Here is a 144,179-nt window from a genome sequence, read left to right on the forward strand (position 1 = left end):
CCTACGACTCCTTGAACGCTTTCATCAGTGCTGTTTACGCACAATTCTAAATATACACTGGACTGACTGTGTGACAAATGTTGCTGTCCTCGAGCAAGCAGGGATCACCAGCATTGAGGCCATGCTACTGAGGACGCAGCTGTGCTGGGCAGGGCACGTTTTTAGGATGAAGGACCATCAACTCCCAAAAATAGTATTCTACGGTGAACTCGCCATGGGTCAGCATAAGAGGGAGGCTCCAAAGAAGACATATAAGGACTCCCTGAAACAACACCTCAGGCTCGGCCAAATTGATCACCAACAATGGTCCGCCTTGGCCTCGCATTGGGAGGCATGGAGACGCACTATCCACGATGCTGCAGCCTTTTTTGAAAGCTCACGCTGAACGAGTCTTGAAGAGAAACAACAACGCAGAAAGAACCACAACCCGGAAACATCACCCAAGGAGACTCTCTGCTGTGCTTTCTGCAACCAGACTTGTTTATCTCGGATTGGCCTTTTTAGTCATCAACGTGCTTGTAGAAAGTGCGGGATGAGTCCTTCCTGAATCTTGGTTCACGAAGTAAAGCCAGAGAGAAAAAATATATATCACCCCAATCTGTTTTTGTCTCCAGAGGCTTTTTTAAAAGTAAGAAGTGAACTTGAAGTTCGGTTGCCACATCTCAGGGCCTGACCCTGAGTCTCTTATTCATGTGGCTCACCTCAAGGTGATAAATAAAAGCAGAGTCTTTCTTATTCAGAATTCTAAAATCCAAAATATGTCAAAACCCAAAACTTTTTCATGAGTGACTAAGATCATGGCACCTTTGATTTCTGATGGTTCAGTGTACATAAACTTTGTTTCATGGACAAAGAACGTATAAAATTATTTCTGGGCTATGTGGATAAGATGTATATGAAACAGAAATGAATTCTGTGTTCAGACTTGGGTCTCATCTTCAGACTTTTTTCATGTATGGCTGAGATAGTGACACCTTTGCTTTCTGTTTGTTCTGTTGGTTGTTTCATGCACAAAGTTATTAAAAATTTTACGTATAAAATTACCCTCCAGCTATGTGGATAAGATGTATATCAAACATAAATGAATGTTGTGTTTAGACCTGGGTCTCATGCCCACAATATTTTATTATGTATGTATATGGGAATATAGGCATTCTGAAAAACAAAACACTTCTGACCCCAAGCATTTCAGATATGAGAGACTCAGCCTGGTGCAGTTTCTCCTGTTTTGGACAAGAGGAAAGGACTGTGTGCAAATTTCCAGCCCAGTTAGCAGAGTATTCTGCCTTGGAGTGTGGTGGAGTCCTCTTCTTTGGAGGATTTTAAATTGAGGCTGGATGGCCATCTGTAGGGGCTCCTTTGATGGTGTAAGTGTAGTCCTTTGTGGCAGGGGTTTGGACTGGATGGCCTTTGGGGTCTCTTCCATCTCTCTGATACTACGTCCAAAGAAAGAGACCCCATCACCCTCCTGTAACTTAACCATTAGACCTGGTCCTAGCCTCTGAGACAGCAGAGAACAAGGCTGCATCCTCCTCTCTTTGGCAGTTGCTGAGGTATAATTATAACCATTATAATTGTAATTTTATTTATTTATAGCTTACTTTTGTCTTGATATAGGGACTTGACTAGGCTACCAACCAACTTAAAACAGTACAAATTCAAAACAATACAAAAGCATTACAAAGTATAAATATAAAGTTTGAGGGGCGAAAATTAAACTATTTATTTACTTCATTCCTATGCTGCCTTTCTTCCAGAGAAGGATCCATGGCTGCCCAGAAATGAAACCATTTAAAACTTTATAATAAACTTTTAAAAGACAATTAATACCACCTAGCTAAAAACAATATAAAATTACATAAGCATACACCAAAGGTGAAAAATGTAGATTATCCCACACGCCTATCTTTGATGGGATAGACACTTGTTTAACCTGTCAATGACGGATCTTGCTACAATCCCCAATCTACTTTTATTATTTCTATTTTAAGGGTGGAAGCCCATAAAGGTCTATTTTTATTTTTATTGAAGCTATCTTAAATGTACCAGAAATGAATTATTTTCATTTCTAGTTGGCAGATTTTTATCCCAAGTAATCTTATCTTATTTTTCTATGTTATATTTTATATTGATGCTGGTCTTTGACCTTAATAAAGAATTTCATTTCATTTCATTCCCATTGGCAACTCTTCGGCAGCCCATGCTCATCCTGTGGCTTTTCAAGAATGGGAAAATCCTGTCTTGAGTTTCTTGAAGCCAACTCCATTCTTGATCCCTTTCAGTCTGGTTTCCGCCCAAGGCATTCCACAGAGACAGCTCTCACTAAGATCTCCAATGACCTTTTACAGGCCAAGGCTAATGGCCTTTACTCTGTTCTCATCCTTCTTGATCTGTCTGCAGCCTTTGACACCGTTGATCACTGTCTCCTAGTTGACATACTCTCTGACCTTGGGTTCTCAGACTCTATTCTCGACTGGTTTAGATCTTATTTGTCTGGCAGATCTTTTGCAGTGGTCACATACACATACCCCATAGAAAAGTCTCCCTGACAAAATTTAAGATGTGAAATAAAACATTTCACATTAAAATATTAAAATGGATGAAAAACTATATACCAAATATAATAGAGACAGAATTCAAAGATATAGCCACGTTAGTCTGTAAAATCAGTATGTAAAGAGATCTTGTAGCACCTTTGAGAATAACTGAAAGGAAGAAGTTGGCAGCATGAGCTTTCGTAGACTTAAGTCTACTTAATGCATATGAGGAAGTAGACTTAAATCTATGAAGAGATCTACAAGATCTCTTTACATACAAAATATAATAGTTATGTTTTCTTCTTCTCTGTCGTCCTTCAAGGCTGGGCTCTGAAAGAATTGGAGCTTTGAGATCTCCTCTCTTCAGCATTTTTAAAAAAGAGGCGGCTGCTCTCTCTCTTGATGTCCCCACGTATCAGACAGACATGTCTCCCCACACACTCTGACCAGCCTTCTGTGTACATGAAAGTCCAGGACCAATGGCGGTGGAGATGGTGGGGATGTGAGACGAGGAAAACAGGAGGCCTCTAGATGGCATCCAAGCTGTTTCAATCAGTCTTATCATCCCGGCAGTAGTGGAAATCTGTTTTCAAATGGAAGTGGAATCAAACAGGAGACCAATTCCACCTCCATCACCAAAAAGGACATCTAGTCTGGCTCTGACAGGCCGATGGAGGAAGAGAGAGATTCGTAGAGAGAGAGAAGGAGACACATACACAAAGACACACACATACACAGAAACACATAGACAGACACAGAAGGAGAGAAAGGGAGAGAGAATATGAGAGATGCTGGAGGAAGGACAGAGGAAGAGACACGCACACAGAGAAAAAGACACACAGACACAGGGATGAACACACACACAAAGAAATGAGAGAGAGTGAAAGAGTGAGACATGTGCACGCACATACAGACACACACATAACACACACACACAGAGAAAGACGTGCAGATGCACAGACACAAAGAGAAAGCGAGAGAGTCAGACACACCCATAGAGGAAGATACCCAGACAGAGAGACACAAAGAGAAAGAAATAGGCATAGAGAAAGACACACAGATGGATGGATGCAGAGGGAAAATGAGAGACAAACAGATACTCAAACAGAAAGACAAACAGACAGGCACTCAGACAGAGTGAGAAAGAGAATGAGAGAGAGAGAATGAGACATGCGCACATACACACACACAGAGGCACATGCACATAGAGGCAGACACACACACACAGGCACATGCACACAGAGAGACACACATATGGAGAAAGACACACAAGCACAGAGATGGCTAGAAAGCATGACAGAGAAAGGTGCAAACACAGAGATTCACACACAGGTGTTTATCACATGGAGCTTTTTGGAGATTTTACAGCTCAGATCCAGGGTGACTGCAGGTCCAACAATGCATATTCACGTCATAACGTGAATGTGTTGTCAGACGAGATTCCTTTCTATGGGTGCTCCTTCTGTGGGGCTTCCACAGTGATTCCAAAGTGACTCCTCATTTAATGAATTCAGAAAAAAAGTGAATTCACAGAATTCGCATTCAAGCTCACTTCGATTTCATTTCAAATTGGTCTGGTGTGGAAGATCATTCCGATGTCGCCCCCCTTGGCCCTCTGCGTCCTGCTCCTTCATCCCCCCTCCTCCTTCATGCCATCTCGTCCTCTCTGCCACCCTGTGACCTATCCCATCATCCCCTGCCTGCTCCTTCAGCCCGATGAAGGATGACAGCTAAGGATGGGGCAGGGAAGGAGGACAGCGTCCAGAGCCCCACTGAGCATGCGCAAGGGTCCCAATTCGAATTGTTGAATCTGCATGGTATGCACCAGTGTAATACAATGTGCACTCACTCCCTTTTGTGTGAATCCGCATCACGTGACTTGCCTTGGATTCAATTCCCTCTCGATTCGGAAGAGCAACCAGGTGTGATAAAACATTCATGTTACAATGTGAATTCACATAGCTGAACCAGGAGTCACCCCGGATCTGAGCTCCAAAAAGCCCTGTGTGATAAACCTCACATACACAGAGCCACAGGTAGATGAAGATAACGAGAATGGGAGAGAGAGAGAGGCAAGATGATGGCATTCCAGGATGAAACAGATTGAATATACATCTGCCACCCTCCTTATTTATGCTGTTATTCTACCATCATGTCTCAACTGCCTCTTATCTCTGATTTGTAACTTGATACCAGAGGTGGGGAAAGCACAGTCTGTGGGCCACATGGGAGGGCTCAACACTCACCTCTGCTTTTGTTGTGCTGAGAGCGGAAAGCTCTCAATAAATTCAACTGAGGGTTGGTAGTCTCACATTAAGGCCATTTCACATATCAATATGAAGAAAATTTGGCTTGCCATGAAGTGTACACTCAATAGGAAACAACAGCCAACCACACTTTTCTGTCAAGCGTACCTCCTGAGTAGTACACTTACTTGTAAATAATATTATTAATAAAAAATATTTGCTTAAAACAAATGTAAATAGAGATCAGCTGCCTTGAACAACAAGAAGATTATGGGAATTGTTGTCCAGACACATACTTTTTTACAAGAGCAGGTTTTGAACATAAAGAGCATCCTCCAGTTTCTTCCCAGGGTTCGGCTGAGTGTAATCTTTATGTGCTTGTAATATGTAAATATTATAAATGAGTTGATAAATTAGCTAAATCTCAAAATGTTTAATTGGCTGGCAAGCCCACTTAGCCACCCTTGAGCCTGAAATGAATCAATCTTTGAATTAATTGACGGCTCGTTCCTGGCAATGTTTGTTTTGATCTTGGTTTTGCGTTTTTTTTGTTGTTTTTTTTGTGATCCAAAATTGTGACGAGGGTGATGGGGCTCAAATATTCTCCAACCTAGCTTTCCGGATCAAACAAACCCTTGTTGACTGAATTTAAAAAGCAAATAAACACTATAAATCTATCACCACAACCATCAACTGCCCTGAACAATTTGAACTAAACATTCATATTCATGCTGCAAGATTCCTTAAGCAATACTGTGAAGTTACTGCCTGGGATTTACAGGTTCTGGCCATGGAAACATCTTGGGTAAGTCACACTCTCTCAGCTTCAGAGGAAAGCATGAGCAAAGCTCCTCTGAACAAACCTTGACAAGAAAATCTCACAACAGGATCACCTCAGAGTCACCACAAGTTGGAAAAGACTTTAACATACCCTCCAACTGTCCTGCTTTGGCAAAGACCTTCCCAATTATACCTCTGTTACACTACTCATTTTCTCTCTCTTCTTCCCACATTCCCCCTTTGTTTGTAGCGTACTTCAATTGCTGGCAAACTGAATTTAAAGTGTAAAAGTAGTCTGCACTCAGTGGAGAGAGATGAGAGGAGGGCTGGAATCTTGACTTCCCAACAGGCTCAGGCAAAAACAAACTGCTGTAATCTCTCCTGGCTTGTGCATTTTCCCTCATTCCTTTACCATCTGACCACATTCTGATGTTGCTTCGATGGTATGTCTCCCCTGAAAAACCTGCGGAGATTTATAAGGGCACTAACAATATCTGCTGGAAGTGTGGCAGGGAATTGGGGTCATTCTACCATGTGTGGTGGAGGTGTAAAAAAAAGTAGAGAAATCCTGGCATATGGTGAAATCAAAAATGCAAATTATCTTACAAAGACAAATTAATTTTCATCCAGATTTTTCCCCTATTAGGGCTATTCTACTATGATAAAAAAATGTGAGAAAGAGGTTGGCAGGCTCAGCTGGCACATGGTCACAGCAGCGGATCCTCTGGGCTAAATATTGGAGACTGTCCATTACTCCAACAGAAGAAGAATGGATAGGGAAGTGAGTAGACATAGAGCAAATGGGCAAACTTGAAGGGCAAGCTAATAGGAAATTTACCAGAGATTGGGAAAAGTTATATGTGTATTTAAAATGTAATTACTAGATCTGATTATGGTTGAGTTATTTAACTTTTGTTCACAGGTGATAGATCTATGCAGTAGATAATGTGAGTTAAAAAAGAGGATTGGACAATTACGAAACATTAAAGGAAAATGATATGAGCATCTTATCAAATGACATATTTGATAAATCTCTTTTGCCATATTGTCAATGTGTGATTGATCTTTGTGTATGTATGTGTATGTTTTTCTTGTGATATACGTAGTATGTTTTATGTGGATAATTATTTTATGTTGAATTATGTTTTATGTGTGCAATAAATCAATAAAGATTTTATTTTTTTAAAAAACTTGGCATTTCTTCAAGCCAACTTTCCCTTACCCTCAGTTTTAGGTGTTTTTTCCACAGCTTGATCTTGGTTATTCTTAAAGTAAACTGAGGGCAGTCATGTCACTCCTCAGTCTTCTCTTCACCAAGCTCAACAAGCCCAACTCCTTCAACCTTCCCTCCTATGTTTTGTTCTCCAAACCACTTATCATGCTTTTGCCTTCTCTGAACCCATTCCAGCTTTTCTACATCCTTCTTAAAATGAGATGCTCAGAAATGAACATAGTACTCCAGCCTGACTAGTGCAGAATATAGTCAGACTATTATTTCCCTTGACTTGGAAACTATGCTTCTACTTTTGCCTTCTTTGCTGCAGCATCAAACTGCTGGATCATATTCAGCTTATGAGGAACAATTATTTCAAGGTCCTTTTTGCATTTAGTATTGGTGAGCCATGCCTTTCCCATCATATACCTGTGCATTTGTTTTTGTGGCCTAAATGTAGAATTTTGCATTTGTCTCTGCTGAATTTCATTTTTAAAATTTCTGTCCAGTTTTCTAGTTTATCAAGGTCCTTTTGAATTTTGTTCCTATGGAATGGCCACAAAACAGACCCTTGAATAGCCTAGAATGGCTACTGGAATGTTATCTAGAATGCCACTGCTTTTAAATATCCCGGTGGATCATTATGGTCCGCAACTATTCAACAGGAGCTCTTCCCAAGAATGCTCAAGTGACTTGCATGTCATCTCTTTGCAATTCTTGTCTAGCAAAAGAAACAGAAGGGACCTTATTTTACCCCAGAGGCACATTTGTATGTGAAAGCACACATAACATCCAGATGCAACGTGGAACTGTGCAGGATTATTAACCACCTGGAAGAAGTAAATTGGGGACATTTTATCCTAGGTCATTATATGCAGCTTCTAGTTTTCATGGAACGCATCTTACACCAGTGTGTGGTGTGTTGCATTTTTAGTTACACAGTGAACTGGACAGCTACCATTTGGGGATGCTTTAGCTGGAGGTCCTGAACTGAGCAGGGGGTTGGAATAGAAGGCTCACCAGACCCCTTTCAACTCTATGATTCTATAACTCTAATTAAGTGTGTGTTTGTGTTGTTTCATTAAGTAAAGTCCAGCCTGCAGATTCACCTTTTCCTTGCTGACCTGAAGACTCATAGCATTCCTGCTACAGAGACAAGACATATTAAGAACCCTCTCAGTCCAGATAGCTATTTACAACCTTTTTATGTGCTCATGTTGGATGGGATTTAAATCTTGTAAACAAGAGGCATCAAACTCACTTCACATTTCACTTCTGAAGCATGAAGAGAGGCTTTAAGAGTCATTCCACACTTCCCACTCCTGTCTGTTTGAACACACAGCCCTGTCCTCATTTTGCATTTCCATTGTATGAGAATACACACAAGTATTTGCAGTGCTCAGAAAATGCATATTTACACTGACCTTGGTAGTCATTCTCTGAAATTCACATGGCAGCTCAGCAACTCTACCTTCTGTCACTATCTGCTCCCTAGGCTCTCTCTTGATGCCTACCACCTGGGAATCCATTATACGATCAGAAACAAACTGTTTTGCTTGTGTTGCCAAGACTGTTTTCTGAACTGGAGTGATGGGCTCAGTGTGGACCCAACTGACATGTCATTTCTCTAACCACCCCCTAAACCCCGTCCCTCCAAACTTCACAATGTCCTTTAGGGAGACATTTTCCAAGTGGTTAATTGCTGCATAGACCTTCTCCATATGCTGAAGATTCCATTTGATGGTTCTCATCTATCACTATGTGGAGCAAGTGTTTGTGTACAGTTAGAAACTAACTGCAGCTCAGGTGGTGAATCCAGATTTTATTCTTTACAGTGGGAGAAACTTGTCCATTGCAAAATCACAGCATGTCTCTTTCTGTTAAAAAACAGCAGTCTTGTGATACTTTGAATGATAAAATGTTGAGATCTTGTATTGGTGTGTAGGATTCATCTCTGCACATGGAGCTATAGTGCTATGTAGCCCTGGTGTTGAATGGCAATGTGCGCATCTATATGCATGTCTGAAAGGCTAATCAAACATACAACCAAATGTGCAGCTCATCTACATGCACAAAGGCACTGTATGTACCACTCTAACTTGAGTACAATTGTACTGTATCAAACAAAAATACCCCATTGTATTTATTTATTTATTTATTTATTTATTTATTTATTTAAATATTCGTATCCTGCCCAATATACAAAGATCTCAGGACAGCATTCAATAACATCAATTAAAAACAAAAACAAATACAGTAATAATAAAAGTTATAAAAGATTAAAATATATCAAATAAAGTGTCAATTAAAACCCCCCAAAATTAAAACTTGTCAAAACAATTTTAAATAGTACACCCACCAGACATGTGTAGCCTGGATAAAATCAGTTAGGCCCACAAGCTTTAATAAAAAGCCAAGTTTTGACTTGGTGTCAAAATGGTCCCAACTTCAGCAACAATCAGGCCTTCAGGGGGAAGGAATTCCACAACTGGGTGCCAGCGCAGAAAAGGCCCTCTCTCAGGACCTCCCACACTGTCCAGTGGCCCTTGGTATCCATTGGGGTTTGGTTCCAGGGCCCCCCGTGGATAGCAAGTCCCATTATAGACAATGACATTGTAAAATGGTGTCAGTTACAGAAAATGGCAAAATCAAGGTTTGTTTTCTGTAACTGATTTTTAAAAAAATATTTTCAAGCCATGGATAGTTGAATCTGTGGATAAAAAATCCGTGGAGAAGGAGGGCTGACTATTTCCTTCACTCGTGAGACACAGAGGAGGGCCCCTTCATTTACTTTTTTTAAATAAAATTTTATTTCCCATAATTTGAGGTATAATAATGTATGTTCAACTTCTCATTCACATTCTCTTATATACCGTATAAACACAATTGGATATATTTACATTTACTAATACAGTTATATATATATCTCCCCCCTCCCCCCCATCTCCCCTCATAGTCAATGTTGTCAGGTTCATCATATCGTTCAGCTACCTTTTTATTTATTCTTCCTTTTACTATGAAATTTTCTCTGCTCTTCCCCACCTCTTCATTAATAAGTTTTTTCTTTATATACGTACCAGCTTGCTGTGTGCACATCCGTAGTCTTATTCAATGAATTTACTTCTAATTACCAGTTCATATTAATTAATAAATCCTTAGTTAGTGGTCTGTTAACAATATTGTTAACAGTCCTCTGCTATGCATTTCCTGTAAGTAGAAGTCGTTCTAAAATTTTAGAATTCTGGTATTGTAATTAAGTAAGATTGAAATATAAGTGTTACATTTTTATATTATTGTAATGTTTCTCATTAATTACTAACTTTGGACCATCTTATCACCAGTTCCCATTCCTTATCCCAGTTATTGATTGTCTTTTCTTTAATAAGTATTTTTTTAATCTATTGATTTCCATTGTACACAAGGATGGTCTCTTCATCAGACTTCAATTCTCACGCAAACCTATAGAGAGAGAGGCTCTCATTAAAATATCCCAAGCTGTGAAAAGTTTCAAATGTTATTGCCAGCACCTCGAATTCAGATCAGAGTTATATTGACAGCCAGTGCAATTCTTTCAGAACTGATGTTATAAGGTATAAAGTGTATTAATGGAATTCCAGTGAGTTTAGCTGCTGCAACTTCCACTAGTTGCAGTTTCCAAGTCATCTTCAAGGATAGCCCCATGTACAATGCATTGTAGTAGTCTAATCGGGAAGTGACCACCAGTGTATGGACTACTGTGGCTAAGTTATCCCTGTCCAAGAAATGTGTACATAAGACACCAAACAGAATGTGATGTATTATTGGGCTCAACCTTTCATTTGGTGGAAAGCCCTTAGTATCTTACACTTGTGTAACCAGGGACTATGCTAACATCATTTTTTTGGGCATTGTACAAGGAGGTATTCTGTTCCTGCTTGTGCAATACTGTCCCCCTACTTGTGCAACACAATGCACTGGATGATGATGATGATGATAAAGTCTTCTGAATAAAGTCTGAATAAAAAAAGGCCTTCACCTGCCAGTAAGGAGGAAGCCATAGTAGCCTCCCTAGAGGGCATTCCAGAGTCCAGAGGCAGCCACTGAAAAGGTCTTCTCTCCTGTTCTCACCAATTGTATCTGTGAAAATGGTGGAACTGAAAGAAGGGCCTCCTCGCCTGTGGATTTCAGGGTCTGGGCAGGCTCATATGGATGGCTATGTCCATTGACTGAAAATAAAGTTTCAAAATGTGGGAAAGGGGTCTGTTTAGGCTAAAATCATTAAAAAGCAGACACCGCCCCCCCTTTCCATGTTTTCAACATGAACTGCAGACATGAGAATATATCAGAGTGAATGTCCGCCTCATGTCTTTGCTTGCAATTTTGCACTGTGCCCTCTTGTCTGCATCCAAATTCTTTGAGCTATCATTGCTAGCTGTTGTGGACTAAAAGCTCAAGAAAAGAGCTGCAAAGACAATGGAGAGCAAAAGTCGCCCGGGCTCCCCTTCCGTCTCAGGCTGTGTCTGTACAATGGCCTGTTACTAAACAGACTAGCCACAACCATCATTATTTCTTGTACAAATGGATTCCTGCTGAGATCTTTGCCACTCCGCAGTAAAAAGCTGATTTTTTGTTGTTGTTGCTGAAAATCTACAAAGCTGAACAAATCAAACAATCCCAGGCTGCATTGTTGCCATGCGAGGCCCTTGAGACAGCCGCAAGTGCATTTTTGAAAAAGGTCAAAAAGCAGCGGAGAATGAAATTCATATTTCAACAATCCTTGGTGAGCTGTTTCAGTGATGTGTTTCCCCCCACCTCTCTTTTTCCTCTTTCTTTCTTGTTGTTTTTGACAGGTGGTTTCTTTTCAATCTAGTCAAAATATAAAATATGGGTCTCTAAAGCTGGAACAAACCCAAATGTGGTGATGGGTCTTTCAAAAAGGGTCTGTAGTCTGTGGTAAAGAATTGCTGTGAGATTCAAGGCTGTCTGAAACTCAGCCTCTCCTCACCTTTTACTTAAGAAATTCATAGTAAGAATGACCTTGTTGCAACTTCAGCTGCAGTAGTAGAAGAAATCAGAATCTGCAAAATTTTCTTTTTTCCATTCTTTAAAGGCATAAACTCCTCTGGCAAAGTTTGACAGAGATGGCCCCAGTTATTCCTATGTTCATTCCCTTTTAAATGTTGCTTGTAAAATGCCCTGGTCTCTCTTTCCTCCCTCCACTTTCTCACTTTGTCCTGAGCTTATTTCAATTGTGGCAAACCAAAGACTTTATCACATGCTGCTTTGAAACCGCCATAAAAATTGGATAATAGCACCTTTGGTGATACCTGTTGCACAACACTGTCTCCCTTTCATCGCTGCCCTGTCCTCAGAGTACTGTTAGACCCACCTTTCCATTGATAGGGAAAACCAATCAATAAATTTCCAATTGCACTATAGCACTAATCTTCAGGTGCAGTAAATTACTTTTGTCGCAGTTCCCGGATGGCATAGTCACGTCGTCTCAATGTCTTCTCCTCTCCTTCATGCCTTTTCTCTTTTACTAATCTAGAACAGCCTTTTTAAAATTTTCTTTTTAAAAATTTGATTGTTAAACTTCATTATCATAACTCCAGAACTGCCTTAACACAGACACACAAACACACACGCACGACAAACTGGGTAGAGCGGAGGGAGGGAGGGAGGGAGGGAGGGAGGGAGGGAGGGAGGGAGGGAGAGTTAAGGACATGGCTGGAAGTGAACATGCAGGACAGCCCAGTCACAGCATCATCATCATCATCATTAATCATCATCATTTCCATACATATACATATACATATACATATACATATACATATACATATACATATACATCTCACCGAGAATATCCTAATATAGGGTTTCAAGGGATCAGTAGGCATGGGCATCCTTGTTGCGACCAGAATGAGGTTCATGTAATAAAGTCCTAAGTTTAATGATCAAAAGTAGTTAGCATTCAATTAACTGAATAAGGAGGAGAAAGGAGCAAGGGTCAGAATCTGACTCTTCCCAGGAGGCTCAGGCAAAAGCAACTTGCTGCAACTTCTCTGAGCTTTGGAACAGAACGTCCTGTGCTTTTGGACTCAAAATTCCAAAGGAAAGGGAGAGCCAGAAGTGTTGGACTACAACTCCCATCATTTCCAGCCTGGTGGGGATTGTAGTTCAACACATCTAGAAGGCACAGGTTGGGGAAGACTGCTCCACTCTTGACTTTTGTCATCTGCCTTTATCTATCCCTGATACAGTTGTTCACCTTACAACAGTTTAAGGATTAGGAAAGGTTTTGCCTGATTAAAGACAAGCCTGAAAATATTTCCTATTGCATGTTATCAATGGATCAAAATATACTTCAGCGTCATGTGATTTGAAAATGTAGGCACAGTGCAGTGCTGTGGCATTCATGAGCATACATTGGCTCTAGAGTCTAGATGATGTATAGCTTTAGCTATAGGATGGGGGACAACTGGCTGAACAAGACTGCATGTGAAAGGGATCTAGGAGTCCTAGTAGACCACAAGTTGAACATGAGTTAATAGTTTGATGCAGCAGCTAAAAAAGCCAATGTGATTCCAAGCTGCATCAATAGAAATATAGTGGACTCTTGCTATCCACTGAGGTTTGGTTCCAGGACACCCCCCCCCCCCAATGGATAACAAAATCCATGGATGCTCAAGTCCCATTAAATACAGTGGCATAGTAAAATGGTGCCCCTTATATAAAATGGCAAAATTAAGGTTTGCTTTTTGGGTTTTATATATTTTTAAAATATTGGCAAGCCATAGATGCTTGAATCCATGAATAAAAAATCTGGGGACACGGACGGCTGACTGCATAGTGTCTAGATTTGGGGAAGTAATAGCATCACTCTTTTATACAAAGGCTGGATGGCCACCTGTCAGGGTGCTTTGATTATGTATTCCTGCATGGCCAGATGGGGTTGAACTGGATGGCCTTTGGAGTCTCTTCCAACTCTACAAGTCTATGGTGCAGTACGGACTGCCTCATAGGGGTGAGTCTGTGGTGCCCCTTTAATTTCTGGGTTGGGGGCAGGGCAGCCTCCTCAACAGCCCTGCGGCCCCAATCTGGAGTTTTTCCGGGCCACAGAGAAGCAGCAAAAATGCCGCTTCTCCGTAGATCGGAATGGGGTGTTCTTGGGGCTTCATGCCCCTGGACACCCTGGGAGCCGCAACCATGGGAGAAAGGGGCCGCCTGGCCCTTTTCTTCCTGGCATCATTCCCGCAGCCGTTTGATTGCTGTGGGAACAATGCGTCACCCAAAAGGAAGTCCGTTTCAGAGCTCCTTCCTGTGCTGTGCCCTGGCTGCCGTAAGCGGCCTGGGGCAGCACGGAGACATCACACACGCGCCACGCTGTTTGGACATGGTGTGTGTGTGATGTCATCATGGTTGCCCCCGTGTGGATGGGAGGCCGCCATGATGATGCCACCACCATGTATTAGGGTTGGAAGGCGTGCAGACACTCCGCCCCCGCGCAACCCTAGTACGTGGCCAGGCCTATGATTCCCTAGTCTTCACTTGTCAGCCTTTCTACATCTCCCTCCACCACTTGCATTCTCATTTCACATTCTGTTGTCTACCCTGCATTTTATTTCCATCAATTCGCTAGCTTGAACCTCTTGTTATTTTACCTTCGAGTACAATTTCCAAGTCTTTGGTGTCCCATACAAAGACCTCTTAGGACTTGTATGGTTATTATCCCAGCCAAATTGACAGCTACCTCTTCTTATCCAGAAATTGGTCTGTGAACATTTTACTGCTAATAGCTTTCTTCCCTGAGCAGTGGAATGTTTGTGGGCATTCTGTGCCATCCTCTCATTTAGCCCAGCTGGGGTTAAGAGGTTCACTGCCACAAACACAAGAAACCAGACTGCACCTTCATAGTTATGCATCTCCCTTAGCAAATGAATCACTTCGGATATGAAATTAAAGGTGCAGGATGGAAGATTCCCGCCCCCAGGCCTTTTTTAAATGGCTACCCTCACCACAACAAAATTGTAGCCATTTACAATTTTGTTTTGGCGAAGATAGCCATTTACAAAAGGTATGGAATGGCTACCCGCAGTGGCTACCCTCAGCAGAAAGGGCCCAAATGCCCTAAAGGCACCAGATCCCTTCTGATCTTGGATGCTAAGCAGGATGGGAGTTAGTACTTGGTTGGGAGACCAGCAACAACTACCAGGTGATGTAGGCTATATTTCAGAGAGAGGAAGGAACCAGTGAAAACATCTCTGGGGCTGGCTGTGTTCTCAATGATGCTAAAATCCGGCTTACTGTCAGGGCTTCCAGATCCAGGACATATTGTCTGCACAATCATCAGCCAAGACAGGTTGATACTGGAGGAACTGGTCAGTGGCTCCCCCAGCCAAGGGCACCTCCTGATCTCTTCCACCTGCCTGCCAACACTTCTCCTCCTGACTCTGCACCTAATGGTGTGCCTATGCCTGGTGTCACCCAGTGCAGGTGCTATTGACTGCTGCTCTTGGGGTGCTGGTGGTATTGGGCACAGTGGTTAAATGCAGATACTGCATCCACAACATTGCGAGTTCAATCCCAGGGCTCCAAGGATGACTCAGGTTTCCATCCTTTCGTGGGTTGGTAAAATGAGTACCCAGTTTGTTGGGAGCAATTGGCTTACAGATTTTTAAACCCCTCAGAGCAGGGGTAGGCAGCCTTTTTGAGCCGGGGGCCGAGTTGCTGTCCCTCAGACAACTGGGGGGCCGAAGCCCAAAAATAAATAATTAAATAATTTTTTAAAAATTAAATAAATAAATAACCCGGGACAAATGTAGGACAAAATTTTCAAATGGAGGATAGTTTTTCAAAAAATGGAGGACAAGCAAAAAAAAATTGCTGATTTTTTAAACAATGTTAATATAAATGCATGTTTCTGAGGCTTCTATAGACAATTGCCCCCCTTGCCCGCCGCTTGCCCTCCCTTGCTCGCCTCCTCCTGATAGGCCAAAGACCCCATGCCCTCACGCGAGAGGCCAAAGGCTCCGGCAGCAGGACCAGGCTGGGACCGGTCCCAAGGCCTTGCCGGGCCGCATTCGGCCCACAGGCCGTAGGTTGCCTACCCCTGCCTCAGAGAATGCTGAGTTCACTATTAAGCAGTATAGAAATGTAAATGCTATTGCTATTGCTACTTGGGATCCATCGTGGCTGTGCCAGGGAACCGCAGTTTGTTGTTAGCTGCCTTCAAGTCAATCTTACAACAGGTCATGGGATGCGCTGTGAGCAGATGAGAACAATTTAAAACTAGATTGTTCGGACTTTTGTTGTTGTTGTTGTTATTTGTTGCGTTTTTCTCCACTCTCCTTTCTTTAACATGTATCTACCAGAGAGTTTTAGTTTTTGTATTTGAGCTGCTGATACTTTGATGCTAAATTCTGATCTTTTGAATTTTTAAAATTTTGATTGATTTTTTTTTTAATTGCTAACCAAGCAACAATGTCGCTGCAAACCTCCAAATTGAACTTAACTCCCCTTAATTATTCAGAATGGAGGTGGAGGCTGGATGTTTTTCTGCTAGCACATGGAGTTTTTCATTGTCTAGAGAGACAGAAATGCCAACTGATGCAAAGGCAAAATTAATTTGGATTAAAGAGGCTCATGGCAGTCCTGTGAATCTTCTACCTCTTTGCTCAGGTCCTGCAGGCTCAGGCCCAGGGTCTTCCTGACTGAGTTTATCTATATGGCATGCAGTCTTCCTCTCTTTCCACTGCCTTTCCTAGGATTGCCTTTTGTAATAAGTCATGCCTTCTCACGATGTGGTCAGAGTATGACAGCCTCAGTTTAGTCATCTTAGGCCCCATTCATACTGAGCTATTTGCGCTGGATGGAACTGGGTAGATCCGGATCCCCTCCCTCCCAATCCCTCCAGAAGCAAGTGCCCACTGTTTACCTCTGGGTAATTTAACCCTGAATGCCATGCAGCTCTGGGGAGAGTTCTCATTTGCTGAACCAGTTTTTAAAAAGGCTCCTTTGCTGTCAATCCAATTCGTTTCCGCTTTCGTCGAGGTGACGTTTCCTACAGCGACTGGGCCACGGATGTGTGCTTCCCCCCTCCTTTAAAAAACAACAACACACCAGTATGCACAGATGCTGTCAAATTTAAAAACCTCCAGGTGTGTGTGTGTGTGTGTTGTGTGTATTTGGGTCACTACAGATTATGGATCTCCCCTGCCTCTGTTTTCAACCCCAAAATGCAATCGAATGCATCTGCATCCTTCCTCCTTGCCACCCCAATGCCTCATACACATATAATAATCATAATAGTAATCATCATCATAATTCCTCACCTCGGAATACCATCTCTGCATCCTTTGCTTTCCCTCAGCCAGCCCATTTCCTTACAGACAGTTGCAAAAGCATTCTGTATCAATTTGCTAAATTGAGAGAGAAACATTTGTAGCATTCGCATATAAAAATAACCTAGAAAAATAGCCTTTTGCAAAGTGTGTGCTGCTGGGAGCCAGCAAATGAAAGGGAAAGTAGCGCAAGCAGACACATATTCTATCTATATATGTATCTACCTGTAGAACTGTGCACATAGACTGTCAAATATATAAAAAATAAAAAATAAAAAGAGAGCTGCCTGGTGAGAGAGGGAGGCTTGTTCCGTTCTGTGCCCTCCCTCTGACCTACCCTGAACTTGACCCTTTCTCAGGCACCCAGATTGCCCTTTGGCACCCTTCCTCTGGTTCCTGCCTCCTCCTCCTCTTGCTCCATTACCCCCAATCAACCTTTGCATCCTTCCTCCAGCTCCTTCCTACTCCTCCTCCTCCGATGAAGGGGAGGGAATGTTCTGCCCACTGCCCTCCCTCTGACCTAAATCCCTCCCCTGAACTTGCCCCGATCATGATGGGGGGCAAGCTCATATTCGCCAAACCCGTTTTTTAAAAAAAAGATGCAGCTTTTACTCCGCTTCCAAATGACCCGCGCCAAGGGGCATTTGCCCCAGAATGGGTGTGCAAAACTCAAGTTCACTTGTGGGAGATTCGGGGTGAATATGAACTTCATGTGCATAATTCGGTTCCTGATCCGGGGTCAAAGGTAGTCTGAATGGCCCCTTGGCTTCCAGGGAGCGTTCAGGCATGATTTGTTCTGGAACCCATTCATTTCTTTTTTTTAAACTGTGCATAGTATCCTCAGTACTCTTCTCCAGCACCACATCTCAAATGAATCAATCTTTTTTCTACTGCTTTCTTTACTGTCCAGTTCTCACATCCGTACATGGTAACAGGGAATACAATGGTTTGAATGACTTTAGTGTCCAGCTGAATATTTTTCCACTTTAGGATTATGTCTAGTTCTTTCATAGCTGTCCTTCCCATTCCTAGTCTTCTTCTGATTTCTGCAGTCTCCTTTCTGATCAAAGTTTGATCCAATGTATGGGCAGTCTTTAACTATTTTGATTTCCTCATTATCTAGGTGCCAGACCCCAAATGAAAGGCACATCCCCCCTCCCAATTGGATGGTTGTTTGGGGTCTTCCACGGCTCCTGGGTAAGTGAGAAAGGGACACAATGCCCTTTCTCACTTGCCCAACTGCAGTGCCAGTCCCACATGGTGTACTGCCCCACTGGCTTTACAGCCCCCTCTGAGTTATCACCCGGTGAGGTTTCCACCCCCTGCACCTCTCTGTTAAGGTGTCATTGCTTGTACCAGTGCATAGTCTGCATGCTCAGAGGATTCTCTGGAGTTTCTGCCCTGATTCGGAGCAAATTGGGACCCTTTTTATGCCAGAGAATCTCCCTGGAGGATGGATTGGACCTATGTTTTGCCCATTTTGGCCCATGCATAATCTAAACAGGTCAGTACAGGAATGGGGCAGGAGTGTTTCCTTTCCTCTGGGGGAAGTGGCCTGAGTATTCCTTGCCTAAGAAAACTCTATGAAATGTATGGGGTCGCCATAAGTCAACAGGCGACTTGAAGGCATGCATACACACCAGAACAAAATGACCCAAGCAGCTGTCTTATCTTTTGCTGTCACTTATGGGTCGCTCATTCCTCTCTTCTCACAGACAGCAGAAAAGGAAGATATGATGCACCAGAAGGCTCAGCTTCCATGGAACATCCCTCTTCCTTCTGCTTTCTACAGCATCTGTTTTTGTGTTTGTAGAATCCTTCAAAAGAACATTACTCAGAATGTGGACTGCGCTTTAGTTGTTCCCTGGGGAAGCACAAACATTTATTTCCTTTCTGAGCCATGCTTTTCTGTTGTGGGAAATGAGAAATGGGTCTTTCTCTCACACACAGCTTCTGGCTCATGGCCATGAATAAGGAACAATGTCCACTTGGCTGTTCTGTGAACTGAAAAGAAAAGTGACACAGATGGCATTGGTGACTGCCGGTCGATTCTGTGACAGTGCAACAGTGCATCTACTCTGAGTTTTATTGTTATGGTGTGCCTGAAGGTTGTTTCTGACTTATGGTGACCCTGAGATAAACTTTTGTTCTAGTTGTTGTATGTCTTGAAGTCATTTCCAACTTCTGGTGACCCTAAGGCAAATCTATCATGGGGTTTTCTTGGCAAGAGTTGTTCAGAGGAGGTTTGCCATTGTCATCCTGAGGCTGAGAAACTGTGACATGTCCAAGGTCAGCCAGTGGGTTTCCATAACCAAGAAGGGATTTGAACTTGGTCTCCAGAGTTATAGCCCAATACTCAAACCACTATACCACATTGGCACTTACTAAAAAATTTTTGGGACAGCTTGGATTTGCTGTCATTTGCTATCAACTATTAACTCTATGATTCTATGATTCTATGATCAGGTCCATTTCAATTTACAGTGACTCCATGACTGAAGCTTCCTCTGTGTTGCAGAAATAATCCAATTTGACACCACTTTAACTGCTGCGGCTCAATGCTATGGAATTCTGGGAATTATATTTTTGTGAGAAATTTAGCCTTCTCTCTCAGAGAGCTCTGGGTTCCACAACAATAATTCCCAGAATTCCATAGCATTGAGCCATGGCCATTAAAATGGTGTCAATGTGGATGGAGCCTGAGAGACCTCCAGAACCAGGAGTGCTGTGACTCTGTAGTTCATTCATGTAGTGAAGCCCAGACTTTTATTTAGCATGGATGATAATATCATATGTCGTTGCCACCACCAGCTGTCCAGGATCTGCTATTCCATTTGAACTTATCAACAATCTCTTTTGTAGCTAGAAGAAGAAAGGGATTTTTCCAGCAACAATGTACTGATGTGAGCTATCCTTGCTGCAATACAATGTATTTGGGAGTGGCTTGATCTGGAACAGGCAGTTAAGAGCCATTAGTTTCACAAAAGACTCGCTTCTGACGTATAACTGCCAGCGTTGGCTTCTTAGAATGGATTAACACAATTGGCTTCATTGTTGAATGACCTTTGGTGATATAGCTGGTTATTATGTGTACTACTGGCACTTCAACATTTTGCACTGCACTACTGCTCAGGATGCTCCAGGTATAGCAACTGTTCTGTGGCATTATGGGAAATTTCATGAGCTACTTGGTTTGAGGTGCGGAAGCAAAGACAGATGTCAGTGCAGCAATGGGCTTCACCAAGATGTAGGAGTCTTGCAGTCGTATACGTTGTTCAACCCATAAAAATTCCAAGGCAGCCATCAAGGGCAGTCCTGAGCACATACAACTGCTGTAGTCAAGACCAGAGGTTACAAATGGATGAATGGTTCCAAAAACAAACTAGAAAGAAACAACCAATCCATCATATTTTTTTTTAATTTTAAAGAACTGTTCCTTTTAATTCTGCTATTTGTGTCAAGTACAAAAATCAACCAATTAAAGAAAAAAGCACTTTGTTCTGTTTACCTAAGTTCCCCATTCCCCACACCCCCAGGAATGAACACTAGACAGAGAGTTCCCCCCTTTCTTTCCCCCAACAATTCCCACCTCCCCCTGCACATGAAATTGGAAATTTACACACGTCCGATCACATACAGTACAGAAAGGACAACTGAAAGGCCTGAGCTACACTACAAACTTATTCTGAATCGATGACACTGCAGTTGTCACTGTTCTTCTCAAAGAATCCTGGGAACTGTCATCTGGTGAGGATGATAAGGAATTTCTCAGACCAGTTCCCAGAACGTCTAGGAATAATAAATATTTGAATCAGTTTAAGTCTGTAGTGTGGATGTGCCTATTAGAGGTACTGCATTATAAATCAAATTTGCTGAGACACAATAAATACATTCAAGGGGGGAAAAGACCTAACCCCACCACCTTTTTTGCATGGTATTCTCTGTATAATCAGCCTTGCAGTCAATGAAAATCATGATCATATAAGCCATAGATGCTAGGTGCTCATTTTTGCCCATCTGCTCTGAGACCTGCTCTGCTAAAGTTGCTCAAGTAATTTCTGAACGTGTCTTGGACTGCATCTGCACTGCAGAAGTAATACAATTTGATACCACTTCTAGTAATGCAACTAGAAACCAGTGTGGCATAGGGGGTTGGGCATTGGACTCTGGAGACCAGGGTTTGGAGCTTGACTTGGGCATGAAACCCACTGGGTGACCTTGGGTGAGTCACACATTCTCAGCCTCGGGGAAAAGCAATGGTAACCCCCCTCTGAACAGACCGTGAGAAGAAAACTCCATGATAGGTTTGCCTTAGAGTCACCATAATTCAGAAATAAACTTGAAGGCATATGCCAAACAACAAACTACTTTAACTGTCATGGGTCCACCCAATAGAATCCTGGGATCTGTAGTTTGTTGTGGCACCAGAGTGCTCTGACAGGCGAAATTTCTCACAAAACTACAAAGCCCAGAATCCCACAACACTGAGCCATGGCATTTAAAGCAGTGCCAAACTGCATCAATTCGGCAGTGTAGATGTGGCCCAAATCAGAAAATGATCTCCTCTTGTGTAAGACAAGCCCACTGAAGTGTCAGAATAACGGAAACAGAGCTTGGAAATGTTAGTTTTTGAACTACAGCTTCCAGAATCTCCCAGACAGCATGGCCATCGACTAAGATGTTCTAGGAGCTGCAGGCCCAAAAGTAACTTTCCCAGGACTTGGGCTGAACCCTCTTGGATGGACCCATGGGATCATTTGTTGAATCTTGAGTCAACACATAGGTAAGTATCATTTATTCAATAAGTCTACCCTATATAGGACTAACAATAGTCCTCTAAAGCAAAGCCAACTTATATCTAGTTTGCTACTCAACCTCCTTCCTTGCAAGATGTAAACACTCAAATAATTCCTTCCCTTGCTAAGCAAGATGATGAGAGGTTTATCCCATTTTTGGATGATTTTGTGCACTTCAGGGCTTTGGAAAACATTGCTTGTGCAAAAGCAACAATACACAGACGTTGGGGTTTCTAGAATCTCTCAGACAGCATGGCCATCGTTTTTCCTTTTTGTACAAAACCCTTCCCACCCCCCACAGAAAACCGGGCCAAGATCCTACATCAAAGAGAGGAAACATCACTTTACACTCTTAAGAGTCACATGACTGTGTGAAACCAATGCATCAGTGAATTGCAATATTGCACAATGGAATGTGCAACCAAATGTGCATGTGGAATGCAATTTACATGCATGTGAAATACATATGGCACCATGTGAAACCCCACACTCACAACCTCGAACGGAACACACACATCCACATCAGACAAAAATCTCCAAATGCTTCTCTAGAGTAACTTGTCCATTACCAGCAGGATTCCAGCCAGGGAATTCTGTGCAGAATGCCCCATTTTCTACACACAGATGTTGCTTTATGCATCAAAAACAATGGGCACCATAAAAGTGTGTGTTGGGTGGGGTTGCACAAATGGATTTTTCACCAATAAGTCTTAACATGGCAAAAAATCCTCACTTTTTTTTACCATTTTTTGATGGGATTCTCAAGGGTGTGAAGACACCTTTTCTTACTGAGGATGAGCAAAATTGCAAGAATACTGTATATACTCATGTATAAGTCTAGAAGTTTTAGTCACAAAACGGACTCAAAAAACCTGAGTTGACCTATCCACAAGTCAATGTACGTACTGTACTTTAACTCTTATTTTAAAAAGAAATCATTCCCTTGTGATAGGCAAGAATGTAATCTGTCCTGGAAGCACTGACCCCACTCCATTCACTGATCCATCCAGCCTTTAGTATGAGCACAAACATGCCTGATGGAATTTTGTAAGTTTTTTGGCATTCTTTTCCTTCGTTTCATCCTTTAGATCCTTTGTTAGATACCTCTAAGTTTTACCCTTGACTTATCCATGGGTCATGTCAAAATCCATCATTTTGCCCCCCAAACCTGCCCTCGACTTATACATGAGGTTGACTTATAGTATATACGTTAATTCTGTCAATTGTCCAGTTTGCCAATGAAGGATAACCACTCCAAGGTATAGTAGAATTCCAGAGCTGCAAGGATGACCCAGCATTCTAAAAAATGAGTTCTTGCAGGTGCAGGTCTGAGTTGCAAGGCTGTGAGAACCTCCTTGTCGGCTTCCCCCAGGTCTCTTGGTTTCAGCCAGTGTAACTGTCTCGTTCCCAGCTCTGAAGCTCATTTCAAGTGATAGGAGAGATGAGTTAGGAAAATTCCTTTGGACACTTGCTAAGGATCCTTAGCACCCACCAGTCACATGGGGAGGGGTTTGGGATGAACTCCTTGGGGAAGGATTGCAGGAAAATTAATTGAAAGTTGTGTTTCTTCACAGATGAATGGTTGGGATAGGGGACCCCAGAGGCATGTGGCAGCTTAGCAGTGTGTCGGATGAACAGCCAGCTAGAGGGAACACCTTTCACAGACCGTTGCTTATGTAGGCCATTTAGGTCTCCGGACTAGTGATACAGAACTTGGGAAAGTTCTTGTGGGGCCAGCGGCTGTGCTGGCTGAGGGATACTGGGAGATGTAGTCCTCAAAAGGAACTTTCCCAAGTTCTGCTGCTGATGCACTGAAGAATGGAGCTAGGGAGCTGCATCCGTGTAAGATAAAGGCTTACACCAGGACTGATTTGTAATATTTTTATATAGACATAATCTGCAGCGCAGAAATAATACAGTTTGACACTGCTTTAACTGCCGTGGCTCAATGCTATGGAATTCTGGGATTTGTAAGTTTGTGTGATATTTAGCCTTCTCTGTCATAGAGCTCTGGTGCCTGACCAAACTACAATCCCTAGGATTCCATAGGATGGAGTAATGGCAATTAAAGCAGTGCGATATAACAATGATAACTATGTAATACTTTATGAGAGTAGCACTAGCTATACTACCAGCAAACACAACCAAGCAGAGTAGAAAGGGATTATGTAAATAATTAATTAGCTACCTTTGTAATGTACCGCGAGCTCTTGGTATTGTTAGAATCCTGAAGTATTCTACCAGATGTATTCTAACTGTGGATGATGGGGGAATGGGTTGCGCTTTGCATAGCTTGTAGAGATGGTGATATGTAGTGCTAGGCTGGACCAGGTGTGAGTCATCTAGTGTCCTTGAGAGGCTGGCCTGCAGAGACTTGGAATGCAGTTTCGTTTCTCAGGGAATAGGGATGGAGGATGGGAACTATTGCTGGGAAGGAGGGGTCCTACTGCGTGGGCTTTTGCTGGGGGTGGAGTGCTTTGGCTTAGGGGGACTTATGCATTGCTTTTGCTGGGAGGGGTCAGTCTCAGCTTAGAAGCTGGGTGATGAGACATGGCTGATCTTGGAACCTTCAATAAAGTTCTGTTGTTTCATTAAACAAGCTGACTGGTTGATTGTCCAGGATTCTGGTCCCACACTCTGACAGGTATCCACTGGGGTTTGGTTCCACAACCCCACCATGGATACCAAAATCTGTGGATGCTCAAGTTCCATTAAACACAATGGCATAGTAAAATGGTATCCCTTATATAAAATGGAAAATCAAGGTTTGCTTTTTGGAAGTTATATATTTTTTTAACATTTTCAAGTCGTGAATGCTTGAATCTGTGTATAAAGAATCCATGGAAATGGAGGGCCAACTATAATGGAAGAGCAGGATTTTATCTCTTTCTGCATATAGTTTTGTACAAAGTTGACATGTACTGAGAAGATATTCAGGATTAGTGTAACTGAGGTAAGGTTAATCAAAGACAATCACCCCATTTAGTGTGGTGAACTATATGGACATTTTTATGAAAGATGACATATTTGTATTTGACATACGTGACATACTGTATTTAAGATTATTGAAATAATAATAATAATAATAATAATAATAACAAAGCAGTGTCAAACTGCATTATTGCTGCAGTGCAAATGCAGCCATAGACTTTTGAAGAACCTGAAGAATCTCTACCATCCAAAATGCATCAGACTTTTTAACAAATTAAAAAAAATCACTGGATTCCTATATCACCATCACTTCTACATAACTTTACGTATACTTAGCTAAGATGTATAATGGCACACTGGCAAGTGTGCCCAATGAGTACTGGTGCCGCATGTGCACTGGAACTGATGCAATCACACTGGGAGTGATGTGATGCATCCCTAGCTAAGATGGAGGGATGGCCTCATTTGTGGACAAGCTTTAAATACTTTAGATAAATTCATGTAGGATAAGGCTATCTGTGCTTGTTGGCTGTGATGGCTACCTACTGTATTTATTACCTCCCAGACCAGAAACAGCATTTTGCTACATTGCTACAGGATGGTGCAGGAAAGTGCAACTCTGCTCATATCTGGCATGTTGGTTTCTCACTGGAGCATGCGATGGCCCAATGGGGAGAAATGGCATGATGGGCTAGCTAGATCTTTAGTCTGATCCACCTCCAGGGCTCTTCTTTATCCTAAGATTCAGGCAGTGCTAAGATGGAAGGTTGAGGCAAATGGTGGCATGCTAAACCATATAAGTCTACATCCTCTTCTCACTCCTAAAGAACAGGACTCAGGGCATTTTAATGACATTGTTAGAGTAGTATTGTATATAAAGGAATGGCTCTCAGTGAAAACTTGGAAGTTGTCTGTTTGAATCTTGGTCCTATGGTGAACCGAATAGGTGATCGTAGATGAGTCAGTCATTTACAGTATAGAAATCATGTACTTTGGCACTACTTTAAGTGCTGCAGCTCTATCTTATGGAATCCGGGGATGTATAATTTTACAAGGTCTTTAGCCCTTTCCTGTCAAACAGTGCAAGCTGCAAATCCAAGGATTCTGCAAGATGGAGCCATGGCAGTTAAAGTAGTGTCAAACTGCATTATTTCTACAGTGTGGATGCACTGTGGGAGTATCTATAACAAATACTTTGCATACAAAAATGTTTTTATTGTATCTTGTTTTTTAAGATGCTGTAGGCCCTCTTGGGTTCTGCATAAGGAGAAAGATTGGACGTAAATCAAATAGATGGGATAGGATGGATAGATAGATGGCTTGCTTACTGGCTTGAGTAAGTTGTCAAACTCTCTTATTTCTACAGTGTAGATGAATCCTTAGTCTTGGTGCCTACATTTGTAATACTGCCCTACCTTGAGAACCAGTATGGGTAACCTCTAGTCCTCTAGATGTAGCTGAACTCCATTTCCCAGCAGCTCTACCCCATCAGGCCAATGAGGAATCATGATGATGGTTCGAGTTCATCAGCATCCAGAAGGGTGAAGGTTCTCCATTCCTGCTTAAAGGGATGTGTGAAAACTTTGGCTGGTATCCTCTACCATCCATTTTGTTAAGTGTAAGTTGCAGTTAACAGTTATAAATAAATGGCTCTAGGTAATTATTTTGTATCCACAATTGCTACATAGCCATAAATGCAAACCTATTGTAACTCCATCTCCAACCTGATTTATCAGGCATCAGCTGCATGGGGAGAAGGAGGTGCATTCTGCTGGCAATCAGAGCACAGGTAAATGAATGTTTCCATCAGGTTTGGAGGGGTGTAGGGCCTGGAGTGGTTAGTTTGCTGAATTCAGTGGCTTATCTAGAATATTAGCCTTTATTTTCAATGGGGTTTTCCACCCGGGTGCTTTTGTTACCTATGGAAACTCCAAGGAATATCTCAGATCTATTTGCTTTGAGAAACTGTAGATATATATTATACAAACTCATTCAGATACAGATGCTGTCTGGCAGATTTTTTTTAAAAAAATAGATGTATGTATGGTGTGTGTGTGTGTGTACGCACATGTATATTCTTCTGGCAAATATACTACAGAGAGCTGGACAGAATATGAGTTTGGGATTACAATCAGCATTAACAGAACTACAGTTATCTGCTACAGAGACTGATTACCTCAATTTATTTGCAAGGATTACTGCAATGAAGCATGGAAACCATTATTATATAAATAGCAGAGGCAGGAAAAGTTAACACTTCCAGAATGGAAATGCTGGGGGGGGGGATGCCAGTGGGGGTGATGCATCTATTCCAGGTTGTAGTATGAATTTTAAAGGATCAATGCAAGGTGTTGAACCGTATCCTCAAAACTGGCTCGGTACTTTGGACAGCTCCTTAAAGTTTAGAATAAAAATAAAAACCATAGCCTGGATTCACAGCCCGCCTTTTGCCAGAGTCACTGGTTGGTTACAGAACTGTATCCCCAAAGAAGTAAAATGTTCAAGTTCTACTGTGTGTGCATATGTTCCTTCGAGTCACCTGTTGACTAATGGTGACTGCAAGAATTTCACAGGGCTTTCTTTCCAATTCCTTTCTCTGAAATATAGCCAACAGCACCTGGTATTTGTTCACAATCTCCCATCCAAGTAGTAATCAGGGCTGACCCTACTTAGCGTCCAAAATCAGACAGAATCATAGAATCATAGGATAATAGAGTTGGAAGAGACTGCAAGGGCCATCCAGTCCAACCCCTTGCGATGCAGGAAATCTCAATAAAAGCACCCCAAACAGATGGCCATCCAGCCTCTGTTTAAAGACCTCTAAGGAAGGAGACTCTACTACACTCCGAGGGAGTTTGTTTCACTGTCAAACAGCCCTTACTGTCAGGACGTTCTTCCTAATGTTGAGCTGGAATCTCTTTTCGTGGAGCTTGCATCCATTGTTCCGGGTCCTGTTCTCTGGAGCAGCAGAAAACAAGCTTGCTTCCTCCTCAATATGACATCCTTTCAAATAAACAGGGCTATCATATCACCTCTTAACCTTCTTTTCTCCAGGCTAAACATCCCCAGCTCCCTAAGTTGTTCCTCATAAGACATGGTTTCCAGACCTTTCACCATTTTAGTCGCCCTCCTTTGGACACGCTCCAGTTTCTCAATGTCCTTTTTGAATTGTGGTGCCCAGAACTGGACACAATATTCCAGGTGGGGCCTGACCAAAGCAGAATATAGTGGTACTATTACTTCCCTTGATCTAGACACTACTATTGGCCTTTTTAGCTGCCACATCGCACTGTTGACTCATGTTCAACTTGTGGTCTACTTGGACTCCCAGATCCCTTTCACATTAAGTCTTGTTCAGCCAGGTGTCACCCATCCTATATCAATGCATTTCATTTTTCCACCCTAAGTGCTTGCATTTCTCCGTGTTGAAATTCAGAATATGGTGCCTTTAGGGTATTTGGCCTAGATATCTATATATTGAAGGGGGAGGTGGAGAGAAAAACACAGTAATAAAGCCCTCTCCTACAAGATGCATTGTGACTACCTTCCTCAGAGCTACTGCTTTTCGTAAAACTTTTAACATCAAAATACATGAAACACCATCAAATGCAAGAAGCTACAATTCACATTATAGATCCCAATATAATAGATTTCACCTGTAGAAATTAGATTAGATGACAATTATATATTAAAATGATAAAAACTAGTGAATCTGCAAAATAATTATATAAATTATAGATCTGGTATTTGTTAAAAAAGAAAATCAAGTTACAGATCCTGAAATGTGGCTTGACGTTATACCAGCTCAGAGTAATTGTCCATCTAGACAGTGGCTTTCTAGGTTCACAAACACAGACAGCAAGAATCTACACAAGGACACCGAGCATAAAATTGCATCCAGAGAGCTTCCTCTCCCATCTTTCATCCTGACAGACCCATCCTCCTCTTGCACCCTCTCAAAATGGCCGTGTAGCAACTGGGAAGGCCAGGCGATCCCAACAAGTGGCTGGCTATTGTCCTACATCCCTTGGCTGGGCCACTGTATGGCTGCTAAGGGCCAATTCCCCCCAAACCCCTCCCAGACGGTGCCTCCATTTCCCCCTGCAGTCCTTCTCAAAATGGCAACCAGAAGTGATGTTGTGTCATGTCTAGTCACCATTTTAGGAGGGACTGCAGAGAAAAATTGAAGGATTTGGGAATAGTACAGATTGGTGGTGGTATGATTATGTTTTACATGTGTTTAGGAGGGGCTTTCTGTGTGGTTTGAAGGCAAAAATTGCCCCAAAATTGTGCCAATTTTTAAAAATAGGGGTGTTAGTGGACAGATGGGGGTCTTCAGGGCTCACAAAACAGGGTCCACTGGCTGTATGAGACCTATGGGTAACTGTGCCCATCTCTGATATAGCCAGACACAGAACAATGAAGGCATCATGCCAAGATCTCCCTGGGGGTCTACTGTATATCCCAGAGATCTGGCTATAGGGACATAGCTAGTTGCTTCTCACTGCCCCTGTCCTTTTGATGGCCATGTCAGAGTGGCTTCTGCAGGAGAAAGGTGAATCTCAAGGGGTGGGAGCCCTTGCCTGAGGAAGGTGGTGGATTTCTCTGTCTGCAATGACCGTAAAAGACATACATATACTGGCATCATCAACAGGAGGCTAGCCAGAGGTTTCTCTATTACTTGCTACTGGATCCTTCTATCTGAAGATGCTGTGGACTGAGCCTGTGACTTTCTGCAATGCAAAGCAGATACCTGGCCCCTCTCCCCATTCCCAGCACATTCCCATAGGCACAGCCCCAAGTTCTCAACCTGGAAGCATGGCCTCTTTTCAGAACTCCTTTTCTTTCTTTTCTTCCTAAAAAGGAAGGGGCAGTTTGAATGCTGGAACTGATCTACGTTCAGTCTTAAATAAGGTCCCCTCCCCACACTAAATGTATGTATACATGTATTTATACATATGTACATGTAAAAATTAAGTTTGGCCATTTGGCATTCAAGTTTCAAAAGAGAAAAATAAATCAAGACTCCATTTTGCACTAGCACACAAAAAGTGGGTTTTGGCTCTCATGTATTAGCATTAGTATTCCATACTTTTCCCCTCTTGCAGTCCTGACAACAACCCTGTCAGGTTGGTCAGTGCTATTTTATCCAAAGCTTGTTGGGGAAGTTGTTCTTTGAATAACAAGTCCCAGAATCCCAATGTCAACCTTCAACTTCTCACTTAGACTGCATCTACACTTTAGAAATAATGCACACCAGTTTAACTGCCATGGCTCCATCCTACAGAATTCTGGGATTTGTAGTTTTGTGAGACACCAACACTCTTTGTCGGAGTGTTCTAAAATGACAAATCCCAGGCTTCTGTAGGATGGAGTTACAGCACTTAAAGTGGTGTCAAAACAACATTATTTCTACAGTGTAGATGCACCCAAGATAAACTGATGTCATGCAGCCTGGTCAAAGGCCCAAGGGGTTGTGGTCCAAAAAGTAACTTCCCCAGGCTCTGTAATTATCATCCTTCTACTGCACAAAGAGCCTGAAACTGAGAATTTCTCACCTTATAGGTCACTTTGATAGTTCACAGCAAAGATAACATTTGAACCATTGGTGGCTGACTTCACAGTGAGATGGTGAGTCCATTAGGTCCAACCCTAAAAGGAGCTATCCAAGCTGATTTTTGCAGATAGGGTTCAGGACCTTGGATAGTTCCAAACTGAAACCTGGGGCAGATTTGCTGCCTCATTGTCATGGTATTCAAAGCACCAAACCTATTTTGCAGAGAGTTTGGCATGTGATCGTTCCTTTGACAGTTCCATTCCAACCAAAACCTGGGGCAGGTTCAGCATTGCTCCACTAACTTTGAAGCCACTGGCTGTCACTGATTTGAAGATACTGACTCTTTGATTCCTAACTCAGAGGCTTCAGCCACTAGGTGACTCTGCCTCTTGCTGACTGGCACTGTGAAAATAAATTAGAGCACCCATAGGAGCTCAGAGATACTTTTACAATGTAAGTAGAGGCACTGGCAAACTTCATCCTGCTGTCTTCTGTGTCCCCTGTAGGAGAACGTCACTGCAAATATCTCCGCTCACTGTCCGTGGTTTTTAATGGTGTCTTTGTGTGTGCATCAAGGAAACAGTTTTGCTCTGTGATCTGGTCCCACAAGGCTGAGTTTTACCAGTCCTGGTGGTGGTTGCTTGGCGTGGCATGAACTCTCTGCCAGAGAACAGCTGGTCTCTACATGGGACAACGAGGAATCAGAGAAACAAGGGGAAGGAGAAGAAAGTGAGCATCACCACACATCCTGCTCACAACGACCTCCCTTCAAGGCAGGCCCAGAATCTCTCCCTTCCTGAATTTTTGTGTTTTTCTTTTCCCTCTCCAAAGCATGCGGCGGAAGTGTCTAGACCTGTGTTCCTTTCCATGCGTTCCATCCGTAATCCCGGAAGAGAGTCAGTTCACAGTGTTGCACCAGTCTGATGCCAGACGGATGGACGGGTTAGGAGTCATTTCCAAAGGAGGCTGGAAAGGGGGAAGGAAGGATGGGTTTTGGGGTGGGGTTGACAGTGGAAAGAAGCAGGTTTCGGGGTATGGGGAGAAACAGAAAAGGGAATAAGTACTGAAACTATGACGGAAATAGAAGGATACAGGGAGACATTGCAACATTACAGAGCCTGGGAGAGGGCAGCAAGATTGGTGGCCTTTCCTACAGTTTTGGGGGAAATTCCATTTCTGGAGTCCAACTCCCAGAATTAGTATAGCTTCCTGGGGGATTCTGGGAGTTGGAGTCCAAAAAGGGAATGTTCTCTGGCTGTTCTCAAGCACTTCTGGAATGATGACTGGCTTCAGCCTACTGTTGGGACAGGGATGGTTAAGCCAAAGTCCACGGCCCACGGCAACTTGAAATGTTTTTATTGGCCATGTTTTTTCCTCTCCTTACATCTCTTGAAGGCACCAATCTTGCATTGAGAGCTGGGTAACCAGACAAACATTCATGACAGAAGAAGAAACAGGTGGACAGAGGAGAGACAGAGAAGAAAAAGGAGGATGGAGAGCTGCGCACTGCAAAAGAAACTGAGAAAAAAATGGAGAAAAGGCAGATATATGGTTGGTTGCCAAAGAGAAAACTGGAGCAGGCTCTGGGACCTTGAAAGGTTGTGAAGAAAAGGGAGATGTAGTGGTTTGGGTGCTGGACTAGCACTCTGGGAGATCAGGGTTCAAATCCCCACTCAGCCATGAAAACCCACTGGGTGACCTTGGGCAAGCCACATTCTCTCAACCTCAGAGGAAGGCAATGGTAAATTCTCTCTGACAAATCTTGCCAAGGCAAACTCATGATAGGGTTGCCATAGGTTGGAAATGACTAGAAGGCACACAATAACAAGAAAAGCAAGTGTCAGCAGATGCTGTCTGTTACACAACCAGACAGACAAGCAATTCCTGCTGAAATTCCCTTGTTATGCAACCTTTAAAGGTAGAGGAGCCATCTCTGGTTTTCACCCTGGCAACCCTAGGCAGATGAAAGGTAAAGGCTATGGAGCCTGGTTGCTCCTATGTCAGTGGAGCAGCAACTCTGCTCCGGGTTTTAGTGTGCCTTTTAAAGGAGATATCCAAACTGCCAAACCCATTCCCTGCTACAAATAGGTTTAGCATCTATAATAGGGCTTATAAAGTTTGCACTGAAACCCAGAACGGATTAACTGGCTCAATGATCTGGAAGCCTCACAGCTGCCTCTGCAAAGGCTGGAACAAGAAAAGAGTTTGGAATTGGGGGGTGGGGCAGAGGAAACAAAACGGGGAAGAAACAGGGTGAAGAAGGAAAGTATCAACAGGGAAGGGTTGAAGTGTGGCGAAGGACAGAGGAAATCTATAAAGAGCAAATGAAATGGGAATAAAGGCCGGGTTTGGCGAGGTGAATGAGGCAGAAGAGGCAAGGGATGGAAGAAAAAGAATGGAAGAAGGGAGTCAAGGGTTAAAGAGAGAAAGAGTGTAGTCGGAGGATGATCTTTCCTCTATTCCACCTGCTTCAGGCAATTTCATCCTTGCAGGTCTCCACTCGTGCATAGCACAATGTCCAATTAAGGCCCTATTTTTACAACACCATCTGAAACCTACAATCTCAAAGCCTCCCGCTACAACCTCCTCCCTGCTATCTATTAGTAGTCTTAGAGGCAAAGCTTGGGAGAAAAACATTGCTTTTTTGGACAACAGTTCTTAGGAGTCTATTATACTGGGGCTGATTTTGACATTAAACAGAGATTAAAGCACATTTAAAGCATCCCGTAAATAAAGCAAAAATGGTGAGTAATTGCATGAATGATTATCACACGCAATTGTGCAAATAAAGTGGTATTAGAAATGAATTGTCATTGGAATCCCAAAAGTAAAAAAGATGCACATTAATGCTTCTTTGTGACCACATAATGATGGGTTTTGTACAATGCCACGTGAAATCGTTACATGTAGTTATGTGATTTTTACAGGATATTCACAGGATAAACTACCGATCTCCTTCATGTGATAAACTCCCTAGATGCCATGATGAAGGGATGCTGGGAGGTGTTATCCAAAAAAGTAACTTTTTCATGCTCTTCCTAGAATTAAGATTGCTGCATCTCCCCTCCCTCCGCTCCACTTCTTGTCAAAAGAATACTTGTGTGCCCCAAACCATAATCACACAAGCAGAAATTCAACAGGCCCAAAGCCCAGGGGTGCGTCTACACTAGAAATATTGCAGTTTGATAAAACATGAAGTGCTGCAGCTCCATCCTATGGAAACTTGAGATTTGTAGTTTAGCAAAGTCTTCAGCTTTCTTGGCCAAAGAGTGTTGGTGCCTCACCAAACTGCACATCCCAGGATTCTGCAGGATGCAGCCATGGCCATTAAAGTGGGGTCAAACTGCATTATTTCTACAGTGTAGATGCACCCCTGAAGTACCTGGCATGTTCTCCTTGTTCTGAACGTTTGACAGAAAACCTGAATGGGGTTTCCCTGCATGATAACCATTGGCAATCTTGTACTGCTTGGGTTCTTGGACATGCAGAGGATGTTACTCCTGTACGTATAAATATAGGTTCCACGTTTAGACCTTCTTCTAAATGCACAGAATTCAGGGCAGTGGAACTGGGTTGCTTGTGGATTTTGGAGGTACAGGCAATCTATGAGAATCTTTTCCTCCACTGATACATTCTGTGAATCCATGGAGGGCAATGGTGACTGAGCTTGGAAAAGGATTTTTTCCGCCCCATAGAGAGACTACAACTCTCAGAATCCCCATCACCATTAGGTTGGGTATGTTACAAAAAATCAGGCTCAGTTTTGTATTTGCACAAAAAGGTGGATTTGGTTCTCTTTTATAGGCATGTATGTAGCACAGGGATGGGAATCATGATGTTGGATTTTAACACCCAGCCTTCCTCACCAGTGAGTGCCTAGGGCTGCTGGGAGCTGCGGTCCAGCCTAGAAGATGGCATAATTTTCAACCCCAATATAGGACATTTTATCTTTGATTCTTCTCTGTCGTGTACCCCTCAGATCCAGACCACAGCCAAGGCTTGTAGATTCTTTTTGTACAACATTGCCAAAATCCGACCATATCTCTCCGCCTCTACTGCCAAGATCCTGGTACATGCCCTAGTGATCTCACGATTTGATTACTGTAATGTCCTCCTGGCTGGGCTTCCTCTTTCTCACCTTTGTCCTTTAATTTCTGTCCAGCATTCAGCTGCATGCATTATCATGTCCGCCCACTGCTCTGACCATATCTCTCCTGTGTTGGCATCCCTTCACTGGCTCCCCCTCCCTTTCCGCATTCAGTATAAGCTCCTGCTGTCGACGTTTAAAGCGCTCTATGGGCTGGCCCCTCCTTACTTATCAGACCTTCTTTCTCCTCACCTTCCCACTTGGGCCCTCCGTTCTGGTAGTCAAGGTCTGCTGTCACAGCCCAGGATTTCCTCTGCCCCATCTCGGATTCGCCCCTTTTCACTTGCTGCCCCTCACTCCTGGAACCTTCTTCCCCCACAAGCAAGAGCCATCACTTCTTTAACCAGCTTCAAAATGGAGCTGAAGACCATCTTGTTCAGAGAAGCGTTCCCAGTCATTGCATAATTGTCACTTGCTATTTGATGTTCTTTTGTTGTCTGTTTTATTGAATCATTTCCTGTATTGCTATGTATTTTATATGTATTATCCTACTAGAAAGGCCCCTTCCCCTCCACCACTCCCTTCTCCTTTTGTGTCGTGTCTTTTTAGATTGTAAGCTTGAGGGCAGGGAACCGTCCAATTAAAAAGATTGTATGTACAGCGCTGTGTAAATTTACAGCACTTTATAAATAAAGGTTAATAATAATAATAATAATAATTCACAAATTGGGGTCCCCACAACAACCCTCTAAGGTTGTTCAGTATTACTATCTAATGCAAATCTACAGCGCTATATAAATAAAGCATAATAATAATAATGCAGAAGTAGGCACATTGTGGCCTGTGAGCTGCATGAAGCTCTTGAAGCCCTCCAAAGCTTCCAGATCCTCTATGCTGTTTTTGCTCAACTGCCATGACTCAAAACCATGGTTTCCCCCTCAAGCCTATAGCTGACCCACCTGAAAAGAAAGAACAGCCAAAAATCAGCCAGAATTGGGATGTGTGTGTGTGGAAATTGGATCTCATCCCTTCCACAGATGCCCACTCCTGATCTAGAGGTTAGGAAATGCTGGCTGAGGGAAACTGGGATTTGTAATTCAAAACCCCGACAACTTTTCCAAGCTCTGCTAGTGAGTAGCCTGTAAGTTCCTCCCCTTAAAATCTTTGTAGGTTTTCATCAGGATAAGCTAGATCTGTTGAATTTCTGCTGTTTTGCAGTTGTTAAAAGGGCACAGGAGCAGGGTGACCAGATGTCCTTTTTCCCCCAGATATGTCTTACATTTCAACCTTCTGTCCAGGAGGAATTTCAAAATGCTCTGCATTTTGAGCATGACTAGGATGCATGAATTTACATTTTTATGAGTGTGTTTTTAGATTTAATTTTGCAATGCCCTCTATTTTTCTTATGTGTCCTACATTTTGCAGTGCTTTGTCTTCCTTTGTGGTTAGGACACCTGGTCACTCTGCACAGGAGCCTTGATTTAGGCAGGAAAAACAAAAAGGTCACTGACTAATTTTTTGTCCTTATGGGGACACTTTCTCACTCCTCACCTTATCAGTAAGGTAACCCACAAACTTTTGGCTGAATCTGTACAGCAGAAATAGTGGAGTTTGACACCGCTTTAACTGCCATGGCTCCATGCTATGAGATCTTGGGATTTGTAGTTTGTTGTGGCCCCAGAACTCTCTGACACAGAAGGCTAAATATTTAATAATAATAATTAATAATTTGTTTTATTTATATACCGCTATTCCAAAGATCATAGCGCTGAACAGCAAGTAAGCTAATTAGCAAGTAAGCTAATTTGCCCCCAACAGTCTGGGTACTCATTTTAGCGACCTCGGAAGGATGCAAGCCTGAGTCGAGCTTGGGCCCTTTTGCTGGTCTTGAACTCGCAACCTTGTGGTTTTGAGTGTGGCTGCAGTACAGGCATTTAACCACTGCGCCACCAGGGCTCCATTTGAAAAAACTACAAATCCCGGGATCCCATAGCATGGAGCCATGGCAGTTAAAGCAGTGTCAAACTGCTTTACAGTGCACCTGTGTCATACACGGCCACGATACACAGATTTCAGCTTATGCTGAAAGCCACCTGAAGGAAAAGGCAATGGTGGACCGCGCTGCTTGCACAAGCCCCATTGTTTTCAATGGGGCTCAAGCATATGCAGTATTTGTCTTACGTTGGGGGGGGGGGGCAGAACGAATCCCCTGTGTAAGGAAAGGGGGCACTCCATTTCTTCAGGCTGAAATGAGAAAGGAGTCGTACGCCCTCCTGCTTAAATACGCCCGTACCTTGACTGAGGAGCTGTAAGTTGCGGACCTCCTCTCGCACCTGGAGTTGCAGCACCTGTTGGAGGACTTCCTGCCTCTGAGACTCATGCATAATCCCCATGCGCTGCAACTTCTCTGCATTTAGCCGTAACAGCGCCCGACCTACAGAATGACAAAGAGCAAGGTAGTGGCACTAAAGATGCTCAGGGGGTGCGGACCACACTAGGTGGCATCCAAAGGAGGGTGGTACCACTGCTCCTCAAACATCTGCATTTTGGCATAAATGGGATGTGGCATTCGCCCGTATCTCTTTAAAATGCTGAAGAGATGGTATGAGTGGGGTGAGGCTCAGTGGGAGGACAATGCTGAGGCCCCAGGTGTTTTTTTTTTAAAAAATTAAAAATTAAAAATTTAATTTTTTAAAATTATTTTTTAATTTTTTTAAAGAAATTTCTTTAAAAACTGCATGTTTTACCAAATTTTCACTTTAACTGCAAAAAATTATGTATGTGTAAACACATTTATTCTGTGTGTATGGTATTGTAATTTAAAGGTACCATTTTAACTTGGCTGGTTGTTTATATCACAACAATTACCATTACATTCAGTGATATATTGGGATTATGATTTATGAATAACAGTACAAAACACTTCGCTAAGGATTCTGTAAACTGTGGTATGGGAGAAGGTCAAGAGAGTGTGTGGCACAATGAGGTACTGCTCCGGGTGACACCAACCCTAGGGACGCCATTGTTCCAGGTCCAGGCTTCTCTTGGACATGCCAGTTTTAAACTGTGTAGCAAGTCACACTCTCTCAGCTTCTGGGGAAGACCATGGAAAACCTCCTCTGGACAAATGTTGCCAAGAAAACTTCATTATAAGTTCAGCTTAGGGTCGCCAAAAGTCAGGAATGAGTTAAAGGCACACAATGACAATGACAAAGGATACTTATGGGTCTGAAGGCAGTACCCTGTTAATTTGAGCCTTGCTGTACTTCCAACCTGAAGTGATACAGCCCCATTTTGCAGATGAAAGACTGAGGCTGAAAGGATGTAATCTGATTAATGCTTGGTCCTCAGTGAGTTACGTGTGGCCATCTGGATGCAGTATGGGTGTTGTACTGTTTTCACTGCACTGTTTTTAAGAGCCGTTACGTCTTTTAAAATTGCATTTTATTATTTTAATGAGTGATGCTTTTAAATGTTGTAATCGTTTGATTCTATTTTTATGCTCACTTTTGTATGTTTTTAATTGTATTGTTATTTTAAATTGTAAGCTATTTTGAGTCTCAATTTGGGGGGAAAGTGGGTTGTTGTTGTTATTGTTGTTAGTGGTTTGAGTGTTGGATGGCTCTGGAGACCAGAGTTTGATTCCCAGCTCATCCATGGAAACCTACATGCACTCAACCTCAGTAGAAGGAAATGGCAAGCCTCCTCTGAACTTATCTTGCCAAGAATACTCCATGGTAGGCTTGTCTTAAGGTCGCCATAAGTCAGAAATGACTCGAAGGCACAGACAACAAAACAAACAACAACAACAATAAATTAATCAGACCACAATCCCTATTTACTCTAACCATCTGAACCAGGACTGGCAAATATGATAGTCCAAAATGTCTTGCAAAGCCGCCATATCATATGGATGGGATCTAGGCAATCTGAAGGGCCACATCTTCCTAAATGAGCCCATTTGAATTTTGAGATCTTTGGTGAACAGTTTTAACTCCACTCCACTATCTCCACAGGGGTGTCTGGTGGGGACATAAAGAGAAGCCCTTCTTGGTTGCCAAGAAAACCCCATGACAGGCTCGCCATAAGTCAGGAAAAATTTGAAGGCACACAACCCTGGATCAACTATTTAGTGACAGCCGAGCAAATCTGAAAGCATGTCATGCAGAAAGACTATACAAGGCACCTACACGGAAAGGGAGTGTAAAGAACATGAATGAACACAGTGTGGCAAAATCATATATGTGACCAAGAAAGCTGATGGATCCATCCATTAAGTCCTTGGAGTATGGTAGACTCTCCTTCTTTGGAGATTTTTAAACAGAGGCTGGATGGCCATCTGTCAGGGATACTTTGATTGTGAGTTCCTGCATGGCAGAATGGGGTTGCACTGGATAACTTTTGAGATCTCTTCCAACTCTATGAGTCTATGATGCTAATCACTTTTTATTTGTCCATCACCTTGAGAACCCTTGTGGGCTGGGAAGTAATATGGAAATACTTAAAATTGTGAAATGCTGCTTTCATAGCCTAAATATTCCATGCTGGGCAGAAATGTTCAACTGCTCTCATATCAGGGAACTTATGCATGCATAAAACACCAAAAGTTTTTGGCCAACTGTCAGTATTTTGGGGGCAGGGGGCTGTTGTTATAGAGATTATCCTACCTTCAAAATTTACCACTTCATCTCTGGGCAAAGGGTTTTCTATTTCCCAGTTTGCCCAAGACTTACGTTTGTTTCTAATGCCCTTTTAGGAGGGAGCCGATGGAAAACGGGCAAACTGGCACATCTTCATGGGAATGCATTAGCTGTTGCCCTGGCCTTTCTCTCCATGCAGAGTCTCCTAGAAGAAGGTTTTTATAATCTGCTCTGTCCTCATCTCCTGTGGGTATGATCACTAATGCTTCCTTTCATTTCCCACATAAAGACTTTACTGAGTTCTTCCATTAGTACTTTATTGTCTCCTTCAGGGCACACAAAGCTAAAGATCTCAGTTTCTGTAGGTCCTGGGGAAAAACACACACCACCACTACCACAAACCTCCTTACATCTTCTGTTTTCTCATTTCCTTCTGCATCTCTGCTTTCTAAATCAGGACAGCAGACAAGTTACCCTCTCCTGAGCAAAGTGCAGAAAGGAACATGGGAGAGAAAGAAAAAGATATTTGCTGCATTCTCTTTTTCTAATTTCCTTCTCCTAACATGGCTGACAGACACTCCTATCAGTGTCTACTCCCTCCTGTGCTAGACAAGAGTTGTGTACCTGAGACTTTTCAAATTTTAATCCATTCCTTATCCATCCTTGCAAATAGCTCTTTGTTCTTCGGATCAAGCCACCCTAGATCAACTATTTTGTGACAGCTGAGCAAATCTGAAAGCATGTCATGCAGAAAGACTGTACAAGGCACCTACACGGAAAGGGAGTGTAAAGAACATGAATGAATGCAGTGTGGCAAAATCATATATGTGACAAAGAAAGCTGATGGATCCATCCATTTCTGGTCTGTGTCAATTGCACATCATTTCCTCCTGAACTCTGTTCCATTCTGTTTCTGTGTTTAAATGCATATATAAGAAGGCAGTTTGGAGCATATTCTCCCTCAAAATGCACATTTCAAAATGTATTTTATCTCAATGCATCCATTCTTCATTGTATCTAAATGTATCTTGGTGTGATGTGGTAACCAGAGTTTTGTTTTGTAAGCTTTGTGAACATAATGCTCATGAAGCAACATGGATACTTGAAATGTGTCAAATGAATGCCATGAGCATGTTTGCTTCTCTCTGTAGGTGTATCCACAATGCAGAATTAAAATAGTTTGATACCTATTTATCCTACAGAATCTTGTGATTTGAATTTTGGTGAAGCGCCAGAGCTCTTTGAAACACCAGGCTAATATTTCACCAAACTACAAATCCCAGGATTCTGTAGGAGAGTCATAGCAGTTAAAGTGGTGCCAAACTGCTTTAATTCTGCAGTGTGGGTAAACCTGGTGTGGATGTAAACCTGAGATAGGGACCAACTGCTTCTTAGAAAACTGAAGAATCAAAGTAATGGTAATGGGGGAAGCCATTTTGTTCTTTCAGTGTTCACTCTTTTGACTTGACTTGACATGTATCTGCATTGCACATTTATATCAGTAGGATGCAACGTAGGTTCCATCCTACAGAAATCTGGGATTTGTAGTTTGGTGAAGTGCTTGGAGAGCTCAAATATTGTTGTCTAGAGCTCTCCAGCAAAAAATTCTAACTAAAAATCCCAAATTTCCATAGGATGGAGCCATTAAAGTGATAGTGGTCTCTGTCTGTCTGTCTGTCTGTCTGTGTTGACTTCATTAATTTCACAGGGTTTTCTTATGCAAGGAATACTGAGAGGTGGTTTGCCATTGCCTTCCTCTGAAATACAACTTTCAGCACTTGATATTACTTGGTAGTCTCCCATCCAAGTAGAAAACAGGACTGACCCTGCTTAGCTTCCCTGCTTAGCTTCTAGTGCCTTTAGGATATTTAGATTAGATAGTTAAAGTGGTATCAAGTTGCTATTAATGTGTTGTGCAGATATACTAACAATGTATTTTGTCTTATCTCCCCTTCTCCTCTCCTGGACCAAGTACAGTCATGGAAATGAGCCAGGCTGATAAAGGAAGAGGCTGATATGATGGAGGGCCTGTACTCACATTCTGAAATAAATGACTGGTTCAGAGGGGGATAGTCTCTTTCTCAGCCTTCCCCAATCTTGGTGCCTTCTGGATGTGTTGGACTATAGCTCTAATCACTCCCCACCATTTGATCTGAGTTCAAAAACTCAGCCACTAAATTCATCAGGTGACCATGTCACTATCTCTCAGCCCAGCCTACCTTACAGGGGTGTTGGGGTGGCTATAAAAGGAGCAGAGGAAACCTAGGATAAAAATGTAGGAAATAAGTAATTCTGTGACCAATGGTGAACAAACTGTTACCCCTAACTAATAAGAAATACTGTGCCATCCCAATAATCCTTAACACCAGATCACTGTGCATTGACTAGCCTTTTCTTTTGCAACTGCACTTCCTTTTGGAAAGACCAGACAGATATGGTACCTGTGATGGCATGATGGGAAAAGGCCTCCACGTAGATGAGATAGTTGTGTGGGCAATGTTTCTTGAGCCATTTGCACACATCTTGCTGTGTCCACAGTACTACCGGTTTGGTAAGGCTGCCTAGGGTTGGGCTGGTGTGGTAGATTCCATAGTGTTCGTAGTTGCGGCCCTGCAGGAGTTGGGAAAACAGGAACAAAAATATGGTTAGTGAGCAAATTGAAGGTCGTCATAAATTGGTCCTCCCAATGTTTTCTGCCATCCCAAATTAGGACTTGTGAATAATTCAGTTGGTAGAAAAATCACTCTTCCTGAAGAAAAAACTATAGCTAGCCTCCTGTTCAATATTTACAAGTGTGTAAGTAGAACACCTGTTTAGTTACTTTAAAAAACAGAATACAAAACCCCTAGAAACAACTCAAGGAAATTCAAGAGGCTACTGAGTGGTTTTGCTCCCTGGTTAGCAAAAGATTAGAGGATTTTATTTCTAAAATTGTAACTTTTGATTGTCTCTGTGAAAGTTTCTTGCAAATAAGGTGTAAAGTGTGTTTAGAATTCCAAGCAAAGCTATATTTGCATCAAGAATGCTAGAAGCTACTGAACTGTAGTACAAAACCTAGCTAAGCAGTGAGGCTGCACACGTGTTATACTTACAACTATAAAAGTAATTAAAACAATTACAGTGCAGCAAGAGTGACATTATTCCTTGTATGTTACATTTGGAGTTATTCATACACCTCAGTTATTGAAAAAAGGAATTAATTTCAAGCTCAGCATCTCCAGATTACACCTCTTTCTGTATGCATTTCCTTGTGGAAATGTACTCCAGGATTCTGAGATGTGGAAATAGGAAAGGATGATGCTATGATTTTACTTTGAATTGCCTGCTTAAAATTCAGTACTCCAGCAGCCTTAACTTTCTGGCAATTCCTTAAAGAATACAAACAGATTCTTAACAAAGTGCACATGTAAGATTATTTGCTGGGCTGCAATCAAGGTTTTGTACCAGCCATAATTAAAGCAGAGGAAGCTTTGAATCCATTTTTGTATTCCTGAGAATTTTTTGGCTTATTATAAAGAAAGCACGGCTAACCTCCATATTAGGCCATATTTATACAGCTTCTAAAGTATTACCTCATTGTTGATATTCATTGCTACTCCATGACATTTAGGCTCATTATCTTGACTTCTAAAACAATTCTAAGTGATTGAACACATACAGAGACTACATAAACATACACCTTTCCGGGAAGATGTCATTAATTTTCAATTATGTTCAGTGAGACAGTGAATCCATTCTGGGGTTTAGTTCAAATGTTGAAGGAGCTATTCAAGACAGCTTGGAAACTTCCTTAAAAGTTTATGTTAAAACGTGGAGTGAATTGACATGATCCCCACCAGACACCATGGACAATGTTTTTGAAAAGTCAAGTTAGTCTATGGCAGCCAATGTGAGAGCATCTGACAACACCTTAAGGACCACCCGATACTGTACTATATTAGCATGAGCTTTAATGAACGATACCTGACTTCATTCAATGCACCAAGTGTGGTATTGTGGATAGTGAAGACAAGACAAATTAAATTACATTAGAGCCAGTGTGGTGTAATGGTTGGGTAATGTTCATTGGGTAATGGCCTAGCTGGGATTCAAACCCTGTTCTCCAGAGTCCTAGTCCAATATTCAAACCATTATGCCACGCTGGCTCCCTCTAGAAGTCCAAGGTTCAAATCCCATAACTGCCATGGAGTGACCATAGAAAAGACCCACTTTCTCAGCCTCAGATGAAGGCAAGACAAACGCCCTCTGAACAATCAGTGCCAAGAAAGCCCCATGATAGGTTTGCCTTAGGGTCACCAGAAGTTGGAAACGACTTGAAAGCACACAAAACCAAGCAATAATTACATTACAAAATCCCAGATCTACAGGTGGGCAATATCTTTATCTGTGCCAACTGTAATTCCACAGTAGCTTGAAAGATTTTGAGTTCACAGAACTCTTCATCAGGCAAGATGATTTTTTTTAAAATGTGTGTGTGTGTGTGTGTGTGTGTGTGTGTAAGCAGAACTATGGAAGTCCAAATATTCGTCCAGATCTTGTGGAAACACAAGATAAAGACTTACCATTTTTACATCATCCTGAAAAGCACTGCTGGGTATAATCCAATACTTCTACACCTATTGGTGACTCATTAAGGACTGCTTTCACTGCCATAGCAAACACATTAATTGCTATGGTTCCATCCTATAGAATTCTCGGAATTCAAAGAACCATGTGTGTGTTGGGTGGACCATTGTTATGGCCATGTCCTGGCCTGTTGGGAAAGGAGGCAATTCAGAAGAAAATAAAATGGCAGGTCTGAGTTTTGGGAGGAAGAAAATGAGCAGATCTGTAGTTCTGTACTTTGGTGTGGTACTTAGGATTCTCTAGCATTAGAGCTCCCCAGTTGATAATTTTGTGTACCTCACAAAACTACAAGTCCCAGGATTCCATAGGATGGAGCCATGACAGTTAAAGTGGTATCAAACTGCTATAATTTGTGAAGTGTGGATTACCCCCCCCCCCCCCCCCCCGGGGACCCAATGGACTATTCTGGAGAAACTGAAATTTTGCATGCTGTTCTGCTAATAAAGGTATTGCTGGCCAGTGAGGGTTTTTTTTAATTTTATTCTTTTGGACTTTATATTTTGTTTGAAATTCCTAACACTGGACATTCACAACATCTTTGCTGATAACACAAAGATATCTGGCTAGCTAATCCAATTCAACTCCTTACCCGAAGTGCACTAATGATCCTCAAGTGCATTTTTTCCTAGATAGCTATTTATCAAAGTTTTCAGTATTTGTACTTGGCACAATATTTTCTTTTGCTCATTAACTGATAACTGACCACTTTAACTACATTTTTGACCCTGGATTTTCCAGGTTTGCGCCTCATCTCCCACACAACTCTTTTGATCTTTAGAGGTGAACTCAGCATTTTGTCTGGGACATTATCCAAACTGTCTTGCCAAATTAAAGTTGTCATATCAGCTGCCCAAAGTTCACTGTGAACTTGCTTGGTGCCATTTGTATTAGTATGACTTCTCTTCTTATGTACTGAATATTCTGGGCATCTTACTCTCCCCGCTGCCCAGACACACAACATATTAAACCTCCTAGGGCTGACTGCTCCAAAAGAAGATAGGCTTTTTACAGGAGGAAAAAAAATCATTTTCTGATCAATTCTAAGGAATGTCATGCCAACCTTATATGGCTTATTTGTGGCAATAACTGCATTCAGCTTCATATATTGACTTAAGAAAGAATTTGGCAAGTTCTTATTGAAATCTAAACAGAGGCTGCTGCCAACACTGCAGAATGAATGCAGTTTGACATGGCTTTAATTGCCATGGTTCCATCTTATGAAATCCTCGGATTTGTAGTTTGTTGTAGCAGCAGAGCTCTCTGACATAGAAGGCTAAATACCTCACAAAACTACAAACCCCACAATTCCATAGCACTGAGCCATGGCAGTTAAAGTGGCATCAAACTGCATTAATTCTATATTGTAGATGCAGCCTCAATGACATTTTGTCCTCTTCCTGTTTATTTTTAATACAATGATGTAGTGGTAGTTGCACTGAAACACTTAAAGCTCTGTAAAACAAGCGTACATGATGGTGACGCTTCAAAGGCTGTTGAACTATGATTATCAACAACTGTAACTAGAACAACCATTGATGAGTAGATGTTGGAGTCTATCATCCAACTATATCTGGAGGGTCACAGTTGTCCATTCATGCTTTAAATGGCAGCATCCATCAATCAATTATGTTTTTTATTGAGCCCATTAATTATCATTTTTAGTCCAAAGAAGAGTGAGAGTCTAGTGGTATTTAAGTGATTTAAGTGCTGGACCAGGATTCTGGGAGATGAGAGTTCGAATCTCCACTCATGGAAACCCACTGGATGACCGTGGGCAAGTCAGACTTTCTCAGCTTCAGAGGGAGACAGTGGCAATCCCCCTCTGAACAAGTCTTGCCCAGAAAATCCCACGATAGCTTCACTTTAGGGACATCGTAAGCTGGAAACAACTTGAATGCACACACTATAACAACAACATTTCCAAAGAAGTGCAGTGTCTACTGAGCAACTGAAAGCTGACATTAGTGTAAAGGAAAGATTAAAACAAGCTGCAAGTGCCCCAATGTTGTTATTATATGCTTGGTGTTGCCTCACTGCTCAAGCGGACCTGTCACTTGGCATATCCATCTGCCTCACAAGAAAGTGTATGTGGCGTCGCAGTGAACCATTGGGTAAAGACGTCTTAGTCATCCGTGGCTCTACTACTTAAGAATCCAATTACTGGGATTGCTCAAGGCTGCCAAACACCAGCCATGAAGCCTCCATCTCCTCCCCTCCCCACTGCCCTGCCTGAATACTGAATATCTCATGACACCAGCGCTTTCCTCCTCCTGGTTTCTATTCTGACACTTCTTCTGTGTGGAGTTTAAGTAGACTCTGGGCTCCTCCAGACACAGCAAATTTCTGAGGAGGTTGAGGTATTTGTTGCTGTAGTTCTCAGGGTTTTTGCAAATATTTAAATTACATCGCTGTTGTCCTGGGCTACAGCTGCAACATTTTATTTCCATCCTCAGAGTACGTTCTTATTAATTTTGAGATATATCGGAACAACAAAAGAAATCATTATCACTTTTTAAATTTCTTTTTTTAAAATAAAGAGCTCTATAGTACCAGAGTGTGTCAGTGAAATAGCAATTGTGCACTATAGCACAATTAGAGAAATGTAAAAACCAGAAAGAGTAAATTTGCCCTTCAAAACACAGGCCTACCTGAACAATTCATACCCTAGTTTTAAAAAACCCAAAAAACTTTGGAAGAGCCCTTGTGCAGATCCAAGAAATAGTTTTAAAAAATCCTGCAAAAGAATGGAACAAATGGATGCAGAGGTGACAACAACCAGCAAACCCAAGCAAAACTCAAGGGACTATATTGTGAGGACTTACGCTTCTTCAGATCAGTGAGGAAGAGCCCTGAGAAATGGAATTTCTCTTCTTCAAGTATTGTCTCGCCTCTCTAGCCCACTTCTCAGTCTAACACACAATGGGCAAGATGTTTAACTTCTTTATAAATTACTTGGGGCTTATCTGCATGATTAAAATACTCCCCACTTGAATTGAATAAACTGTGATCAGGCCACATGTGATTTGGGGGAATTGGGGCTTTTTGCATCCTGCTGAAAAACTCTATATACTCTGCTGGAAAAGAATTTGTAATTTCTGCTGGCGTATCCACAAGTATGCACAACATTGAAAGTGTGGCCATCCATACACTTCACATGGATTCACATGGCTGTGCATTTTTGGCAGACAAAGGGTAAACAAATACAAATAAGTGAAGCAAACTGAAGACAATTAAGTGTCAATGCGAATGGAGCCCTGGTGGTGCAGTACTTAAATGCCTGTACTGCAGCCACTCACTCACAAATCACAAGGTTGTGAGTTCAATACTAGCCAGGGGCTCAGGGTCAATTCAGCCTGGCATCCTTGTGAGGTTGCTAAAATGAGTACCCAGCTTGTTGGGGGCAATTAGCTTATACATTGTAAACCACTTAGGGAGTGCTTAAGTGCACTGATAAGCAGTATAGAAATGTACTTGCTACTGCTATTGCTAATGTACAAAAATCCCCAGCAATTTGTATAATACACTTATGTGTAAACTAGCCCTTAGATGATGGAAGGTCAAAATTAAAACACTGAGAATATTAAGGATGAGATTCTCCACTGAGAGGGCATGACATGAATCTCTGCACACGGAACTATGCATTAATTGTGCTGTACAACTGTTGTGTCGAACGGCAATACTGCACAACTTAACTAAGGGTTCAACAGAATGCATAACTAAATGTGAATGTGTCTCCATTTGCAAGGCACAATATGCACATTTTGCCTCCATATGCAATGGCACCACTTGCCCAGCTCCACTTCTGCAAAACTGAACTGAGAACAGTTATTTCGTATGGGACAAAAATATCCCACTGCTTAGACACCAAACAAGATTCTAGTCTAGATTTGTTTTTTGTTTTTTTGTGGTGGAAAGGATGAAACTACTCGTGGCTCTTAGAAAGATGAGGAAAAAACAGAATTAAAAAAAAACTCCATAAACCATGTCCTGAATGGGTTCCAAATGCACATTTAGTATTTTCAGGTTGTTGAATATTGGAACATGTTTCTCCTTCTGTATCAAGTGGGCACTCAGCAACCACAGAGGCTGGACTAGTTTAATCTCTTTGGCAAGCAAAAGAAGTGGCAGCTTGTTAATAAGAGACAATGTTTTGGATGGATCTGACATCACGTTCCTGTTGATTTGGAATGCTGGAAAAAAGGAGGGCTGTTAAGAGTTGGCTTCAGCGTGGCATCCACAGCTGTATGGCAGCAACACTGACAGCTAGAGAAGGCCAGCGCCTTATTCCAAATGCACTCCTCCCTGTGTGATTGATCCTCTTTTCTAGCAATAAGGAGTTATTCAGAAACAATGAGTCCTCCCTCCCACCACAAGAAATTAGTTTATTAATAATTGCATAGCACAACAGGCTTTCATTGGAAACCATCTCTAACCCCAATCTGCTTCAAGGGTGAACTGAACCCAATGAGCTTTTGTTTTTTCCATCACTCCAACCATTTCCCTCTTTGTTCATGTGTCTTTTATGGGGAGGGGCTACAGCTGAATAACAGAATGGTAGGCATCTGCTATCGTGAGTAGCAGAATGCATATATTTGACTTTTGCAGCATGGGTTTCCATTATCAGTGGAGTGGTGAATCTGTGGAAGGTCTTGAGAGCTATCCAAGGTGCTGAAACATCTCTGGGAATAGGGCCCAGCACCATGGATAGCTTGGATAGAGTGCATTCTCTTCCCTACCACCAAGGAAGCCACAAACCACCCCTATTTGGCAAAAAGGAGGACCTATTTTTCATCCCTGGAATCTGCACATCCAGGTAAGGAATTCTGCCTGATACTTGGGAAAACAGAGTTGGAAATTTTTCTTTTTGGGAGTGGGGGTCTATAGCTCCTAGAATCCCATCATTTGGGGGGGGGCAAAGCTAGGCAGCTTCAACATTAATGGTAGAAAAGTAGCAGCGGTAGGAAGACTAAGAAGACTTGGAAAGGCAGCTAGGAAGGAACTAGATAAGAATCACTCATCTTTCTTCTTGCTTCTTTTTCTTCAGAAAGGCAAGACACGTAAGTTGATCCCAAGATTTTGCATGCATGCAGAAGAGGATTTCCTCATTTAAGCTGATTGTGTTTGACAGGGGCCTAGTTGAAGGTCCTGCTCAATTTGCAGGACTATTCCCCTAGTTCCTGTGAATGGCTAGTGAGAGCTGTCTTTCATGCACACACTGTGTGATCTATAAGCAAATCAAAGGCAAAGACACCATGCGATCCTTAGTAAAAACAACAAATTGGAGATGGGCAAATTTGAATGTTTGACTAGAGCTCCAAGAGACCAGAGTTCTGAATCATCACTGAGCAATGGAAACCTACTGGATCAGGGTTTGGCAAGTCACACTCTTTCAGCCTCAGAGGAAGGCAAACCTCTTATGAACACATCTGGCTGAGAAAACCCCATGACAGGGTCCCCATGACAGGGTTGTCCTATTTTGTAAACAGGGGGGTTTTTTGCACGAAAAACACCGCTTCCAGATAGTCACATGGGTCTTGTTGCACAATACTGGGTTTTGTACAACAGCAAAAAAAATCTTGTACAACCCTCCCCCTCCCATGTGGCTGTCTGGAAATTGTTGCTTTCACAAACAGCCATGTTTTTGCACAGAATAATTTCTTGAAACATTTTTGGAATTGTGAACATCAGGCAAAAACCACACCAAATTTTCACCACTGTTTTATTTTTGCTGACCAGTTCTCCCAAGTGTTTGGAAAACCCCTTTTTCAAGCAGGAAATAAATATGGGGAATATTCTTTGTATGTCTCCTACTGACTTAAGTGGAAAGTCTTGGATAGTAAATCCAGCCTTGAGTGACAGATGGTGGTCCTTTCCATAGCAACATGCAGGTCATGTGCAGCCTTTTCCTGTACTTTCCCTAGTTACCCATCATTGCCATTCCCAAAGCACACCTGTAAGATAGAGGCATCCAAAATATGCTTCTATGTTTGTTATTTCAATACTTCAGCATTCAAAGAAACCCTGTGCGTCTTTGTATATGAAAGATGCTATTCATTACACAAGTGCAGAACTCACTTTGGAATTGCATAGTTAGACAGAATGGTCCTTTTGTTTTTCTTGTTAGACAAAACCTGATTTCTCCTACTTATTTCTCTTTCAAGAAATAACTCGAATTAGAAATCTTAAGAGTCCTGTAACAAGCCTTGCTGGGACATGCCTGAACAATGAGGCGCCATGCATAAATCAACCCAATTAGCTTGGGTAACCTGGAAAATCTGGGTCCCTGAAGAATACCAGTGGTCTGGATCCCTTGTGTCCAGATTTAGAGTAATTAACATGGTGGCAGGAGCTCTTCAATATTAATGAGAGCAGTGGCTGTTCTGGTGGGAATGTATGCTCCTTTGTTACAAACTCTGTTAAGAAAAGACAAGTCTGGGAGAGACGGTGCCAGAGTTTCTTGGTGTCAAGAGAAGGCCCTGCTATGAGAAATGTGTTAGTATTAAAGCAGGGGTGCGCATACACTGGAGCTCAGTGGACCATACTGGCTGTTTTTTTGGCATGGGTTTTGCCATTAAAAAAAATTATTAAACCCTATACACATATACACATCTATAAAAATGAACATTTACACACACATAAAACATAGACAAACCTATTAAAAATTGACAAATATTCCATCCACAACATAACATATTAATGTATGGCGTGTTTATATTTTTCCAGTTTCTGGACTTTGCTGTCACAGGGTGTTGGTGTCTTCTTCCCTCCCCACTCCCCTTTGCTATTCCAGAATAGTCCCTCTCTTTTTTGTTTAACTTTCTTTTATAATCTTTTCTTCTTATTATTATTTATTGTTTTGTTAAATTATATTAGCACAACTCCAGAATTGTGTTAAAAGACACACATATCCAGAAGGCATGCTGGGTAGACCATAGGGCAGGGAGGGGGTGTTAAGGACAGGGGACAGGGAGCGTGTGGGATCAGCAACAGTCTAGTCATGCTAATAGAAGGACAGGCAAAAAGGAGTTCTCCCAAACTGGTATGTATGCACATCCCTTTATTAATGTGACTGTGGAAAGAATAGAGGTTGTGTGATAAAGTCCCAGGTTCAAAGGGGACATGGAGAGAAAACTCAGATACTGAGGGTATAGCTTCATTAATAACAAGTACAGTTGGAACTCTGTATCCCTGGATTCAACCATCCATGACCTGAAAATATTATACACACACACTCTCTCTCTACAAAAGCAAAGCATGTTTTTGCCTTTTTGTATAAGGGATGCCATTTCACTATGTCACTGTATTTAATGGGACTTAAGCATCCACAGATTTTGGCATCCACAAAGGATGTAGAAAAAGAAATAGGAAATAAAAAAGGATTCACATGTCCCTTTGGCTGAATGCTGACATAATCTCAAGTGCAGCTAGTCTTTGGGTCTGGTTGCAAGAAGTAGGGATGGAAGGAATATTTGAAAAATGCATGTTTACCTCAGTTAACAAAGCCTCTGATAAAGAATAGAAGAGAAAACTGGGCCAAAGCTAACAAAATTAATATCAACATGTAGAAAGGTAAGGTATTGCACTTGGGGCGGTAAAATAAAATGCATAGATATAGGATGGGCAACACCTGGCTTAAGGAGACTACATGTAAAAGGGATCTAGGAGTCCTAGTAGACCACAGGTTGAACATGAGTCAACAGTGTGATGCAGCAGCTAAAAAGACCAATGCAATTTTAGGCTGCATCAATAAGAATAGTGTCTAGATTAAGGGAAGTAATAGTGCCACTCTATTCTACTTGGTCAGGCCTCACCTGGAATACTGTGTCCAGTTCTGAGCACCACAATTCAAAAAAGATGTTGAGAAGGTGAAGCGTGTCCAAAGGAGGGCCACCAAAATGGTGAAGGGTCTGGAAACCATGTTTTATGAAGAGAGACTTAGGGAGCTTGGTATGTTTAGCCTGGAGAAGAGGTGGTTAAGAGATAATATTATAGCCCTGTTTAAGTATTTGAAAGGGTGTCACACTGAGGATGGGGCAAACTTGTTTTCTGCTGCTCCAGAGATTAGGACCCGGAACAATGGATGCAAGCTTCAGGAAAAGAGATTCCACCTCAACATTAGGAGGAACTTCCTGACAGTAAGGGCTGTTCGACAGTGGAACAAACATCCTCAGAGTGTAGTGGAGTCTCCTTCCTTGGAGCTCTTTAAACAGAGACTGGATGGCCATCTGTGGAGGATGCTTTTGGGGTTGGACTGGATGTCCCTTGTGGTCTCTTCCAACTCTAAGAAGATCCTTTTTAAAAATCTTTTTAGATCTTGCCCTCTCCCTGCTCTTCCTCCTCTTGTTCTGTACAGTTGGAAGCATTTTACCAGCATCAGCATTGGGAGGATGGTGAAAAAAGACTGAGAACACAGACTATCGTGTCAGGTTGCAGTATTGTATCTGTAATAAACAGTATGTAAAGGGATCTCGTAGTACCTTTGAGACTAACTAACTGAATGAAAGACATTGTAGCATGAGCTTTCATAGACTTGGTCTCCTTCCTCTGGTGCATGGAGTAGACTATTGCCCAAGAAGGATCTTTATAATCAGACTGTACGAATAGCCATAGAAATACAAAACATATGGGTATGGTGATGAGGTGACAAGTTCCCTTTTAACTGTGGTCCTTGAGGGACAAAAGCAGGAGGAAAGATATTGCTGAAAGCTAGGGAGGGTGGATGACATATGGCAACTCTAAGCTGAATCTACTATGGGGCTTTCTTGACAAGATATTTTCAAAAGGGTTTGTCCTCACCTTTCTCGTCTGACAGAGAGTGACTTGCCATAATCTTGGCAAGATTTTTTCCTAAAGGGTGTGTCCTTGCCTTTCTGTGTGGCTGAGAGAGTGTAACTTGCCCAAGATCAAACCAAGGTTTACTTGCCCAAGTGGAGATTCAAACCCTGATCTCCTGCAACCCAAATTCAAGCCACACAGGCTCTTTAGAAAACATGGCAGGATTTATTCAGAGGAGCTTTGCCATTGCATTCCTACAGTGTGAACAATGGTTAATTAAGCATTCCTAATGAAGGAACAGTTGCAATTAGTGCAACAGGATTGTGAAGCCCTACTGTGGTTGTTGCACTGCTTAATGACTAGTCTCAAGAGAGGCGAGATAACCGATAGTGGGTCACTGGGGCCAATTTGCTGCCCTTGGCTTGCAGAGATCAATCCAATTATGCATAGACATTTTCCAAAAAGCTTCAATCAATCATGACTGGCACATGCTTAAGGATGCAGGAACTGGGAACCTGCCAATGGTGTGAGGTTGCAGAAAGGTTAGAATTACATCCCTAGCCATCCTTTGCAAAAGCAATCATACCCAATGTATACTATACAATATAATATTTTTAAATGTTTTCGTGTGTGTGGGAGGATTATTACAAAATGCTGGTCCTGGAAGACTGCAGGAGCATGCACAAATAAATAAATAAAGCATAAAAATAATGATGGCTGAAATCCTAGATTACTGCTCTGCAGTATAAATCTCCACATGTGGAGTTATGCATCAATTGGGCTATGCAGCTGTTGAATGGCAGTGTTGCACCACCAAACCAAGATGTCAAATCTGCAACTGAATGCACAACCAAATGTGCTCATGCATCCATGCAGAAGGCACACTGTGCATCCAAGTGCAATGTACATATGCATGCACAGTGGTGCCACATTCACAAGTTCATTGCTCCAACCTTAAACCAAATGTGCTATTACACATTTACACATGTACAAGACATATAACAACTCATTTCACTTTTCTTGGGTGAGTAGGTGTATAGGATGGAACACTGGATTGCTGAAATTTTGAATGCTAAAATCAACTTCTGTTTTCAGACAGAAGGTGAGTCACTAGGTTTTTGTTGAGCAAAATACCCTAAAGGAATCAGATCCCATCTGATCTTGGATGCTAGGCAGGGTCAGATTGGAGACCACCAACGGATACTAGGTGTTGTAAGCTATATGTTAGACAGAGGAAGGGACTGGCAAAACCACCTCTGAGGATTCCTTGCCTAAGAAAACCGTATGAAATTCATGAGGTCGCCATAAGTCAAAACGCAACTTGAAGGCAACTGGATTCTGGCCAGGGTTTTCGAGGCACAGGATGGGGCCAAAAGGGGACTGAAAGTCATAGAAACGGCCTTAGAGGCACAAGCAGCCAATGGACCACAATTTGCCCACTTCTGGTTAATACTCCAGAAAAAACACCTGGTACTAGCAGAGGGGTCACTATCTACACATTTTGCTTTGCAACGTGATTATGAGAATAATCTCAATCATGCATTCCCAATTTGTTGTTCAAACTATTTTTTATGGGAACCACACCTATTCACACATCTGTGAATTCTACTGCCCACATGTATCAGCACTATGAATAAATATGGAGTCTATGATGCGATTGTATTCAAAACACAGTCAACACATGCACAGATATATCCTGATTCCATCCTTATTCACATAGCAGATGAAGTGAATCCTTCAGGATACAGTGGGGGGGGGGGGCAGGATGAAATATCCCAGTTTTTGTGGGGGCTTGGGCAGAAAAAAGTAAGTGGGGTGTAAGGTTCTACTCACTTTGTATCGGGATTATTTTGATCGTCCAGACAAGCCCAGCATGCCAGGGAGATCAGAATGGGAGGTAAGAAAGTATCACCATGTGCTTGTAATTCTATTCAGCTGAGACTGTTTTGGGACTAGTATTGCCTCCCTTTTTTCACCTGTACATTTTTAGTTGAGTATTATTAACAAAGTGAAGGGGATTATTGATATAGGAAGCCAGAGCTTTTCTGCTTCAAAAGAACTTCTTTTTACAAAAGAGCCTCTGATCTCCCCACCACTCGGGCAAGGGAAACATGAGGAAAAGGGTCAATATTAGATTTGTTCATCTTTTTAAGTCACCATTATTCCTAAAGTCCTCCAACCAATAAAGAGAAGTTCAAACAACAACACTTTATTTGTTCTGAACAGCATTGTGGAAGATGAGAAAGCCTTTGGCACTTAAGGAGAGTTGCTGTTTAAGAAGGCTTTGCTTTTCAAATATATACATATAATTGAGAGGTTTCGAAATGCTTTTCAAGTTAGCTGATGTTTTCATTAGGGCTTGGAAAAAGTTCCGACTATGACTCCCAGAATCCTGGCAGGATTCTGGGAATTCTAATTCTAAAAAGTAATTTTCTCAAGTTCTGTTTGAATAAACCTGTGCCTTTCCTTTTTTAACCTGTACTTATTTTATTAATTTTATTGGCAGTTGCCCTCAATCTCATTCTGGGGGTGAAATGTAGGACAGAAATCTGAGATGAGTCTGTAGCTAAGGCTCCCAGTCTAAGTGCTCAGCATCACATCTGGCATTTGCTGTAATGTGCCTTCAGGTTGTTTCCGACTTATGGCAACCCTATTAAGGGGTTATCTGAATAAGATTTTTTTCAGAGGGGTTTGTCTTTGCCTTCCTCTGAGGCTTGATTTGCCTAAGGTCACCCAGTGGGCTTCCATGTCTGAATGGGGATTTGAACCCTGGTCTCCATAGCTATAGCCCAATGATTAAACCACTATACCATGCTGACTTGCAGACATTGCTGGCATACAGAGCCCAGTCTGGCACAGTGGTCTGAATGTTGGACCATGACTCTTGAGTCCAGGGTTCGATTCCCAGCTTGGTCAGGAAACCCACTGAGTGACCTTGGGCAAGTCCCATGCTCCCAGCCTCAGGGGAAGGCAATAGCAAACCTCCTCTGAACAACTCTTGCCAAGAAACCCCCATGATAGGCCTCAGGCTTGCCATAAATAAAAAAACGACTTGATGACACACAACACACACACACACACACACAGATGATGTATGTCATTTTTTATGGCTTAACCTCTATTCTATAGTAACCCCCAACCTTCTCAAAACCAGTCACCAGTCTCTTGTGGGGAGCTTCTAGAAATGGTCATTTTGTAGCTAATGGAGAGAGGGTGGCTGTGGAGAAGTATCTGGCTATGTCCCTATAGTTGGATGCCAAATCATGATGCCATCATCCATCCTTGCTGAATTGTAACTCCTAGCATTCCTCACCTTGTTTATGCTGGTTAGTATTGATGGGAGATTTAGCCTGACACCTTCTGGAAAGCCTCATGATTCCCACCTATGAACATCATGTCCCAGACTTTTTATCGCCCCCCCCCCCCCACTGCCCCAGGAGGGGATCCTAGATCTTTCCACCCATTCTTTTCTGCAGCTTTTCTCCCTTCTCTTTTTTTCAACTTGGGACCAGCTGTGAATTTTAAAAAAAAATTCTGAACTGAGCATTTCTAAGAAAACGAAGGCTGTAAAAAACCCAAAGGTCAGTGTAAAATGTGTGTGCAGGGTGATAGCTTGCATACATCCTAATTCCATGGGGGAAAATAGAATTTGCCCAGGAAATCTGTGTCCAAGAGTGAGAGCATCGTTTCTGGAAAGACACCAAACCCAAGAGCTACCATTATCCAAATAACCCTTCTTGCTCCTGCGTAATAGTTACCCAGCGCAACTAGCAATTTCCTCCAGACAGAAGCAAACTGTGTATTACTCTCGGCATTTAATCTCTTGTTTTTGTGCCCCCCCCCCCCCCCAATTGGCAACTCTCTGAATTTGCTGCTCTATCTCCTTCCAGTCTACCCCCGCCTGCCCAAACTGGCATACATTGCTTAAAATGGAACCCAAAAACAGAGCAGATGCAGCCTGGCACCTGGAGGCAATTTTTTAGCCTGTAAAGGCAGCTTTTTTCCCCTCCTGCCTTTTCCTTCCAGACTGAAAGCAGCCAGTACACTCTTTTAAAGTCCCACACACACACACACACGATGCAACTCGTCCTCAGTGCCTCTCCTATAAACGGAACTGAGATATGAAAAATGTTTTTTGAGCACGAAGTACAAATGAGCTGGCCTTTCTGTAGGTACTGGTATTCTTACAGTTTCATCCTGACCCAAAGCAAACTCCTATATCATTGGCCACAGTGTAAAATCTTTGCAGCTGAAACATGCTACAGCTCCCTTTTCACTACTCCAGGACTCATTGTTTCACTGTGATAGCTCTCCCTGGCCATTTAGTGAATAGTGGAAAGGAGGGAAGGGGAAACAGAGAAACACCTGGTTTTGTCTCCAGAGCCAGACGCAAAATGATGGCATCATCTGCCAAGATTCACAGGGGTTCTCTTGATGTCCCAGTGGATGATGTACAGTCATCCTTCCACATTTGCAGGTTAAGCATTTGCAGACTGGATTATTCACAGATTATTGTATTTGCCACCATGACCTCCACTGCTGCCATATACATGAAAAAATATATTCTTAGAATCATAGAATCGTAGAGTTGGAAGAGACCACTAGGGCCATCCAGTCCAACCCCCTGCCATGCAGGAAATCCAAATCAAAGCAACCCCGACAGATGGCCATCCAGCCTAGGTTTGAAGACCTCCAAGGAGGGAGACACCACTACACTCCGAGGAAGTGTGTTCCACTGTCCAACAGCCCTTACTGTCATGAAGTTCCTCCTAATGTTGAGGTGGAATCTCTTTTCCTGCAGCTTGCATCAATTGCTCTGGGTCCTAGTCTCTGGAGCAGCAGAAAACAAGCTTGCTCCCTCCTCAATATGACATCCCTTCAAATATTTAAACAGGGCTATCATATCACCTCTTAATCTTCTTTTCTCCAGGCTAAACATACCTAGCTCCCCAAGTCTCTTTTCATAGGGCATGGTTTCCAGACCCTTCACCATTTTAGTTGCCCTCCTTTGGACACACTCCAGTTTCTTTCTAGGCATCTCTTAGTCTTCTAGTACAATTCTATAGTCAACTTGCACCGGATGTGCAGTAGAGAACTTAGAAATGCCTAGAAAAGTGTTTTCTCTAAAAAAATGAGTGGGCTATAGTCACATTTTTTCCACTTTTGCATGGTTCCTGCACACTAGCCCCCACAAATGTTAAAGACTAGCTGTAATTGCTGCAACTGGCTACAGTTGGAGTGAGCATAATGTGGCCTGTGGACAATGTGAAACCCTGGATTCTCCTTTTTTTCACCCATAAAGCCCCCTACCACCCCATCAAAGCCCCTCATTACATTTTTTTAAAAAATCAAGGCAATTTTGGGGCAATTTCTATCCCCCAAACCATGGAGAAAGTGCCCCCAAACATTTGAAAATATTCCCACCTCACCCCCACAAGTAATCCCTGCATACCTCAATTTTCTTCTCTATTCCCTACCAAAATGTTGGCAGGGAGTGACACAACATCACTTTCTGTCACTATTTTGAGAGAGAGTGCTCTCTCTGTGTTTGTGTATGTGTCTGTGTATGCGTGTGCTCCTGGGGGTGAGTGAGGGTGAATTGGCCATTGGCCTCCACACAATTGCACCACTCGTCATATTCAGATACACAATGATGAGACCATCTGCTGAGATCCACCAGGTTCCTCCAGAGATCTCAGACACTTCTCTGACACATCCTGCTCTCTACCAGCCACAAAATGGCTGTAGGGGAAGGCTATCACAGTGAAACAACAACAACAACAACTCTCCCTGTCCCCATGGATTGAGGCATGGAACAACAACAGACCAACAAATGTGCATCAGTTAAGAACACAACATCAGTTAAACCATACATCAATTAAAAGAACAAACAAGACACATACATACAAAAACAATCTATGTTTAAAATTCATCATTTAAAATTTACAATTTTAAAAATCATCTGGATAGGCCTACTGGAAGAGATTAGTCTTTAGTGCTGTTTTAAATTCAGACAGTGTATTGAGCAGTTAAATCTCTTCCAGCAGGTCATTCCAAAGTCTTGGGGTGGCTGCAGAAAAAGGCCTCTGGCTGACAGTCACCAACCCAGTTCTGGCTGACAGAAATAAATGTCCGCTAGATGACCTAAGTGTACAGGGTGGATTATGTGGAAGGAGGCAATCCTGTTGGTAACATGGACTCAAACCATATAGGCATGTACTGGTTGGGTGGGCTTTGGTTAGTGCAGAAGGAGGACTGCACAACAACAAGGAAACTGCATAACCTGGGGGGGAAAATACACAGTTGTATGCTGCATACCCCACTAACAGGATCCTGACCACAGCTTGAAACAGAGCCTCTTGACAAAGAAGACGTTGCAGCAGCTATGTTTTGGGGTGGCCGAATTGTACTTCTTGATCTCAGGCTCCCTGATTTGTCCCTAATTCACATATTTCCACAACCACGTTCCATCATCTCACCTGGGAGCCTTCAGTTCCTGGCTGCTGAAGGAGTTTGACAGTCCTTCCTCCAGCTGACCTCTGACTCCGTCCATCATGCCAGGTCAGGCTGCTGCCCGAATTCCTCTGCAGGCGGTAATTGAGGTTCTCAGCTGACACCGTGTGTTCCAAAAGGTTCTGGCAGAAGCTGAAGTGAGCAGCAGCAGCTGTTGGGCAGAGAGGGACTCCATTCAGTGCCAAATGGAAACATTAAGGAACATCAGCAATTTTTCTTTAAGGATACATTTTGATTGGAATCTTGTTGGTTAACTAAATGGATTGTTGAACAGTGAGTCAGTGTGTCAGTAAACCAAATTGATTTAATCACTTTAGTCAGGACTAAATCTGCCAGACTAATTTGATCTGGTCTTTTTTAAAAAAACATATATATAAAATTACCAGTTTGGTAGATGAAGGTTACACTGTGGATATCATAAATCTTGATTTCAATAAGGCTTTTGACAAGGTCCCCATGGTATTCTTGCAAACAAACTAGTAAAATGTGGGCTAGACAATGCAACTGTTAAATGGATTTGTAATTGGTTGATTGGCCAAACCCAAAGGGTGCTCAGCAATGGCTCCTCTTCATCCTAGAGAGACGTGACCAGTGACATGCCACAGGCTTGTGTTCTGGACCCAGTGTTATACAACATCTTTATCAACTACTTAAATGAAAGAACAGGGGGCATGCTTATCAAATTTGCAGGTGACACCAAATTAGGAAGAGTAGCTAACACTCCTGAGGAGAGGATCAAAGTTCAAAATGGCCTGAATAGATCAGAGAGCCAACCCATAGGTTGGAAATGACTTAAAGGCAAACAACAACAACAACAACAACAACAACAAGAAGCTGTGTAGCAGAAATGCCACAAAACCCTGTCATTGAATTGCTAAGGTATTCATCAGGCACTTCTGATGTGGATCTGGCATTCCTATTGTGCTCCCACTTCTTAGCTGGTTCCTGATATGCACTGAGGAGTACTCCAACGCTGCCCATTGTGGATCAGGCCATGGAACAGCAGTCATTCCACTCGCTATCATTGTGCAACAGACACGCCTGTGCTATAGGGTCATGAAAGTTTCTAGGTATGTACAGACATTGCAAAATTACTCAATTCAATTTTGTGCACACTTAAGGCCATTTAAAAAAACCCTCAAGTACCAAGCAGAATGTCAGGCCATGTCATTATGCTTATTATTATGTGATGGTTACTATGGCATTGGTTTGTTTTATTATTAGATTCCTTGTTTTAAACTGGTTTATTGTTAAATATCAGTGTAGCAAGCTGCTCTGAGGTTCACACTGGGAGGGAAAATACAGAGTATATTAAACTTTTTTTGAAGTACAGGTTTACAAAATAATGTGAAAAGGGGTTCAACATTCACATCCTATCATCTGTGCATGTAGTCTCAGAATAGTTTCTACTGAACATAGAGAGATTTATTCCCAACTGTACAAAAGTGTTGCATGATACACAGTCTTTGTAGCCCGACCAGGGCAAAAGACAACATCAAACGTTGTAGTTAACCAAGACTTGCTAACCGAAGCTTCTTTCTGATCTTCACTCACTTGGGCTGCCAAGTTGCCTCTAGCAATTGACAGGCAATGCAAGGCAATGTTATGTCGCAGCAATTAAAAGCATTAGTTGAGGGATTATGAACAGTCAATAAAGCAGAGCTGCTTATTTAGGAATATTCAGCATTTAGAAAATGTCTTTATTGGACTACAACTTCCAGCATCCACCAGTCCTGGCTGTTTATCCCAGGATAGGGCCACCAAATCTGTGTCTGGTCTATCAGGATCTGGCCCAATCCTGGCCCCAGGGTTGAGATATGCATGCAGTTGCACCATCTGAACTAGATATCACAAGGTCAGGGGGAACAACAATCGCTTTGACCAATACCTGCATCAAAGGCTGCAATCTTCCTCTTGATGTGAATAGAATTCATTTAGGGATGTAGCTAAGTGTGTATGTGTGGGGGGAAATTAGAGCATTGCTGCTCCACATAAGAATTCTGCCCCCCTCATTTTTTCCTTTATTCCCAAAATATCTAGCATTGTAGGAAGTGAGACACTGAACTCCAGTGAACTCACATCTTGAATTCTTTTATTTGCTGTGTTCGCATTCCCCTGGTCACTTTGCTTGCCCCTTTTCTCTGTATACTTTCCAAACAGTTGTTGTTGTGTGCCTTCAAGTCATTTCCGACTTAGGGCAACCCTAAGGTGAACCTATCATAGGGTTTTCTTGGAAAGTTTCTTCAGAGGGGGTTTGTCACTGTCATCCTCTGAGGCTGAGAGAGAGTGACTTTCCCAAGGTCACCCAGTGGGTTTCCAAGGCCAAGCCAGGTTTCAAAGCCTGGTCTCCTAGTATCCTAGTCAAATGGCCAAACCATTACACAATGCTGATGTTTACACACATTCAAGCTGCCCTACAGAAGTGGTTGCACCTTTTTTGCTTATTATAGAGTACAGTCCGTCCTCGCTTTACGCAGGGGATCCGTTCCGGATCCCACCGCATAAGGCGAATTCCGCCTATGCTCGAGCCCCATTGGAAACATATACAGCGCGCCCCTCCCAATTGAATGGGACGCGCCGCCCCTTCTGCCCTGCGCGTGCCCCGCGGCTTGAGCACGTATGCTCAAGGCCACGTATGGTGCGCCCGCGTATGGCGCGGGCGCACTGTATATGCATTCAGCACAAGTTTGCAGAAGTAGAGTTGTATGTGCAGCATTATGTTACATACAGGTACACATATACACAAGGCAAACACATATGCATAAGCAGAGTATAAGATGCACGTGAAATGTGCATACAGTTGCCCATCACACGGGCAATCAGTTGTGCTACGCTGCCATTCAACACAAAGGTTGCAACATAGCACAACCAATGTGTAACTCCACCTCTGGAGATTTACCGTGATTTATGCTATAAAACCCCAATGTAAGCCACAGTCTTCTGTTTATGTTAAAAATTCTATTGTACTTGTCTCAGTGTGTGAAATGCCTTACCGTTCTTATCTGGTTTAGCCATTCCAGACTGTGAGATCATTATTTTGAAATTCTTAGAGGAAGATAAACAACAAGCCACTTCCTGCTTAGAAAACATCTAATCAAAAGATCGACAGGCATTTAAATAATACTTTGTGGCAGACACACTCCCTGGAAATCGTAGCTTGAAATCAGAAACCAGACCAAAAAACATGCCTCCCTCCCTCCCTTGCCGTCCTCACATCCTTTTCTTGTAGAATTTCTGATTGCATTCTCCAAAGGAGTAAACTATGTTTTCACACTTCACATATGTAAGGATGCAAACCAGTTTCCCTTATAGCCATGGGGTTGTAGGTGTACAGATCTTAGAAAGCGCCAAAACTCTGGCTGTGTTGACTGGGAGATATCGGGAAATGAAAGCTGCTGCCACACTGATACCACTTAACTGTCATCTTGACAGTTAATTGTCCACTATTACCAGGGACAAAATGTGGAACAAATTCCAGACCAAACTGTAGGACAACTGCAGGACAAAACTCAGCCCAAAATGTAGGACATTTAAGAAAAAGGGAGGGCCTTAAATTCATGGCACTATCCTATGGAATCCTGGGATTTGTAGTTTGACAGAGAAGACTAAATGTCTCACCAAATTACAAATCCCAGGATTGCACTGAATGCAACCATGGCAATTATAGTAGTATAAAACTGCATTAATTCTGCAGTGTAGATGCAGCTGAAGTCTCCCAAAGTAACATTTTCAGTCTCTGGTAGGAAAATCCTGGATCCTGCTTTAAAATCTTCTCTTTGAAGGTCTCTCCAGTGCAAGAACAGCATAAAGAAGAAAAACTGCTAAAAAAGAAAAAGAAAAAAGGAAGCCACAGTTTTGAAGTTACTTTTAAATAGAAGTCACCACGGATCCCATCCCGGAAGAAAGGTGGGGTATAACTCCAATAAATAAATAAACAAATTCTAGTTAGTGCATGGACAACAGCCTGAACAGGCCGAATGGGAATGTGGTGGCAAGATGTGTTTTATTTGTATTGAAATTACCACAATTGTTACTAAATTTGAATTGTCTGCACATCTGTCTGGCATGTGCCTTCAAGTTGGCACCAACTTATGAAGACTCTTTTTGGGGGCCAAAATTATGGATTTTGATATGATATGGATAAGTCGAGGGAAACATAAGGGCATATAACAAAGGATGTAAAGGATGAAGCAAAGGAAAACAATGCTAAAGAACTTACAAAATTCCAGCAGGCATCACTGTTCATGCTCACCCCAAAGGCTGGATTGATGAGAGAGTAGAGGAGGGTCATTGCAAGATTATGCTCCTGCCTTTCACCAGGGGATGGTTCCTTTTTAAAATAAGAGCTAAAGTACAGTTCTTAAATTGGCCCATGGACTAAGTTGACTCAGGGTTTTTTGGGTCAATTTTTTGACCTAAATTTCTGCACTTATACATGAGTATATATAGTAGTTTTTGTTAGTCACACTCTTTTAAATTTGTCATATTGGTTTTACTGTGCACCCTCAAAAGTTCTGGTTAGAAGGCATAGAATAACCCCACAGAACATATTGAGATGTTTGAATTCCAGGAGAATACCATGCCAAAGAGAGCCAGTGTGGTGTAGTGGTTTGAGTGCTGGACTACAACTTTGGAATCCTCAACCAGCGATGGAAACCTACTGGGTGGCCTTGGGCAACTCACACTCTCTCAGCCTTAGAGGAAAGCAAAGGCAAACCTCCTCTGAACAAATCTTGCCAAGAAAACACTTGGAGAGGGTCAACTTAAGTCACAATAGACTTCAAGGCACATAAGAATGGAACCACTGTGGTATAGTGGTTTCAGGATTGAGACACTGTGGGACAGCAGGGTTTAAATACTCACTTGACAATGGAAACCCACTGGTTGACCTTGGACAAGCCACATTCTCTCAGCCTCAGAAGAAGGCAATAACATACCTCCTCACCCCCCCCCGATAGGTTCACCAAACGTTGTAGTCAAGTCGTGGTCACATACCAAGAATCTTTCCAGATGTCTCGCTACTTTGTTATTCCTCCCAAACTACTCTCCCAATTGGCAGGAAACCCATTTTTCAACCAGAAAACAAATAATGGAGAATACTCTGCCCATCCCTACTCACTCAGCAGTGTCAAAACAAAAAAACAGATCTGTCACTCAAAGAAAGATGGCAGCATCAGATGGGACTTTCTACTTTGTGCGGTCATCCAAAAGTGAAGGTAATTGTCATCTTATTTTGAATCCCATCCACTTTGCCCACCTCTCCAGAGTTTCCTCCTTTTCTTTTGACGGATAATTGAACCAAGCTCTGAACGCCAGCAATGGTATTGATTCACTCCAAAGGAATTAAATGCAGGGGACAGAGACATCTGTGTGTGCTCCAGACACTATTTGCTGGGAAGAGATCCACTCGACTGCCAACTTTCACACCAGATGCAGACCAACAATTCACAACACATCATCATGTTACTAGATTTATGCCAGAACTGGAATGGGGCGGCTGGTTGCCTCTGCTCAAATAAATCTGGATTGTTGCTCTACTCACCTCGATGCAAGAACAGCAGAGAGTTTCATGCCGGCTCAATGAACAACAGGCAACCGGATGAGGGAAAGAGCATCCATGGGCTGGATCTTCTCCTTACTAAAGCCAGTTCTAACGTTAGGCAAGTTAAGGCAACTGGCTTAGGTTATAGATGCAGGAGGGGCAGCGATGGCATCTCTCCCATCCAGCTGTTCCCCAGTCCCCTAGCCAAAGAAAACTTTGGGGGATAAAGTTATGTGGTTTATGATGCCTTGGAGTGTGGTGGAGTCTCCTTCTTTGGAGGTTTTCAAACAGAGGCTAAAAGGCCATCTGCCAGGAGTGCTTGGATTGTGTCTTCTTGCATGGCAGAATGGGATTGGTTTGGATGGCCCCCTTCCAACCAGTAGCGTCACTAGGGCTGGTGTCACATGAAGCAGTAACTCATAGTGTCACCCCCCACTATTGATGTCCTCCCATATGACACCCATACAGAATACTAATTTGTTTTGCCAATTTACTCATAAATCACGAATTAAAATTAATCATAAATGAAAATGATATCTTTAAATTACAGTATCATACTCACAAAATGAATGTGTTTACGTATACATTGTTTCATGCAGTTTAAGTGAAAATTTGGTGAAATGTGTTTTTAAAGAAATTTGGTTTAAAAAAACCCTATGACCTCTACTTTCTGCTCCCACTGAGCCTCACCCCATCCCTTCAGCCTTTTAAAGAGATACAGGCAAATGCCGCAGCCTGTTTCTGCCAAAATGCAGATGTTTGAGGAGCAGGATGTCACCTGGGGTGGTCTGCAGCCCCCCCAGTGCTTCCAGCTCTATCATTCTATGCTTGTCCTGGTCAAATATAGTGGTTTCTCTGAGAGGCAGAAGAGCAGAAAAGCCTGCTCCCTCATACCTTGGCTCCATCCAAAGGTAAGAGCCTATCTCTCCATTCCAGCTGCCCCCACTGTGGCCTCTTGAAGGAGGACCCTGAACTGGCTATCCTAACATGGACATATGCCTTGATTTCAACCTGTTTGGGCTACAATAAGGCACTCTAGTGAGGGTGCCTTTGGAAGTTGTCTGGAAACTTCATTAGGTCAATAATAATAATAATAATAATAATAATAATAATAATAATAGCCCACCGCTCCCCAGAGGATCGGGGCAGGTTACAATCAAGAATAAAACATAGTAAAATAATAACACATAGTAAAATGCTGCAGCCAGAGGGTTGACTGGGGCAATTTAAAGAAAACATACAACTCTTTTACTGCAATAGCTTCACATGCTGCCAATTCATTTCTGGACACAATTCAAAATGCTGTTTGGGCAGCTTTGGGGGGCTGTTGGGGGATTTCAAGAGCTACAAAAGTGAGGTCCATGGGCTGCATGTGGCCCATGGACTGCACTATGCCCACCCTCTGCTCTAAGCAGAGTGTACCTGGATCTTTTAGACTGTTGTGTCATTGTGTGCCTTCAAGTTGTTTCTGACTTATGGCTACCCTAAGACAAAGCTATCATGGGGTTTTCTTGGCAAGTTTCTTCATTGGAGGTTTGCCATTGTCTTTCCCTGATGCTCAGAGAGTACTGTATGACTTTCCTTGGATCACCCAGTGAGTTTCAGTTGTCTCTCAAAATTCAGTCCTGGAATTTAGGGCCAAGTAGCAGGAGATTCATTGTCATTTAAGGAAACTACAGTCAACATTGAGGGAGCAGGGGAGGGAAGGAGGTAGAAGAGAGAGAGAGAGAGATGGCCTACTGGGTTTCAGTTGTCTCTCAAAATTCAATCTTGGAATTTAGGGCCAAGTATCAGGAAATTCTTTGTTGTTTAAGAAACTACAGTCTCCATGAGGGAGCAAGTGAGATAGAGAGGAAGAAAGAATGAAAGAAAGAAAGAAAGCCCCTTACAAGAGACTCATGTGCCTGACTCCCTGGATAAAAAGCAGCCAGCTTTGTATAAGCCAGGTTGATCTAGGCAAGGAAAGACGAGGAGCATGCACAAGCCATAAACAGGCAGATCAGAGAGCAACAGAACGAGGAGCTCATGTCTAAATCTGCCGTTCTGGGAATCAAAGCGTTCCTAGAAGCCATTGATCTATTGTGTGTTAATTCCACTGCTTTTCTAGCTGCAAGACCCTCTGACGGAAGCAGATGCATGAAACTCACCCTATGAAAGGGGGTAAAGGGATCGCCAGGAAAGGGTCAGAAAACAATAAATATGTCCTACCTGGATGATTAGTCTTTCGTAGAAATAAACCTGACAAAAGGGATGGAGCGAAGGGAAGGGAAATTGGAAACAACAAAAAAGAGGATTAATCAAGAAGCCCTTGGGGGAAGTAGGATTATGGCATCCGTGCAAAGGAGGAAAAGTCCTTGATTGAAACCTTCTAAGTGGATTTTAAAGGTTCATGCCAGAGAGGTGGAATTGGGAGATTTCTTCTCTCCTGAAGAAGAGAGGGTGCCAGTTCACAATTTCTCATGCTCTGACTTTGGATGGTTAAATCAAAACAGAGAAATGTATGCTGCACATAGAAATAATGTGAAAAACACATGTGTATGGATATACTTTGTTGCTGTGTGCCTTCAAGTTGTTTCCAACTTCTGGCTACCCTATCACGGGGTTTTCAATGACTTATGCCATTGTCTTCCTCAGAGGCTGAGAGAATGTGACTTGATGAAGATCATCCAGTGGCTTTCCATGGCCGAGCTGGGATTCGAACCCTGGTCTCCAGAGTCATAGCCATGTTGGCTCTCACTGACATTTGTTACTTGGATGAGTAACTGCAATTGATGGATATTATTGGGTTTAAATATCCCAAAGACACTGGATCCTGTCTGATCTTGAAACCTAAGCAAGTTCAACCCTGGTTAGTATTTGGATGGGAGACCACCAACAAATACCAGGTGCTGTAGGCTATAATTCAGAGCAAGGAACTGGTAAAAATACCTCTGAGTACACCTAAGAAAACCCTGAGAATTTCATGGGGTTGTCATACTCAATAGACAATTTGAAGGTGTGTGCACCTGCGCACACACGCACACACACTACTGCCAAAAGTAACTTGTTACATGTAAAATTACATTGTGACATGTAATTTCCAAACTGAGGCATTTATAGGCTGCTGCATAGAATTCATGGAGCTATTATGACATATCTTTGGAATCTGCCTTATATCCCTGCAAATCAATTTCAATTTATGGTGAACCCTATGTGGTGTAGTGGTTTGAGCGCTGGACTATGACTCTGCAGACCAGTGTTCAAATCCCAACATGGCCATGGAAACGTACTGGGTGTGTGACCTTGGGCAAGTCATACGCTCTCTCAGGCTCAGCGGATGGGACTGTCAAACCCCCTCTGAAGAAACTTCCCAAGAAAACCAGTGATAGATTCACCTTAGAGTCACCATAAGTTGGAAACAACCTGAAGACACACAACAACAACAATGATTCTGTCTTAGAATTTTCTTGGCAAGATTTATTCAGTGGATGTTTGCCACTGTCTTCCTCTAAGGCTCAGAGACTGTGATTTGCCCAAGATCACACTCGGCTAAATGGGGATTAAAATCCTGGTCAGCGCCAAATTTTAACAAAAGAAGGAGGTGGGTTTTATTTCTCAGAGCCAACAGCAAACACATTCGGCAGTGGGCTTGAGGCAGGGGTTGAGGTCTGCTTGGCAGTCTGTCGCCGCTGCATGTCAGAGGAGCCTTCTAAAGCTTTAACATAGTTTGGAAACTACCTAGTATTTATTAATTAAATTTATGTTCTCTTTTAAATGTGTACATTTCACCATGGCTCACCTGCACTGGTGTCCCATCTGTTTCTAGACTTTTCAAAAGCTTTAGGGGGATCCTTCTGCCTCAAGCCCATTGCCTAATGCATTTGCTGTTTCCTTTCAAGAAATGTGCCCTGAGCTTTGGGGCAGGTCAGCCTGCTTCTCAAAATGAATGTCATCAGCAAGTCAGCCACTAAAAAATACAATTCAAGTTGAGTTAGTGCCAAGTCAAGTCCAAATCGAATACCCCAGAGGAAAGGATTAAAATTCAAAAGGATCTGAATAGATCAGAAAGCTGGGTCCAAACTAACGAAATGAATTTCAACAGGGAGAAATGTAAGATACTGCACTTAGGGAGGAAAAATGAAATGCACAGATATAGGATGGGGAACAATTGACTTGACAACAGTAGATGACAAGTTGAACTTGAGTCAACAGTGTAATGTGGCAGCTAAGAAAGCCAATACAATTCTAGGCTGCATCAATAGAAGTATAGTGTCTAGATCAAAGGAAATAATCGTCTATTCTGCTTTGGTCAGGCCTCACCTGGAATACTGTGTCCAGTTCTGGGCATCACAGTTTAAAAAGGATGTTGAGAAAGGAGGGTGACTAAAATGGTGAAGGGTCTGGAAACCATGCCCTATGAAAAGAGACTTGGGGAGCTAGGTATGTTTAGCCTGGATATGTGAAGATTAAGAGGTGATATGATACTTTGTTTAAATATTTGAAGGCTTGAGCAAGCTTTTTTCTTGCTTCTCCAGAAAATATGACCTGGAACAATGGATGCAAGCTACAGGAAAAGAGATTCCATCTCAAAGTTAGTAAAAACTTCATGACAGTAAGAGCTGTTTGAGAGTGGAATGTTCCCTCGGAGAGTGGTGGAGTCTCCTTCTTTGGAGCTCTTTAATCAGATGATGGATGGCCATCTGTCACTGATTGTGAGTTCCTGCATGGCAGAATGGGGTTGGGCTGGATGGCCCTTGGGATCCCTTTCAACTCTAAGATTTTATGATTCTATGAAATCATTGAGGCTACTTATTTCTGACTTAAGGCCAGGTCAATTGACTCAAGTCTACATCACTGCAAAACAGTGAACAAAAGGATGAGCTGAGAAGCCTGACTTGCCAGCTCTCTTAAAACATAGATTTGTAAGTTAGGCCACCAAAATCAAAATCATCAGAAATGTGAAATCTTGTGAAAGAAAAAGTCTTCCTGAATACATTTTGGAAAAAGCCTTCAAGTGTTCTTTAAAATTGAAAATATCTTTGATTACTTGTGCAAGGTTTCCCTGCCCTGGTTGTTTGGTTCACATGTGTATATTATTAGTTTAGAAGCACAAGGTTGCTGAAACATGTTGACCTGCTTTTCTTGTTTTATGAGTTGCGAGCGACTCAAGGAAGGCAGCTAACAAGAAACACAATTATTCTTTCCATGTAATTTCTGTCTCTGGCACCCAGTTTTCTGCCAAAGAAATAATGTCCAAGAAAACCTTGACTTAACTGTGGTATACCTTTATTTCCATTTCATTACTCACTTTAAAGTAATCTGTAGTCATTATTTTTGTTTGCTTAACATTCAGCTGTAACCCTGCTTTGGCACTTAACTTTCATCACAAGCCATACCAAGTCTTTCCCATTTTCTGCCAGTAATATGGTGTAATCTGCATCCATTATATAAAGATCGATTGGGAACATTTTGGCCATTTTGACCCCACTGTAGTTCTGTTCCTCAATAAAAAGGTCTATATTTCAGTTTACTTTCCTGCCTTTACTGCATCAATAGGAGTGTAGTGTCTAGATTGAGGGAAGCAATAGTGCCACTGTACTTTGCTTTGCTCAGACCTCAGCTGGAATACTGTGTCCAGTTCTGGGCACAATTCAAGACAGATGCTGTCAAGCTGGAACATGTCCAGAGGAAGGTAACCAAAATGGGGAAAGGTCTGGAAACCATGCTCTGCGAGGAGGAGAGGCTTAAGGAGCTGGGTATGTTTAGCCTGGAGAAGAGAAGGTTAAGAGCTGATATGATAGCCCTGCTTAAATATTTGAAGGGATGGCATACTGAGGATGGAGCAAGCTTGTTTTCTGCTGCTCCAGAGCTCAGGACACAGAGCAATGGGTTCAGACTACAGGAAAAGAGATTCCAGCTTAACATTAGAAAAATGTCCTGACAATAAGAGCTATTCCATAGTGGAATATGCTGCCTTGGAGTGTGGTGGAGTCTCTTTTTTTGGAGGTCTTTAAACAGAGTCTGGATGGCCACTTGTCACAGGGAGTGCTTTGATTGTGTATTCCTGCATGGCAGAACGGGGTTGGACTGGATGGCCCTTGGGCTCTTTTCTCACTCTATAATTCTATTATTCTCCCCATATATTCATTCAATATTTTGTGCCATAACATACAGCTTCATGAGTAATGGAAGTCCACACCATTCTCCCTCTGTCTGTCAACTTCTTGCTGCCCCAAACTGGAACCTTCTTGCCTTAAAACCAAACCTGTACAAAGGGAGGCGAGGGCTGCATTTCCTGGGATGCAGATCCATGTCCTTCTTTGTTGTATAATGAGGAAGTCTGATCTAGAGGGCTGAAAATACCAAGCTCATATGCCACAAGCCCTCTGGGTTTTCTTTCTTCTATTGATGTGTGAATCTTTTTGGTTGTTCCAGAAATCTTTTATTTCCTTCCATCTGTTCCTGCTGATCTCTCAGCTGGCCTCTTGCTTGGCTGCATTTTCTCGTAGCCTGAAACCAGCAGTTAGCTGCTAAAATGAGACATCCCCTGTGTTCAAGTCTGCTTGGCAACCACATATATAGTTATACTAATTTATCCAGGACACTACCAATTGTAAATACGTGTCCATGGCTATAGCAGCTGCTGTCTTCCCTGTCCGTGGGGCAGTGGATCCACTCTAGGTTTTAGCCTGAAATTTAAAGGAACAAAGGGGCTTGTAACCTCACAAGGAATGGAGACATCGTGGATCTCAAAGGAAGAACCTTTTTGTGTTGCTAATGGAATTTGAATTTTATTTCCTGGACTTTAAATCTTGACAAATGCAGGCCTGTGTCTAACATCATTATATTTTTTACAACTCTAGAGACCAGAGTTTGAATCCCAGCTCTGCCATGGAAATCCACTGGGTGACCTTGGGCAAGTCACACTCTCTCAACCTTAGCCTGAGTCAAGAGCATTCTGGTGATGCAGACAACACATCCAACACCTCCTGGTAACCTTGTTTGATATCCTCAGCTTCATATATCTTTGACCTTTGGCTTGATTCTAGACTGTTCCTTCTGGCAAGTCCCTTTTCAGTTTCTGACTCAGCCCAGAACTGTTTACTTCATTTGAAACTGGATGGTCTGGGTTACCCTTCAGCTTCTACAGACACTGGTATCACTTTAGGCCAGACCAGGCCTGGCTTTTCCCTGGTCAACCTCTGCAGGCTAGAAGTGTATGTCTCTGGGTGCTTGCCCATTTTAAAATAGGACAGTACTCAGAGGTTCAGCATTTGAGGTAAGGTTCAGCACCTTGGATAGCTCCTTTAAGCATATTCAGGGGTAGCCATGTTAGCCATAGCAAAGAACAATAATATCCCAAATCCACAAGAGTGATACCTTCATGGGAACAACCAAAATGCATAAAATACATGACGCAAGCTTTTGAAGTTCCAGTGACGACTTCATCAGACAACAGTATTTGTTGTTGTATGCCTTCAAGTTGTTTCCGACTTAAGGGAAACCCTAAGGCAAAACTGTAATGGGTTTTTCTTGGCAAGTTTCTTCAGAGGGTGTTTGCTACTTCCTCAGATGAAGTGACCTCTGAAAGTCACTCTGAAAGGATTACTCCTGCACCTGCTTTCATGCAAAAAACAAGGTTTCTAAAAATTAACAAGTCTGACTTGCATAAGCTTGTGTGAAGATGCATCTGATGAAGTGGGTGTCAGCTTCACAAAGGCCTCTGCCAGATAAAATGTAGTAGGTTTTAAGGTGTCACAAAAACTGTTGCAAGAGAATAACAAGGGCAACCTCTTTCCCCAAAAGCGTTCGTAACTGCTGTGGTGTTTTCATGGCTTCCCTGGGATACAGAGACCAGAATCCTGTTGGGGTTTCACAAGTGCAACAGAAAAAGATGAACGTTTTGATACTGTGAGCAACATTTTGGAGCATAGTTGCCCATGTGGTGCCCTCTATATGCAGATGTATATTCTCAGCCAATGCATAATTGTCTGCATCTGGTGGCGGTACTCTTTTGGTTGTGCCTGTTTGTTGCACCTTCAATTGTAGGTTTAGTATTTGGCTGCACATTTGATTCCACAAAGACATTTTAAAGTGAGTTATGTGTCCAAGAGTTATGAGTTCCAGCTTTTGTACCCCCCAGAGAGATGAAAAGATGCATACAATGCAATCAATGAATAAAGAACACACATTTAGCCTGGACTGGATTATTATGGATTGGCAGCCAAAGGCTCACAGACCAATACTGGTCTACAGAGTGACACTGCACTAAGCAACCTCAGTGCCAGCATAGAGTACTTCCCCATTTCTGGGAAATCTGGAGGATGTGTAAGCAACAGTCACTATACTAACACAAAATGAATGGCATCCTCTTAGTAGCATATGCATGGATAGGTATACCTTCCACTTGTGTATGTATTTCTTCTTTGGTTGAGATGGTTATTGTTTTCCACCCTCTGCAACATCTAACACCCTCCTTTGTGACTCCTTGTTGAGATATGATATAGCGGTTTGAGCATTGGACTATGACTCTTGAGACCAGGGCTGGAATCCCCATTCAGCCATGGAAAGCCACTGGGTGACCTTGGGCAAGTCACACCTTCTCAGCCTCAGAGGAAGGCAAAGGCAAAACCCTCTCTGAACAAAGCTTGTCAAGAAAACCCCTTTGTAGGTTCACTTTAAGGTTGCTATAAGTAGGAAACAATTTGAAGGCACACCACCACCACCACAACAACAACCCCCCAAAAACACAGTGATTCCAGTGCTGGTGGAGAGTGGAGGGTATCACAGAAGTATTTGGCTATGTTTGCACAGCCAGATGCAAACTGATGTTATAATGTGCTGCAACATCGGGGATCCTGGTGGATCCTGGCAGATGTCCTCAGTGTGCATCTAGCTATGGGGACACAGCAAGGTGCCTCTGCAATTTCCCCACCACTCTCCCCCAACAATGGAATGAGAAGGCTATTGCATTGCAATGTTGAGGCTAGGGGTGGTGACAGGGATACACTCAATCATATCAGATCTCAGCCAACCCAGCCCTGGTATTCAGAGTCTGAAATACTCTATATCCTTAATACAAGAAAACATTTCTACATTTAGGCCACAAACAGTATAGCACAGATTTGGGAGATCCAGCATGGTGTTGGAATATAACACTAGAGACCAGGGTTTGATTCCCAGCTCAGCCATGGAACCCATTGGGTGACCTTGAGTAAGTCACATGCTCTCAGCCTCAAAGGAAGGCAATGGCAAACATCTTCTGAACAAATATTTCCAAGAAAACCCCAGGATAGGTTTGCCTTAGGGTTGCTGTAAGTGAGAAATAACTTGAAGGCACACAACAACATGAGGTGTAGGTGAAACATACCACTTTTAGATTCAGGAGTGGATATGTTAGTCGAATGAAGAGACCATTTTATTTAACAATGCAGCAGTTGAGGTGAGCAGATTGGTGGGCAACTCACATGCTCTCAGCCTCAGGAGAAGGCAATGACAAACCTCCTCTGAACAAATCTTGTCAAGGAAAATCCCTGATAAATCATAAGTCAGAAATGATTTGAAGGAATACAACAAGAAGAAAGCTCAGGTATAGGAAGATGGAGGATATTTGGCTTAGCAATACTACGTGTGAAAAGGACCTTGGGATTATTGATAATCTTGAATTGAACATAAACCCACTGTGTGATGCTGCAGCAAAGAAGGCAAATGCTATCTTACCCTGCATTAATAGAACCATAATTTCCAAGTCGAGGGAAGCAAGTGTCCCACTATATTCTGCACTAGTCAGGCCTCATCTGGAGTACTGCGTTCAATTCTGAGCACGTCCTTTTAAGGAGACTATGGACAAGTTGCAGCAGGTTCAGAGAAGGGCAACTTATGTGGCCCTTCCAACTCTGTGACTGTACAGTTCTGAAAGGGAAATCATGTTGATCTCAGACTATTGAACTGTTTCTAGTCTTTTTGCATCAACATCATTGGGGGGGGGGGGGTTGTATCAAGAGTATCAACGTCTTGTCTCTAGGTCAATGATCAAACAGGGCCAAGAGAGAATGAGTACAATTGTGGTAAGGCCAACATGGCATCTAGTAGATCCTATGGGGAGCTGATGTGAAATGCATCCTTATTACAATTTGATTATTTATTTTTAAAAACACATTTCAGCATCAACCCTGCTTCTAAAGTGTGGATTAGAAATGAAGCCAGAGCAAAACCTGGCAGGCTACAGATGGAGTTTGCAAAAACTGAAGTCTGTGGGCTTTTTAAGCGAGGACACTGTTTTCTCTAATGCAGCTTGAGTGCGCTGGACCATTGAAACACTGATGGGCCAGCATTCTTAAGAGGAAAAGGGATAAAGCAAAGATGGAGGGAAACCATGAGAATGCAGAGTAGCTGCTTTAGGGAATCTGCTTGCTTTCATTTCCTTTCTTCCCCTTCCAGTTCTACACAATTCCTTGAACGAATTCCCTCTAGCTGTTTCTTCCATCATTCCTTTTTTTGGTACAAAACACCAGCCTGTCCTTGCCTCCATTCCCGTGCCCTCGACTTCTAGGAAACCACCTATTTTTCTCATAATTAAAAAGAGGAGGATCAAGATCTTGGCATCCTTTGCGTGCACACACAAGGCTCTCCTGCTGCCTCTAGGGAAGCCCCCACCTTTCGGTCTCATTGTCTGCCCCATTGGATAATCCGCTCCTCTCCCAGCCCCTTGCTGATTTCATTCATCCTCAAGGCAGGGGATGCAAAATGGGGCAGAATGCAAAGGACGGGAAAAACAACTTAATCCGCCAAGGCTGCCAGACTTCCAATTCAGATGGCCATTTCCGCTGCTCAGCCCTTCTTAATCCCATGTCAAGTGGGGATTTCCAAGGCCTTGTGTACACCCAGAGGACCTGGCTGGGGTGGCCATCACAGTCTGGTTCATTATACCACTCCTTTGCCACAATGGAGCCCTGAAAACCCAGGGAATCCTCAAAAGGCCTCTATCAGAGAGAGAGTATTCCCACTTGGAATAATATCAAAATGGCCCGTGTGGTCTGCTCCAGCTCTATAATTCTGAGAAATAAAATGCAGGAGAAATGTTTCCACCATAATTCCAGATTTGGGCAACGATCTTTGCTAACATCTATCTAAATCGCACAAAACTGTGCAAGTGTTTAAGTTCTGCATCAATTTCCATCTGGGCAAATGGACAGGAGAAGAAAAAAGAAGGGCAAGTGGATGGGCCAACGCAGGAAGAAGCAGACGACTCCATAAATTCGGACAGGCTATCCCCAAATCTTTTCTTCTCACCTTGCTGAAAAATTCTGGGGAACTCAAAAGCTCACATCCTTTTTGTGGCATTTGGGTTGTTTCTCACAATGGCATTGCTCAACTATGGATTCTGGCTGACATCCTAAATTGCACTTACGGATTCATAACCCAGACTTAAGGATCTGTAACTGATCCATATTCGGCCATGCCCCGTGGTCACAACTGTGGCACTATTGCCACCATTGCAAATGTCCCTCCCAACCTACCTTTGCAGCTAGCAGCTGCATCAAGTAATGGAAATCAGGGCACAGCAGGATGATACTTCCAGCCCCATCCTGACAGTGATCTGCAGTGGGATTTGAAGCTGAGATGGGATTCTGATTCTGATTCTTCCACCACAGATCACTGGTGGGAGAGGGGACTGGAAATATCACCCTATTCTGTTTCAGTCACCAAGAGAACAAATCTCCACTGCTTCTGTGGCTGCTGGCTGTACAGGCAGGTTTGGGAAGTCAGTTTGGGAGATGAGACCTAGCCTACATCTATACTGTGGAATTAATGCACTTTGACACTGCTTTAGCTGCCATGGCTCCATGCTATGGAATTCTGGAATTTGCAGTTGTGTGAGATATTTAGCCTCCTGTATCAGAGAGCTCTGGTGCTACAACAAACTACAATTCCAATACTTATGATGTAGGTACAATCTTGCTCCCCCCCCCCCCCACCTGCTGGACCAGCACAACTATCTTTCCCACAATGCCCAGCAATGTTTCTGACCTTGAATTTGCTTCCAAAACAGTATCATTGCCTTCATTTTGGTTATTTTACAACATTCCTTATTCAAAGGGCAGCAAAAAAGGACTGATTCCAGATTTGAGAGTACTGCTGCTTCCTCCCCTCCTAGACCGGTCTGCCATCCCTACCTGGCATGGGCTTTCCTAATTTGGAAAGGTCAAAGCTTCTCCATAAGGACAAAGTAAGGTAGAGCCATGCTGAAGAAAAAATATCTTAAAGCAAGGAAAATTTCTGAAGCTGCAGAGTTAATATACTCTTGGGAATTTTAAGAAAAAGCCTTTCCAAAGCCTTCTGACCCTACCATCGACTGAGTGCTTTCTATTAATAACTACAGCAATCTGAAATGTAAGGGAATATGAATAGTTTTACCACGATGCTTGCTTAATAATTTTCCATTATGACTTGACACGAGTGCTGTTCAATTACTGGCAAACATATGTCCAGTCACATGCTCTCAGCCTCAAGGGAAGGCAATGGTAAACCTCTATTGAACAAATGATGCCAAGTAAATTCCATGATGGGTTCATTTTAGGGTCACCGTAAGTTGGAAACAACCTGAAGGCACACACAACAACAACATGTCGGGTATGCTCCTGTGATTTGCTATACGTTTCTCCATTCAGATGCTCGGTACATTTTGCAGAACTACTATAAATGGTGAGGTGTCTGTTAACTTCACCACCAGACTGCTCACCTTGAATGCTGTTGTGTAGACTGGTGCATTGTTAAATGAACTGGCCTCTTCATTTGACTAATGTATCTGCTCTTGCACCTAAAAGGGGCATGTTTCACCTATGCTGCACGTTGTTGTGTGCCTTCAAGTCCATTTCCAAATTGTGGTGACCCTAAGGCAAACCTATCCTGGGGTTTTCTTGGCAAGATTCATCCAGAAGAGGTTTGCCATTGCTTTCCTTTGAGGCTGAGACCATGTGACTTGCCCAAGGTCACCCAGTGGATTTCATAGTTGAGCTGGGAATAGAACCCTGATCTCCAGAGTTGTGATCCATATGTCTCAAAATGGTAGCCATTTTAAATCCTCACAATCTTCGGTCACTCTATGGGAGGGGAGTATTTAAACAGCAATTTGTAGTTGCCCAGCACTGAGTTGGCAAGCCCTGCTATGATGCTTAAGCTCAAACAGTTGCCCAAAAGGGCTAGATGCCAATGCAAGTCTGGATGCAAACCACTTGTTTTAAAAAATGTTTGAAGTTTAGTAATTCTGTCAGCTCAAGGGGAAGCAAACAGCCAGTGCCTGTCATGTGTGGCTCCCATCTCCTTCTCATGCTCCGCCTCAAACACCATGGCTGCTCAATTTGCAGCAGTGATGACAAAATAAAAGGGCATAACATCTCTTTAAAACAAGGTGCATGGTGAGTGGGTGCCTGGTTTTGAAGTTGATCTATGCTCCTGGAAGCCTCCCTGCAGGGTTCAGCATAAAAAACAGAGACACACTTGCTGTGCACCTTATTTTAAAGCATGGAGTGGCATCATAAACCTGGCAGTACCAGAACAATGGCACTAAGGGTGCAGCCCTTTATGGAGCAGCCAATGACCATTCCATCCCACCCTAGCAATTGTCAATCCTTGTTTCCAAGCACTAATTGGCCAACTGATTGCATTTAGATACATGTCAATAGTTCAATGTTCCTTTTTCCTATCACTATTAGCATCATCATTAAAAGTTTTATGCCAGGGATGAGTGACTGTGGTGGATCTATCCATGGATACTTATGGTCTCTTATTCACTGTTGTTGTTATGTGCCTTTAAGTCATTTCCAATTTATAGTGATTCTGAGGTGAATGTGTCATAGGGTTTTGTAGTGGGGGGATGCCTTTGCGTCCCACTGAGGCTGAGAGAGTGTGACTTGGCTGTGGTCACCCTGTGGGTTAGCAGAGCAGGGATTTGAACCTTTGTCTCCAGAGTCATAGTCCAATGCTCAAACCACTACACTATGCTGGTTCTTGCTCTTATTCATTGGGTCATTATAAGTTAAAGCCAACTTGACAGCAATTAAGAACAAAAGAAATTCTCTCCTGTGAAGATGGTATTTGCACTGAGATGAAATCACTGGTGCTAATGGGGGATTTCCACCCGTCCTCTCCACATAAAAGCAAACAGCACCTTCAGAGGACTAAATTTCCCACCCGACACATCAAAGAAGGGGAGGAGAGGCATCCATTTTCAGCTGAAGAGTTCAACAACATATCCTCCATCATTTCAAAGATGAAACCCAGGACGCATGTGGCCAAGCAACATATGAGTACAGTCAAGGTGGTGAAATTTATTAATGAGGAAGAATACAGAAACTAGGAGATGCTGCCGCTGTTTGCTTTTGCCTGAGTTTTCAGGGGAGGCCAAGATTCAGTCCCCCCCCCCCCCTTTTCCTCTCTACTTTGCTGAGTTAACTGAGTGCAAACTATTTTTGCACTTTTAGTTCACTTTGCAGCAATTGAAGTAACCTGAGAATAACAGGGGAAATTGGGGAGAGAGAAAATGGGACATTTTAAAATTAGCTGAAATAATGAAACATAATAGGATTAATCAGGATTTTCCCTGTGATAATTATTAGGAAATCTGCCCTTCCACAGCAGTTGAAACTACAAGTGCATGCAAATCATAGTATCCAAGAATCTATGAAAGGGACCTCAAAGGCCATTTAGCACAAGCCTCTGCCATGCATAAATACATAAGTAAAACAACCCCAAATGATGCCTATCCAACATTTGAAGACCTCCAAAGAGGGTTTGCCACCCTCCAAGGAAGTCCATTTCACTGGTGAGCAGCTCTTACAGTAAAGATGTTCTTCTTAAAGTTTAGGTGGTCTCTCTTTTCTTGCCATGCAAAGCTGCATTTAACACTGGAAAACATTTGTTACTTAGCACATCTGACAAGGGTTGGAAAAGGATTTCTCATGTTGCTGCCACACTGCACAATTAATGCAGTCTAACACTGCTTTAACTGCCATGGCTCCGTTTTATGGAATCATTGGGATTCATGGTTTGTTGTGGCACCAGAGCTTTCTGAGACAGAAGGCTAAGTATCTGACAAAACTACAAATCCCAGAATGCCATAGCACTGAGCCATGGCAGTTCAAGTGGTGTCAAACTGCATTAATTCTGCAGTGAAGATGCAGCCATATTCAAGAGGAATCATTCAAAATACCCCCCCCCCCCCATATTTATTAAATGCTGAAGCTGAACCCACTTGGTTCCTCTCATGTTCTCCTATCTCTGTTTTCTTGGCCTGGCTGCACATTTTGGCTCCCACAATACATTTTAAAAAGCTGTCTTTATTGTTGTGCAACTTGGCATTTTCCATCAGGCCTCATATTACTGTTAAAATTTCTCCCCCCGCTGTCCTCAAAAAACAAAAACCCAGCTTCTAAAACAGACTGGCTGGTCATCACAGTGAAGGATCTCCGAGATTCTTCCCCAAAGAAGTTGAAAAACTAGAAGAGAAAAACAAACCCCAAACCCATCTTTAAACCATTCTCTTTGATTTATTGGCCGTTTAGCACTAGAATGCCACTCAGCACTTTGACAAATGCCTCCAGGTCTAATCCTGCCAGCTGGTTTCACAAACACTCACTTAATTTCATTGCTCCAACATAAAACGGAAAGCCATAAAATAGATCTCTTCCTTTATTCTCTTGGGAGTTGTGGGTAGGGAAGAATACAAGCATACCTCAGTTAACAAAACCTCTGACAAAGATGCTCTTTTTATAAAGTCTTTTTACACAAACCCAGTCCCCTCTTTTCTTGCTGTCCTCTGTCTAGCTGTATGATTTTTAGCAGCATGGTCTTGGGGAAGGAGGAGGAGGAGGGCTGGAGAAACATAGGCTGCATCTGCACTGCAGAATTACTGCAATTTGACACCACTTTAACTGCCATGGCTCCATCCTATGAAATCCTGGAATTTGTAGTTCATTGTGGCACCAGAGCACTCTGAAAGCTAAATCTCAAAAAGCTACAAATCCCAAAATTGAGCCATGGCAGTTTCAAAGCCTTTGTTCTGTAACAACCTATCCTTATTCTTTCCATGCTATTTTTGCGTCTTGTATCAAATTTAAAGAATCAATGTCCAAGAGCACGTCCACAAGTTGAGTCTCCTTTATCCAAAATACCTGGGAACAAAAATGTTTTGGAATTTGGATGTGTGTTTTTTTTAAATTTTGGAATACTTGCATATGCATAATGAGATACCTTGAAGACGGGTCCTAAGTCTAAACATGAAATTCATTTATGTTTCGAATACACCTTATACACACAGCCTGAAGCCAACTTTATACAAAATATGTGAAAACAATTTTGCACAGGTAACCAAGTTTGTGAACACTGAACAAATCAGAAAGCAAAGGTGTCACTATCTCAGCCGTCCAAGTGGACAATTTTGGAATATTTCTGATTTCAGAATTCAGGATAAGACTTAAACTGTATTTATATTTTATTTGTCCTTTAAATCATTTTATATGTTTTATCTGGTGAGTTTAATTGTTTTTCATTTTTTTACTGTGAAGGTTTTTTTAAAAAATGACTTTCTTTGGGAACCACCTTGGGTCCCACTCTGGAAGAAAGGCAGCAAAGAATGAAACAATAAATAATTGAATCCTGTCCCATGTCTTTGGGTCTAAAATGTCCCTTCTTACACTTGCAGCCAAAAAATTAGGAGAAGGGTGTCATTCACTTATCAGTAGTGCAAACTACAGTTGACACAACGTGGGAATTATGCCTGCTGCACCCAGAAATGAAGCTTTCCTTGCAGATAGATAAGCAGAAGAATATTAATCACTTGAGTAATAGTAACAGTTTTCCCACCTAAAAGCAAAACTGCATCCAAATTGTTCCATTCCAGTGCTCCAAAAAAGCTTACTGGGCTCTTTTTTTGGGCCTGAAGCAGAACCAGACCTAAAAGGAAGGATTCTAGTCAGAGCTGAACCAAAATATTTCATAGCATGACTTCCCTGGCTTGACTCCCTGCTGTGTTTTCCTATCTGTTTCAGTTGTAAAGGATGGAAAATATATTCTCTTTGGTGCTTTCTTTCACAAAGGAGGTGGAAAGGGGAGGGAAGGTGGAAGATTAAAAGGAAGAGAGGGCATGAAGCTCCAGGGATAAAAGAGAATTATCTTCCTCTTGAGAAGAGTACACCTAGAGAGTAAGTCTTCTGTTCTGTATTGCAAAGCATACAGGAATCCATGTAAAAAAACTAAACACACACACACAAATACATAAATATTATGATCTTGACTGATTTCTGTGGTTTGGAATGTATCCCAAAGAATATGAAACCATAATGAGCAAAACCACAAGATAAATCTCTCCAATTTTGTCACTGATGGCAGGTCCTTTGTTTAATGTGCTAGAGATTTTTTTTCCATGGGGAGAGATCAATGTGCCAGCCAGTGGCAGCTGGGGGTTGCCATGTTGGTGGGGTGTGGAACTGGTTCCAGGTTTAGACCAAATTTTAAAGGTGCTATCAAAGATGTTGAACCCATCGTCGGAGGATGCCTCACCACCTTGGATTACTCTTTTAAAATTTGGACTGGAACATGGAGTGGATCCGGTGTTCTCCACCCCACTGATATGGGATCCATCTATCCACCCATCACTTTATTTATATCTAGCCTTTCTCCCAGGTTGCAAATCAAGGTTGCTTACAAAAAGGCAGAACATACAATTAAACACATATAGGTGGTATCTGCATGTGCCAGAATACTCCAGGAGAAACCCAAAGTATTCTGGTTCTGGAGCTGCCCTGACATCCCCTCTTACCTGGACACTTCTGTTGCACCACTGAGCAATTGTTTGCATGCATGTCTTGCTGTGCCTTCTGGTGCAAGGCACCACAGAGCGAGAGACTTGTTATGGCAGCAGCTGCACCGCAGGACATAGCAGGATGCACTGTAACCAGCCACCTGGCTTTGCAACAAAGGGCTCCCAATCTTCAGGAAAGATCCAGAGCAAAAGGTGAGTTATTTTAATCTAAGTGGGATATACTCTGGGAACTTGCTAGACTTCATCCAGACTGTTCACACCAGAACCGGGGTTTGGTCTGTGCATCATCCGGATTCCCCATCAAAAAGGGCAGCAGGAGAACATTGTATGTGGCCCATGTAGGCAGAGACACAGTTAAAACCATACAAAATTAAGATTAAAACAGCATCAAATAACAACCAAATTAAAACCAATCAATATCTTATTTTAAAACAGATTAAAAACAGTACAGCACCATAAAAGCCCAGGATCCAACACAGATCAAAAAAGGGACTGCAGTCAAGAAATTAGAAGAAGACTGGGAACAGGGAAGGCAGCTATGAAGGTAAAGGAAAAAAATCCAAAAAATAAAGATAAAAGTCAAGATCCTAAAAAGTAAAGATGAACACAAAAGTCAGAATCATAAAAGCCATTGTAATCCCTATTACCATGTAAAGAGGTGATAGCTAGACAGTGAAGAAAGTGGATAAACTGTGGACAGCTAAAAAGACAAACAAAAGGGTCTTACAACCGATCAGACTGAAAATCTCACTGAAAGCCAAGATGATTAAATTGAGGTTGTCATATTTTGGCCACATCCTGAGAAGGCAAGACTCATTGGAAAAGACAATAATGATGGGAAAGGTGGAGGGAAGTCGAAAAAGAGGAAGACTGCATGCTAGATGGATGGACTCTATTAAGGAAGTCGCAGGTATGAATTTGCAGGATCTGAGCAGAGTAGTAGAGGATAGGTAGTCTTGGAGATGTCTCATTTACAGGATTGCCATAAATCAGGATCAACTTGAGGGCAGTTAACAACAACAACAACAAACCATAAAATCCCCTTTCTTGCTTGAGCTTTCTAAAAAAGAAATGTCTTAACATGCTGTGGAAAGGAAAACAAAGGAGCCATCCTCACTTCCCCAGGGAGGGAGTTCCAAAGTGTGGGAGCAGCCACAGAGAAGACCTTCTCCCACATTTCCACCAACTGTGCCTGTGAAAGTGGTGGATAGAGAGAAGTGCCTCCCTTGCAGAAATTAAACCTCGGGAAAGCTCATAGGAGAAGATACCATCCTTCAAATATTATTATTATTATTAACCTTATTTATAAACCGCAGTAAATTTACACAGCACTGTAGATACAATCTTTTTAATCAGATGGTTCCCTGCCCTCAGGCTTACAACCTAAAAATTCACGACACAATAGGAGAAGGGAATGGCTGTGGGGAAGGGGATCAGGTCCAGCGGTTCTTCTCTACCTCGGAGGCCTGGACCAAGTCAGATGGACTGGAGGGAGGGCTCTTCTTCTAAATGGATAGTTAAAACGAGGCATCCTGGGGCAGAGAGGGGCTCACCCCTGGGAACACTTCTCTAAACAATATAGTCTTTAACTCAATTTTGAAACTGGTTAGAGAAGTGATGAGGTGTGCATGTGGTGGAAGAAGGTTCCAGGAGTAAGGGGCAGCAAGTGAAAAGGGACGAATCCGGGAGAGGGCAGTGGCAACCCTACGCTGGGACAGGAGACCTTGACTACCAGAACAGAGGGTACGAGTGGGAATGTAAGGAGAAAGAAGTTCAGATAAATAAGGAGGGGCCAGTCCATGGAAGGCCACCACTTTTAATATTGTCAGAGGTGGGCCATGGTACCAGAAGTTCTCCAAACACAACTAAGAAACTGAGATGGGAGAAGAAACATTTTGTTTTGATCCCAACCTGGATCCATTCAGAAAGATTAAGGTCTGTCAATGGAAGGGCTATCCTGGCAGAGGAAAGCATTGCTATCCATTTGTCTTCAGTCTCTTCCCTGGCTCTACAGGAAATTTTCAAAGATGTCTCACCTGCTTGTATTTTTGTGTTGTTTTTCCAGGCTAGATCAAAGCCTTTGGAACAATCGGGCTGTGTTTGTCTGTCCTCCCAGAGGTGTGATTTTTCTTTTTTATAATAAAGATAACTTGACCCTTTCCTTCACCTTTCAGTCTGAAAAAACAACTTTACAACCGCAGCCTTTTGCTTCTTGACTTCCAGCAGGACTTGCCTCTTGGATAAATATTATGTTAACCTTCTTTGAAGGAAACAAATGGGTTAAGACATTCAAATTAAATCCTACAAGCTAGCATAAGCTACCCATGTCTGTTTTCTTTCCAGACGACATTAGTACATTCAAGGAGCAGTCCCATAAATAACTGCTCCCCTGGAAGATACATTTCACTCTGGCTTCAGGCTTAGCTATGGGTCACCTTTCTGGGACGAGACCTGGGGGCACTGTTATGCAGTGGTTCTGGTCTTTCTTGGAGGGGTGAACCACTTTCCTTGCGCCACCAAGGAATCAAAGCCACAAGATATGTGGGATTTGAAAGAAGAGCTTCCAGAAAATAATGGCATTTCTGTTAAGACTAAGCCTGCCTATAATCAGGGTAGAACTTGGAAAAGTTACTCTTGGGAACTAGCACTCTCAGTTGGCTGGAAGATTTTGGGAGTTGTCATCCAAAAAAGACTCTCTCTCTCTCAAGCTCTACATCAGGGTATACTGCTCCTGTATATGAAGGCTCTTTTTTCAGTACTACATCTAACTTTGGGACCCAGCCTGGTATTGTGGTTTGAGCATTGGACTATGACTCTGGCAAATAGGGCTCGAATCCTGGCTTAGCCATGGAAACCCACTGGGTGACCTTGGGCAAGTCACATTCTCTCATCCTCAGAGGATGGCAGTGGCAAACCCCCTCTGAAGAAACTTGCCAAGAAAATCCTGTGGCTGGTTCACCTTAGGATCACCATAAGTTGGAGACAACTTGAATGCACACAACCACAACAACAACTGCAAACATTTAACTTCAATTAATTTGCTTGATTTTTTAAAATAAAAAAATAATAAAATCCTATTATGGCTGAAAGCCAGCTCCATATTCTATTGTAGTAAACTGAGTTCATGTCTGAGTCAAGCCATGAACCCCTTGGGTGGCAACAGACTGAGGCACTTTCTCACAATCTTGATTTCTTATCTGTGAAATGGGGATAATAAACTGGAACTGAGTCACAGGGCTGCTCTGAAAATGAACGAGAGATAAGGGAGTGCCATCACCCATCCTCCTCAGCCCTTAAGGCGAGGATGGGCTTGTAGATACCATTGCAGGCCATGATTTAAGGAACAGGCATTTCTGCTTCTGCAGCTACTTAGGTGAGGAAAGAAAACAGGAACCAAAGAATTAATCTGACAATGAAAGATAACCAATTATAATGGTTCTTTGGTATCGGTTTTCAGCAAAATGGAAGGACAGCTTCACACAACCCACCCTTAAACTGTTGATTTCGCTAACACAAGATGCGAGCGACGGCTGCCAACTCAGAGAGCTTTCAAAGAGGATGAGACCAATTTCTGGAGAAAAGGGATAGCAAAGGCTTTCAGCTTTGATGACTGCTGTCTTCAGTATCGGAAGCACCCTTTCCCGCTCCTTTCTCCAAGAAGCTGAGAGTTATGTACACATTTCTCCACCCCACTTTCTGCACCAAACAACTCTGTGAGGTAGGTTAGACTGATGAATAAGCGAGTCTCATGGTGGAGCGTGAATCTGAATGCAAAGATTTCTATTGTCCAAGGGCAAGTGTACATTGGCCAGAATATGCAGAGTTGCTCCTGGGGTATTCTGGCTTAAAGGTTACCACGACTTCCCCTGTTACCTCCTCATTCTGGAGCAACATTGTCCTGGGGTGCTATCCAGCATTACTGCTGGTGCAGGGTGCTCCCTCTGAGGTCGAAAAAGAGGTTCCCACCATCAATCACATCTGGGCACCTCATTGCAACCTCCAAGGGTGTAATTCATTCCAGCAGTGGGCAGCACACCCAGACACTTTGTAAATAACTACCTGTCATCGCTCCAGGGTGCTCCAATTTTCCTGGAAACTCCGGAGCAAAAGGTATGTCTTTTAAAACCAGTGTAAGGCAGGGATTTGATGTAGGACTGGGCTCACATTTTGAAGAGAGTGTACGATCGAATTGGGACTTTGGACCTGCATCGTGAAGACAGGTTGCAGTGAGGGCATGGGATCGGTTCATTTGGCCTGTGTAGACATGCTCCAAGTCTAACACTCTAGCAACCACTCTAACAATACCACTTTCCCACATCACAGAAATTATACATTTTAGGCAGTTTTGGCCATGGCTTTTGGAGTATGGAGGATACCTGATCCTTCTCTCCAAGACTAGGCAGGAGATTATTTGAGCCGTCGCAGATAATACAGCAAAACTGGCTACACCAAGCTTGTAGCCAAATTGCCTCAAGATATATTGCATTTTGCATTGGGTACTGAATAGATTAAAGCCAAACTACCTCAGAAATCATCAATCGGAAGTAGCTAAAAGATCAAGCATTGTCCCTCTCTAATATATTATTTATCAATCTATTCTGTATTTTCATTGTTTTGGAAAAATATGCCCGCAAGTTAATAACAACTTGGTTTTGAAGAACAAGTATTTACTTGTAAGCCAAACAGGGTGGGGATGCAACTTATTTAACAGGAGAATTGCTACTCCCAGGGGCTTTTAGAAAAACAATTCACACTTCTTGTTGGTCAGGAAAATGGCAGTCCAAGAAATCTGAGAGGGAAGAGGACTGAGCAACACCAGTAATATACTTTTGAGCACATCTGCCATGGATGGACAAATAGGCTGAAATCCTGTTTGTGTCCTATGTATATATAACTTCTCCTGCCTCCCAGCCCCACAGTCCCTTCCATCACTAGTTCTATGATTCCATGGGCCCTGCACACAGTTGCACATTCATGTACATGCACATGGTTGCATAGTGACATGCACACCTACTGTGCATGGCCGCCCACTGAGAAGTATGCCTGCTGCTTGAGGATCGCACAAGACTGAAATTCATTAAAGCAGCAGCATTGTAGAACTGCCACATGAATCTGTGAGCACAAAGTTATGCTCTGTGTCCTCAATGTAGGATCCCAGCTATAGGTGGACAACACCTTCCACTGTTTCCAGCTTCCCTTAAGCTGTCCAATCCTACAAGTGATTCCAATTGGAGACAAATCTAATGAAGGGATGCTTCTGCAAGCTCAATCTGTATGTTTATATGTGTTTGTATCTGTGTTTTGGAGTACCCAGCCCCTTGCTAAAAACTGAGTCCCCCTGCTCTTTTCAACATGATTGTGACAGATTCAGGTACAAACAAAGGAGATGGCCATTGGTTGACTTCACATCTTGTTTGACTTTAGAAGACAATCAGAATTTGAGCTCCAAGTGGCTCACAGAACAAATGAACTACTAATGGGGGGAGTTGTATCAGTCTGATTTGATTGGTGGCCATGGGTTTTATTTATTTTATTACAGTGAGTCCTTCTCCCCTAAAGCATAGCAGTGAACACCAAAGTCAGATTCATCCATACCATCATATTTTCCACTTTCTATGCAGGGTCGCCAAAGCAGGACAGTGAAGAAAGATGATAGGAAGAAAATCAACTCACCTGAAATATGGTGCTGGAGGAGAGTTCTATGGATACCATGGATCACCAGAAACACAAATGAATGGGTCTTAGAGCAAATCAAGTTTGAACTTTCCCTAGAAGCCAAGATAGCAAAACTGAGACTTTGCTACTATGGACATATCATGAGAAGACAAGACTCATTTGAAAAGACAATAATGCTTGGTAAGACACAAGGCAGCAGGAAAAGAGGAAAACCACATTCCAGATGGATAGACTTCATCCAGGAAGCCACAGCTGCCCTGAATTTGCAAGACTTGAGCAGGGCTGTTGATAAAAGGGGGACTTGGAGGGCTCTCATTCATAGGGGTTGTTGTTGTGGTGATGGTGGTGGGCCTTCAAGTTATTTCTGATTTGTTGTGACCCCCAAGGTCGGCTTTCTGGAACTGAGAGAGTATGACTTGCCCATGGTCACCCAGTGGGTTTCTACCGTCTAGTGAGGAATTGAACCCTGATTCTCATCCAACATTCAAACCACATTCATAGAGATACCATAATAAGTCAAAGTCAACCTGATAGCAATGAACAACAACAGCCTCTCTCCACAATCCAAACACACTTCCTGCCTCAGAGACATCTACTCCCATCTTTCCTCAGCAGGAGTTGCATATTACACCTTGTTCTCTTTCCTCAGGCTGTAACTGCTCAAGTGTGACGGATGCAGAGTCTCTCTTCTCCCTTAGTGAGAGAGAAAGACAGAGACAGGGATCGCTGGCATTGCGCACACAGGAGCACACCTTTGTGTTGCATGGGGAATGAGGTGTGAACAGGCAGATCGTGGTTCAAATCCTGGCACGGTCATGATTTTGCAGAGTGGCCATGGAACAGAGATGGATGACTATGCTGGGGATGCAGGGCAAATTTATTTCAGTGAGCCACACCAGTTTTAATTTAGCTTTATTTTTGGATGCGTGGGAGCAGTTTGCTCCATATTGTGGCAGGTTTGGTGATTTGGGGTGTTTCTTTGCAGAGTTGAAAACATGGCAGGATGTCTAAGAGCTTTAAGGGTGTCCTGGGGGTCTTGCTTGCAAAATGTGGTCTTGTGGGCTGTGCTTTCACTGTTCTTGCCTTACAGAAAGAAAATAAAAAGAATAACAATGATGTATTTTCAAAAAAGAGAGCCAGCATGATGCAGTGGTTTGAACAATGGACAATGACTCTGGAGACTAGGATTTCGATTCTTGCTCAGTCATGGAAACCCACTGGGTGACCCTGGGCAAGTCACACACTCTCAGCCTCAAGTGAAGGCAAAGTCAACCCCTCTCTCAACAAATCTTGCCAAGGAAACCCCATGATCGGCTTGCCCTAGAGTCACCATAGGTCAGAAATGACTCAAAGGCACAAATCATCAACAACAACAACATTTCCAAAAAGTAGCCGTGTTAGTCTCTTGCAATAACTATTGTTATTGCTGTTTCTCACTAAGCACAACCAAATGCACATGCATATCCATGCATAATGCACATCTATTCACAATGTAGAATATCCATGCATGCACAATATACATCCATACGCAAAGGCATGTGCAACTCTGTCACCGCAACCTGGAACTGAAATGCAGCTGTTTCACATAAGACAAAAATGTCCAACTGCTTCTGTAGGGAAATTTGCACATGTGGAAGACATGTACTGGATTCATATCTTTGAGTGCTTATGGGAAAAGATATTTAGGTGTTTTTAAAAAGCTGTATCACTATTAACCTTTGGCAGCTGCCTTGAATCCCAGTACACTGAAAAAGGTGAGATATGAAACAAACAAACGTATAACATTCCTGATAGGTGTCCACCCAATCTTAGAGGGACTTTAAATCACTGTGTCAAATCTCATCCTAGCTAAAGTCTCACCAAGTGGCCCCAGGAAAGCTTTCTGTCACTAAGCCTCGGTTCCTGATTTACAATACGGAAACACCTGCACTGATCTACCTTGCAAAGCTGTTGTAAACACTGCTAAAAGAAAGTGTGCATGCCTAGCTCAAGCACTTTTGAAAATGTTGCCTTCCCGCCCATGTAGGACATAGTTTATGAAAATTACATTTATCTCCTTCCCTTCTCTCCACAAATTTTATCCCCACAACTTGGAGAGAAGATGACAGGCTCAATGCAAAGCAAATTTATGGTTGAAGAAGAGCACAAATCCAGAATACCCTGGCCCTAGTCTGATGCTCTAACCACTGCACCACATTAGCACATTATGTTTCTTTCCCAAGCATTTGGAGTGTCTTTCCCCTGTTCCACACAAACCATTGGTGTGAAACAGAGGGTTGGAAGTAAAGGGAAAACAGAAGGCCCAGTGGCCCTCCAAAATTAGAGCTGACCCAAGATATTTTGCTGCCTGAGGCATGACAGGGAATGACACCTACCTTTCACATGAGGCTGTAGCTACAGGGAGCGGCAAAGTTAGCATGCTATTCCTCCAAATCAGAATTCTGCCCCTAGAAATGAAGTTTTCCTTCAGTTCCCAAACTTCTAACATTGCAGTTAATTTAAAACTGCAGTTGAACCTTTAGAAATAAAGAGTTTTCGCATGCAAAGAAAAGGGAATGTGAACACAACAAAGATAAAAGAGCAAGGTGTGAACAAATGTTCTGTTCAGGGTCTCACTCTGCAGTGCTAGAAATCTGGGGACTGAAGGAAACATTCATGGGGAGGTACAAATCTTACTTGGGGACAATGCTCTCATTCTGTGCATGTACACTCATATACATCCATCCATACAACACACACACCATAGCTACACCACTGCACCTAAGTCAAGGAATTGTAGTGCCAGAAGCCAGCCAAGATTTTTATGCATATAAAGCAAAAAGGTGGAACATGAAAGAACTGCATTTCCTGAACTACAGCTCCAACAATCACAGAACAAACATGCTATGTAGCCTGCAGAATTCTGGGAATTGCAATCCAAAAAATGACAAGTCTTTCACACTTTCCCAGAAACCTCTCCCCGCAACTCTGGCAGTAAAAAAACTGCAATAACAAACTTACTCACCATCTGCTGCCCTTTCACAACAACCAAAATCTACTGCCTGAGGCAAGCACCTCACGGTAGGGGCCAACCTGTCCACAGCATGACTTCCTAAGAGCTCAGGATAAAAAGAAGCCCCTGGTATTCTTCCCTGTTGCCTCTACTCTTTACTGGGCCAAATTGGGCTGGAGCAGCACAGAAGGAACATAATGCACTTTGACTCTGTGGACTGAGCATGCAGGACAGCATGGTGTTGTTTATGTGTGCCTTCAAGTCATTTCTTACTTATAGTGACCCTAAGCCAGCCATATCACAGGGTTTTCCTGGCAAGTTTTCTTCAGAGGAGGTTTGCTGTTGCCTTCCCTTGAGGCTGAGAGCATGTGGCTTGCTCAAGGTCATCCAGTGGGTTTCCATGGCTGAGATCGAACCCTGGTTTCCAGAGTCCCAGTCCATCACTCAGGCCACTATACCACACTGGCTCTACCTTTATCCAAAATGGCAATTGCTTCTGCTTGGTCCATGAGCTGCCCATGTTTTATACATTTTAAAGCAACTCCTTTAATCTAATAATGAAGATGAATATCTTCAGCAGCACCATTAGAAATTGCTGCAGAAGAACTATCTGCCTGTGTTTAGTGGCATCACTAGCCTTGGAGTCATCTGGTGTAATAACTCATGGTATCACCCCACCACTGACCTCCTCCCATCCCACATCATTGTTTGGTGGTGGTGGTGTGTGCCTTCAAGTCAATTCCGACTTATGCTAACCCTAAGGCAAACCTATCCTGGGGGTTTCTTGGCAATATTTGTTCAGAGGAAGTTTGCCATTGCCTTCTCTTGAGGCTGAGAGAGTGTGACCTGCCCACGGTCACCCAGTGGGTTTCATGTTCGATCAGGGAATCAAACCCCAATCTCCAGAGTCGTAATCCAATACTCAAACCACTATGTCATGCTAGCTCACACCATCTAGAATCGTTAGTAAAAAAAAATTGTACTAATACTACTCAAAAACTGTAATTCTCGTATATGGTTGAATGTTAATGGCAATGATGTAAACCACTAACAAAATTACAACATTATGTGCACAACCTAAATGAACTTATATATACATAGTTTTGTGTGGTTAAAGTGAAAATATAAGCTGTGATGTGAAGTTTTGAAAGAACAATTAATTTGTTTATTTTCCATTTTAAAATTTAGATTTTAAAAGAAATCTGAGGCCTCTCTTTTCTCTTCTCACTGAGCCTTACCCCTCTCACACCATCTCTTCTGTTGAGCTCCAGCACTTTAATGTGACGAAGGCAAATGCCACAGTTTGTTTCTGCCAAAAGGTAGATGTTTGGGGAGCAGTGGTTCACCCCCTTTAGTGCATCATATGCACTCCCCTAGTGATGCCCCTGGCTGTGTTTTGTCTTTGCTAGTGGCAGTCGGTGGTTCACCTCTGGGGTTGATTTGAACATCAAGGGTGTTATCCAAAATGTGGCACTCAAAAGCTCCTGCACCATAGTACCTTTAAAGTTCATGCTAAAACCCAGAGCAGAATCACTGCCACACTGATATGGGTGCCACTTTGCGACTTGCAAACACAGATTTTTTTAAAAAACAAACAAACACACACAATGCTAAACTCTACATTCCAAGTAAAAGCTGCCAGTCACCAATCCTGAGGGAGACTCTCACTCGGGACCTCATTAAAACATTAACATTAAAAGATATGTAGCATTTCAGAAATGAACTTCACCCATGGAAGCCAGTTGGAAAATGTACTATCGGCCCTCCATATCCACGGATTTCTTATCCACAGGTCCAACCATAGACAGTTTGAAAGTATTTTAAAACATATATAAATTCCAAAAAGCAACCCTTGATTTTGCTGTTTTATACAAGGGACATCATTTTACTATGCCACTATATTTAATGGGAATTGAGCATCCATGGATTTTGGTTTCCATAGGCCCACTGTATGGCATTTTGGACTGATAGACTGTAATACAGTCTTGGTGTGTTTTTTGTTTGTTTGTTTGTAGTTCAGTTCAATAGGATTGGGTTTGTATTTATATTATTGATTGCTGTAATAGATAGACTGTAATACAGTCTTGGTGTGTTTTTTGTTTGTTTGTTTGTAGTTCAGTTCAATAGGATTGGGTTTGTATTTATATTATTGATTGCAGTGCCTGGTTATAATATGAGTGTGTGTGTGTGTGTATGTGTGTGTGTGTGTATATATATATATATATATATATATATAAAAAGAAGAGATGGGGGGGTAAATGTCTGACAAAATTAGTTTCCAGAATTCCCTAGCATTGAGCCTGGGCAGTTAAAACAGTGTCAAACTGCGTTAATTCTGCAGTGTGTTTTGGACGTATGACTCTGGAGACCAAAATTTGAATCCTGGCTCAGCCATGGAATCCCACTGTATGACCTTTGACAAGTCACACTGTCTCAACCTCAGAAAATGGCAATGGCAAACCCCCTCTTGCCAAGAAACCCCATGATAGATTCGCCTTAGGGTCACCACAAGTTGGAAACAACCTGAAAGCACACAGCAACAACTCTGTCTAGAAATCCTGCTTTCATACATCTCCTCTGCTTGCAAAGGATGGAAAGGATATTCAAAAATAATTTTTTAAAATCCCAGCTGAAAAACATGTTTTTCCAGTGTTGAGGAGCCCTGATGAGAAGAAAACTAGAATGACGAGATTCATTGACAGTTTGGGACTTATTCTGCACAAAGTTCGTGTGTGGTTGTTTTGCACATAAAACAGCATTTTCTGCGGGGAAACTAACATGCAGAAATATCTGTTCTTGTGCAAAAAATGTTGTAATTGGGGGTTTATTGGTTGACATGCATAGAATACAACATTTTTTCTATGCATCTTCCGCACAAGAACTGATCTCTCTGCAATGAAATATTGTTTTCCACGCAGAAGATGCTGTCTTCTGCACAGAAAATGTCATTTTCCTCTGCGCAAAACAACCACGTGCAAATCTTGCGCAGGGTCAGTCCCAAACTGGAAACAGCCTTTGAAAAAAATGTGTGGTTTTTCAAAGATTTTCTCACAATGGGAAGAAAATTGCCAAAATTTGCTACCTTCAAGAAGAAACTCAGTGAAGAATTACACCCCTGTTATTGCTTGTACACATCTTTCCATGAAATTGCATTCAAGAAGGTCAATGGACAACTACTCCTAAAATGGATCCACTCTGCATTCAGATCCCTACCCAGCAGGGTTAGTTTACTAACAAATATAGTCATGACAGATCTGTTTGACCTCCATGCTGCAATGCTCAGGACAGCAAGTCCCATTGAAAGCAATGGGAATGACTTCCAAGTAGATATAGCTGAGATCCATCCAAAATATTCTATAGTTGCTCTATTTCTTTAAATGTACTCAAGGTGAGGATATGCAGCCAGCCGTCCTTTCCTTTAAATATCTCATTGCTTCCCTTGCATCCAGTGGTCTCAGTACTCTCTTTGCAGAATTCTTAGCAAGCCATGGGGAGTTACATTTAAGCCAAAGGTTTCAAGGAATGTAGTAGTGAAATTCTGGAATACACATAGTAACTTATAAAACGAAGGTTGACAAGGCATGAACCATTTCTATCTTCCATCCGTCCAGGTTGCCTGAAAGCATATTTTGTTTGTGCGGAAGCCCTCTCTCCCTAAATGCCAGTATTTTCAGACATTTAACCATCTCTTTTGTCAAAGCCTTTGTCTCTTCTTGGAGCAAAAGCAGCCTCATCCATCCTAAGATCAGTGCTGCGCATTATTATTATTATTACTACGTTTGTTGATATTTCTATTATCTATATAGCCCACTTTCCCCCCAAAACAGGGACTCAGAGTGGCTTTATGCAGGAGCTATGGCTCCAAGGGATTTACTCCCAAACAGAATACATACAAGTTGAGTCTCCCTTATCTGAAATGCTTGGAAGCAGAAGCATTTGGGAGTTTGGATTATTATTTTGGGATTGTGGAATATTTGCATATACATAATGTTGGAGAGGGGACCCAAATCTAAACACTCATCTGTCTTTCATATACACTGTATGCACATAGCTTGAAGGTCACTTTATACACAATATGGCTAACAACATGAAAAGAACATTAAAATGTGTGTACACTGAACCACCAGAAAGCAAAGTGGTCACTCTCTCAGCCACCCATAGGGACAATCTGGAGTATTTCAGATTTGGGAGTTTATCACACGAAGGAGATCAGGAGTTTATTTTGTTAATAACATGGAAAAAACCACGTAATTACACGTCGCACAATACCCACCATGAAAGTGGCCACAAAGAAGCATTAATGCACATCTTTCTACTTTCGGGATTTCAGCGACAAGGCATTTCCAATATCACATAATAATAATCATTCATGCAATTACTTGCTATTTTTGCTTTATTTTCAGGATGCTTTAAATGGGCTTTAATCTCTCATTAATGCTGAAATTAGCCCCGGTGTGATAAACTCTAAGAAGATACACCTTTTTTAAAAGCTCACCTAAATTGCACTAGCAGCCAGACTTGAGCCCTGGAACTGGTTTGAATGTCTGAGGATACGAAGTTAAGAGTAACCCAGAGCCTGTGCAGAGTGCCTTTCCTTTCAATATCATGAGGATCCATGTCCAGCTTGACCTACCTGGGCAACAGGCGAGGACTGCCAGGTGAGACATCTTGGTGAGACAGCCAGCAGTGGATCCTAGTGGTTTGAGCACTGGACTCAGACTCTGAAGACCAGGGTTTCAATCCCAACTTAGCCTTGAAACCTTGGGCAAGTCACACTCTCTCAGCCTCAGGGGAAGTCCATGGCAAACCTCCTCTGAACCAATCTTGCCAAGAAAACCCTAGGAAAGGATCTTGAAGGCACACAGCCACAGACTCCACATTCTCCCATGGAGGGAGGAGGCTCTGCCTTTCTTGTTGGTACCTTCGCAGCTAGTCCAGTGCTCAAACCACTAGGCTCCACTGCTGGCAGTCTCACCAAGATGTCTCACCTGGCAGTCCTCACTTGTTGTCCAGGTAGGTCAAGGGGGGCGGCTGGGCATGGAGCCCCATGATATTGAAGGGGAAGGAGGGCTCAGGGTGACTCTTGGCCTGGCATTCTCCGCCATTCCAGCTGGTTCTTCCAGGGCTCAGGTCTGGCTGCTGGTGCAATGGAGGTGAATGGCCCCTTCGTAGCTCCCAACCTCTTCTTCTCTTCCCACAGAGAACCCACCAGGCCTGGACCCCAGCACCCATCATCCCACACACACACACACACACACACACACACACAGGTTCTCCATAAGCCAAAAATGACCTGAAAGCACACAACACACACAGAGGTTGCCCATCAGTCAGAAACCACTTGAAGGCACACAACAGACACATACACACACAGGTCCACCCTAAGTCAGAAAAGCCTTGAAGGCACACAATGCCCCCCACACAGCTTCTCCATAAGCCAAAAATGACTCGAAAGCACACACAACACACACACAGGTTCACTCTAAGCCAGAAGCGATTTCAAGGCACACACAAAACACACACCGAGATTCCCTATTAGTCAAAAACGACTTGAAGGACACACAACACATACCCAGGTTCAACCTAAGTTAGAAAGCACTTGAAGGACACACAACACACACACAGCTTCTCCATAAGCCAAATATGACTTGAAAGCAAACAAAACACACACACACACACACAAAACACAGAAGGAGATCCCCGATCAGTCAGAAACGATTTGAAGGACACAACACACATACACACACACACACAGGTTCACCCCTAAGCCAGAAACTCCTTGAAGGCATACAACACACACACACACACACAGAGGTTCTCCATAAATCAAAATGACTTGAAAGCACACAACACACACACACCACACACAGAGATCCCCCACAAATCAGAAAAGCCTTGAAGGCACACAAGAGACAAGCCCACCGGTTCTCCACAATCCCACATGACTTGGAAGCACACAAAACACACAACACAGAGAGAGAGAGAGAGAGAGATTCCCCCTAAGTCAGAGACGCCTTGAAGGACACCCAACACACCCCCCGGCTTCCCGCTAAGCCAGCAACGAAGACACACAACCGCGACCCCAGCCCAGAGCAGCGGAGGGGGCCCTGCCTGGCTGCCTCCCGCGGAGCTCCGGCCGGAGGCACAGCCCTGCAGCCGCCGCCCCCTGCCTCCCTCGGGGTCCCTCTGGGTCCCTGGGTCTCCCCGAGGCAGCCATGCCCTCGTTCGTCCGCCTGCTCGGCCCTGCTCCTTACCCTCCATCTCCTTGGGCTCCCCGCAGTTCATGCTCAGCGTCCCTCCTTCATCTGGCAGCAAGGCAAGAGGAACCGGGCTGGGGCTGGGGCTGCTGCCTTTGGAGGGCGACCCTGCAGCCAGCATCAGGCGGAGGCTGGGCTCCGGGGGGCGGCTCCCTTCCCTTCCCTTCCCTTCCCTTCCTTTCCCTCGCCTTAAGAGGCGCGGCGGGGCAAAGGCAGCCAGCGAGGAGGCTTTGGTCTCCCCGGATCAGGGCCTCCTCCTCCTCCTCCTCCTCCTCTTCCTCTGCGCTGAAGGGTCCGAGGCCAGGCGAGGCCAGCTGCAGTGGCTCCTCCAAAGGCCATCCAGACCTCCCCAGCCTCCCCCGCCTCCTCTTCCCTGGACCCTCAGCAGCCTTTGCCTTTGCCTTTGCCTTTGCCTTTGCCTTGCCAGCATCAGCATCTATCATTATTATTATCATTAGCTTTATTTCTATTCTGCCTTCCTCCCGGGAGAGGGACTCAAGGCGGCTAATTTATTTATAATATAATATAATATAATATAATATATAATATAATATTTATTTATTTATTTCTCACCTTCCTCCTGGGATAAGGACTCAATATATTATCATTATTATTATTATCATTATCATTATCCCACTTTCCTCCCGGGAGAGGGACTCAAGGCGGCTAACATATTTATAACATGTAATATAATAATCTTATTATCATCTTATTATTGTTATTGTGATTATTATTATTTCTTATCCAGGCGGGGAACAACTAGGAGATGGGGCGGATTGTATGGGATTGCCTTTCCTTTCCAGGCTGACCTGATATCCCAAGGAGGACAAGGCCCTGAGGAATGGAGGATGCTGGAGGACAAAATGGAGGACGCTAGCAAAGCAAAGCGGCCACCACTCTTAGGAAGGTCCAGGCATGCTCCTCAGCCTGGACGTTTCGGGATTCCTCCTGGGCAGGAGGCCGGAATGGAGGATGGGTCCGGGAAAAGGAGGACCTTCTGGTCACCCTGTTCTTTCCTCCCAGTCCGGGGAAAGCGCATGATGGGTTTGGCGGGTTCAGCCATGCTCCCCTGAGACACAGTAGGGCCAGGCCTTTCCTCTTTCCTTTCCTTTCCTCTGGTCTGGCTGGTTTTGCTGCTCTCTCTCTCTCTCCTTCACCTGGAGGCTCTTCCCAGGCGCCTCCCTCAAAGCTGTGTCCTTATCCAGAATCCTGAAATCCAAAATTGGGCCACCTTGGTGTCTGAGAGAGTGATGCCTTTGCTTTCTGGTGCTGCAATGTATGGTTTGCCCTCCTATTCACAGATTTTATAAGCCACAACCATCCACGGCCTATATATACAGTGTGTGTGTGTGTGTGTGTGTGTTTTCCCAAAAGCCAACCTTGATTTGGCCATTTTATATAAGAGGCACCAGTTCACTCTCCATTGTGTTTAATGGGACTTGAGCATCCATGGGTTTTTGTATCTACAGAGGGTCCTGGAACCAAACGCAGCGGATACCAAGAAACACACAGTTTCATGTACAAAATTATTTTAAAAATAGATACTTGAAAGCACGTCTTTCTCCAATGAATTTCAAACTCTCTTCTCTATTACACAACACTGTATCTACTCTACTAAGCTATAATCGGACTATCACAGTATTTTGTTAGATATGCCAGCCTTTCAGATGTCAGACAAATAAAAATAATATGTATAATGTGTTGTCGTGTGCCGTCGAGTCATTTCCGACTTATGACAACTCTAAGCTGAACCTATCGTGGGCTTTCCTTGGCATATTTCTTCAGAGGACGTTTGCCACTGCCATCCTCTGAGGCTGAGAGAGTGTGACTTGCCCAAGGTCACCCAGTGGTTTTCCATGACCCAGTAAGGATTCAAAGCTCAAACTACAACGTCACACTGGTCCCTGTCCATAAAATTACTTCCAGGCTATGTGTAATAAGGTGTGTAAGTGGGACCCCTTTGCCTGGCAGGTTGATCCCAGCAATCAATCTCAGGCTGCACTTCTCTTTAAGAGAGAGCCAGTGTGTTGTAGTGGTTAGAACACTGGACCACAGAGATCAGGGTTCAAATCCTCATTGTTTCTCCAGCCTGACTTCACTGTCCTTCCAATGTCCGTGCTACTAAAGAGACTTCTAGCTAGTCAGAGGATGGGGTAGGGAAGGTGGGAAAAGGCTTTGTAAAAAGGATCTTCAGTGTCAAAGGCTTTGTTAATTGAAGCATGCCAATTTAGGGGGGAAAGACCACACATACTATGAGAAACCAATGCCTTTGTTATTATTGTTGTTGTTATTGAAAGGGACTACTTAAAAACACAAGGCAGTATTGCATTATGATATAGTGGTTTGACCTTTGGGGCTATGAATCTGGGGACTGGGGTTCAAATCCCTGCTTGGCCATGGAAACCGACTGGGTGACCTTGGGCGAGTCACACACTCACAGCCTCAGAAGAAGGCAAAGGCACACTCCTCCAAACAAATCTTGCCAAGAAAACCCCATGATAGGTCTGCCTTAGGGTCGTCATAACTCCAAAATGACTTAAAGTGCACAACAACAATAACAAAACCTCCTTTTACAGTAGGATGGCACCTTTTGAAATGATGATTGCATGACAAAAGTAAGACTACACACAGCAGGAGAGAGAAATGGCTTTCTGCTTCCCTCTCCACATGATTTTGTAACACTTCTCTTCTTCTTCCTGAGGGAGATGGTTGTAAAGGCATGCCTTTTACCAAACGGATTTTTCCATACAAAAGGCATGCTTTCACATCCATCTCAGAAGTGCTTAGAGGGCATGTGGAAAGGTAAAGCTTCTTCTCTCTTGCTGCTTTTTGGCTTGCTTTTGTCATGAGATAAGACTCTCAGAGGAGATTTGCCAGGGCCTTCCTTTTGGCTGAGAGAGTGTAATTTGACCAAGATCACCCAGCGGTTATCCATGGCTGAGCAGTAATTCAAACCCCTGTCTCCTGAGCTCCTTGTCCAACTCTCAAATCAGCATACCATGTTGGCTGTCAAGATTTATTTAGAGGAGGTTTGCTCTTGCCTTCCTATGAGGCTGAGAGAGTATGACTAGCCCAAAGTCACCCAGAGGGTTTCCATGGCTGAGTGGAGATTCAAGCCCTGGTCTTTCACAGTCCTAGTCCAGTTCAAACCACCACACAACACTGGCTCCACTCTTATGTGCCTTCACATCTATTGTGACCCATGTTAACCATCTTCTTGGGCTTTGTTGAGAAGATCATTATCAGAGGATATTTGCTATGGCTTTCTTCCGAGGCTAAAAGAGTGTGACTTGTACAAAGTCATCCAGTGGTTTCCATGGATCATTCAGACTTTGGTTTCCCAGTATCCCTAATCCCACACTCAAACCATGACACCATGCTGGCTTTCCAAAAATGTAGTCCCGCCTTTGTGTGTAAAATATGCAATGCAGCTGCACAAATCTTTCCTGTGTGGACACATGTCCTCTGCATTTTTATTCAATGACTAAAGGAGCACATTGAATAAAAATGCAGGGGCCCAAGATGAATGACTAAGGGAGCACGTGAGCTAGCATGGTGTAGTGGTTAGATTCAGACCAGTGCTTGGACATGAAACCCATTTGGTGACCTTGGGCAAGTCGCACACTCTCAGCCTCAGGGGAAGACAATGGCAAACTCCTTCTGAACAAATTTTGCCAAGAAATCCTCATGATGTTAGATAGCTAGGTAGCTTTAGGTTCACCATAAGTTGGAAACAACTTGAGGCCACACAACAACAATGACAACTAAATATTTTATTAAAGTAAATAAATTTCTAAAAATTTAAACCTCATGGCTGTTTGGGAAGATCATTAGAAGTGAGTTGGCTGGTGCACCATGTACTCAAAACTGTAGTCCTATGCACACTTACCTGCAACAAGTCCAAGGTAAGTTTATATTTTAGTGGTTTATAAAATGAAATAGTGTATTGGTTTTGTTCCTGTTATAAGCCATTTTGGTTATTTCTGAGAGAGGCAAGAGATACATTTTATAAATAAATCCATATTCTGAAACCAGGGTGGAGTCATCATTGATGTACTCCTAGAGTATGATGCAAGGCTTGCTTTTTAATTAATTTCTTTTTTATCAGATGCCAACATCTTTCCTTTCCTGTTTTTCACCTCCTTTTTTATCTGTTCTCTTTCTCCTCTGTCTCTGACATTCTTCCTTTCCCTACCATTGTCTGCTCTCTGTGATTCATGATTATGATTATTGATTTAGTTGGGAATGCAGGCGGTGCTTTGGAGGCACAGGGTCCTTTATGATGGCTGAGACAGGTACCTGCTCCTAAGGAAATGTATAAATGAAGTCCAGGGAGAGGGAAAGGTGGAGGAAGAAGAAGGGGAGGAAAGGGGGAAAAAAGAGTTAATTTGTTTATAAAGTAAAATGTGATAAAAGGAACAGCTGATATCTTAAATTGCTGACTAAGGTCTAGTCTGCACTGCAGAATTAATGCAGTTTGATGCTGCTTTAATTGCCATGACTCAAAGCTATGGAATTCTGGGATTTGTAGTTTAGTGAGCTGTTTAGCCTTCTCTGTCAGAGAGCTCTCGTGCCAAAACAATCTACTGATCTCAGGATTCGACCAGATAGAGCCATGACAGTTGCAACGGTGTCAAACTACATTACTGTATACATGTATAAGTCTAGAAACTTTAGTCAAAAATTAACCCAAAAAACCTGGGTCAATGTAAGTACTGCACTTTAATATATATATATATATATATATATATATATATATATATATATATATATATATTAACCTTTATTTATAAAGCGCTGTAAATTTACACAGCGCTGTACATACAATCTTTTAGTTAGACAGTTCCTTGCCCTCAGGCTTACAATCTAAGAAGACACGACACAAAAGGAGAAGGGAATGGTGGTCGGGAATGGGATCAGGTCCAGCAGTTCTCCACCTCTGAGGCCTGGACCAAGGCAGATGGACTGGAGGAAGGGCTTGGCTTCTTAATTAATGGTTAAAAGGAGGCTTCCTGGGTCAGAGAGGGGCTCACCTCTGGGAATGCTTCTCTAAACAATATAGTCTTTAACTCAGTTTTGAAACTGGGTAGAGAAGTGATGAGGTGTGCATGTGGGGGAAGAAGGTTCCAGGAGTAAGGGGAAATAGAGTGGTAAAAGGCAAGAGCTTAGTCCATCCTGGGAGCACCAAAAGGAGGCATGGATCCTCTCTACTCTCTCATCTATCCAGCTTTTAGGATGAGTATAAACAGTTATGCCTGCCAGAATTTTGTAAGTTCTTTGGTGTCATTTTCCTTTGTGTCATCTTTTACATCCTTTGTTACATGCACCTAAGTTTTACCCTTGATTTATCCACGGGTCATATCAAAATCCATAATTTTGGCCCTAAAACATGCCCTCAATTTATACATGAGGTCGACCTATAGTCGAGTATATATGGTAATTCTGCAGCGCAGACGCAGCCTTACAATCTTACCCACATACAAGTAAAAGGCTTCCTCTGAAAAGCGATTCTGAGAGTAAAGGATTGGGTCATCCAAAAAGGCTTGCATATTGCTTACCCAAATGACTTCAGTGCTGAGCTGATAAAATCACAGTCCGGTGTGTTAATGACCTTTTCCATCTCTGCTAGTCTTTTATTAAATCCACCATGTGCAGTGCATGGAAGGAAACCCAGCTATTGAAATATTGTTCCAAGAAGGCATGACCCCTAGTGCGGAAGAAAATTGCAAAATGCCAAAAGGAAAGCCCATAAACAACAATAGCATTCAGTGTGGGATGTGGAATGCAATGTGTTCTTCAGCTCATCAAAATGATAGGATGGTGGGAGTTCCATATATTGTCATGTCCCAGCCCAGGTATGGCCTATGTGGGTACCAACAGTAAGGCCAGGGTGTCCAAGGTTTAAGCCAGAAACAGTAGGTCCTCCAAGAAAGAGGACTCAAAATGAGAGTCACCAGCAGTCTAATTTCTAGGCCGACAAAATGTGACCGGGCAGCAGGGATTGCAGACAGTGGTAACTAGTGGCCTTAGTGTTTATTATTATTATTATTATTATTATTATTATTATTATTATTAGTGTCAATTGGGCAGTGAATCTATTCCTGGTTTTAGCCTAAACTTTAAAGGAATTAGCCAAGGTGTTGAACTTGTTTGGAAGATAGAGATCAATGCCTACGATAGTTGATTTAAAATTTGGACTAAAACCCAAAACAGATGCACTGCCCCACTGATATCGGATGCCCTGTTTTGGCCTTGGGAGGCTAGCCAAACCCTCAGTCCAGAGGTTCAGTGTTTCAGGCACTGAGGGAGAGGAAGAAAGGAAGCTTGTCTTTGGCTGCAAAAGTGGTGGTCGTACAATCCAGTCCCTGTTTGTAACAAGGCACACTCAGTCCAGTACAGGAGATTTGAAGGGAGAATCCAAAAGAGTAGTTCAGGTCCAAGCAAAGTTTCAAGCAACAGGCAATCAGTCAAGGTTCAAGACAACAGCAAGGCATTTCTTGAAGGATGGCTGGCAACCATGGTAGATTGAAGGTGATGCTAGGATATTTATAGCCCATCAGGATCTAGCAGGTGTTTCTGGTTAGCAGCCTGCTTCTTACTTAACCACAGAGAGTGGCATTGTCTCTCTTTTACCTGGCATCTCTCTGTAGGAGTAGGCACTGGCAAGTTTGGCTTAGATGGAGGGAAACTTTGCTCCTGGGAACTTGGTCCTGGTACTGGCTGCAAGCTTACCTCCAGAGACTGCTGGAATGGCTGCAGTCCTGGCATGTCCCCTGGGCTCTTAGTCTGTTACCTCAAGCTCAAGAAGACATGCCTGACTCCTGGAGGCAAGGCATGACATTGAAGTCACCTGTTGCCACTGATTCTGGGTTAAAGGTGGCCTGAAGTCCCAAGGCAAGCCAGTTTCAAGCATAAGTGGAGTCTGAAGGGACTAGAACCATTTGACAAAGGCTTGAGTCTGTATAGGTAGATTATCACACACCTTTTTTTGCCCGATCCATGCACAGGCTGGGCATGGGCTTAAATGAGTGAAAACGGATCTTATTGCGCATCTCCTTGCCCAATTCAGCTGCATTGTGTACATAATTCAGACTCCTGATGTACTTTTCGAATGAACTATATTTTCTCATTCTTTGAAAAGTATGCCAGGAGTCCGGATCGGGCATGCAATGCGACTGAGTTGGGCAAGCAGGCATGCAATAAGATCTGTTTTCACCTGTTTAAGTCCATTCCATGATCGGGCAAAAAAAAGTGTGTGGTAATCTCCTAAAACACACTTTCCAACAGTCTTCTCAGTCCAAAACTGAAACAAGCTTTGCCCAAGCCTCAGCTGCAGGAATTTTGATGGACTTCTTCCCCATGAGAAAGACCTAACTTGTAAGCAGCTCTTTACTATTGAGGAGCATTCCTCATAGGCAAGTAGTCTTTAGAGTGTTGGAGTTTCCCAGGGTATTAGCCCTTGTTTGGCAAAAAATATGAAAGCTAAAACTATTAGCAATTGGCCTTCTTAGCAGAGTAGAAGATAAACATGCCCAAATCTTAATGCTACTCACCTGAGAACTGAAAATGTCTCAAAAATAAGCAAGGCAGGCAATTTCTTTTGCAAACTTAAAAAAAGTTTACTAATGGTTTTGCATTTAGGTATGCATGTGGAGTGCCTACATCAGGGGTAGGCAATCTTTTTGAGCCGGGGGCTGGGTTGCTGTCCCTCAGACAACTGGGGGGCCGAAGCCAAAAAATAAATAATTAAATAATTTTTTTAAAAATTAAATATATAAATAAACCAGGACAAATGTAGGACAAACATTTCAAATGGAAGACACTTTTTTTTTAAAAAATGGAGGACATGCGAAAAAATTTGCTGATTTTTAAAAAAATGTTAATATTAATGCATGTTTCTGAGGCTTCTATAGACAATTGCCCCCCAAAGGCCCCGGCGGCAATCGGCAGCAGGACTGGGGCCGGTCCCAAGGCCTCGCCGGGCCACATCTGGCCAGCGGGCCGCAGGTTGCCTACCCCTGGCCTACATCCTGACTAGATAATGAAAGGATTAGGTAAAAGAAAGAGCTTTAGTCTTTAACTTGCTGTCTTATGATGGAAAGGTGAAGCTTGGCTGAAGGTGAGGAGAGGAAGAGATCTGTAAAAAGGAGAAAAAGTAAGAAGGAGACTGAGAAGGGGGGAGTTTTTATATGATGGATAATTCTAGGAACTTTCCAGGGTCACGTATTCTAGTTACATGGATACTCAAAAGGTGTGTATGACCATGACTTTCAAAGGATAGGAAGAGCAAATGGAGAGAAGAAAAAAAATGGAAGGATTTTACATACAGGAAATTATGTCCTATCTAAACCCCAGTTACTCTAACAGCAAGAGAGGAGGCTGAGAGCGAATACTGGAATTTCGAACATGGAGAGGTCTGACATCTTTCCTAGACTGCAATATATCTCATTTAGTACCTGTCTGTTAGGGCAAAGATAATATGCAGGTCCTCACCCAGAAATGAATATCTAATCTCATAATCAAGAAACAGGGAATTTGTGGCCTTCAGATTGAATTCTAGGATCCATGAACCCCAAGGAATGATGGATGTAACAGTTCCTCAATATCAGGAGGGCTATGCCAGCCCCTATCTTTTGAGCAAGTCAGATGGCCTGGGAATCTATTTGTGGTCAGTTGAAGCTCTACCTTTCAATTGCCTCAGTTTCATACCTCTTTAACTGCTATGCCTCCAGCCTAGGAAATAGTGAGATTTTAGTTTGGTGAGAATTTAAATTACTCTGCTGCTACACTCTCTTGAACTACAAGTCCTAAGGTGTCTGTCTACATCATGATATACTTAAATCAATTTAATTTTCAGCCCCTCACTATACCTTGGAACTTTCTAAGGGCTCAGCTACATTTTCCTGGAATACTCTGGGCTGCTCCCGGAGTACTCTCAACCAGCATTCCTCCTCTTACCTGCTGTGGGTTTTTTGGAAACAGCAAGTGAATGCTTTCCCATGTGGTCCCTGCGAGGCAGCCAGTCACTGTGCCACCATTGCAGGCACAAGTTACCAGGGGTCAGAATGAGATACCCAGCCATGTTATCAATGCTGGGCACTTCCTTCTGACCACAGAGCGACTTGCACCCAAAATGATTCAGCAGAGATCATAGAATCATAGAGTTGGAAGAGACCACAAGGGCTATCCAGTCCAACCCCTTGCCATGCAGGAGTCAAAGATGGTTTAAAGGAACTCAGGTGGCACAGTAGTTAAATGCCTGTACTGCAGCTACTCACTCACAAACCATAAGGTTGCGAGTTCAATACCAAGGAAAGGATTCAAACTCAACTCAGGCTTGCATCCTTCTGAGGTGGCTAAAATGAATACCCAGATTGTTGGGGGCAATTATCTTACACTTTGTAAACCGCTTAGGGAGTGCTTAAGTGCACTGATAAGCGGTATAGAAATGTACTTGCTATTGCTATTGCAGGGACCATGTGGGAAGGAGGCCAGCTATCACTGCTGCATTTTGCTCTGGTTTGTTTGTTTGTTTGTTTTGGAAAACCTGGAGCATTAAGTCTTTTTAATGTGGGACAAGGGGTAGGAACCCCAAGGGCCCAATTTGAGGTTTGGGGCCTGTATAATATAAACATCATGCAGAGAGCCCAGGGATAAATTCAGTGATTTTAAATAATAATAATAATAATAATAATAATAATAATAATAATAGATTTCTTTCCCTCCTGTCCTCAAGGCTTGAGGTGGAGGTATGGCTAGGGATGCCATAACCCGGTGGCCCCCAGGACAACCCCGCTTTTGGGGGCCCCCTCCCGGTCCCAGTCCGGTTTGGCCCCCAGCCCGGGGCCTGTGCTGCGCCAACCCATCTTCCCCTGCCTCCCCGCACGGCCGCGCCACCCACCTCCTCCTCCTCCTCTGTTCCAGGCCAGGTGGCCGGGTGGAGGAAGCGAAGGAGGAGGCGGTGCGCTTCCTGGCCTGAAATGGAGGTGGGGGAGGGTGGCAGGGAGGCGAGGAGGTGGGGAGGAGGGCGCGGGCGCATGCAGGAGGCGCACCTCCTTCTCCTCCTCCTCCGTTGCAGGCTGCGCCAAGAGGAGGAGGAAGGAAGGAAGGAAGGAGGAAGGAGGGAGGAAGGAAGGGAGGAGGAAGGAGGGAGGAAGGCAGGAGGGTGGAGGGAGGAAGGAAGGAAGGGAGGAGGAGGGAGGATGGAAGGGAGGAGGAGGAGGGAGGAAGGAAGGAAGGAGGAGGAGGAGGGAGGAAGGAAGGAAGGAGGAAGCACAAGGAGGAAGAAGAGGAGGAGGAGGAAGCGGATGATGATGATGAAATGAGCCAGCTTCTGAGGCACGACCAATGTAAGTTGCTGTGATTTTTACAAACTCATGCGCAGTGAAGAAAAACCAAAGTCCCTTGACCAAGTACACACTTTTGAGAAGTACAGTTGAATCCGATGGCAAACCCACTTCTTGTTAAACCACCTTGACATATTCAGTATGCATAGCATGTTCAGTGTGAAACCCAAAGAGTTTGGTTATTGAATAAGCCTCTGAAATATGCAAGAGATTGCCATGTTAAGTAAAGCCATGTTCAGTGCCCAAATGTGCTGTTTGGAATGGGGGGAGGGGGGGTGGCCAGAAAGGGAAAGTACATTTCTGCCATCTGTTTAGGAATAATGCCCAAATGTCCTCCATTTTGATCATGCCTAAGAAACATGCATTTATAGTAACATTTTTTTAAAAAAAAAAATCAATTTTTTTCACATGTCCTCCATTTTTTTAAAATGTGCCCTACATTTGAAATTTTTTGTCCCACATTTGTCCTGGTTAGGAGGTCCAGACTTATGGCAATCCTAGGTACGGCATATTAAAATACAAACAATTAAAAAGAAAACATATAAAACCAACAGTTAAAATACATTACTATAAAACCATTGAAATACATTCATATAATACATTTTTAAAATATACTGGTTAAAAAGTCATGTTTTAAAATTGACTGGGTAGGCCTGCTGGAAGAGATATGTCTTTAAGGCTCTTTTAAAAGCAGTCGGCATTTGCAGCTGTTGTATCTTCTCTATCAGGTCATTCCAGAGTCTGGGAACAGCAGGCCCAAGATATTGCACCAAAATCCAAATCCTATGATGCCTTAACATGAAGATGTCAAAATTAAATTGGTACAAAACTGATATAACTGTGTAATAGAGGCACACTGTAGCTTTTCCTTTGGAAGGACAAGTTGTCCATGTGTCCAGTCGCCTGCTCAGCCTCTTCTCAGCTCATCGGTCTGTAAGGTAAGAAAGGTGTCCTCTGGCCTGATCGCTTCACAGTCATTAAGCAAGGCTTGGAACCATTGACATATCTCCTGAGAATCTCTGGGTTACTAATAAGATTCATTGCCATTAATCAAACTGTACTAAAGTGTGCTGAAATACTCCACACCACATGCTTCTGTATGGCCATCACCCCCACCTATCCCTCCTTACAGTCCTAGTTATGTGCTTTTATATTATTCTGCATTCTTGGAAGCCAATAAATTTTTCAACAAGCTGGTCAGCCTGTCTTGGACAAAGTGTAAGACTGCCTGTTACTGCATTGATATTTGCTGGGTTTCATGATTGCCTTTAACTCTGCTGCATAACTGAAGAGACAATAGTGCAAAGGCCCATGAAAAATTAATCAGGCAAATGCTGAGGCAGTGGAGAAAGTAACACAGAGAGAGAGAGAGAAACACAGAGATACACACACACACTCAATCCCACATAATCAAAATCCAATAGAACAAATCCTGGCTCAGGACGGCCTTATCAACATGCAGTGTACATTGTAGGCCATTGACGATCAGCCTCATCAGCAATATGACAGCTTGCTCTGGTGAAACAAAACCATCAACGTAAATATACATGACAAAGGAGAGATACTGACATAGATAGAGGTGAGAATCTTGGCATCAGTGACCTTCAGAAAAAGTACAACTAGCATCCTTCCCTCCCTCTTGAAAAGCCAGCCTTGGATCTCATCAGAAAAGACTCTACTGCAATTTTGAACAGTAATGCCAAATAGCTTTCATGTCAGTGGGGCATGAATCCACTTCCATGTTGTAGTTTAGGGGTTATTATTATTGGCTGTCATTCTGCTTGGGATCTACGTCTTCATGAATGGCCTCACGTATGGGCAAAACTAAATCAAGTAGTTTCACAATGCATTGTTCACCTAGGAGCTAGGAAGTGACAGACTGCAGGGTGTGTTGATAATATAAGCTTATTTTTTGGTGATTGTTTCATGACTGAAGGGAACATTGGATAACTTGAGGAAATATGTCTGCCACTGATGAAGACTGCAAAATGAGTCTGGCTTTACAATGGATTAATGGCTTTACAACAAGCAAAGGACTGAAATGCAGTGGTCCCTACACATTCACTGGGATTGGGTGTGAAAGACCACCATGAATGTGGAAAAACCGCAAATAAAAAAGCACTATTAATTTTACCTGAGAGAAGACCTCTCTAGGGATCTCCTGGTCCTCCAGTGCAACTCTATGGTCAATATCTGCCAGAAGTTGAATATGGAATCATGCTGGATGACTTACAAATGCCCTGAGAAGTCTTTTCTCTAGGAGTTTCTAGGTCTTCCAGGGCTCTATATGGTCAACTTCTGGCAGAGTTGTGCTGGAGGACCTAAAGATTCCTAGAGAGAACATTAATCAAAAACACAAATAATCAAATACACAAAAATCAAAGCTGCAAATGTGGAGGGCCAACTATACTATGGTAGCCATCAGTTTATTCTCCTGCTTCCATAAGGAATGATTAATGGAGCTGAGGATGTTTAGCTTGGAGAAGAGAAGGTTAAGAGATGATATGACAGCCCTGTTTAAACACTTGAAGGGATGTCATATTGAGGAGGGAAGAAGCTTGTTTTCTGCTGCTCCAGAGAACAGGACCCAGAACAATGGATGCAAGCTACAGGAAAAGAGATTCCACCTCAACATTAGGAGGAACTTCCTGACAGTAAGGGCTGTTCGACAGCAGAACACACTCCCTTGGAGAGTGGTGGAGTCTCCTTCTTTGGAGGTCTTTAAACAGAGGCTGGATGGTCATCTGTCGGGGATGCTTTGATTGTGAGTTCCTGCATGGCAGAAGAATGGGGTTGGACTGGATGGCCCTTGCGGTCTCTACCAACTATGATTCTATGAATCTATGAATGTCAGCCTTATAGGCTCTGTTGAATAGTGTAATTTATATTCTTAGTGATATATTGATTTGTACATAGATTGTTTTGTATCTTTTATTACTTACACATTTTTATAATGGTATATAATGACTTTTCTATCTTCACTTCTGTTGGTCAATTTCCACTGATATACTTCCTCTTTTTTTGTGTGTGATTATTGTGTGACCTAGTGGCTGCCATGATTACAATGGATCGACATCCATTGTGCAGTGGTAGCCAGTGGAGTAACTGATACACCATGGCCAGATGTACAATGGGCACTCATGTGCATTGAGGTGCTTCCTGATGGACATCAGGACACTGGCTAGGAAGTGCCAGAACACAACATGAAGACTTACGCCCTTCAGAAATGCCCTATACACATCAGATATGCCCAATGCAAATCTTTGTGAATTACTAATGTGGTTTGTGGTGTTTCTGCCATGAAGCTACAGATTCAAAAAGTTATTAAATGCAGGGGACAGCCCCTGAGAAAGCCCTCTCTGGCATTCTTCTCAAGAGTATCCTCCTCCTCCCCATCCTGCCCTTTTCCCAGTCTGAGACTCAAAAGTGGCTTAGAGCAGTTAAAAGATGCATAATTAAAAAAAGATACTAATTATAAAAGTTAAAAATAGCATTAAACTATCATTACAGTTAAGGCCAATTAAAAACATGGCTATTAAAAATAACAAGCAAACAAAACAAAGAGAGACAGTGCAACACAATTCTAAAAGGCTTGGTCCCCTTGAGCAGTCAGCCATCAAAGGCCTGTTGAAATAAAAAAGAAAGAAAGAAAGAAAGAAAGAAAGAAAGAAGCTGTAACCTGCTTGCGGAAAGATATTAAAGGCAGTCTCAGTCTAACCAATCTTGGAAGGGAATTTCGGAGCCTGGGAGCCACCAAGAAGGCCTTTCCCATGTTCCTTCTTGTACCTGAAAGGATGGTGGGACAAAAAGAAGACCTACCACAGAGGACCTCAAAACACTGGAAGGTTTGGTCTTTCAGAGCCATCCAGTCCAACCCCTTGGCATGAATGAAGATGCAATGGGAGCCACTGCATAATTAAGGCAAACCTATCATGGGGTTTTCTTGGCAAGATTTGTTCAGAGGTGTTTTGGCCAATGGCTCCCATTGAGGCTGAAAGAGTGTGGTTTGCCTAAGGTCACCCTGTGGGCTTCCATAACCGAGCAGGGATTGGACCCCTAGTTTCCAGAGTCATGGTCCAATGCTCACTACTTACTTACAGCATGATGATTCCATTTTAACTGCCCTATATGGAATTCTGGGGTTTGTAGTTGGCAGAGGCAGTGTAGCATTCAGGCTGAGATTTCTAAATGCCCCTCCTGGAACTGTAAGTCCCAGGATTCCATAGGATGGAACTATGACAGTTAAAATGGTAATAAAATCTTAGAATTGGAAGATACTGCAAGGGCCATCCAGTCTAACTCCCTGCCATGCAGGAACTCACAATCAAGGCACTCCCAACAGATGTCCATCTAGTCTCTGTTTAAAGATCTCCAAGGAAGAAGACTCCAGCACTCTCCAAGGGAGTGTCTCCCACTGTCAAACAGCTCTTATTGTCCGGAAGTAACTCCTCATGTTGAACTGAAATCTCTTTTCCTGTAGCTTGCATCCACTGTTCCAGGTCCTGTTCTCTGGATCAGCAGAAAACAAACTTTCTCCATCCTCAATACGACATCCCTTCAGATATTTAAACAGGGCTATCATATCACCTCTTAACCATCTCTTCTCCAGGCTAAACATACCCAGCTCCCTAAGTCTCTCTTCATAGGGCTTGGTGGTTTCCAGACTGTTCAGCATTTTGGTTGCCCTCCTCTGGACATGCTCCAGCTTCCCAACATCCTTTTTGAATTGTGATGCCCAGAACTGGACACACTATTGCAGGTGAGGCCTGACCAAAGCAGAATAGAGTGGCACCATTACGTTCCTCAATCTGGACACTATATTTCTATTGATGCAGTCTAGAATCGCATTAGCTTTTTTAGCTGCCACATCATACTTTTGACTCACTCAACTAGTGGTCTACTAGGACTAACTAGATCCTAATAGCACTATAATTTTGTAGTGTGAATGGACCCCTGCTTACTACATCTCTTCTCGTTCTTACTCTCCTGTAACTGCCCTTCAGTATCAGATCCAGACTTCCCCAGAACTTGCTGCTTCTAATCCTGGGACATCTTTCAGATTGGATCCATTCCTTCTTAGGCTGGTGGGGGGTTTCTTCACCCAAATGGTTAGGAGAAAGATTGGGGTGGACAGTGGCTTCGATATTGAGGGTACAGGGAACCCATTCTTTGTTTTAAAGGAATTCTGCAAGGTGCTGAACTCTCTCTCCCCACATGGCCAAAGAGAGGAATGGCCTCTGCCTGTATTGATATCCCTGGACACCATCGTAACTGAGAAAACCAAAAATAACATCTTGACAAAATGTCGGCCTGTGACTCATCATCCCCCCCCCCCCCCTTTCTCCTGTATGGTTTTTAATAGCTTTGCCTGATGAAGAAAACAGCAGAGCTTTGAAAGCTTTCATGATGTATTTTCTGTATTCTTGGTAGGCCCTCAAAAAGTTTTGCTATTTTGTGGATTTTGGATGTTATTGTATTTTGATATATGGCCAACATGGCTTCCCCTGGATATGTTTTCTAGGTTTGGGGATATAGCATTTTAGCCACATCAGGGAATTCTAAAGAAGAGGGAACCAATGTGCTGGTACCTATTTATTGGGTTATACCTACACAGCAGAGCCAGCATTATGAACAGTGGACATTTCCCTTATGCAGGAGATATGTTCTGGACCCCCCGCATAAGGGAAAAAGCATGTATGCTTTTGGCCCATTGAAAATAAAGGGGCGTGCACCACAAATGCATGCACCATTGTTTTCCCCTGCGTATGGCATGCCCCGCATATGGCATTGGCACACTGTATTTGTTTGAGTATTGGACTATGGAGATTATAAAATGGAGGATGAAACATGGAGTGTAGTGGAGTCTCCCTCCTTGGAGGTCTTCAAACGGAGGCTGGATGGCCATCTGTCGGGGATGCTTTGATTTGGATTTCCTGCATGGCAGCAGGTTGGACTGGATGGCCCTTGTGGTCTCTTCCAACTCTATGATTCCATGATTCTATGATTCTATGATCCTGTCTTGATCTATGTCCTGTCCTTTTCACGTTCTCATAGCACTATTGCAAGAAGAGTTTCATACTATGTTGCACTTATCCGGACATCCCATCCAGAAAGCTCAACTGACTGCAATCGCGGGAAAGACTTTCAAATGATGTCGCACAGATTTCGTCATTGTCCTGTCATTGAAGCATCATTGCTTGGCAGTATGCATTAATGAGAGTTTGCGTTAATGCAATGCCACTTCAGTGATGGGCTAATAGCGCTGCAATCTGTAAGTCTTTTGTGAGATTGCAATCAAAGACGTCTCTGTGTGATAATCTCCTCTGACTCTGGCAATCAGGGTTCAATTCCCTGCTTGACCATGGTCCAGCATCTTGAAGAACATCTGCAAAGTCTAAAATGAAACCCAGAGTGGAGTCACACCATACCACTGACAGTGAAGGTACCAGGTGCACCTGGATATATTGGTACTGGTTGGGTGTCAAATATGACACGACCCATTGTGGGAATTTGTGACTTTCACTTCTTTTAGCTTTTTGTTTAGCTCACTGCCACTGTCTTCCAAGTTCTCATTTTAAAATCTCCACTTAAGGGAGCCTTCAGTGGAGCATGCCAATTTGTCACCAAATGTTTACTAAGCTGCAGAACTGAAGCGGCCAATGTGGAAAACCTTCATGGAAACAATTCCGTGCCGCTTTAGAGTTTCTGTTTCCAAACTTCTCTCTGTGGCCACAAAGTCTTGGAAACTTCCTTCATTCTATGAAATCCCAGATTCCCTTGAAACCACAACACTTTAGGAGGAAGGGCGTTGAGAACAAGAAAAGAAAAACACCCCGGATTCCATAACCTGACCCAAAGGCTGAAAATGGCAAAGCAGTTATTATTAGAATTGCAGCTGGCAGGAAATGGTTGCCCTCCAAGCTTCCTCTGAGTTGTCCCAGAAATGGCGATTATTCCAAGTAAACGATTAGCTGACACTAGCACATTTCCTGGTTCCTACGGGTAAAAGCTGAAAAGGGTGGGGGAGATAATAAAAATAGGTCTTGGTAAGGATCCAAACCTAGTGTTATGGGGACTTAGTTTGGGGGGGGGGGATAAAGTTATGCAAATGACATGTTGAGTTCAGTGGCTTAGTTGGTCTTTGACAACTGACCAACATTCATTCTCATACCAATCTGTTAAGGCAACATATGTTTCCACTTTTTTTCTCTTCCATTTTTCTTCCTCTTCCAAATGTATCTTGGCTTTGTTTCTGCTCCACAATTCAATCATTGCTCTCACATTCCACCTTTCCTATCCTATTTACCAAGCAGTGGTGCCTGGTCACTTCCATGCTAGTGTGGCAGTGAATCCGTTCCAGGTGTCAGTCCAAACTTTAAAGAAGCTAACCAAGATGCCAGGCCTAACCTTCACCCCAAACAGGTTCAGCATCTCAAATAGCTCTTTTAAAGCTAAAGAACTAAAAAACTGATTGGATTCACAATGCTACTAAGATGGAAGCTGTCAGTTGCTACTATTATTAGGGATGATCCTGATTTCATAATGGCTCAAATCAATGTGAAGTCAAAGGCTTTCATGGCTGGCATCTGTAGTTTTCTTGTGGGTTTTTCCGGCTATGTGGCCATGTTCTAGAAATCAAATCACTGCCTGACTTTTGTTCCTAGTTTTTTATAATGACAATTATTTTTTTTAAAAAAATTGCTTGAGGGAGGTTGTCTTGTTAAAATACTGTGATTTTGTTACCTAAGATTTTAAACCCAGTTTTTTAAAAAAGCAAATAAGCTTCTGAGGGTGACTAAGATCAAAGACAGTCTTTGCCCTTGGGGTTATCCTGCAAAAGACATGACAGAAGAGGAAAAAAAGATGAGGAGGGAAGAGGAAAACATATCAATGGAGGCTCTCTCTCTTAAAGCCACACTTCTTACAGCTATCGGCTGGGGCTGGGGATGTTTCAGTTCATATTCTGATGGAATGGCTGCTGCTACATAACAGCCAAAAGCAAAGACCTCTCAGTAAAGGTGATAAGAAACTTTCCTTTTCTGTCTCCGGTAGACAGCTGCATGGAATGACTAGGGGCCCTTTCACACTACAGAATTACAGGGCTGTGATTTCACTTTAATGGCTGTCTTGCAAAATTATGGGATTTGCATTGTGGTGAGAGGCATTTATAGGGAGTATACATCTCCCTTTTTGCAACAGTTCCACTTGTTGCCGGTCTGTTTCTGGGATGGCTATGATCTTTAAAGCCCTGCATAGGTCAGGTCCTAGTTATTTGAAGGGTTATATTCTCCCTTATGGACCAGCCCATGCTCTGAGATCTTATGGAGAGGCCCTTCTCTCTGTCCCACCACCCTCACATGTAAATCTGGTAAGGACACGGGAAAGACAAGACCTTTTCAGTGACTGCCCCCAGGATCTGGAACTTCCTTTCCAGAGAGACTGGCACCCTCCCTACTCCCTTCATTTTCAAAGACAAGCAAAGACTTTTCTATTCTGACAAGCATTTGAGGAGTGATAATATAGGGCATGTCTTACACAATGAACTGGATATTGCCAATTGTTGTACTGGTGTGTGTGTTTTAGTAATACATTTTTAAAAACTGGTTTTAATTTTTTGTGATAGATTAATTGTGTTTTAATATCTGGGTTGTGGATTTTTAACAATTTTTAAAAATTCGACTAAGCCTTTCTGAGTCCCAACAATGACAACAACAACAACTGGACCAATTGATTTGGTTTTCATTTTGCTTCCAAGCTCAACTCAAGGTGAACTACAAAGTCTTCATCAGCTTGAAAGACTGTGTCCTCCTTTATGAGGCTGCCCAGAAAATGAGATTCTCAGTGCAGGTCTTGGTAAATGTCCCATCCCTTCAAAAAACTAGGCTAGTGAGTCTATGAGACACGGTCTTCTCTACACCAGCAAAGCATTGGTGGACCTCCCTGCCAAGTGAAGTCAGGCTGGTTCCATCTCTGTTGAGCTTCCAAAAGGCAGCCAAGATGGTTACTTTTCATGGCCTTTGGGCCTTACAATTAGTTTTAAAACTATAAAGGCAGAATTTCACAGAGCTGCAAGGGGCTACAAGGGCCATGCAGTCCAGCCCACTGCCATGCAGGAATACTCAACTAATGTACTCCCAAAATATGGCCATCTGATCTCTGTTGAAAGACCTCCTCAAAAATAATCTACTCCACAGTTAGGCTGATTTAAATAAGAATTTATTTGCCTACCAGGGCAAAGAGACCAGAGAGGGGCCAACTAAACCATAGTCCAGGAGCAGCCACCAAAAAGTCTGTTTCCTATGTCCACATCAAATGAGTCTGTGAGAATGGTGCCATGGATTGTGAATATGGAAGAGTTACAGAGTGGCAGATACTAAGTAGCTGATACAGAATACTGGCCACCATTTTTATGCAGATCACCCATATGGGAATTTTGTGCAGAGGAAGTCTGTGATTACAGTATTTCTATGCTGGATATTATATTTCTGTGTAGAAATTCTATTTTTGGCACAAAATAACCATGTGTAAATTGTGCACAGAAAAAGTCCTGAATTGCAAAGATTCTCGTCAGTCCAGGGTTCTTTTCGTCAGTGTTTCTAGACAGTCAAAAAACTTTTTTTTTAACCTTTAGTGGTTGGGGGGGAATATTTTTTAATCTTCTTTCCATGCCTAGATTGAGGCTTCAGTTCTTAGTTGCTGAGATCTGACTTCCTCCTTCTGCTTCAGAAGCAATCCGACATCAGTGGTGGTATCTCGAGGGCCTTTTCTGCTGTCGATGTTGCTCCCTGGGACTAATGAATATTTCAAGAGGAATATTTACCTAATGCACAGTTGATTTTGCTAAATAGGCCACCCTGTCTTCAGAGAGCTAGAACGGCACTTGACAATAATAGAGTGAGAACACTTTCCTGCAAGTGTTAATTGAAGAGCTGCTCAGACAAGTTCCGGATTTGTTTATTTGGGAAGGAAAAAAAGACCCCCCCCCAACCACCAAAGACAAACCTCCTAATAATATCTTTTCTTCAGCACCGTAGCCTTTTCCGCTCAAATGCAAGGAGCCGCCTGCAATCAGCAGGTGCAAAACCATGCTCCCAGTGTGATCAAAATCTCTTGTTGACAAGGACAATGCTCTCTTCGGGACTCTGGATTTTATTTTGCAATTTGCATGAAGATGGAATGGACCGAGTGTTCCTATTTCAGCAATTACATTTCACACCTTCCACTTCGCAGTAGCTGGTGTGCTATGCATAATGTGGTACACTTCGTTAGTGGAGAGTGTGTGTTTGTATGCGTGTAGGAACAGCAGACAAAGCCGTGGGTGCAGATTTTTGCAACATGCAAGCATGTGTCTAATTAACACACAGGCAGCCCAAACAAACTGGTGATTTTGTTCCATCTGGCATAGGCTGGAAATGTGTCTATTAAGCTCAGGTTGTGCAGTGACTCCCCCTCTCCACACACATAACTTGGATTTCAACTGACAGATACCAGCTTGAACATTCATACATGAAGACCTCCCTCTAGTGTATCAGGTTGATACAGATCAGAATCCTCTGAGTGATTTACACTGGCATGACTGGGGTTAGGTCAGCATATGATGGATGGCATTGCACAAGGAGGTATTCAATAACTAGTACCTCCTTGTGCGACAGTTTTTCCTAGGCTACCCAATGGCAGCTGGATCAAACAGCTCCACACCTCTCTGAATCCCCACTGATTGACTGAAAGATGTTAGAAAAGCTGCACTGCACCATTGCCCTGCCTTACTGACCTCTCCTACATTGGTGGAGATTGACTGATGGAATAGAGAGCATGGTTATCAAATTTGCAGATGGCACTAAATTAGGAGAGGTAATAATACCCCAATGTTCACGATCAGAAATTAAATAATCTAAACAGTTTAGAAAGCTGGGCCAAAACTAGCAAAAGAAATTTCAACAGGGAGAAATATAAGACACTGCCGTTAGACAGTAAACATGAAATGCACAGATACAGGATAGGTGATACTGGGTCTAATGGCAATACACATGAAAGGGATCTATGAATCTTAGTGGTTGAATGGCCCTTATTGGGGTTTATCAATAAGACTGCGTTCAATCTAGTCTTCACCTTTGGCCTTTTCAAATGCCAGACTCCATGATGTTATGGATAGTTTCCTCTGCAATAAACATAAGGATCTGAATGAGTTGTTCCTTATCAGGGATGAGATTTTGGGTTTGCTGTAGCAGGTTCACAGAAAATGTCAGCTCAGCAGGAGAGAATTGCAAAGGTCACATCTGGGAGACGGACATAAAGTTAACTTTCATCCATCCATCATGCAAGTCTATGGCTCCTCTGAAGTCAGATTGTCTTGCAAGCATCTAGTCAGGATAGCAGAAAGGTTATTTTAGTCCCTGGATGTCATAGTTTTGAAGGAGAGGTTGTGACTCTGTGGCTCTTCTGATTTGGCTGGACTATGAGTAATGCTGGCTGGCAGCTTGTATGTCGGTTGGTCAATCCTTTCTGAGTTTTTGTGTGAACCTCATGGTGGTGTTATTTGTGGATAGGATTCAGCACCTTGGATAGTTCTTTAAAAGTCATGTCTGAGATCTGGAGCACATTCGCCAGTCCATCAACATAGATGCCACCCACTGCCTACTGGCCCAAATTCTATAAAGTGATGCCAGCATTTGCAGTGGATTGGGAAAACCTTATCATTTAGGCCAGCATCCTTTTAATGACATACACAGATATAAGTCCCGCTTATGCTTTATGTGTATTCGCATCAATCTCAGTGTCAGGAATGTACTTAGTACAGAATTTTCCACTCATGAACATTATGATGGAGAAAGTGGACACCTAATAACATTGGCCAGTATTCTGTTGTTGATGCTGCTGCTGTGTACTTTCAAGTCATTTCCAACTTATGATGACACTAACACAAACCTATCATAGTGGTTTCTTGGCAAGATTTGTTCAGAAGAGGTTTGCCAATGCCTTCCCCTGAGGCTGAGAGCATGATGTGACTTTCATAGCCAAGCTGGGAATCAAACCCTGTATTCTATACCCACTATTTAGTTAAGCATACTTAACTAAGTAATCTCTCTCCTGGCCCAGCCACTTCCAAACCTGATAGAAATGCCATTCACCCATGCTCTGTTCCCTGGCAGAATTGATCCTCTTCTCCACTGATGCCCAGTAAAGTAGATTTTGGGGAAGGGAGTTACTATTGTGGCAATAGTGTCACAATTGTGACTATGTAGCAATTGCAAATGTGGATCAGTACCTAGATTCATGCTTCTGTATCTACTGAGCCAGCATGGTGTAATGGTTTGAGTGCTGAATTATGACTGGAGATCAGGGTTTGAATCCTCGCATGGCCATGAAACCCACTGTCTGACATTGGGTAAGTTACATGCTCTCTTGGGTAAGCTTCTTAAGTGGGACTAAATATGCTAAAGGCATGGAATCATGGCTGGTTTTGGAAGCTGAGCAGGGTCAGCCCTGGTTACTACTTGGATGCTAGACCAGAAACACTATGGAATCCTGGGCTTTGTAACTTTGTGAGATATTCATAGCCTTCTCTGTCAGAGATCTCTGGTGCCATAGCATACTACAAATGCCAGGATTCCATAGAATGGAGCCATGGTAGTTACAGCAGTGTCAAACAGCATTATTTCTGAAGTGCAGATTAGATCTTGGTGGTTGGCCATTTAGTATACTTCTGAGGGATAATGCATGAGGAGGATCAGCTATATGAGAATCCTGATAGTCCAATTCTGCCAGATCATTTTGGGTCTGTGCAGGCCCCCAGCTGGAAGGGCTGAAGACCCCTGACCCATTCCCCCTGTTCTGCATTCCAAGCAAAATGGTATTGCTGAGCCAAAGACAGAAATGGAAAAGAGCCATTGAAGCAGTCTAGAGTGAGGAAATGTGGTCTTTTATCATGAATGCAATCCTTCAAACAGAAGCCACCTGATGAAAAACATCTCACGTCTGTTCCATTCATCTGTCTGAATGATGTGGGAGGGAGAAGTTTGCGTCAAATTCATACTTTGGGAGAGGCAAGCATTTTTGCTGAGTTTTCTTCTTGCTTAAAAGCTCTCTGCAAATAGAAAACCAGCACAGCAGAAAAATTGCCAGGGTAGATTTTCTTCTTCTTCTCCCTGATGTGTTAATTCAGCATTCTCCAACAGGTCTGGTGCTTTACAGATGTGTGGGACTGCAGCGCCCACAACCCTCCTGGCAGCGATGGTGCCGGGAGTTGGAAAAAAGTTAAATGTGAAGGTAGTCTCTTGACATGAACGTCTACCATATATACTGGACTATAAGTCGACCTCATCTATAAATTGAGGGCAGGTTTTGGGGCCAAAATTATGGATTTTCATATGACCCGTGGATAAGTTGAGGGTAAAACTGTGTGCACTGTGACCAGGAGAATGCTAAGGTCATAATTCCTCATTGGAGATGCTTTGGTTGGGGAGCTGACATTGGCAGACATAGCTACAGTGATGACGTTTTGCCACTGTGCTTATATCTGATGATTCAAGATCTCAGCCAAAGTGTTCACATGGAATTCCACATCTAAAACATGGCATGGCTCAGCATCAGCAATATTTGCCTGAGTAGTTAGCATGGGACCCAAGGCATCTCACAACACAGTTTAAAACAAAATACATAATAAAACACAATGGTTTTCAAAAAGAATTTAAAAACAAATAAATCATCCTACAGGTTGAGTCACCCTTATCCAAAATGCTTGGAACCAGAAGTGTTTGGGATTTTGAAGGGGTTTTTTTTTTTGGGGGGGGGGGATTTTGGAATATTTGCATATAATGAGATATCTTGGAGATGGGACTGAAATCTAAACATGGAATTAATTTATGTGTTGTATACACCTTGTACACATAGCATGAAGGTAATTTTATATTTTTAAAAAATAATTTGGTGCATGAAATAAAGTTGGTGGACACTGAACCATTGGAAAGCAAAGGTATCACTATCTCAGGCACTCATGCAGACAGTTTTGGATTTGGGGATATTTTGGATTTCACAATTCTGGATAAGGAAGACTCAACCTGTATTAAAACTGGGGAAATTGTAAAAGCATTCCAAACATAACAATGAGTAGAAACATACAGGACCTTTCCTGCTTTGTAGTTAATAGACAAAAAGATCTTTGCCTAGTCATTTTTGGAAGGATGTATTAGTTTCACAAAACATCATTTCAGTTAACCTGGAGAGAATTTGGATTTGCAAGATGAATCCTGTATCAATTTTTTTTGATCTAGTAAATTTAGCTCTTTTTTAAAAAAGCAAGCAAGCAAACAATCCACCTTTCCATCAACTGCTGGCAGCATTGCTCCAGATGTCTCAACAAAGTTAAAACTAACCAGAAGAAAGGCAAAATATGGACATCAGATGCAAACAGTCATCTGTTTTAGAGCTGTTTTGGGTTCATCCTCAAAATGATCAGATTACAGCTGTGTAGATTCCATGCCAGTGTGTTTTTTATTTCAGGTCTCTCTGGGTTTTAGTCCGTATAATTGAACAGAAAGGATACCTCTTGTTACCTTGTAGGCCTTCAGCAATGTGCATTGATTTTCTTCATCAGATTTCCCACTGGGTCCATAAGAATTTCCCTTCCTGGAAGAAAATTTTCCTCCAGACTTATATTCAACGGACTGGAACAAGTTTTGTGCACTAAAAATGTAAGAAGGAACATGCAAAATAGACAAGAAAAACATTTTAGGGAACAACATGGACAGGTTATCGCTTGCTTTGGGTTGACACCCTTTGAGCAGGTGGGTCGCTCAGTTGTCTGTGCATTTCCTGAGCATTTCTAAGGTTGTATTCATCCTGCAGAAATAATCCAGGTTGACATTGCTGCAGTTGCCATAGTTCAGTGCTATGGAATTCTGGGAGTTGTAGTTTTGTGAGCCATTTAGCCTTTTCTGTTAGAGAGCTCTGATGCTACAACAAACTACAGTTCCCTTCCATAGCCTTGAGCCATGGCATTAATGGAGTGTCAGACTGGATTGTTTTTGCAGTGCAGATGCAGCCTGAGAGTTTCAATTATTACCATTGGGGTGTAGCTATGGGAGGCTGGCAAAATGAGACTGTCACCTTCCCAAATAGGAATTTTGCTAGCCCCTAATACAATTTTTCTTTACTCCTAAGGAGTTTATCAGACAAGGGAAATGGGTAGTATAATCCAATGGCAATCCAAATGCAATCATGGGGTTTAATGTTATTGTGTGATAGAGTACCACAATTTCGGGCAATGGGAAGTCACTCAGAACACAATCATGGGGTTTCAGGTTATTGCGTGAGAGGTGATCACACACATTTTGGGCAATGGAAAGCTATTTTCGGGCAATGGGAAGCCAGTTCGAATGCAATTCAAATCCATGTAAATTCACTGAACTAGTGAATTCACATGAATGCATTCTGGCCCCACTTTCTTTTCATTCGAAATTAAGAGAAATTGTTCCCGTGTGATTAACTCCTAAAAGAAATGAATATGGAGAAGAAAAGACTGAAAGGTGATAGGATAGCCATCTAAAGGGAGGTTGGGAAGAAGACAGGGCCAACTTGTTTTCTGTTCCTCCAGAGACTAGAACTGGAAACCCCCAATTCTGACTTGGCCATTGGTTTTAACATCTGTAACTAGTAATAATATAATAATAATAAGATTTATTTATATTCCGCCTTTTCCTTGCGGAATCAAGGCGGATTACAAAACAAAGGCATCAAAAATACAAAATACACCAACCATCAAAATCATCACAGCAATATTATAACAATAAAGTAATTATACAGAAAATAATAAAAAAAAGTATGGCTATAGATCTCTGGTAATCCTACACTCAAACCACTACGCCATTCTGGTTTGCAACATACATAGGTACATAAAATAAAATAAATGATATGCAGCCTTGATGTATGGTCTCTGTGAATGGATCTGTTTTAGCTGGGACTAAACATATTCTACATATCCAATTTGTGTTTGAACTCTGGAAACCCTGGGGAGGCTTGAATCAAGGCTTCCATCATCTACTCTTTGGTACCCTACCTCTAGCATCATTAACAAGCTAACCTCTCTGCCACCAGCGCATGCCACAATATGTGGCTCAAGAACATTGTATTGCTTAAAGTTTTGTCCTGAATTATATCCTGAATATCCTGACATGGCATGACCCCATGTTAGCTGACTTCACAGACCAGTGGAAACAGAGCACAGCATTTATAAAGCATAAATAAGACTCTTTTTATCTTCTGTCTAGGCATGATCTGTCAGCCAGTAACTTTGCCTTAGGCCACCCCTTGCTCTTTTAGTTTTCATTGATTTATGAACATACCACACCCAATGCTCCATCATCAGGAAGCAGGCCTTTCCTCATTTGGTCACTAGTTTGATTCTTATTTTGTTGTGTGCCTTCAAGTCATTTCTAATTTATAGCAACCGTATGGGAAGCCTATCACAGGGTTTTCTTGGCAAGATTGGTTCAGAGGGGGCTTTGTCACTGCCTGCCTCTGAGGCTGAGAGAGTATGACTTGTCTAAGGTCACCTAGTGGGTTTCCATGGGAGAGTGGGGATTTGAACTCTTGTCTCCAGAGTCATAATTCAACACTCAAACTACTTTACCATGCTAGCTCTGTACACTTCTTATAGTCATCCCTATTAGCCACAGGTGTTTTTTTTTTAGAGCTTACTTTTTTGGACTGCAGAGTTCAAATTTGAGGAGGATGCTGGGACTTATAGTTTAAAAAAGTATCTCCCCTCCCCCCCCCCCCCCCAAGTTCTTTAGTTTTTCTAAAATGTTCTCTCGACATTTCAGTATTTTTTAGCTGGTTACATTAAAAAAAAACACTTTGAAAATTAATATTTGAACTGTGGAATCTGAATTCCACAAGTCAAAACTGGTGCCCTCTGAATGTGGCTGCACTGTCTGGGGATGATGGGTGTTGTAATCTGGCACATCTGGGGTGTGGGTGATCAAATTAGAGGAAGTAGCTGGTAGTAAGCAAGTCAGGCATAAGTACTGTTTTCCTGAGCTCTGGCAAACTACCTGCTTCTTATCTGCAGTGAAGCATGTTTTGTACCAAAAATGTTCTCTCCTCCTTGTTCCAAAGCATCCCTCATGTGAAGGGAAACTTCTCTCCATTAAGAGATCCTGCCCTTCCCTAGTCATAATGAGTCACAGTTTGGCTTCTCCAGCAGCCTGAGGTCAGACAAAGGAGACTGCATCCAGCAACCCCCTTATCACACAAGCTTTTTTGTCTCTCTGTTATGGGGCACAGCTTTCCGCTCTTGGAAGCCAAGAACCAGGAATTCTTTGCAGTCTGGAGATCTGCCCGCTGTTGAATTCTTTGCAGCTTTTGGAACTGAGCAAGACCCACGAGATGCCCTGGCTGTGTCTCTGACTCTCTCTGGACAACAAGGGCAGACAAAAGCAGGAAGCTGGGCGCGTGCTTGGCAGAAGGATGGAAGTCGGTTCCAGGGAATGCCCTGGGCGAGATGGTTCATTCAGTCGCTTGCCCCGGACAATGGCTATCTTGTTTGGAACAGCAATTGCCTTTGCTTTGACAGTTTACCTCAGTGATGCAAGCTTTGTAACTGGGAGAAATGCCCAGCTAGAAGTGGGGATCTCAGAATAGTAGCATTGTAATGGAATCCCAAGGGTCATCTAGCTTTAACCCTTCCAAGGCAAGAACCCATAGCTGAAGCATCCCTGAGAAATGACTATCTAGCCTCTCTATGAAGTTTATCACATGGGACAGATCCCATGCAGAAACTGAATTTAAACTAGAAAAACCTTGCAAAAGTGGGTAGATTTTCAAATGATGTCAGAGGTTAACCCAAATAAAAAGTGGAAAAAAACCTGCAAAAGCAGGTAGATTTTCAGACGACGTTTGTGTGAAGGAGAAATAACACAACATTAACCCATATGGAAAGTTGCCAAAACCAGCTCCTTTTTACCTTTGAGAACTTCTGAAAGTAAAAAGGAGTAGGTTTTGGCAACTATTTTCCAATTAATGTCGCGTTATCTCGCCTTTACACAATCACGTCTGAAAAACAACCCACTTTAGCAGGGTTTTTTCAGACTTTTAAATCCCATTTGTGCACGGAATTTCAGCAATTGCCTCTGTGTGATAAACCCCTATGAAAGAGAGTCTGCTACTTTCCAAGGAAGTCTGTTCCTCTGTCAAAAGGCTGTTTCCTATCAGTCAGTTCTGCTTAAGTTTTGGTAGCAATCTCCTTTCTACCAATTTGAGTCCACTGTTTTGGGTCCTGTCTTCTGAAGCAGCAGTAAGCAAGCTCACTTCAGTTTCTAGATGATGACAGCCCATCAGTTGTCTGAAGACAGCTATCATATCACCTCTCGCATCTCTTCTTCAGCTTATCCATACTCAATTCCTTCAACCATTCCTCATAACAATTCTGTTTCCAGATCCTCCATCACATTGGTTGCCTCCTCTGGAAACTTTCCAGTTTATCAATGTCCTAAAACTGTGGTATCTAGACCAGGACAACCTTAATGAAGAAGCAAGTAAAGAAGGGGAGAAAAGGTGGAAGTTTAACCAGAAACGGGATTCTGGTAGTATCATTCCAGGCCTTCAACTTTTGGGACCAAAAATGACTGCGAGGGAAGAAGGAAACTAACTAATTAAATACATAGAATAAATATGGAGAATCTCTGTATATTTCAGCAAGAAATCAATTAATCCTTGCAAATCATATGAAACGGTGCCTCTGCTAGCTGGGTTGAAGTACACAGCCCTTTAGTCTTGCCTGGAGCTGAGCCCTTGGAAACTAAAGAATTTGCACCTTCATCTCCAACCTGGAGATGACCTATGGAAAATGGAGACTTAGGGTCCTGAGATCTGGTAAACTATGGCACAGCAAAGCAGGTTCTTTGGTAAGGCTAGCCAAATCACAAACCACTTTTTTCAACACACCAATTTTTTCTGCCTGTGGCCAGGAAGTGTGCCTCTGAGCATGCACAGGGTGCACCTTACTTCCTCCAGCAGTAGCAGTCCTTAGAACCTCCTTGAACTCATAGCCTCCCTTTCAAATGGAGCACTCATTGCATTTCTAAGCATGGCTGGGCATTGTACCTGGGGCATTTCCTGGGGCTGAAAAGAAGGCCCCTTCCATAAATGTGGACCTTTGACAAGCAGGAAGAAAGAACAGATCTCATAGCATTTGGCAGTCAAGGCTGCCCCCCTGGGTCATAAATATTTTATCTTCTGTTGATCCAAAGGCAGGCTGCAGGAACTGATCAGTTGTCACTGGCGAGGGAAGAAAGTAAAGCTCACAAGCGAAATCTAATGAAAGCATCACTTGTAGCACCAAGAAGGTCTCTCTCATCCCCTCCCCACACCTCTCCCCTGGGACTTCAGCAAAGACCAGAGTTCTCAAAAAAGGGATAAGATTATTAATTCCTCCCACAGAACGTAGATCCAGTTTCAGGGCTTTGGCAAGAACTTTTGTTTTCTTTCTTCAAATCCAATATTTCTTTCCACCAAGAGAAACACTGTTGCTTTGGAAACAAAATAAGGGTGGGTCGATAGTAGTCCCTCAGGGGTGAGAACATGTGTAGACATGGAGCCTTTTCTTACTACACAATTATATCATTATGATTCCACTGTAACTGCTACAGCTAGGTCCAGTGGACTTCTGGGACATGCAATTTGGTGGCACACTACAGCTTTCTGGCTGAGAATTCCAAACAGCTCTCCCTAAACTCCAAATCCCAGGATTCATGGAATGATAGAGACCCCAAGGACAGTCCAGTCCAGCCCCATTCTGCCATGCGAAAAGACACAATCAAAACACTCCCAAGAGATGGCTGTCCAGCCTCCGCTTAAAATCCCACAAAAAGGGAAACTCTGACACACTTGGAGGCATCTTCATCCACTGTCGATCAGCTCTTACTGTGAGGAAGGTCTTCCTAATGGAATCTCTTTTCCTGTAGGTTGAATCCATTGCTCCTTTTCCTATTCTCTGGAGCAGCAGAAAAAAAGCTTGCTCCATCCTCAATATGAAACCCATTCAAATATTTAAATAGGGCTATCCTATCACCCCTTGACCTTCTCTTCTCTAGGCTAAACATATCCAGCTCCCTAAAATGTTCTTCATAGGGCTTTATGGTTTCCAGACCCTTCATCATTTTGGTCTCCCTCCTCTGGACAGATTCCAGCTTGTCTACTTCCGTCTTGCATTGTGGTGCCCAGAACTAGATACATTTGCAGTCCCTCAGAGGAGAGGGATGGAACTCCACTTGAGTCATCTGCTGCCTGAGAGATGTGTTTGCCTGACAGCTTTCCAAGTGGAGCATGCTCCCCTGATGCCTGCTTCCAAAGTGATGGTTCTCAACCCTTTGGTTTGCTGAATGTTTTGCACTTCAACTCCCAGCATGGCCAGTAGTCAGGAATTCTGGGAGCTGACGTCTACAAGATGTGATGGACCAAGTGCTGAGTGTATATCTAAAGGACTACTTAGATTGCTTGGGTAGTTGGGCAAGATGTGACAGGGTGTCCATAGCAAACAGAACTCACTGTTGCAAGATTTGGAGATATTGGCACTGGTTCTGTTGGCTTTAAGTGTTAAAGTTTATTATATCCTGGGTTGGTTGCCCAGAGGTTACATGCCATGGCCCATCAGAAGAACTGATTTGTTTACAGGCAGTATATTGGCATGCATCCAGAGGGGGCCATTGACCTTTTTTATTTAGACAGGGCCTTTGCAATTGACCTTATTGCTTTGAACAAGGCTACAGTCAGCATGGTATAGTGGTCTGAGCATTGGATTGTGACTCTGGAGGCCAGGGTTCGAATTCCCACTCAGCCATGGAAACTCACTGGGTGACCTTAGGCAAGTCATACTCTTTCTGCCTCAGAGAATGGCAAAGGAAAATGCCCTCTGAAGAAATCTTGCCAGGAAAACCCATTATTTTGCTCACCTAGGGCCTCCATAAGTCAGAAACAACTGGAAGGCACACAATAACATGAACAACAACGCAACACTTTGGATAGCTCTTTTAAAGGTCGGACCAAAACCAAGAGCAGATTTACCACCCCACTGACACTGAAACCACAAGCTGTCATTGAGATCTACTCATATGGCATACACTTGTTTTGATCACAGATATTCACAAGGCCCTCTGTGTATTGCTGCTGTTGTGAGCTTTTAGCCAGACAGAAGGAGGAGGATGTGAACAGCTGGTGAGAAAGAAAGAGAAGTCTTCCCTAAATCATTTTAACAGTCAAATTTTAACAAGGTTGTTAGGATTCACTGTGGGCTCCAAATGCACAGTAGCAGATATTTGCTGCTGTCTTTGTCTCCCTCCCTCCTCCTTACACACACACACACACACACACACACACACACACACACACACACACTGCTGTGTTGATTTAATTTGCTTCCAACCTTCCCAGACTCTGCAGACAGGTAAGGTCACCTCTGCTGTTCCTGCAACAGCTTGGACCTGCTGTCTGTCTAATGCGGAGAAGTCCTCTAATGATTTTGTGTTTGATGGACTTCATGGACTCGCACTGCCTGGCGATATCTCAGCCTCCTTCTGCATGCTCTGCCTGTTAAAAAGGCTTCCTGCTGTCCTGGATAGGTTGCTGGATCTTTGGCAAAGAGGCAGAAAGGGAGAAAATAAAGGTATAAGATAGAAGAAAGAGTCAGGTGGCTTTTGACCTTGGCGTTGTTCTCTACTCCTTAACTTTCTTAAGTGGCTAAAAGGAAGAAATTTTCTTTAAATCCCCTTTAGGGTATATCCATACTACACAATTATATCAGTTTCATGTCACTTTAATTATTTCCACATTACACAATTATATCAGTTTCACGTCACTTTGATTGTCCAGACTTGCTCCTATGGAATCCTGGGATTTGTAGTTTTGTAAGCTACACAGAATTGTTTACCAGAAAACTCTAATGCTGTATTTCAAGGGAGTGGACTAAAGTTGCCAGTCTTTGATCCTCCTGATATTTTGGATTTCAGGTCCCATAATTCCTGACTGTTGGCCACGTTGCCTAGCGTTTCTGGGATCTGAAGGTCAAAACAAATGAAGGACCAAAGGTTGGGAACCACTGCACAATGTAGTTCAAAATACTTCATCAGTCCACACATCCCAGGTTTCTATAGGATGGAGCCATAGCAATTCAAGTGGGAGAAAAGTGCTAAAATTGTGCAACACACCTCTTGATTGAGATTTCTGTACAAAGGCCTAGTTCACTTTCAACACTTGGGGAAACGTACAATTTTTGAATGAAAACAGAGCCTCTTATCAGCTATTCTTTCCCAAGCAATCCTCTAGACCAGGGCGAGCAATTTCTTTCCTAATGTGACAGGAATACATACCATATTTGTGTCCATTGGCTACAACAACTTGCTATGGACTGGCAATTGATGCTGCTCAGACCAGCACCTGTCCTTGGACCACCACTCTGAATAACATTTAGACAGCTCTATCATATACTGGCTCTAAATGGAAAGCAACAATCCCAAACGGCCAGATGCTGGCAACTAAAATGCAGTGATTGCGATAGGCTTGGGGGATTTGTGAAAGTGAAAGAACAGAGCCAAGCAATCCTGGCATGTAAGAATTTTGCTGGAATTTGCAGTAGCATCCCCCTCTCTTTCTGAAGCAATTTCAGTTGGACTCAAGCTGTTTACAAAATGTTTGCATGTGAATGTGTTTTAGTATCTTTTTTTAAAAAGCATTTTAAAAGAGTCTTGCTATGGTACCCTTAACAGTTTTATTTTTGCATGAGATCATGTGTATTAAAAGGCATTTCTTCAAATGCATGAAATACAATATTCATGTCCTGGTATGCATGGGCAGCATATTGTGGGGATAAGACTGGAATAAAATGGTCTGCAGGAAACAAGAAGTGCATTCATCATTAACATTGGTCATAAAGTGAAATCAAAGGTTTTCATGGCTGGCATCCATAGTTTTTGTGGGTTTTTCAGGCTATGAGGCCATGTTCCAGAAGAGTTTATTCCTGACGTTTCACCAGCAGCTGTGGCTGGCATATTTAGAGAATGCTGGCATGAAAGAGAGGGATGTAGATACTGTTGGTTGAAAGTGATTTATATGTTAATCATTTTCAACCAACAGTATATATACCCCACTCTCTTCTATGCCAGCATTCTCTGAAGATGCCAACCACAGCTGCTGGTGAAACATCAGGAATAAACTCTTCTAGAACATGGATTCATAGCCTGAAAAACCCACAAAAAATCCCCTACTGGTCATAAACTTTCAAAGGGCTGATGAGCAAAAATATCCTGGCAACAAGTAAAGTGGTTAACTATTAATGGTCTGAGTCCTATCATCACTCCCAACCAGAGGAGACTCATTCAGTCCATGGGATTTACATTTGTGATGTCTTTGAGCAATTGATTCAAAGGGTGTACTATGGTAGAGATTACCAATAGAATGCTGACTGATGCTGCCAGTGGTGACTAGTGGGGTGTCAATGGGGTGGTAAATCCACTCTAGGTTTTCATATGGATTTTAAAGGCTATTCAAAGTGCTGATGCCAGCCCACAAATAGGTGCAGCACCTTGGGCAATTCATTCAAAGTTTGAGGTACTAGGAAGCTATTTCCACTCTTCCCCAGACCACATCCTCCCCAGAGCAAGCCCAAATCCTTCATTTCCCCCTAAATCTCTCTCAAAATGGTGAGAAGAAGTGACATTGTCACCATTTTGAGAGGAACTGCAGAGGAAAACAAAGACACTTGGGGAAGTTCAAGATTCCAGGGTAGAAGAGGTGTTTGTGTTTCTCTGCATTGTTTCAAGGCACAAAAATTACCCCAAAATCATACTAGACTTTTTAAAAAACAAACTGGGGCATAGTCTTCAGGTGCCACAAAAGTGTTTAGGAGTCACATGTGGCCCATGTGTGAATTTACAGTGCTTTATAAATAAAGGTTAATAATAATAATAATAATAATGAACCTCAGTACAGTTGGCCCACCATGTCCACAGATTTTTTTTAATCCCCAGATCCAACCATCCCTGTTTGAAAATATTTTTAAAAAAATGTAAACCCCAATAAGCAAACCTTGGTTTTGCCTTTTTTATGCAACGGACACCATTTTACCATGCCATTGTATTTAATGTGTCTTGAGCACCCACAGATTTTGGTATCCATGGGTCCTGGAACCAGAAGGTCCCACTGTATCATCACCCCTGATTTAAAGTCTGGGGCTGTAAATAATTCACTTGGGGAACTGAGATGCCATGTGATTGATTGACAGTTCAGAGACTGAGAGCCAGGGTATCAATCAGAAGCTGGGGATCCATAGGATCACAGGTCATTCAATCTGAAGGACATTTTGTTGGCAAAGCATGCCTCCTGCTCCTGGATGCCATGGGAGCAATGGAGGCAAGCTCTGGCTGCTCTCCATGGTACTGCAAAGCCAAGCAATGACCAGCTGCTCTGTAAGCCTTCTCTTTTGTTTCACATCAGCCTCCCCAGCCTTCTGTCTTCCACATGTGTTGGATTAGACATGTCATCATCCCCAGTCACTGGAGGACACCAAGTTGGGGAAAGCTGATGTATATCTTTTTTCTCCTTCTGAATATTACTTAGTCCTGCTTTGTGTGGTTTCCCCTCCTTGACCATCTAAATCAATGATTCCCAAATTCTGGTCCACCAGGTGTTTTTGACTTCAGCTACCAGAATCCTCAGTCACCTTGGCCAATGGTTTGGGGATTCTGGGAGCTGAAGTCCAAAATACCTGGAAGGCTAGAGTTGGGGAATCACTGATCTAAGTGGTAACTGTTTGCTATGTTTCACATTAGATTGTTGATGCTTTGTAACAGAGATCATCTGATACCAAACACAGAATCACAGAAGTGTAGTTAGACCGGAGCCCATAGATCATTTAGTCTAGCCTCTTAACTCAGGTATCCTTGATATATTAAAAAGAAGCCCAATGAAGGAAAATCTGTCAGCTTCTGAAGGAGTCTGTCCCACTGTTGGACAGCTTTTACCACCAGGAAGTTCTTCCTAATGTCTCTTTTCTTGTAAATTGAATCCATTCACAGAAAACAAGCTTCCTCCATCTTTTATATGAAAGCCCCTCAGACATTTAAGGATAACTGTCGTATCACCTCTGAGAGCCAGCATGGCCATAATGGTTTCAATGTTGAACTGTGACTCTGGAAACCAGAGTCCTTTTCCCTGCTCAGCCATGAAGCCTGCTAGGTGACCCTGAGCAAGTCACATTCTCTCAGCCTCTGGGTTTTTGACCTATGGCAAGCTTAAGGAGGAACTTGGCAACATTTATTCACAGGAGTTTTGTCACTGTCTTTCTCTAGGGCTGAAAGAGTGTGACTTGCCCAGGGTCACCCAGTGTGGGTTTCCATGGCCAAGTGGGGATATATCATACTAGTTCAGGTAGGTAGTCCAAACTGCCCTCTCCATCTTTCCTAAACTCTGCTCTTTCCCTGGCACTTGGCACACATTTAAATCCATACATTCTGTAGTACAAACCAAGAGACAAAATGGTGGTGACTGTGATGGTGTTTAATAATCCCATGAAATCAGACAGCTACTTCTCTTTGCTACAGCCAGCTCACACTTTAAAGTTCAGAGCTCATTGCTCTGGAAATGGCTTCAAAAGACAGAAAGAGTCCTTTTGAAATGGCAAGGAAAGACATGGGGTTTAAAGAGCAGGATTCGTAATGGGGCAGTGGGGTTGGATGGGGAAAAGAATTCAAAGGTCACACTTGGTGGCTCAGCATTACAACACTTTGAAGATGCAAACCATGAATCATGCTTTAGCAAATCCTTCCTATATATCTATATCTGCATCTATATATATCTTCAACATTGTTTTATGTTTCACCTCCCTAGGCTGTTGTGGAGCTCAATGGATATCATTGTAGGGAAATCCAGTGGAGATTTTGCTGGGTAATCTTTCTTTGGAAGATTGAGGCTGCATATGCACTTCAGAAACAATATAGTTTGACACCACTTTAACTGTCAAGGCTCAGTGCTATGGAATTGTAGGAATACTAGTTTGTTAGATCATTTGTGGTGCAAACTACTATTCCCAAAATTCCATAGCATTGATCCACGGCAGTTAAAGTGGTATCAAACTGGACTGTTTCTACAGTGCAGATGCAGCCGGAGAGAGAAAATACTTTGCAGTATAACTCCAGTGAACAGACACGAGTAGAACCTCCCTCCAAACTGCATCCTCCACCTGCATTGGACTTCAGTTCCCATCACCCCCAGAACACCAGGTTGGCATTCCAATCTGAGTTAGTCTGCTTTAAGTCAAGAGATAAGGAGCAAAGGCAGACACTGTGACCTCAGACATTTTTGACTAGCCAGAGTTCTAACCAATCTTGGAAAAGTTGCTTTTTGGATTACAACTCCCTGCTTTTCTCAGGCAGCACGGCTGGGGGATTCTGAGAGTCAGGATCCAAAAAAGTTTCCTTCACACCAAATTCTGTTGCACAGTCAGTGACATCTCTGGGTGTTAGGGACTTCTCAGTGTCTGCCTCTTGGCTCTGGAATTCCCTTTTTATTAAGGCTAGAATCACACACCGCCTTGCTGTCCTTCCAACAGCAAGAAAAAATATATTTGAAATTGTAACACACTTTTGAGAACACTTCCTCAGGCTCCTTAAGTGGGGACAAGGGAGAGGGCCTTCTTGGAGTCTTCCCCCAGGTTCTGGAACTCCCTCCTAAAGAGCCCTGGAGGGACCCATCCTTGTCCTTTCAACAGGAAGTGAAAACATTTTTGTGCCATCAGTCTTTTTTAAAACTGATGAGGGTTGGGCATTTAGGTTTGTATATAGTTTTTAATGTATTTTAATATTTGTCATAAGTGATATTTTTAGCTTTTTAAATTGTTTTCTCTAATCTACACCAATCTGTATTAAAATCTACAAAATGTTAATCTGCGTTTTTAATGCTTTTATAGTGTTTTTAACTTGTACTGTTTTAAATTTATTGTTAGCTGCATTGAGTCCCTATATCAGGAAAAAGGCAGAATAATAATAATAATAATAATAAGTAGTAGTAGTAGTAGTAGTAGTAGTAATCACTCACAGAATGCCAGACTATGTGTGTGTACATCTGTGCTTCCGTTAGTAGTGTTGTATAAAATTGTTTCTTCCAACATTTTAGTGGACATTCAAATTCCTTACATTGTTGAGGGAGAGAGGGAAGGAAGGAAGGGTTGATGGAGGGGAAAAAAAGAAATGCAGCAAGCCTGCCTAAGAGACCTTGTTTAATTCTTCACCATTAATAACTATCTTTTCATCAAAACACCAAGGTACAGGAAGGACCAGAGGCAGAAAGGCAATCAAAAAAGATTCTTCTTTCCATCCCTCCCATAAGCAACCTCTACTAGCCAGCCTGAAGGAAGGAAGATAAATTGCTTTTCATACCCTGCTGTCCTTTTTTATCTGGCTGTAACAGGTAGATCACTCCCATTGACATACTAATCCTCAAGGTTACATCAAATCAATCACTTTCAGAAGCCCAAGAAAATTTGTGTGATTTCTTTTTTAAAAAAGAAAACCCTCCAGCATGTTTTTGAGAGAGACTAGACTGGTGTGTTGGTATACTGGTGGCTATGTTATTTCAGGCTGTATTCGCACTGCAGAAATAATCCGGCTTGACACCACTTTAACTGCCATGGATCAATGCGATGGAATTGTCAGAACTGTAATTTGTTGTGGCACCAGAGCAGCGTGGAACGAACTACAGTTCCTACAATTCTGCAGCATTGAGCCATGGCAGTTAAAGTGGTGTCAGACCAGATTATTTCTGCAATGTGGATGCAGCTTCAGAATTTTAGATGCATGAAAAGAAAAAAGAGCCCTGAGGGATCAGATCAAAGGTCTTTGTAGTATAACATTCTGTTCCTGTAGTAGCCAGACTCCCTGGATTTTGAAGAGCTAAAGTGTTGTTGGTGTTCTGTGCCTTCAAGTTGTTTCCAACTTGCCTAAGGTGATACCATCATGGAGTTTTCTTGGCAAATTTGTTCAGAGGGGCTTGTCATTGCCTTCCTCTGAGGCTGAGAGAGTCTGACTTACCCAGGGATGCCCACTGGGTTTCCATGGCTTAGCAGAGATTTGAACCCAGAGTCCTAGTCCAAGACTCAAACTTCTCAGACCAACATTACTTGGGCCAAAATTGTGTTGGTGACATATGCAACATACATATGATGTAAGCTGTACTATGTATGCAAAGGAATTTTTGTGGAGATTGTGGACGTGTCCACCTGATAATGATGGGACTGGAGTTCCACATGTGGAACCAGTTCAGTTGCACAGTCATACACCAAGATAAGTCTGCTGAGTGCTGCCACTGTGCATTGCACATGGTACAACAAGAAAACCGTTATGGACTTTCATTCTTACTCAGAAGTTGTGCTATTTTTTTGTTTTTTATTTATATACTGCTATTCCAAAGATCATAGTGGTGAACAGCAAGTAAGCTAATTAGCAAGTAAGCTATGGTAGTACTCCTAATGGCAGTGGTGTGTAAAAAGTATCTGAAACTAGAAGTAGGACAGGGGAAATGCACCTTTCTCTTAAAATAAGATGCATGGGGGGGGGGGGTTGCATCTAGTTTTAAGCACAAAATTGTGTTTACTGGAGATTCCCAAAGATAATCTTCTTTGTTTCTACAAAGAAAACAAAATTTGGGGAGGCCATTTTGTGGCCTACCAAAATGGACAGAGAGGTATATGTTGTTAATAATGTTTTGAAGATTTTAAAGCAAGGAAGAAACAGTAATAAGCAAATGTGAGATCATGTAGGTGATGGCTGAATGTCCACCAGCTCTTCCAATTTGGTTCTAGTCACAAACCTGTATCAGGAAAATAACTTCACAATCAAATAAAGGACTGCAAAGCCTCCAGGGGCTTAAAGGGATTAACCACATTGTAATCCAGCTACATGCTTCTTGTATATGCAACAGAAGCCCTGAGATCTATAAGTCTCACTCCCCAAAGCATGAAATTCTCAATTAAAGCAGAGGATGGATTTAGTGGAGTGGAGACATCTCTGTGTAGCTGAGCAGCCTTACAACAAACTCAGGTGAATGCTAGTGCAAAGTCATGCAAAAGCTGGGTCAAAATCTTGTTGATGCGTTACACTAGTCTAATGAATCATTATGCTAGTGGCTGCACTTTTTCCAGGGTCATGTAGCAGCCACAGGGAAAGGAGAAAAATAAAAGTCAGCAGTGACAGAGGAAAAAGCTGTTGGCTCTGATCAGCCTATTGTACCCTGGCTCTGCGTCTTCAGATTATTGTGGGAAGGCTGGCTGGAAGAATCACCTGTGCCAAAGGACAGGCAATTTGTTAAGTCAATCTTCCCAGAACATTCAGGTTCTGGGGAAGGACCATGAAAAAATGAGATGCTCAGAACCAACAGCCTTTTCCTCCCAATTATGACTTTATCTTATTTTCTTTGTCACTCCTATGCCCATTACCTTTCCCTCACCATTGCCAGTGTAACTACTGTACTGTATATACTCAAGTATATGTCTAGAAATTATCCAGTTTGAGACCACTTTAACTGCCCTGGCTTAGTGCTAGGGAAGTGTAGTTTATTGTGGCACCAGAGCTCTTTGACACAGAAGGTTAAATGGAACACAGAACTGCAGTTCTCAGGATTTCCTAGCATTGAGCCAGGGCAGTTAAAGTGGTCTCAAACTGGATTATTTCTGCAATGTGTTTCAGTCATTGGATAGCTCCTTTAGACTTGAGACACAATAAACAGATTCATCACTTCACTGACATGGAAGGTACCAGTAGCCACTGGCAGGGAATCTTTTTCAAGGTTTTAAATCCTACCCCAAGCAGATCCAACATTTGGCCACCTCCATTAAAATGCAGTCACAAATCTGGAATGGATTCACTGCCCCACTGACATGGGAGTAACCAGTGCCCCTGTCCCCTACCTTTGCTATAGATACCTCTAGTTGTATCTAATAGTTCAGTTCTGGAATCTAGGGCCAGGTATGAGACAGCTTGTTGTTTAAGAATTCTGGCTTTGTAGCCTATGTCACTTGGAGGACAATTAGGCCTCAATGCTGGCACACTGTTCAGCACTTAATTTTGTTCCTCCCAAATACACACACACACACACACTTTAAAATTCTGTCTTTTATTTATTTGTATAGTAACCTTGACTAAGACTAGGAAAGGCAGCCATGAAGGAACTAGAGAAGCCATTGTATTTCTCATTTCTATGTGAATAGATGTGAAAGCTGGACAGTGAAGAAACCTGAAGGAAGGGAATCAAATTGTGGCAGAGATTCATTTACAGTGGACCCCTGGCATCTGCTGGGGTCTGGTTCCAAGATACCAAGATCCATGGATGTTCAAATCCCATTAAATACAATTAAATGGTGTCCCTGATGGCAAAATCAAGATTTGCATTTTGGAATTTATTTCTTTTTGAAATATTTTCTTTCTTATTTAAAAATTTTGTATTTGAAAAGACAAATACAACAATATATGCTTGATATATACCTAATACATTAACATTAATGGGGTCATTTTCTAGTTTGCCTCATTATTAGTTAGCTTCTCTAAGCATATAGTATTCCATACAGATTTCAGTTCTAACACAAAAGAAAGAGAAGAACATTTCTCCTTTTATCTACTCTCGATCTAATATAATAACTAAAATTATGGAATGGATATATAAGGTATGCTTTCTATAGGTTAAAGTCAGTTCTTAATAACAAACTTCTTTTGCGTTTGATAAAAAAATCTTAAATCAATATATCTTGTTGAATCCCAAAAGTATCTTCCCAGTATTGTAGTACTGGAAGCCATTCTTCTGTCAATTTGTCTTTTGATTTATTGTTAACCATAAACGTTAATCTGTCCATTTCCTTTAATTCTTGCAGTTCTTTTTGAAATATTTTCAAGCTGTGGATACATGAATCCATGGATAAAAATAATCCATGGGTACAGAGGGCTGACTGCATTTCTGTTTTTGCCTGACGGTAGTATCTGCAAAACTCTCTGCCAGCACTGTATTTCAAAGAATTTCCTTTTTTCCCCATTAGCTTTCTTCATTGTCCAGCTTTCACATCTACACACAGAAATAGGAAATACCATGGTATATAGACAGTTATCACTTTGATGTTCAGTGATACCACTTTACACTTACGGACCTTATCTAGTTTCTTCATCGCTGTCCTTCCAAGCCTTAATCGTTTTCTCATTTCTTGACTAGAGACTCCATTTTGATTAATAATAACTGAGCCAAGAGATTGAAAAACTTTAACAATTTCAGTGTCTTAATCACATTTGATGATATAGCTGACAATCCTAATATAGTAAAGGGAAGGAATTTTCAAAGAATATGGACTTTCTTTTCCCACTGCTAGGCAAATTTAAACATTGCCATTCACCATGGTAAAAAAAGGTGGTGATCTGTATTGGTGTGTGTATCTCGAGCCATTTCTCACTTCTGGTCTTGTGTAGGCAATTTTTATAGAGTGCATCCCAAAGCCTTGAACATAAGCCATAAGGCTGCCAGCTGGAAGATGAATGCCAGCTATTTTAAATCAGCCATGGGCAAAGTGCAGTTGCTGGATCCCACCTCTGAAACTCCCATTCCTCTAAAGCCCCTGGTGTCATTCCCCCCCCCCCCCAAATAAAATGGGTTTTGGACTATTGTTGCCCCTAAATCACACAAAAAGTTTCATAGTTGCATGGAAACATACAAAAATGGGCCCACACCTCCACAAGCACTTCAAACCCCCATGCCTCAGTTTTCATCCCCAGTCCTTCTCAAAATGGCAACAGGAAATGATGTGGTATCACTTCTTGTTGCCATTTTGAGATGGACTGTGGAGAAAATGCAGACTTGCAGGAGAGGGTGCAGCCTGCAAGGGAGGGAATTGCAGGGGCTTGGAAGTTCCTCACTTCATTTCTAATTAGTTATATTTCCAGGCTTTTGTTTTTCTTTAAAGAGAGTCACCCCACACTCAGGTGCAGGTTATCTGAAGCACCATATCCTCCCATATGAAGCTGCCCATGTTTTGAGATCTTCTGGGGAGACCCTTCACCCTAATAGGTACAGATGATGGGGACATGGGGCAGAGCCTTCTCAGTGGCTGGCCCCAGACTCAAACTCCCTTTCCAGAGTGGTCAGAGTTGCACCCTCCTCAGAACCTTTGCATACCTAGGTATCTTAGGGCTCATTCCCACTGGCAGTTTGAATCGCTTCCTGATTCGCCTTTGCTCCATTTTAGAAAGGGATTCAAAAAGGTCCCTTGTTCCCACTCTGAAAGGGATTTTTTTTCTTACCCAGTGTGATCACTTTTTTTTTTTTTTTTGCACGATTTGGCAGCACTGTATGTGTGTGAGACATCTCTGGGGAGGCCATTTGTCCCTCCCCTCTCAGAAAGAATCGATTCTGATCTGGCGTTCCCACTTACTGGACGCGCGTCAGAATAGATTCTTCTGAAAAGAAATGCAAAAAAAGCACTATGAAGACAATCCACATTTTTTTGCATTTGCCCCACTTTATTCCAACTGGAATCGATCCAATGAGGATTGGAAGTGGTTTCAAGTGAGAACAAGGGTCATATAGTTCAAATTACACTTCGCTGCAAATTGTAGTGGGAACAACCCCTTAATATCTTTCCACACATTTTTATTCAGGCAGACCTTTGAGAACTCATTTTTTTTTAATATGAGAAACAGCCTGTATAATGGTCTAGATTTTAATTTTTTGTTTCTAACGCTTTTCATTTTAACTTATTTTAACTTTTTTGATAGTTTAATTACTTTTAATTTTTTTGTATGTGTGCATTCTAACTACTGTACTTTTTAACTATTTTTAAACTGTCTTGATTTCCATACTGTGAAAATGTAAGATGATGATAAAGATGTTGATGATGATGATGAGAAGAAGTAGAAGTAGTATTTCTTACCCACCTCTCTTCATGGACTGAAGGAAAGAACAACAGCAAAATAATGAACAGCATCAATTTAAATTCATTAATTAAAACATGAAACAGTTTAAAAAGACAAATATGACATATACAATTTAAAACAGTCTACACTTACATTTCAGCCTCAAAATTAACAGTTTAAAAATTGTGTGGGTGAATCTGCCAGAAGAGACTAGTCTTCATTGCTGTTTTAAATTTCGACAGTGTATTCAGCTGTTGAATCTTTTCTGGCAGGTCATTCCACAATCTAGGGGTGGCTGAAGAAAAAGTCCTCTGGCTGGCAATTGCCATCCTAGTCCTGGCTGACTGTAGTAAGCATTTGCCAGAGGATCTGAGTATATGGGTGGATTATGTGGGAGGAGGTGATACTGTAGGTATCCCAGACCCAGACCATGTAGGGCTTTAAAGGTAATAACCAACACTTTGTACTTTGCTCGAAAACTAACTGGCAGCCAGTGGAGTGATTTAATGTTGGTGTAATATGATCACTCCTAGATATCCCAGTAATCAATCTGTTTGCCGTCTTTTGAACTAACTGAAGTTTCTGGTCTTGATATACAGGTAGCCCAATGTAGCATTGCAAAAGTCCAGCCTGGAGGTTACCAGTGCATGCACTACCATCTTTAAGTCTTCTAGGTAGGGGTGCAGCTGGCATAATAGCTGAAGCTGATATAAGCACTCCTGTATGTATTTGAACGGTCATTTGGAGCAATGGATCCAGAAGCCCCTGCAAGTTGCGAACACAGCCTTTCAGGGGGAGTGTAATCCCATTCAGGACTGGTTAACATACCTCCAAACCCAGGTGAGGACCCTTAACAGTAAATCTTGTCTCATTCCAGTTTCAATTTTGTTTTTTTTTTTCATCCAGACTATTACCTTCTCTAGGTACAGGAGACACACTATCCTTAGCTGAGGGTGTATTTGAAGTTATAGTAATGTTTTGGGGGGACAGATGGGAAAACAAGGAGAAAGGATCAAGGTGTTTCCTGCTGGCAATCCATTTTCAGAAAAAATAGAAAACTCTGTTCATCTACCAAGTCAACACACACTTATAGACAAAATCAATTAAGGCATGAAAGATGGTGGAGAAAATCAAAGCCATATATCAAAAGGGACAGGATTTCCCCCCTTCCCCCATAAGGGTGCTTTTTAATGCCTTGTTTAAAAGCTTTTCCCGATCTCAAGTAGAGTGTCAAGACCTCTGGGGAAGATTTACATCGCAAAGACATTTGGTTTGCTCAATTGGTTTGCCTCCCATTTCCCAGAAGGTCTATTTCAGAGAACATTGACATCAACAAGACAATATTAAGCAGCTTAAATGGAGAAGTTCTCATCAGCATCCGAGTGAGCCTCAAAGTCACGGAGAGAAAGAGAGGAAGGGCAGGTAAAATCTCTCTGAGACTAAATGAGGATACATCTGCGTAACAAAATTAATAAATGGTTACCATGCTCCCACTTCTCCTTATTGCAAGAAGTTCCAAGTGTGGCACTTAACTTGAACTGGTTTCTGCGGAAGTAAAAATTACTGGACACATACACACAGTGTTTTGTAGCAGTATTTGAGTTTTGTAGTAGCTGAATTTGTTATTGCTGTTGTTGTGTGCCTTCACAACATTTCCGACTTATGGCAACTCTATTGCAAACCTAGATCCAGCATAGCAGTGGTTCTGGTGTTGGACTATGACTCTGGAGACCAGGGTTCAATTCTCAGCATGGCGACAAAATCCACTGGGTGACCTTGGGCAAGTCACTTGCTCTCAGCCTCAAGGGATGACAATTGCAAAACTCCTCTGTACAAATGTTGTCAAGAAAACTTCATGATAGGTTTGCCTATAGGTAGGGACAACATGAAGGCACACATCAACATACAATGCAAACCTATCACAGGGGTTTCTTGACAAGATTGGTCAGAGGAGGTTTGTCACTGTCTTCCACTGATGCTGAGCGAGTGTGACTTGCCCAATGTCACTCAGTGGGTTTACATGGCCGAGCAGGGATTTGAACACTGGTCTCCAGAGACATAGTTCAGTGCTCAAACCACTACACCACACTGGCTCCCAATTTTATTGACAGGTATACAAGCAGAGAGGGAGGCAAACAGCATTCCAACCCTTGGCATTCACTGGGGTTTGGTTCCAGGAACCCCCATGGATAGCAAAATTCATGGATGCTCATCTCTTTATATACAGTGAAGTAATAAAATGGTGTCCTTTATATAAAATGGCAAAATCAAGGTTTGCTTTTGGGAATTTTTCTCTTTTTTACAATATTTTCAAGCTGCTTCTAGGTATGCAGAATGTTCTAAATGTTTGCTTCTAGGTATGCAGAATATGTAGATACAGAGGGCAGACTGTACTCAAACTACTATACCATGCTTGTTCTTTACCTTAGGGTTTTCTTGGCCAGATTGATTCAAAGAAGTTTGCAATGACCTTCCTCTAAGGCTTATAGAAAATGATTTACCCAAGGTTACCTAGTGGGTTTTCATGGCTGAACGAGGATTCAAACTCTATTCTCCCAGAGTCTTAGTACTCAAGCTGCTAAATCACACTGGTTCTTTACTCTGGTTTTACCTGTTTTATAAAGAAAGCCAGAATTTTGAAAGAAAATTTGGACGACAACTCATAGAATCATGCCAGGTTTAAGAGCACAAAAACTAACTAAATCAACAAAGAAATTGATGCGATAATGCATGTAATCTGGTGTGAAGGCTTGAGATTGCTCTCCAAATGCAAAGTGTTACTACTGAGTCTCTTCTTCATGCTTTCAACTGCCTGGAACATTTCATCCTCAGAAGGAGGGGGCATGGAATTAATTTGGGGTCCTTGTATTAATTTCTGCAACACTTTGAAATGAAAATGATAATCAAAGTCCTGGCGTGGCCATTCAGCCGCCACGCATGGAAATTACACAGCGCTTTGGCCCAGCAAAGAAGAAACTCTCATTCTCTGAAATGATAGAAGGAATGCAGCAATTTGTTCAGGGAGAGCAAAACCTGATTACAGTTTTGCCACAGGGTGAGAAGTAGACGAAGAAAAAAAGAAATAATAAAGTGCCATGACATTTCTACGGTAATGAAGTAGAAACCGTCTGCAACGGGAAGCTTTTTTCTTCTGGAAAACAGCCCCTCAAGAAGCTGGTAATGGAGATGTTTGCCAAGGAGTTGTTTTATCACCAGGGTGCATCCATGCTCGAGATCTTCCCCCAGTTCTGACTAAACAAAAGGAGAGCATTAAAGCTCTCTGCACCCCAGGACAACCTGCAGTAGCTGCTGTTGCTGCTGCAAGAAATGGAATTGCTGTGAGGCTTAATTAGGCTGAGCATTCTTCAGAAAGTGTTTTGTGCTTAAAAAGTGCTTCTCTGTTAAAATGTGTGGTTTTTTCAAAAAGGGAGCGAGGAGGAGAGATTAAGCCCTTGGGATGATTGCTAAAGCAGCTCCCAAGAGAAAATATTTTTCTAAACCCTTCCAATAGATGCAAAACCTAAATACACATACACACACACAGAGGGGAGAGGGAAAGAGAGAGGAACTGGGTTTCCATTATGCCAGCTGCATCTCTAGGCAATGGCTGTGTATC

General features: G+C 42.5%; 1 protein-coding gene across 2 annotated transcripts; it reads right to left on the reverse strand.

Moving 5' to 3' along the window:
* Window positions 1-25,042: 25,042 nt before the first annotated feature.
* SAMD10 (sterile alpha motif domain containing 10) lies at window positions 25,043-97,378 on the reverse strand. 2 transcript variants are annotated; one of them, XM_089513574.1, is made up of 5 exons: window positions 97,288-97,378; window positions 58,990-59,174; window positions 41,551-41,719; window positions 36,763-36,903; window positions 25,043-31,063 (listed from the first exon to the last, which is right to left on the reverse strand). In XM_089513574.1, the coding sequence occupies exons 1-5, from the start codon at window positions 97,316-97,318 to the stop codon at window positions 30,954-30,956; spliced, it is 636 nt and encodes a 211-aa protein (XP_089369700.1). In that variant the 5' UTR covers window positions 97,319-97,378; the 3' UTR covers window positions 25,043-30,953. The 2 variants fall into 2 exon arrangements, with proteins under 2 accessions (XP_089369700.1, XP_089369701.1); XM_089513575.1 differs by having other exon boundaries at window positions 30,973-31,348.
* Window positions 97,379-144,179: the final 46,801 nt, after the last annotated feature.

This window comes from Sceloporus occidentalis, unplaced genomic scaffold (genome assembly GCF_023333645.1).
Source record: "Sceloporus occidentalis isolate IW3139 unplaced genomic scaffold, rSceOcc1.0.p SCAF_3, whole genome shotgun sequence".
Taxonomy (NCBI): Eukaryota; Metazoa; Chordata; class Lepidosauria; order Squamata; family Phrynosomatidae; genus Sceloporus; species Sceloporus occidentalis.

Bases quoted from the DNA above. Each gene is read 5' to 3' on its own strand.
- SAMD10 (XM_089513574.1), bottom strand. From the start codon at position 97,318: ATGAACTGCGGGGAGCCCAAGGAGATGGAGG. The intron at 41,720-58,989 runs GTGAGATGATGG...CAACTCCTGCAG, and splicing joins CAGGAACTGAAGGCTCCCAG to GGCCGCAACTACGAACACTA. The intron at 36,904-41,550 runs GTACCATATCTG...GTCATTCTGTAG, and splicing joins TTCCCATCATGCCATCACAG to GTCGGGCGCTGTTACGGCTA.